General features: G+C 35.9%; 4 protein-coding genes and 4 non-coding genes across 9 annotated transcripts; 5 read left to right on the top strand and 3 right to left on the bottom strand.

Moving 5' to 3' along the window:
- The first annotated feature begins 51,298 nt into the window (after window positions 1-51,298).
- Window positions 51,299-51,371, top strand: TRNAK-CUU (transfer RNA lysine (anticodon CUU)). The gene has a single exon. It is a non-coding gene; the product is annotated as a tRNA-Lys (tRNA).
- Window positions 51,372-54,551: 3,180 nt separating this feature from the next.
- LOC114357002 (uncharacterized) lies at window positions 54,552-59,178 on the bottom strand. The gene is made up of 2 exons (XM_028310420.1): window positions 58,904-59,178; window positions 54,552-55,255 (listed from the first exon to the last, which is right to left on the bottom strand). Exon 2 carries the CDS (start codon window positions 55,047-55,049, stop codon window positions 54,552-54,554), a length of 498 nt encoding a protein of 165 aa, XP_028166221.1. The 5' UTR covers window positions 55,050-55,255; window positions 58,904-59,178.
- A 17,442-nt stretch (window positions 59,179-76,620) lies between these two features.
- TRNAK-CUU (transfer RNA lysine (anticodon CUU)) lies at window positions 76,621-76,693 on the top strand. Its single transcript has one exon. It is a non-coding gene; the product is annotated as a tRNA-Lys (tRNA).
- A 3,882-nt stretch (window positions 76,694-80,575) lies between these two features.
- Window positions 80,576-80,648, top strand: TRNAF-GAA (transfer RNA phenylalanine (anticodon GAA)). The gene has a single exon. It is a non-coding gene; the product is annotated as a tRNA-Phe (tRNA).
- A 488-nt stretch (window positions 80,649-81,136) lies between these two features.
- On the bottom strand, window positions 81,137-81,207 carry TRNAG-GCC (transfer RNA glycine (anticodon GCC)). Its single transcript has one exon. It is a non-coding gene; the product is annotated as a tRNA-Gly (tRNA).
- A 5,901-nt stretch (window positions 81,208-87,108) lies between these two features.
- LOC114356996 (beta-glucuronidase) lies at window positions 87,109-113,292 on the top strand. Of its 2 annotated transcripts, XM_028310410.1 has the most exons (14): window positions 87,112-87,426; window positions 102,344-102,607; window positions 103,652-103,828; window positions 106,319-106,470; window positions 107,129-107,238; window positions 107,377-107,567; window positions 107,810-107,956; window positions 108,088-108,260; window positions 110,070-110,219; window positions 110,518-110,596; window positions 110,822-110,998; window positions 111,222-111,360; window positions 111,691-111,866; window positions 111,898-113,292. In XM_028310410.1, the coding sequence occupies exons 2-14, from the start codon at window positions 102,347-102,349 to the stop codon at window positions 111,901-111,903; spliced, it is 1,938 nt and encodes a 645-aa protein (XP_028166211.1). In that variant the 5' UTR covers window positions 87,112-87,426; window positions 102,344-102,346; the 3' UTR covers window positions 111,904-113,292. The 2 variants fall into 2 exon arrangements, with proteins under 2 accessions (XP_028166212.1, XP_028166211.1); XM_028310411.1 differs by lacking the exon at window positions 111,898-113,292 and having other exon boundaries at window positions 87,109-87,284; window positions 111,691-111,872.
- Window positions 113,293-113,739: 447 nt separating this feature from the next.
- Window positions 113,740-114,579, top strand: LOC114356999 (zinc finger HIT domain-containing protein 3). Its single transcript, XM_028310413.1, has 3 exons — window positions 113,740-113,950; window positions 114,025-114,167; window positions 114,384-114,579. Exons 1-3 carry the CDS (start codon window positions 113,886-113,888, stop codon window positions 114,560-114,562), a joined length of 387 nt encoding a protein of 128 aa, XP_028166214.1. The 5' UTR covers window positions 113,740-113,885; the 3' UTR covers window positions 114,563-114,579.
- A 315-nt stretch (window positions 114,580-114,894) lies between these two features.
- On the bottom strand, window positions 114,895-121,808 carry xmas (RRM_XMAS2 and SAC3_GANP domain-containing protein xmas). The gene is made up of 10 exons (XM_028310408.1): window positions 121,468-121,808; window positions 121,064-121,273; window positions 120,870-120,982; window positions 120,702-120,780; window positions 120,424-120,579; window positions 120,126-120,243; window positions 119,691-119,873; window positions 119,430-119,517; window positions 119,059-119,294; window positions 114,895-118,868 (listed from the first exon to the last, which is right to left on the bottom strand). Exons 1-10 carry the CDS (start codon window positions 121,542-121,544, stop codon window positions 114,987-114,989), a joined length of 5,142 nt encoding a protein of 1,713 aa, XP_028166209.1. The 5' UTR covers window positions 121,545-121,808; the 3' UTR covers window positions 114,895-114,986.
- Window positions 121,809-144,179: the final 22,371 nt, after the last annotated feature.

Here is a 144,179-nt window from a genome sequence, read left to right as displayed (position 1 = left end):
TGAAGGGTATACTAGGCTAATTCAGGCTTTTATTTTAGATTTGAGAGAAAGGATATTAATGTCCGTATTCACAAACGTTACTATGAGGTCTCACAGTGCGCGTGGACGCACAAGGTGACACACGAACCAATCACAGAGCTCTATTCAACGCTGTGCGTTCGATTTGCTGCTTCACTTAAGCACGACTTAAGCAAGCATTGTTTGTGAATACGGGCGTAAGATCGCTGTATAGGTTCCAGCATTAATTGTTTGTAAAAAATAACACCTATTACCTACATTGAAATAAGATTCCACAGTGACTTGATGTGGTGTCGTCAGAACAATGTTTTTAATTATTGGAATTTTATCTTATTAGATTGGTCTCATATTTTGGGGACTGTTCAGTATCATGAGTAGAGTCTTATATTAAGCCCAGGTGCAGTGCAGACCACCGACTTTTAGTCGGGCGATAGTTGAGTCCGATTTTAATTTGTATGAAGAATCGGCCGATAGCAAATCCTACCATACCTACTGCTTAATAGCCCGACACAACTATCGGCCAATTAAAAATCGGTGGTCAGCGCCTAGGCCAGTCTTTCCCAAAGTGGGCGATAACGCCCCCTTGTGGGCGCTGCAGGCTTAAAGGGGGGCGGTAAGAGACCCAGAAAAAAAATCGGGACGTTGTGTAGAGGCTTGGGAGGCATCATCTACTAGGAGGACTCTTAGACATCGAATGAGCTCGACTCTTGACTACAAAAATGGGGGGCGCTAAAAATAATTTATTCTCAAAGTGGGCAGTAGACTAAATAAGTTTGGGAACCACTGGCCTAGGCTAAAAGGATGCCAATGATTTAAATTTCACCCTGTATGGAGCTATACAATGTATTGAGTGCTCACTAAAACAAATGAAAGTCAAATAAATTTCTTATTTAAATCTCAACAATTTCGTTGGAGCCACTATATCACTGCAGTAAGCCGCAAGATTGTATGCTGACGGGAACGACGCCATTATCTGTTGCAGTATTTGACATAGTATAGTTAAATACAGTATGCTTAAAACATGTGCAGCATTATTGTGTTCCGGCAGTTAGAGGTAAGATAGCCAGTTCCTCCGTGGTTGAGGATTCCGGGTGAAGCTCGCTTCCACCTTCGGCCTGATCGTCACTTACCATCAGGTGAGATACAGGCCAAGAGCTTCCTCGTTGTGGATAAAAAAAAATAGGCCTCCCCCAATGATTGATTGATTTCCAGATTGACCGGTTGGTAGCGGCTTGCATCCAGCGCCTACACGCTACCTTTATAAGGTCTTCGGTCCACCTCGCTGGTGGACGTTCTATGCCGTTGCCGCACACACTTATTTATAATGCGCACTAGATTTACTGAAATAATGAATTTGTCTTTCCATGTCAAGGAACTGCCGGTAAAATTAGTAATCGGTAAATAGAAAAATGAAATGTCCCATCAATGAAAAGGATCTTCGATGAAATGGCGGTAAATTTTTCATGAAATAACTTTCAATGATCACTCAAATTCTTATGCCGCTGTGGTGACAAATATTTATATAAACCCACTGCTTCTATTTTCAGTGCGGCTTAATCTTGGAATTGAACCAAAAGTCCGAAATAGCTTCTACAGGTGGTTTGAAATCACTTAATTTACATACAGATTAAGATAATACTATTTTTTTAAATAAATGACTAATTTCGTTACTGTTAGTGTCTATAAAGCCCATAATTTTCCACGTTCCATTTTTATTATATCAAATTAAGTTTTTCGTCCGGTTTATTTTAAAAACAAAACCTGAAAGTGACGTGAAACGTGGGTGTTACTACACAAACTCTTTGGAAATATAGCATTTTGACAGCTCATAAAAAATATAGGTCACCCAACGAAAGTTGAGGCGAACACGCCTACTCACACTAATGTAATATCTTCTTCTAAAATTATAACTTAAAGGACTGACTGACTGACTGACATAGTGATCTATCAACGCACAGCCCAAACCACTGGACGGATCGGGCTGAAATTTGGCATGCAGGTAGATGTTATGACGTAGGCATCCGCTAAGAAAGGATTTTACGAAACTCCACCCTAAGGGGGTAAAACGGGATCGGTCGCTAGTTTATTAGGGTGAATATCCCAAACACGTTTTTTACGCGGCGGAGCTGAGAATCGATGGGAGAAATGTAACTAGAGCGATGTTTTTTTTTCTGTATATAGTTCATACAGCGTTTTACNGAGCATCTTTTATTCGGCATTATTCTATTTCGGTGATGACTTCTTCTTCTTCCTCGGTCTCTCACTGATGAGGATCGCAACCGCAGATAGTGTTCCTTCATAGACTGCGGCCATAAGCTGTGTGGTGATCAGAGAATGCAAATGTGATTAAATTAATTGCCTGTTCGTCTAAAAATGATTACTGCATTTTGATGTTTGCAGTACTATTAGGGTGCAGCTCAGTACGCTTTTACAGTTCTGGCATCTTTTGCTAGGCCTTCTCTCACTATAAGGCTGGCTGGATTTAGTCCTCCGTTTCTTAATTGTACTGCTTTCATCTAGCTCATTGTCGCTAGGTTTGCATTGTTTTCCGTTAAATTACCCTGTCACAAATATGTAATGTGTTAGTTCAGTAGCTGGTATAGATCTAGAAATATCTTCATACTTAATCTCCAGTTCGCATGGTCTTTAGCGAATAATTAGTTGCGTAATTCTGAGTATTGGATAGGTATGATACCATCATGAAAACTTGGCTAGCCTGGACCAGTATTTTTACTTATGGAAGATAAACCTAACACCAACCTGGGGCAGTTGGTCACCCTCCCGGGACCAGAGTTGGTTTCGAGGTTTGAGGGTCATGTATGATGTCTTTGTGATGACTCTAGAATAACGGGGCTGTTGGCGGCTAGAGCCAGAAAGTTTTGGATTTGTTCTCTATGGAGGGATTTTGCCGTTATCACCATGCTTAGCAGGCTGGTTGGTAGTTCCAGTATGGTAGTATAATACCCGGAAAGATGCTGCAGCCCACCCTCCAGTTTTTGATTCCTTAGTCGGCTATTACGACTCACGTGGGAAGATTTGATGCTTTTTAGGGTCACAACACAGGCCTGAATATTGTTTTTAATTATAAACATCTTTACTGGATAATAATACTTAATTGATTACAAATAAATAAGTAATTTGAGACAATCATCCGTAACATTCCGAAGTCCGCTGTATAAATAAATTTCGGTGGATTGGTTCTTAATTCCGGTGGCTCAAATACAATTTCGGTGGCTCTTGATAATTTCAAATTGACATATCTCGAGAAGTATTAATAATATTTTGATCTCTACCATATCATTGAATAATACAAGTTATTTACTATTATTTCTGCCACAAAAAGGTTTTGGAAAGTGGAAATTAAAATTCGCCACCGGAATTAGGCAAAAAACGAGTTTGTTGATATTCACCCATTATATTTTCCTCAAGTTAAACGCAAAGCCACGTGGAATGCTAGTGAATAAGTTACGCACAGACATACAGGGGGACTCGAAAAATTGTGGCGTTTGATATTAGGAGAATACGCCGCGGGAGGCTGAGGAATATTGATAAGAACAGGGGTGGATTGGAGTCGCTGCTGGATGAAGATTTTTTTTTACAAATAAAGGTTTATATTTTTTGTTTTGTTACCTAACTTACTTTTATTGGGTCATACTAATGTTTTTGTTGCGCATCTTACTTTAATTAATTAGGTATAACAAACGTCAAGTCTGTCAAACTCTATACAAAGAAAACGGTTATGGTTATAGTTATGGTTAAGTACCTCAACTCAGCCGTGTTGTTACAGAAATTAGTACACAAGACGATCTTAATTCAGTAGCATTGTCTGTCAGATAAGCTTCAAGACAGAAAATAACGGCTTCAAATTGATATGTATTTTGTTTATTGTACGAAAGTGAATTTCATAAATAAAGTAAACTAATCTCTTCAGAGCACCCGGAAGATTTTCAAGCGATAAGCTCACTTTTAGCCTAGGCGTAGATCACCGGCTTTTAGTTGGCCAATAGTTGGGCCCGATTCTAATTTGTATGAAGAATTGACCGATACCAAATCGGTGTAATGTGCGCGCTTTCATACATCTCCATACTGATTAACAGCCCGACCCAACTATCGGCCGACTAAAAGTCGGTGGTCAGCACCTAGGCTTACCTTTTATGAAACTTTAAGCAAATGTACAGTCAAATATTGGAAATTTGGAAAGCAATTTTATTATCATAAAGGATAGAGTTTGTTGCCAAAACACATTCTCTCAATTTTAATTTCCCATGTTGAATTATTGAATTTCCATCCCCATAGCGGGTAACGGTATTATTAAACACGTGTCAAAGTACAGTCAACCACCTGACTACATTTTAGTACAGTCAACCTTACATCAGTCTACATTTTTATTGCAAAATAATACCTATTACCACGAGACAAGGTGCGAGAGTTTGACTGTACATTCCGGAATATATCAGGCATGAGTGGTGCGATATTAAAATATAAATAAGGCAATATGAACACGTTAGATGTGTGTCTGCGGCTGTTGACGAATATTGATAAGAACAGGAACGAGTGGAGTCGCTAATAGACAAATCTTTTTCTAGCAGACTTCTAAATTCGTTCGTTCGTTCAGCCGAATGACGTCCACTGCTGGACATGGGACAAAGTGTGGAAATTCTTATGGGAGACTTCTATATATTAAATTAGAATAAAGATGATGGTTCAAATTATTTATCAAAATAAATAAGCACGTAAATAATTACAAACGTTTTATTGGAGTCATTAACGATAGGTATTAGTGTAAGTGTATTAACATCTTTATAATTTATAGTTGAGTTTCTTCTACCAGTTTTTCTCTGCAACAGTATCACTTTCTATTTATATTTTTAGTGATTTAATCTTTTATTCGGAAACATAAAAAGGTTCTGTGAATTGGTGAAATATCAAAATAGATTATTTTCATTGTTATCCAAAAATATTTTTGTCGAAATTCCCAGAATTAAAAAGATAAAGTTTCGACGGACATAACTTACGATTCGAATATCCCAATTAGCCGAATAAAAAGTAATACAAAAATAAAAATAACAATCACCATCTCCATGGTTTTCTGTTCTCGGAAACGTAGGCGTTTCGGTGGTATTACAAAATTCGATATTGTAATATTTATGCGGAAATGTACGGTAATATTACCGACGTTCTTTTAACAGTTGGTTATTGTAGATGTTTATAACTTAATCAAGCGTTTTAAAATTTGATATCAGCATTATTTATTACTGTCTGATAGTAGTGGGCATTGAGTTTATAAATTCAAATTCAAATTCAAATTCAAATTATTTATTTGCAATAAATAGGGTTTACAAAAAGGTGTTTCAAAGAGATAAATGTTGCTTTCACCTATTTAACTATGATGACACAGCATGCAAATTTTCGTCTTAAAACGACTTTTTATAAATTACAATAAGTTTTCAATTAGATAGTACAATATTATTAAATTAACGATTACCACTCATATATAATTGTATTCCGTATTAGGTAATTATTTATCATGTCAATTTAAAATTTATTATCCTTAACAGTATTTTCATAGAACAAATAATATAATGTCAAATTATGAAATAGTCAAATCACAAAAAGTCAACATACATTATCATTTTGGAATTCCGTAATACTATAATAGCATTTTTTTATCAGCCAATCTCGTAGATTCTTGGTCATCAGTTTTAAACATCCTTGTTTGAATTGCTTTGGGATCCTATTAAACAGTTTTACACACATGCAGTAACAACCTTTCTGGCAAAAAGTCGTTCGTAATTGACGATCCAGAACAAGCCTGTCGCTATTTCTTGTGTGTCGAGGATAGACCTCGGCGGCCGTTTTAAATAGTTCTGGATGTTGCTTGACAAATTTGAATACTTCCAAGATATACATACCCGGGACGGAAAGTATGTTCAGCTTAAGGAACAAAGGTTTGCATGATTCAAATGGACCCTTACCACAAATTGCTCGTATGCACTTTTTCTGTGCGATAAATACCCGATTTATATGGATACTATTGCCCCATAGAAGAAGACCATAATTGATATTGGAGGCGACATATCCATAATAGGCAGCCAAGGTTACTTTGAGAGACGTCACCTTTCTTAGTCGCCTTAAAACGAAGACAAATCTATTGATTTTGCTGCACACTTTATCAATATGGCCGACAAAGTTTAGATTCTCGTCCAATACTATACCCAGAAAAGTAACCCTGTTAGTTTTCTGGATATTTGTTTTATCATATTGTATATTTAGCATATTTGTTGTTGGTCCTTTTATATTAAAATTCATAAAATTAGTTTTAGTCAAGTTAACATGCAGATTTATTGTATTAAGATATTGAATTATATTTTTGATTGTGTCATTGATGTCATTTTCAAATTTATTTAAATTGTCATTATGGGTGGATTTAATTATAATAGAAATATCATCAGCAAACATTATGCACCGATGTTTTGTCACTCTCGGAAGATCATTAATATAAAGCAAGAACAAAACTGGACCCAGCACACTACCCTGAGGTACTCCAAATTTATTTACTTTATAGGTAGATCGATACGATGCATTTATATTTTGTTCATTTACCTTATTTATTTCTACGCATTGATGTCTGTTTTCTAGGTAAGTTTTTAGCCAGGACAGGCAAAGGCCTCTTATTCCACTCATTTCCAACTTGTCTAATAAGACCTCATGAACCACGAAATCAAATGCCTTGGACATATCGAAGAAGAGCACCGATGTATGCTGTTTTTCATCAAGTCCAAGGATAGTATTGTGAACTAGATCAAAGCATGCAAGGGTAGTTGATTTTCCCTTTTGAAATCCGTATTGTTCAGGTGTGATGATATTGAATCTCTGAAAAAAGTCCATGAGCCTCCCTTGCATGGCTTTCTCAAATATTTTGGATATTACAGGTATTAATGTCACTGGACGATAGTTACTAATATCTAACTTGTCGTTCTTTTTGTAAATTGGTTTTACTATAGAGAACTTCAGAGCATTAGGGAAGCATCCTGTTTCAAAGGATAAATTAATCAGAAAAGTTAGAACCTGTGCTAATTCATGTTTACAAAATTTAATAACTTTTGTAGATATTTCATCATATCCACAGGAGTTTGAATTATTTAGAGATTGAATTATTTTGGTGGTTTCTGATATGTTCATAGGTTGTAGAAAAATAGAGTTTGGTACGCAATTAATTGTTGATTTTATTAATCGTTTTTTATCAGAATCATATGAGTACCTATCATCAGTTAAGTTTATATAATAGTCGTTAAATATTTCTGCAATTTTATTTCCCTTTGATATTACATTATTTTCATGTTTTATGTCTGGAATAACATATTGAGGCAATTCATTTTCGGTTTCATCTTTAATAAGTCTCCATGACGCCTTGCAAATATTTTGACTGCGTTGAATATAATTATTATTGCAGTTTTTTTGGGCTAAAGAAATTTAAAATTTATTATCCTTAACAGTATTTTCATAGAACAAATAATATAATGTCAAATTATGAAATAGTCAAATCACAAAAAGTCAACATACATTATCATTTTGGAATTCCGTAATACTATAATAGCATTTTTTTATCAGCCAATCTCGTAGATTCTTGGTCATCAGTTTTAAACATCCTTGTTTGAATTGCTTTGGGATCCTATTAAACAGTTTTACACACATGCAGTAACAACCTTTCTGGCAAAAAGTCGTTCGTAATTGACGATCCAGAACAAGCCTGTCGCTATTTCTTGTGTGTCGAGGATAGACCTCGGCGGCCGTTTTAAATAGTTCTGGATGTTGCTTGACAAATTTGAATACTTCCAAGATATACATACCCGGGACGGAAAGTATGTTCAGCTTAAGGAACAAAGGTTTGCATGATTCAAATGGACCCTTACCACAAATTGCTCGTATGCACTTTTTCTGTGCGATAAATACCCGATTTATATGGATACTATTGCCCCATAGAAGAAGACCATAATTGATATTGGAGGCGACATATCCATAATAGGCAGCCAAGGTTACTTTGAGAGACGTCACCTTTCTTAGTCGCCTTAAAACGAAGACAAATCTATTGATTTTGCTGCACACTTTATCAATATGGCCGACAAAGTTTAGATTCTCGTCCAATACTATACCCAGAAAAGTAACCCTGTTAGTTTTCTGGATATTTGTTTTATCATATTGTATATTTAGCATATTTGTTGTTGGTCCTTTTATATTAAAATTCATAAAATTAGTTTTAGTCAAGTTAACATGCAGATTTATTGTATTAAGATATTGAATTATATTTTTGATTGTGTCATAGAAAAAATACTCTGTAAGCTTACCTACAAAATTTTAATGTTTTAGTATAGACATCTAGTCAGTTTGCAGCGATTCCAGCCCGAGTTAGCGAAACGCTTAGCGAGGTGGTGGAATGTCGACTATGTAGGGATGATACGCTAACCTGCTTCTGGTTCCTTGGTGATGGAAAGGGCTGGTGGAATGAGATTGTGTGACACCTTCACAGATTCCCACGGAAAGAGTGGGGATGGTCCTATTGCTCTGCTTTAAGGGCTTTTTCCAACGGAAATCCAGTTTTGCAGGATTTCGCCAAAAACTGCAGTGTGAAGACACATAAATGTGAATGGATCGGTTTTAGCGAGACCTGAGAGCTTAGTTGTAAGTTTACATCAAACGCCATCTCTAGTGGGCGCGTTAAAAAAAATGAAGATTTTAGTTCTTGAAAGTTTCCGCTAGGGGCGCTGTACAATCCGTCATACATTTAATGTTACTTTTTAACGCAGCCGACATCGAATGCGTTTGACGTCAACTCACACTACGCCCCCAGGACACTGCAAACGGGATGTTCTTGTGAACGTTAATATTAACAGCCGCTAAAGCCTGGTCCGTGAGCACGTAGAATCCCGTCCAATGACCCCAAGCTGCCCATCCTTGTCGCTCGCACGTAATTTTGTTGCTGTCGCGCTCGCACACTCACTGCGGGCGCGCGTCGCACAGTCGTGACAGCAATATAATTACGCGCGAGCGATAAGGATGGGTAGCTTGGGGTCATTGGACGGGATTCTACGTGCTCACGGACCAGGCTTTAGAACAATATTGTCTGTGAAACTTTTGCTGGCAATAAATGACTTACGTAAAATAAAAAAGTATTTTTATTTTACTTTAAACGTGACGTCTTCGTGGGAACAAGTCCTAATCATATCATTGTAAATACAGTTTATTAACTATATATTTCCAATTGTTGCAGATCCAAACGGCAGCGATGGCGGACACGGACACAGAGACGGTGCCGAACGGGAACGCGGCGCTCTCGGCTGAAGAAGAGGATGAGAGGATGAAGCAGCGGCCCGCGGACATTGATGCTGTAAGTAAATTAAAAATACGTTATCACGTATGGAGACGACGCATCTGTTGAACGACTGTAGAACCTGGCTACACAGGAGTTGCAGCGGTGGGAACGAGTGGTGGGAATAGTCCTGTTGTCGTGCAGGGAAAGGTTGAAGGCACAAGAAAGGCTGCAATGCGGGAGGAATATCGACGGATCGCGAAGCTTGCCACGAAACCAGGCGTGCCGACGGCCACTCTGGCAAGAGTGTAGTGACGAAGAAGAATCAGGTCATTTAGTCTCCACAGAAGTAGAACGCAATCTAATTAATTTTCCAGAGGCTGGTATACACTCCCCACGCTAGCTAGACATGTTGGGAGACGGAAGTATACCCACTTCTCGTTCCCATTGCTGCAACTCTTTCAACTCCGAGAAACGTTGTCCAAAGTTCAAATGTCGCCATCCTTCTCACGCAAAGCGAGTCACCAGCATGAGTGACGGTGACTGATAGATTCGAGACACAGAGACGGTGCCGAACGGGAACGCGGCGCTCTCGGCTGAGGAGGAGGATGAGAGGATGAAGCAGCGACCTGCGGACATTGATGCTGTGAGTGTTCAGGGTTCTGTGCCCGGAGGGTGCCCTCTGATAACCAATATGACTCCAAGCGTTTTCACATAGGCGACTTTACAGTGGCGGCGTAGCATGGGCTGGCACCCGGGGCGATCATCCCCCCCCGTCATATATCCTAAGGCACCCCCCGGGTACCCCCCAGGATTTTGGGGTTACCTACCGATTCGAAGATTGAAAGACAATCGCACCCCCGTATCATGACATAGACCGTAGATTTGCCATGCAGATGAGTCAGGGAGTACTAATCTGCGCGACTTGTGTCACACCCTGATGCTTGGCACCCGGGGCGGANGTAGTTGATTTTCCCTTTTGAAATCCGTATTGTTCAGGTGTGATGATATTGAATCTCTGAAAAAAGTCCATGAGCCTCCCTTGCATGGCTTTCTCAAATATTTTGGATATTACAGGTATTAATGTCACTGGACGATAGTTACTAATATCTAACTTGTCGTTCTTTTTGTAAATTGGTTTTACTATAGAGAACTTCAGAGCATTAGGGAAGCATCCTGTTTCAAAGGATAAATTAATCAGAAAAGTTAGAACCTGTGCTAATTCATGTTTACAAAATTTAATAACTTTTGTAGATATTTCATCATATCCACAGGAGTTTGAATTATTTAGAGATTGAATTATTTTGGTGGTTTCTGATATGTTCATAGGTTGTAGAAAAATAGAGTTTGGTACGCAATTAATTGTTGATTTTATTAATCGTTTTTTATCAGAATCATATGAGTACCTATCATCAGTTAAGTTTATATAATAGTCGTTAAATATAATTATTGTTGGTGAGATGAACTGACGGCCGATGGGGCAGCAAGGTTCTGGAGTGGAAGCCGCGTACGAGAAAACGCAGCGTGGGACGTCCACCCACAAGGTGGACCGACGACATCGTAAAAGTAGCAGAAAGGCGCTATAATGTAAGCAGGCCGCCACCAATCGGCTATTGGGAATTGGAAACGTTCGAGCTGTCTAAATCACCTTCTTACGCTGAATGGACTATAAGTATAAAACAAATAACATCAGTTAACTAAAAAAAACTCCATTAGAAACATGAAATTTTCTTTTAGACTAGGCGCAGACCACCGAATTTTAGCCGATGATAGTTGGACCCGATTCTTTGTATGAAGAATCGGCCGATACAAAATCGTTGTAAAGTGCGCACTTTCATCGACTATCGACCAACTAAAAGTCGGTGGTCTGCACCTAGGCTTAGTCTAAACCATAGATCACATAAACTAAAGGGAGATGTGAAAAGGCCGGTGTCGCAGCAATATGCCCAAAAACAGAACACATTGCTCGTGACAGCAATGATGACAGCAGCGACGTCATAATGTAAACAGTTTACATTACTTGCGTAGTACTAAAGATTATTCGAGCGTTGAGTACTGATACCGCAGTAGATAATGAGCACATATTTTGATTACTTCTTGTGTGTCAATTTCTAATGCGACACTGAGTTACGAACTTAGCGCATTAGTTGGCATCTCTCATCTCTCTATAGTCTACTAGCGGCCGCCCGCGACTTCGTACGCGTAGATCCCGTTTTACCCCCTTCATCTATCTTACGCGGTTTAGATTATTTCATACAAATTTTGTTTCCCGCTAACTCCCGTTCCCGTGGGAATTTTTCAATATCCTGTTGTAACTAAGCTTTGAGTTTACTAAGGTACCTGCATGCCAAATTTCAAGCGTCTAACTTAAGCGGTTTAGATTTTTCATACAAAAGGATTTCCCCGCTAATTACCGTTCCCGTGGGAATTTCGGGAATTCCTTTCTTAGTGCACCTCTACGGTACCTAAGCTACGTCCCTTCCAAATTTCAAGTGCCTACGTTTAGCCGTTCAGGCTGTGCGTTGATATGTCACTAAGTCAGTCAGTTTCTCCTTTTTTACATTTAGATATTAAGTATTATCTCTATGGTCTGAACCTACCGCACCACTAAAACTGCAATCTTACAGCATTTCCCAACGAGAATCGAATAGGCTACTTGGTATGCTTAATATGCTTTCAGCCACTGCTCTCTTCATCCAGACAAAAGCAATAAATCGGCCACTAATACATGAATGTGATTGTTTTATGTTACGTTTTATTACAGATAGACGCGAGCCGATTACTGATATTGAATCGAACATACGGACGGGAAGGCTGGCGAACATGTCATTTAATTTATCTATTTTAAGTGGAAACTTGTAGGTAATTGACACATGCTATTCTTAGCTATAAGTTTCTTACGCCACCTAACTTTGACCGTAACTTTAACGATAACCGGTGCTTTTTGCATGGAGTTTGACAGATTTCTGACGTTTGTTAAAGTGAAAGTAAGATGGTGCTCAGATCAGTCTTAGAAAAAAGATAAATTAATTGGAAAATCCTTTTAAAGCCTATGTTATCCTTTTCAAGCTTATGCCTATATATGGTTTGAGCTGTGTGTTAATAGATCAGTCGATTAGTCACAGTTGAATTATTGCAGATAAAAGAAGATACAAAGGGCAAACTTAAAATATCTTAAATGGAATACTTTCTAAGTTAACCTTTGGACATGACAGAAATTAGAATAGGCGGTGCAAGGGTATGTCATAGATTTTACGTTTACATTGGTTAAAATCTGAGCCCCTTCTAGGCTAGAGTGAATAGACTTCTGGTCAGGTATGTGTTCATTACTCGCCGCCATGGCCGAAATCGGTAAAATGAATTTTATCATCACACTTAGGCTGCATCTTACTCAACATCAGGTGTGATTTTTTTATGGAACAGGAGGCAAACGAATTGCCGACGAATACCTGCTATTTGAAAAAACTATAAGTTTGATAAACCGCTCGCCAAACGTGTGACCCGTATGTCACTTCCCTCGGCCTGAAAATTTACATCTTTGGGAAATGAAAAACGAAATCGGCGACTTTCTCATTCCAACACCCCAACAGTGGATTTACAGCCCAATCGGTTTATTTTCGCGAGAACATAAAAAATATTTATCCTTTTTGTTACCATTTACTTTTGGGGGTAAATTATGGGTTTAAGTGTCAATATGGGGTAGGAAGGGGGTGGTAAATAAAATGAGGTTATTGGGAATTGGCATAACATGGGCTGTGGTGTAATTGGGGTAAGGCAAAATATGACGGTTTTGACTCTAAGCTCTAATAATATGTACAAGGGTTTTATAATTAACAAATTCCATTTTATTACTTAACTAGGTACCTTCTCGTTGTCCTCTCAATTCAACTGCAGTCTTTACATCCTGGCTACACAGGAAACAGGTTAAGTGTGCATGCACACTTGACTATTTTTGTTGCAAAATCATATTAAAACGCCATTGAATTTACCTTGATGTATTTTGATGTACGGAACCTATTATACGAGTAGATAGCTACGTGCTCTACATGGTCGAATACATTCTGAAGAAAGGCAAATAGTTAAGCCGTTTCAAAGATAGTCGATACTATAGTCTATATTGTTACCTGGTGTCGGTACCAGCTACCAAAATGATTATTGTAAATAGCCAGAAGCCAGAAGCATTTACCTGCCAATAATATTGGTATAGATAGATCAAGTCAAAAATCATGAGGACAAAAGAAAAATCAGTGTCAATCTTCAATCTCCACGAGTGAACAAAAGAAAAATCAGTGTCAATATCCACGAGTGACACAACGTGACATCCATTTAGGAAAATAACGAGAATAAAACATGCCCCAATGATTTTCCCCAGATAGGGTTGCCAAGTATCCGGCTTTAGACGGACTTGTCCGGTCAAATATTGTCTTGTCCGGCCTCTCCGTCTTTTTATGTGGCTGCCGCGCCAGTCGAAAGTTGCAGAATAATGTTATAATGTTCATTTGAAGATGGTAGTACTCACTCATGAGCTATGACATTAATTGCCACGTGACATGGTGTGTCAGCTAATTAAAATGATGTTTTTTTTTTCATGCATAACAAGGCATATATTTGACCGCAATCGCACCTGGTGTTAAGTGAGATGCAGTTTAGGATCGTACGTATCTGCCCTGTAAGTGCTATTTCACTCTCGCCTTAAAATTAAGGCCCGGATTGTAGTGTTCGAGAAAGACAGCAGCAAGCAGCAAATTCCATATGTTCGGCTTTAAGGGTAAATAAATAATAATAATAAATAAATAAATAAAAGTTTATTTAACAACTTTAACATTTTTTACATTGCTTACATTGCATTGTTGTACATACATTTCCTTAAAGACCCGTTTAATGCTAAGGTTGTACCGACATACGCTTCAGTTCATAAAGTAACTGAGATTTCTACGCTAGGCTAAGCCTGTCATGTAGACAATCTTTTGTCACAAGTTAACAAAAATACAGTGTGAGTCACGTTAAAGTGTACATATGAAAATAGATGAAACTAGACCTATTTTTATCGACAAAAAAGTGGTCAAAATTTTTTTGCGATTTTTTTTTTAATTTTTTATAGAATTTATTTTCTTCCAATTACTTATTGTAAAGAAAACGTAATAACTTTTAAACTAAGCAGTATATCCTGATAAAATAAAAACAATAATAATGCTAAATAACAGGCGATACTAAAAAAATACATACAATACACAAATAATGCCAACAAATAATAAAAAATGATACTTTTTGAAAAAAAACTGCTTAAAAATTCGTGTTTTTTTAGTTATTTGATAAATTTCTCCAAAAAATGCCCCTATAATAGGTGGTTTTTATTGTTTTGTATTATTCTCTATTGTATTACCTTTATAAAACCAAAAATTGCATGTCTCTATCCCTATCACAACATTTGCTATGATCGTTCGAACTAAGCCTCTCCGGGCGCGCCATTCAACGCTTCGTTAACAACGAAACTGAAAATGGCTCTAGATTTGTAATTTTGATTAAGACAAGTTAGATTTCAAGTAAAAACAAAAGATTTAGCATTAACANGGCCTTAACGTTAAGAGTGAAATTCAACATTTTAAACAGCTGCTGACTGTACAAACCGTCTGTCAATGTTCGCTAATTTCGCTTTTGTGTCAAGATAATAAGGCCATAAACACGACAGATTGTACAGATAGCACTTCTTTATGTTTCACTACGGATTCAACCATTTTAGTGCAAAAGTTTTTATTTACTTTTACGACACTGACTAGGACAATAATGGCGAGACATGTCGGAAAAATATCGTATTAGAAAAGACAGTTGTAAAAGACAATATTTTACATCGAAATCTATAGCAGGTAAAAGAAAGTCTGCAAGAACAGCAGGTATTAAAAACGGGTTTGATAGTTATGATATTTCATTCTTGTTTTTAACAAATATTACATTGAAAACCGTCATCATAGACAATTATGACTTTTCACGAAGTCCATGCACTTCGCCCGACGATTTTAATTTCATATAACAAGCTATGATACAAGGCTTCAGATTCGAAACCCGATAACAGCACCCCGAAGCAATTTATTTAATTGCAGGGGTAATTAATTGAACGAATTAAATTAATTGGACGTAAAACCATAAACGACAACACTCAAACGGATAACCGAAGATGGCACGAGCCAAAATTCCCCGAATTTTCGTGCCGAATTTCCTTTTATTTCTAAAATAATGTAAGGCCCTTAAGGAATGTGCTTATCGTAAATAATTGAGGTAAGCCGCAAGATGAAGATAATCAGAATATAACATAATATTGAGGCGTAAGAGATTATTGTATAATAAGTACGTAAAGTACATTTACTTAAGTGTCTTCGTAGTGTATTCTGCCCTCATTCCAACTTGGGTATAGCATATTTTATATGTATAAACTAGTGAGCTTTAGTATTGATTATAAATAAAGTCATATAACAGCATAAACTTTTAAGCATAAGCAATTAACAGGCCAATCTGACAAAAGTATTTAAAGTGCGAGTCTAATATAGGTCCCTGGGAGAACCCTGTCAAAATGCCATTTCGACACGTTTGTAGAACGCCTAACTAGGTCCGATAGAGACACAAATGGACGAGCGAGCGTGAACTAAATAGGTGTGGGAAGCCAGACAACTCCCGCGCATGTTGACATGCACGGCCACATGATTTCATGGTCAGGTACCGACTGACGAGGGTCTACATGGCTTAACCCTTGGCTTCCACGAAAAAAGTTGATAATATTAGTGCCCAAAATATAAGGAAACATCATAATTTAATAAGAAATTCTTAACCAAAAGGTATTTTCTTAGTGCTATGCAAAGTTCAAAGAAAATTAGAATCTAGAGCAAGATTTCACTGAAAAGCTCGTTGAAAACTCTTACGATGGAACTCTTATGAAGGATCATTGTTTGTAAACATTGCCCATTTAAATAATTCGATCACGATAAGAAGTGAAATAATCAAATGAATGATTGATACTTGACCCAATCTTTTCTCAGATATCAAGTGGTTGTAACAATGTTACGTGTTAAAATTAACTAACCGTACAAATTCAGAACACGGCGAATGCTCACTATTGCAACAGGATCAAGTTACATTGAATCTTATATCAATTGTGATAAGGTTGGTTTTAATTTGCGATTATCGGCTCTTACACGCATGCCTGGTTTGGCCCGCGCCCGCCCGCGGAGTGTCAAAACTCTTCGACACATAAAAATAATGCTCTTGCCCATGTCTTCGAAAAACGATTCACGAGCAAGACTTTTTTTATACGAGCATGGTCTTTTTTTAGCTTTCAGATGTGGGTTATGTAAACATTTGGTCCTTACTTATTAATTTGGTGTAACTCATAATGATGTTCATTTAATTAATAGTATTTTCGTCGGTTCGTTACTTTTATTTTTAATTATGTTCTAATAAATAAATTTAATTTTGGTAAGAAAGAGATGGTGGGAGATCGTGTGGAGTGACCACGACCGGTCTGATAAAAGCGAAACGACTGTTATGAAGGAGGCACACAAACTTCAGTTCAGCAATTTCTCAAGAAGAGTATAAAAGAATATGAGACAGTATTTTCTATACAAAACCTGTCAAAATCTTAACTCTATCTTCCCGATAGAAATTTTCGCTAGTAGATATTTCGGTAATCACCCAATCTATATGCACACAGCCAAATATCCACTCTATCCCCTATAATTAAAATGTAAACACGGCGTGACATCACAACGTCAGGGAAGACAGGCCCTGCGAATGGGGTCGCGTGAGTCAGCCGTCTGCCAGGCGCCTGGCCAGGGCTGCCACATGTCTGACATCCACTGGACGTCTTTGACTGACCGTAATATAGCACAGATGACTGAGATTGAAATGAGGATAACAAGGGAGAACTGCTTATCACTTTGGGTTAGATTGATTGCCGTGATTTACTCAGTTTTGGGAACACCCTGTACGTTGTACGATAAACTGGTCGACATTATTTTTGCCGGTGAATTCGCTTGATAAGTATGCACGTCATCTACCCACTTAAGAGAACTCTACCTCTAACACTACATAAAACGAAACTTCAAAATAAACCTTAACTTCACAAGCTCTACCCACACGCGGGACTATCGACTAGACTCCTAATTAAAAATTTCACGTGAATTTATAGAGAAAAGCAAACATCAAAGTCCGGTGTGGGCACCAAACACCGGTACTACTATTGAAAGAAGATTGATTTTAAACAATTTATTTGTATTTTTTCGATTCTGTGCAGATGTAGGTACGGAAAAGGGTCCCAAAATATATTTTCCTTGCAACATTACCTAGCCTACCAAACTCCTGGGCATCAGCCCTGGCCATCCTGACCATTGTTAACAAAAATATGTCGAGTGGTTTGGACCAAACCACGAAAAGCGATTAGGTACGACCAAACCGTTTGGTCGTACCTAATCGCTTTTAATGTGACGCTGATGGCTTAAAAGAAAAAAAAAGAGAAAGTAATTAAGTGTGGGGTGTCCTCTCCAAATAAAAGGGGTTATGAGGTGCTAACCATGGCCATTCGCTATCCTGCATCCCGCTCAGCTTTCCGAGGAGCGGTCCGAGTTAGCAGTCTATTTCCATACGTTTGATGTGGCTCGGTCGTCCGCTCAGAAAAACAAGTAACTGAGTTGCGTTAGGTTAATACCGAGTAACTTCAGAATCCTGTTAAAACAGTACGTATTGGGTGTCGAACTGATAGACAACAGGGCTGGTAAAACTGTTTCTAGGATCACTATTTTTAGAATTCCTATTTATAAGTGTTAACACCTTTTTGACACATCATAAGCTTTGCACTAAAGGGAAATCGATCCTTAAATACGAAAGCTTCTTAATAATTATTTCATGACTGTTAAACAAGAAGTAGAATTATGAAAGAGATACTAGTGATGAAAGATTACTTAAAAAATATTTATAACTCTTCCACTACCGTAGGTATCTCTGTTAATTTAAGAGGAAGAGGACTGAATTCCTTCGCAAATAGGACTTAATTAATTTAATATTATTCCCGAGAAGTTATGACGCGTGTTCCCGCATTCATTATGCTGATTTGGGCAAATTCGCCGCTTTAGTCGCTCTAAACAGAGCGCCTCAACTTAATCCTGTGCAGTTTGGTGTAATGAAGCGGAACCCAATTTGTACAGAGATATATTCAAATTAGTTAAAATGAGTTAAATAAGTGTAACCGCACCCCAAATAAATTACTTATACTTTCTCTAGTCAGAGGTTTGAATCCGAGATGTGACAAGCACACGGTAAAATCACTTTGAGTAACATATTTTATTCAAATTTTATGTCATGACAGGTTTAAATCCACTCGATTGTCAAAAAAGAATCAACTGTAACTCCACCCCTAAGGGGTTAAAACGGGGTTCACATGTACGAAGTCGCGGGCATCCGCTAGTTAAATACAAAATGCAGTTAATTGGAAATTCTGCTTCAAATCAAATGCAATTTCCCAAAGTTAGTACCCACTTAGAAGTCGCATAAAGTGTATTATGAATGCAGGGCAATAAAAGCATCGTAAGCATTATAAAAGTCATTTTAGAGAAACATTGTAATCCTAAGCGATTTATAAAATATACGATGTACGGAATTTTATGATGGCAATATTAAAGCTGAATGACATGTAGCGTACATTTTACACAAAAAGTTTTAGCGCATATTAAATTTCGGATTATCGAGGTTTTAAATTGTCTTTTGACTAGCTTCTGTCTGTGGCTTTGTCTGCTTGAAAATTTTTAGAAAAGTACATAATATACAAATGAATCGCAAAATGTGTTAGTAAGCGCATAATTCAACAACGCCTGTAAGTACCTGCTAATTTTACCAAATCTTCTTTCAAATGTTCGTTGAAGTCCAAGGATGGTTTTTACGGCGAGAAAAATTCAAATAATTTCCTGCAAAACCCCGTGCGAAGCCGCGGCGGAAAGCTAGTTTAAAATATTTTTATATTTCCTAAAAGCTACTTTGCCTAGGCCTTTTTTAAGAGGCGAAGGCACCTAGATTTGTCTATTTAATATAGCAATATGGAAAATAACTTGTGTCTTGATGCATTTTGTCAGGTGTATAATACTTATCTGTTTCCTTGAATTCTGGCTACAATAATGATGCACTATGCGCACAATTACGTATGTATGATTAATACCTATTTTAATATTATGTACTGCGTAAACCAGTCGAACGTTTACCAAATAAATATATGTATTTAGTGAGACCTTAAGTGAGTCAACAAATTCCGTTCAATTTTATCATGATCTACAAAAAGGTAACAAAAGAAATGATTGAGTGCATGCACCTAATACGAATTTGAAAACTTTTATCGGAGCGATTACTCTTCCATTTAAAGTTACTGTAAATCTTTATAAAGATATCTTTATTATGAAAACTAAACTAAGTAGCTAAAAGAAAAATATGAAGCAGGGATAAAACATTACTTCTCAATTAAGCATTTGGAACTGACTCATTATTTATTTACAATCAGCAAATTGTCGGCCATTCGGTCACTGTGTGAAATTTATCGCGCATTCATAAAGCTTGTAAGTCAGTAAATTTCATTTTCACGTCACAAACGCGCGCAAATCCCTCACCGGAGTCCCACAAAATGGTCACTTTAAAATTATTTACAGCCCGCATAATTCTTTTGATTTTTTAAATTACTATTGTTGCAAGTTGCAATGCAAACGAAAGCGCAGCTCGTGACAGTCCTTTCGATTCAGGGACGTGACTTATGAATCGCTTATTGTTCAATTAACGGAATATATTATACGATTTAGTTGCCGATACTTCAGACTTAACGGCTCATTGGGCTCTTAAATATTAGTGTAAGCTTCTCAGAGGCCTAAAGCATATGGTAGCGCGTCACTACCGTTACTTTAGGTTTTAGAATACTTTGTAGCAGGAACAATATCAAATTCATAAGTGTATTTTCGACCACTGAATGACTGAAAATGATTATGTGTTATACTGCGTACTCAAATGAGTGACTAGCGAACTGGAGGTTACTACTAACAGGTACTATGGTTATAAGGAACAAAATTATCTGTATTTTAAACAAAATATTTTAGTGAGCTAAGCCTGGTTAACACCTAGTTCGCTAGTCAATCATTTGTGTAAGCAGTAACGAAACATTTTTTTTTAAATTGCCATCGAAATTGAAGGAAGAATTTCTAATAAATTCCTTAACGATGCTGTGTAAGTATTACCACAGAATAAATACTAGGTACTTCGGTATTACTTATATTCCATTGACAATATACCAGGAACAAGACATTTCCAGACAGGAAAAGAGGCTCACCGTCGCATGTGTTTACTGTTTCCAGTTAATGATAATTAAAATGCAATAATTAATCCGTGTTGGTACAACAATGACTGCCACGTCACTTCGCCAACGTCTGGACTGCATCCTCGGATATTAATCACTAAGTTTACCATCCTCTTTTAGATGGAACTTAAGTCGATGGTTTAAAGTTGATAGTTGCATGGGATCTCAATAACTATATCAGTATTGGGATCACGAATGTAGGCGCCTGGCACATGCGTTAGACCAATTCTGAGTAGTACTTAAAATTACCAAATATTAAGAATGGAACAGCTTTATGTTGGTGTCTCAACAAGTACAGTACATTTACGTTAGTCTTTTTTATATAAAATCTACTAAAATCAACATTAGATACAGGTATTAATAAAAGCCAAAGTTTCTCGAATGTCACAACTGTGTTAATCTGCGTCCTTATTCTACTATTCAAATTGGGAACGTATCATGGCAATGGCTGTAAGATACATTATGTACTTGTGAAACGATACTGTTGAAAGTGACTGGACTATTGGCATTTATTGGCACTAAAAGTACTTGGGTTGGGCTCTAAAGAATCAATGATTAGTGATTTATTTGAGTCTTAATCATTTTCTTGCGAAGAACTCTTACAAAATCTCTATTAAAATCAGCAAAAGGCGTGTGAAAATTTCATAAACTATCTAGATAAATAAACACCTTTAGTAAGATTAAGTTCCTAAACCTTTCCTTCAACTCCTCAGAGAATGCATTAAATTATGCGCCAAATTAAAATTTCACAAGAACTATTAACATAAAATATCCTGTTTTAATTTTAGTTTTACTATTTCTCCTAGAGTAAAAACGTCGTAATAAAGCTGTTTTTCTCACCAGTCTCAACTAAAACGCGAAGACAACAAAGCTGTGAGTCAATGTTCTTTAATTGCTGTAGAATAAAGAGTGGATTATACTCTTGCAACTGGCTTGCTTGCACCACAATTATCACTGTTTATACAGTAGACCCACGTACCTAAGGAATAGATCTCTACAAAACGAATTAAACTATCATAAAAATTGTTCATGTACTCGCAGTATGTCTCTTGTAGTGAATTTCAGTAGAAAGAAAGAAAAAATGTTTATTCAGTATGACACATACATAATTTACAACAATTTAAAAAAATAAATTACCTGCACAAAATACTGAAAAGGCGGGTCACTCAATCTGTATCATATTTCATAAGGACTAACGCAATACTTAAGAGTTGCAGTGGTGGACGGCAATGGAAGTAGTTACTTGTCTGTTTCAAACACCCAAATGCGTTTCTAAGTACATTAGATTTTGTCTCTATCAGTTCCCAACCCTTAACTTTTTTGTTGTGCCCAGGTATCTAAGGGAACGTTTAATTTGGCCATCTACTTACATACTCAATACTTGGCACGCAACTAACCCCCGCCCCGCCGTCGAAATTTTTAATCATTTGCGGACTATTTTGCAGACCGATTGACGGCAAATCATTTAATTAAACCTTAACTAGGTACTACTGCACACTATTTATTGAGAACGATTGCTTTAGGTGTAGCCATGAGATTTTAGGATCAGTGAACCTTACAGGAGCATGGGCCAATGACGCTTAGCTATCTGAAAACGACAAACCCACTGCACCTAGGCACAATTGTGCATTCATTGCGCACTTCACGAAAGATGGTACTCTTATAAATGAAGTGAGCTGTCAAAAGATATAATTTTACGAGCGTAACACAAAGCAAATGTAAATCCACCCACACAATCCCACCGGCCATGCGTAAACACATAAAACATGATGGCATTACGCTGAAAGGGTTACGGAAATGAAAATACCTATTTTGTTTTACGATAGAAGAGTAATACATCTTGTGAACTTGACTTTTGAAACATGCAGGAATTGTAGTGACTATACAGGAACAACAGTTTGTTTCCTAGGTATTAAAACCATGCCTAAAAGACCTTCAGAACTTGTAGTTAAATTAACAAAATATCTGAGCTACTTATTAGTAAAGAAAATCCAATTTGCATCTGATATCTTTAAATGTCTCCGGTCGACAATCTCTTTTCACCACTTATAAGTACATACTTAATCAAAGAGCCTACCAATTTATATGATTTTGCGGAAATTAGTTCCAACTATCAATCGATCAATCAATGGCAGGAGCTGGATCATTCTTTCAGTAATAAACTCTCACCACGTGATACTAACTTAGAATTTTTATGATAAAATGTACTAAATAGAGCTTCCTTCAAACCGCCAATTTTCGAATCCCCTCTATATTAAAATTTATGTCTTATCTGTCCCTAATAGGGATGTACGTCCCCGTAAAGTAGGATGACAACTTTAATACTTTGGCTCCCAAACTGCTGGCTCGAGTCTAAGGTAGACTAATATGACGCTCGTTCCTTCTAATCCAACTTTGGAATAGCTTTTATCGAAGAAAGCCATGACTTGACATGAATGGAAAGGGATTTAGAATATGCTAATCATACACTTGCACTGATAAATAACAGAAGTGTTGATATTTTCATATTAGGTAGATATTAAGGGGCGTCTACATTTTTGTCGTCTAATGGAAAAAATGAGACCTTAAATTAATTTTGAAGTGAAACGTGTTTATGATAAGTAATTTTAATTTATTGAGTCAAAGAGGAAAACGTTCTGCCTACACCAAATAAACTTTATGAAAGTAATAACTGACTGGAAACTGTAAGAAAGTAAATTGTATCTACTGTAGGAAAAGTGTATCTATTTATCTGTCTAGTTAGAAACATAACATGAAACAAGGAACGAAGCTAACGGGTGCTTAACGACGCTGTTAAAAATGAAATGCATTGATTGACGAAATGATGGAGCTAATAAAAAGTTCCTTCAACTCTCATATAAAACATCGCATTCTTTAGAAACTGTTTAGGTATTATGTAGAGCAAGACTAAAGAGTAGCATAATTGAAATTAGCTAAAAGTTAGAGATCAGTTTAAGCTGTATTTTAATTAGACTTTCATAGGCAAACTAATATTAAAGGCGATGACTGACTAAAAATTTTAAGATGAGATGAGAGTATGCTTTAACCACTACAAAGCTAGTATATCAACATTTATTTTATGGATAAATAATAAAATTGAAATACGTCTGATGTATTCGTAGTTATTGGACGTCATATTTTTGTATCCAAATCTATAATATGATTCAGGTTTACTGCTCATTTGATTAGAAATATAGACTTCAATTTCCTTATTTACATCGGTGTATTGCGCAGAAATTCAATGCATAAATAATATTAAGTAAAAAGCTTAGAATGCGATATTATTCTAAGGTAAAAACGTATTCCACGGCTAGTGTAAGGAAAACAGCGTATCTCTCTTCCATGAATAACTCTTACCATAAAACTGTAAGGTTTAGTCGAATGTTCTGATCTGGTCGACCGATAGGTTCACAAAAGTGTTCATTGGAGCAGGTAAATTAATGTGTCTGACCGGCTTAGACAGTGGTTCCCAAAGGGGGCATTGTCTCTACCCCACGGGGGCTAAGACTTAAGAAGTGTTAAGTTTAGGCGTAAAATGATAAATGGTGTCTTGGAATATTGTTTTGGGAGTGATTAAGAACTTAACGGGTAACAGACAATTTCAGTATTCATAGGCAACCAGGGAAATAAGTCGCCTCTCGTCGAAAAGATGCCTCTCCAACCCGTCTGGTCAGCGTGGGGAGTGGAGGCCAAATCCTCTACTCGTGAATTAGGACATTGAAGATCTCAATAGGTCATAGGTTTATTATTTACCTTTTATTGGGCGACTCAGTAGAAACAAAAATTGTGTGGTCAGTTTTAGTTAAATAATCTCAAAGTTAGAGCTGCTTGTCATCACAAAAATATATTTTAATACTTTATACGGCAGTGGGAATATATTCCCACCATATTCTGCATTCCCTTGTTTATGGGCTTAATATGAAATAGATTGGGAACCTATTGCATGACTGCTGTCCACGGAAAACGGGAAAACAGCAAGGTCTGTTGCTTTATTGTCAGTTTGAGATGGGTTCACTTCACTACAGCACATTTACTCATTGGCCACTCAAGCGCATTATTTGCGAATGTATTTTAGTAGTCCTAAATGAAACTATGGAACTGCTGAAGCACTTGATATAACATATTGAAACTTTTCAGACAGTGAGAGAATGAAGATGAGAGAATTTTTAGATGATAAGCTAAGTTTGTTTTCTTAGAAAAGCAATCAAACAGTCCCCTAAAAGCACAGCTAAATTATAAATAAAACTCATAAAGATGCTTTTGTTTCATAAATCATCTATTGTCGTCGGGTGTAGTATAGTTTTTATAGAAACTCGTAGTGATAGACGTTTTTACGAGCGATCGTTTGGTAGAGACGTTTATGTTTATAGCTCTAACATGCACGTGCATCGGTCGAAATTCATCAGTCATTTATCGGTCTCTATCGATAGATTTGTTGACGACCAACATGGTCTAAATTCGCGATATTATTAGTGTTTGTATCACAAATACTTTCTAAAGTAATTAATTTATAAAATATGATAGGTAATCAAATCGTTTCATTCGTTTATAAAAAGCTCTAACAGCGGTTGTTTTGTTTAATTTAAAATAGTGTCAAGACTACGGTTTCAACCATCAGTCATAATAAAAATATACCAAAACGATTCTTAATTAAGAATGTGAGAACATAAGATATGACATAATAAATCATAGACGTTTACAGTATACTAGTTTCTGCCCGCGGTTTTACCCGGGGACATTAGTTATGGAATTATGGATTAATTTTTAACTATTTAGGTCGATAAGTTTATCCAATATCTAGTCCTTAACAAGCTCCGGATAGTTTATCTATATCTATTAGTGCGGATGTAGAAAGGTCTGTTATATGAAGGTGATGAAAGCTCGTAGATAGCCTTCGTCATAGCAATTTAATGGTGGCATAGTTATACACAGCTGGTTAGTGACACCTGATGTAGACATTTTCTAGACATACTTTTTTCTAATATTTGTGTAATTCGTGTAAGATATATGGAGATAAGATAGCCAATTCCGCTGTAGTTGAGGATTCCGTGTGAAACTCGCTTCCTTCGGCATGATCATCACTTTCCATCAGGTGAGATTCTCGCCAAGAGCTTCTTCGTTGTAGATAAAAGGACACAATCTCTCACATTATTCTTTATTTACAAAAATTAATATCAATTAATGCGTACTAAAAACGCTTATGTCTGGACAGTTAGTCCATTCAGCGTGATATAGTAACGCTGGCGGTCGGGTCATTGCTACTCTACCGCAAAAGTGTGGCAAACTAACTTCGCCCTTATATGGACACGGTTAGAGTAGAAACTTGAAAATTGTGGTTTCTGTGGCAAGTTCAGAAAAGCTTCTGAATGGTTGTGATGGGTTACATCCTGTAGCTTCAATTACGTTATAGGTAGGGTTGGCAAAATTTAAAGAGTTTGAAATCAAACTAATATGAGCACTTTATTGCACAAACATTGCAACTGAATCGATACAATTATGTCTCAGTAATTATACTGCAGTTGTTTTAAGGAAATACGAATCTTCTTTTCTTAATTACTCTACTAGAGAAGAGTTAAAAAATCTTATAAAAAACCATTTGTGAAAGATCATTTAGCAGCAATATTATGAAGCTTAGTCAGACCAGTGTTAACCCTATATGCAAGTGTAATTTGTAGTTGATTGGTACTACTGTCGCGTTGTGATAGCGTCCCAGGGTGTTGGTTATCTACCAACCTCTTTATCTTTTATTTATCGCGCTTGTTTGTTTAATGGGAAGAGAAAGTAACCCGATAATGCATACACTTAGCAGCATATTAAGCATCAAGCGTAAACATTGGATCGACCTTTTTACACACGAAATAAGAACGATTTCAGCTGTAGAACCTACTCGTACCATAGAGTGCATCGATGTCTCGCTATCAGTTAGAAGTCCATTTTGGTGTACGTTTAAACAGTTAATGTTCTATACAATAAGTAATAATATTGTACTTCGCTTAGCTTGGGACCAGTTGACACTGTGAAATTTCTAAGGATATTTATTAAATGTAGCTTTACCTACTCACAAACTTTGGTCCAAGCATAAATAATATTTATTAGTGATTAATGATGCTAACATTGCCACCCAGAATTTTGCTCTATAATTTTTTAACACAGGAAAAATATTCTTAAAATTCTTCTAACCAACTTCAATCACATACACATCTAAACCTATCCGTTTGTGTTCAGGCAGAAACGTTAAAGCATTTTCTTATTTATTTCCTTTTGGATCAAAGAACCTCGAGTTGGATTTTGTAAACACTTTTACATTGAAAAGGTTTACGTGTTAGCGTCAGTTTGGTTTGAACGGAGAGGATTTGTGAGGATAAACTGGTGTCTACGTCAATGGAGGTTTGATTCTGAATGCGCATTGTTCGCTTTGCTTTTATTGAGAACTAAGATTGTAGAAATAAAAGTATTTTTGATTTTGTGACGGTCGGTAGAATTTTATCCAAAATCATAAATAGCATTGAATTTTAGGAAACATTCATCATCATCAGCATCATCATTTCAGTCACAGGGACCAGGTGGACCGACGACCTGATAAAGGTAGCAGGAAGGCGCTGGATGCAGGCCGCTACCAACCGTGCGACGTGGAAGTCATTGGGGAGGCCTATGTTCAGCAGTGGACGCCCTGTGGCAGTGGCTGAAACATTACTTAGTTAAATTGATTTTCGCACTTATTAAAAGAATCGTTGCTATATTTTTCCTAAAGTAATAAATTATTTAGGTGTGAATTTCATTTTATTGGAGGATTATCACACTAATGACCAATTTGTTGTATTTTTGCCTTTTCCATGAACTCCAGCAGGAAATTATCTATCGATCAATAAATTAACAACAAGGAAAATTCATTAATTTTTATCGAGATACTCTAATACGAGAACTAATAAAATGTAATATGTAGTAATAGGATAATATTTTTTAAATTAAATACACGCATGTATTAGTGTACAAACTTACAAAGACGTAATTTTAAAGCTCAAAGCTCGCTCGTAACTTAATCCGAAGCTAGCTTAATCTCAACTGGCGCCGCTCGGTGAGTTTATTTGCTCAATAACAGTGATTCACGCGCAGCGATGTCAAATGGCACAATTTGCTTCTATTGCTTGCTAAAGACACATGCATACTGAATCACTGTACTTAATACTGTACGCTAAGTCAAGTGGCCGGGTAAAAGTATAGCAGGATGGACATTATGTAATCTTGAGCAAGACAGTATGTTTTTGTGGGAAAGTTTTAGATAATGTAAGGTATTTACAACTTTATTCATCTACAGCTACACTATTCAAAAAAACAAATTTAAAAATTCTATTTTTTGGGCTAATTAAATTAGAGCTTATGATTTTGAACATATCTCCCATGACTTTTTTGCCCTACGTGCGCTTGGAGACAAATATTTGACAGGGCAACAACATGTTATATTCCTGAGTGATATAGGCTATGAGAGTAATGCCCGTTTTCATCATCAATCCCTAATTTTTAAGTGACCCCTTTGAAAACAAAATTCCGGTTATGTGTTACCATAAGGGTCACTTAAAAATTAGGGATTGATGGTGAAGTCTCTGGAATACACGCGAAGCCGCGGTCAAAAGCTTGTGACTTAAATATGGCTGATTGTTGTTTATGAGCGTGATGAGCGTCCCTTTACACTGTGAGAGCAGCGCAGGCGCCGTAAACTACACGTGTCTCGATCATCCGCCGATAACAGCGTCCCGTGTGTTTGTAATCATTGCGATTTGATGGCTTTATTCCAGGAGGCAATCGTTCGCATAAGTATCATTAAAAAACGCGAGCCAAGCCGTGGGTAAATCCTTGTATCCTTGTGACCGTTGCTTATGAGCGTCCCTTTACCCTGTGAGAGCAGCGCAAGCGCCGTAAACTACACGTGTCTCGATCATCCGCCGATAACAGCGTCCCGCCGTGTGTTTGTAATCATTGCGATTTGATGGCTCTATACCAGGAGGCAATCAGGATTCTGCCACTAGCGGAACTTTACACCGTTGTGCATCTTTGATATGTTGTTCCTGGATGATATATCATGCTATGCGTTTCTGAGCTTTGCATAAGGACCTTCTTAATTACGTTACTGACTCTACATATTAGTGACAAAATTTTCCAGCAGGTTGTAGTCAAACGGGACAAAGAGAATCCCTTTTTTTCACTATATCTTAAGTCATTTTCAGATGCCATCGTGTTATTGAAGCTTTTAACAAACGCCTATCCAATATTATTCATATTTTATTGATTCCGACGATCTGGTAAAGGTCGCGGGAAGAGCCTGGATGCGGGCAGCGCAGGACCGTTCATTGTGGAAAGCCTTGGGGGAGGCCTTTGTCCAGCAGTGGACGTCATTTGGCTGAAAAGAAGAAGAAGATTGATTCCACTTTGGGTGAGAATGTTTATTTATAGCAAACACTTAAAGATAAATAAATCAGACTTTTTTGTAAAGCTTTCGTGTAGTACCAAGAAAGTGTAGTCAAAAAACAAATATCATTTTCTTAATGAAACAAAAAGAATATATAAAGTACACTACTTATACTAATGCAGTCTTCAAAACATTATAAAATTACTCAACTAAAGAGCACAGTCAATAACTCTTCAATCAGTTTGAGTAGTCTGGCTGGGAATAAATGATTGAAAAGCACTTTATAAAAAGATTATTTACGAAGCAATAAAAGTTGTACGGTATCGTGGATGTGATCAATACTCATCATTATACAATGAGCACTGTATTGGAATTAGCCCTTATCGTATAATGTAAGTAAAGACGTTACGAGGAAATAAAAGTAGTGATTTTTATTTTAGAGTTCAAAGGTTTTATTAATTGTTTATTCCAGTGTTTAGGTTTCCGTTATTATCCAACACTATTTTGCTAATTTTATGTAAATATCAGTCATGAAGTAACACGATCTGTGGTTTTAAATGGTTCGGGCGTTCTAAAGTCATTTCCATGATACTAAATCAATAAGTCTTAATTTTAACTGTTTTTGAATTAAGGAGCCGCGTTCACTGTATAATTAAGCCTTGTTATATGTGTATCTAGGACTTAATTAAGATCACAGTACGATAATGAGATAATCTATACACCATCTAATGCGCATGCTGGCGCCAGTATAATTATGACCCTATGCGCAAACGCAGCGCAAACTGTCATAAAACGACCTTTCAATGACTGATGGACTGTTACTGTGGAAGAATAATTGTTTATTTTTCCATACGTTTCACAATCTTGGCACCGACTCCAAAATTTTCAATCATGGTATAATACATATATTAATTCGTCCTAATAAATAAGTAATTATTTTTCTACTTTTAGTGCATTTTTTTTTGGAATCGGTTTTATATTTTTGTTAAAATTATTTTTTAAATAAAAGCTTGTATATGGAAAAACATCAAATAAAGGCAAGTACAATAAACATACCAGTGACTAATGCAGTAGAAAAGGTGACGATTTTGAAACGAAAATGTCACGCATCAAACACCTACAAGTTTAACATTTCTTAAAAACCTTTATTATATTCTTCGAAGACAACTTAAAACTTTTATGCACCTGAATTATTTATTGCCCTTTGATTTGTTATTATTATTTTCATTTACATACCGATGTTATTTGTCTCGACAGTGTGTCTTACATAATTGATTGTCAGCAGTTAATTATCAACTTAGTAATTAAACGAACGAAAATAAGCATTTGTGTCTCCATTTAAATCCCGGTTTCCTATGAGAATAGGTTTAATTTCAATTTGGCGCGGCTCCAAAGGAAGATTTATTTGCTTTTTGCGTCTAGTAGCTAATTAAATTAAGATCCGATCGTTATAAGATCATAAGTGTTGGATTTCTATTTAAGGCTTGGTATTTCTGCTAAAGTAGGTATTTCGCGCTGTCAAAATCTGCGCGCGCAATACTTCGCCGAAGACAGCGCGCCAAAGAGCTCTCGCGGCTACACAGTATAGAAATACGCAGTTGGTTAGGTTAGGTTGACTTCCTTCCGTTCAAGCGTCACACTCACAGCACTTTCTTATACAAATCATATCCAAGTGACACAAATTAAACCAACTTTCAAAATTTTTGGGATTATATTTTAGAATCGAATAAATATACAGGGTGGAAACGATAAGTGATCTCACTCGATTATTTCTAAACTATACAAGATATCGAAAAACTGATTACTAATCCTGAAAGTACTTCACAAGCTCTATCCAAGGGTATCAATATTAGGTTACATAATTAACTGGATCTATCAGAAAATTTAATCTTTTCAGCCTCCATACTAAATGTATGCCAGTCAAACAATAATAGAAGTGTTATTTTTTTATTAAATAATAAACACTTAAAATGAACTCGTAAACTGCATTCTTATTTAAAATTATTCTTGGAAAACATTGGTTTTAGGCTTTACTTGCTATAATATTAACAAGGCATGAGTGCCATGAGTGTGGCTGTACTAAATGTATAGAAGCTGGAAACATTAAAATCTCGAATGGATCCAGTTTATTTTGTAACCTATTATTGGTATTGTTGGATAGAGCTCGTGAAGCACTTTCAGGGTCAATAACCAGTTTTTGAATATCTTGTATAGTTTTTAATATTATGTGGTTTTACTAAATGTATGACAGCTGGAAACATTGAATTTTCGGATAGAGCCAGTTTATTCTGTAAACTATTATTAGTACCGTTTGAAAGAGCTTGTGAAGCACTTTCAGAATCAGTAATCAGTTTTTCGATATCATCAGTTTGTGATCAGTTACTCGTAGTAGCGATTATTTAGAGCTTGGATAATAAATTATACACCACTAAATTTTTATCACCAAAAAAATTTTAACAGGTTATGTAGAAACGTGTGGAATATTGAAAGTNTTCATCTCTAATTGAAAGCAAAAGAAAAAGAAATGGTTTTCATGAAGTTATTTTTTTTATTAAATTTTCGTTAGTCCGTATTTTACGCGTCACAGCTGGGTCACTCCGCTGCTCGCTAGAATAATCGTACACGCTCGCACGCTGCATCGATCTGTCTGTATCGCTCACACCTCGACCACGCTTCCAGTGTTATTATTACATACTTAGCTAACTTAGACCATTTTTAATTCTAATAAGTGTTACATTATCGTACTTAAAATAGTGCTAGCGACGCGTGTGTCAATAAATTACCAATTTTAGGAGAATATTTTGAGTCACTTTATTTTACTCTTTTTTTTGCACAAATGCGATCAGTATCAATAACTCATTACCCAGAATTTTTTTCGGTGATTAAAATTTAGTGGTGTAGTCGTTGTAATTCACCAAGCTTTGCATGTGGTTAATTACATAAATCAGTACACGCATCAATTTTGTTCAGTCTTTTTGTTTATTAATAAATAAAAATATTTATATCATACTAAAATTGCATACGTATTTGTTTGTATTGGTCTGGGTGTTTTCTTTCCATAATTTATGTATAACGTATGTACGGGGCTCTGTATCGAAAATCACTATGAGCAATAAGCATTACCGCATCAAAAAGCTTGCCATTTTAAATGAACGGTATAATATCGATATCGTCGGTCCACCTTGTAGGTGGACGTCCCACGCTGCGTTTTCCGGTACGCGGCCTCCATTTCAGAACCTTTCTGCCCCATCGGCCGTCAGTTCTGCGTACTATGTGCCCTGCCCATTGCCACTTCAGTTTGCTAATCCGTCGGGCAGCGCTGGACGCAGGCCGCTACCAATCGATCAACATGGAAAGCATTGGGGGAGGCCTATGTTCAGCAGTGGACGTCCTATGGCTGATATGATGATGATGATGATAATATCGAGGTTTCGTCAGTACAGTTGCGAACAAAGGTGTTTGTGTAGAGTAGTTGAGTTGAGAGGTCAGATTATTGAAACAATAAAACGAACATTTTATTTTTTAAATACATTTTAAAAATAATTTACATTACAGATAACAATGAGAGGATGGCATTGCAAGGTGGTGCCTGGACTGGCACCACCTTGCAATGTCACGTCTTAAATCCGTTGATATATGCTGCATCTGCCATGTTTTTGGCTAAAAGATTCTTCTATCTTGCAGTTTAGACTTTTATTACAGACCTCAGACAGTATTTTTGGAAAACTTTTACGCATGGTGGAGGAAGGGACGCTCTAGAGACTCAAGTCTAGAAGGAGTCACATGAACTCCAAGTTTTAAATCCGTTGACATCTGCTGCATCTGCCATCTTTTTGGCTAGAAGATTATTCTATCTTACAGCTTAAAATTTTAGCTACAGACCTTAGACAGTATTTTTTATTATTTATTTGTGTCAGTGTGCTCTTCTAAAGAGTGTAAGACGATTGTATGTAGGTACTATTAAAATTTAATTTTAATTTATTGGTTTTGTCTCATATTTGAGGAATGTACTATGTATCATGAGTAGAGTCTTCGTTTAAAAGGATGCAAACGATTTAAATTTCAATAGGTAGACAAAATTGATAATTTTTAATTATCAAAAATTTAAGCTTTCTCCAGTAACACTGATATTATTATACTGTGACTCATCAAAGTCATCATTGTCAAAAATATTGACAAATCGCGAACTGTCACGGCCAAAAAACTGACACGCGTCCGTCCTCCGTAAGCGCCACCGCGCGACTGATTGAGATTGTCCAAGCCGTCATGGACGATTTTTTCCACATTTTTTAACATAGTAACTAAATAAGACGCAATATAAAAATTTCATCCGTTAAAAGCCCTCAAGTTATTTCTGAACTTTAGTTTAGTATAAGATTTAGAATCTCAAATCGCTTATTTTAAAAATAAAACCATAAATAGAAAACGAATAGAGGTAACTTTGGGAATTTATTCTATCGAGTCAACTTCATCAAATCGTGTTTCCATCCGTTAATAGCCCTAGAAAATATCCTCAACTATGCCCAATAAAAATCTTAGCCTTTAATTTTACTGTTTAGTACCTCAAAAATGAAAAATGAAAACCTCATTTTGGCCATTTTCTCTGCTACCCGGCCTTAATTAAAGATTCATGACTGAAGTTTAATTATGTAATAAATAATATGTTGCTGATCTTATGCCACCAAAAAACTAACACTTAACAGTTCATTGTTGTTAAATTGTATTTTATGATAGAACATTATTATGTATCAATGAAAGAGATCGATTAAAGAGATCTTTCTTATGATAGAGTCTATATTATTACTCTCAAAGCTGGATCTAGTTTTAGGTCAAAAATGGATTCAAGCCTTATAATTGTCAATATTAAAGACTAGATACAGGACAAAATCGTCGAATTTGTATCTAAACCCAAACGAATAATTCGTTGTAACCAAAAACAATTGCCAATCCGACCCCTCATAAGTCAGGGTAAGTGGAAATGCTCTCCCGCTAGGCAAATTAGGTCAGTAGTTTCCAATTGAGCGGATTTAGAGATTCAATTCACTCGCAAAAACTTTGGACAATTGATTAAATAAGTGGATGTCAAGTCAATAAAAGAGTCGTTCACCTATGAATTTGTGCCTGATGCCCGGCATTGATTTGATGGAACACGGCACATCGGCCATCATGATTGATGGACTGAAGATAATTCTGATTGAGCGCAAAGAGTAATGGAGAATACTGTAATGTAGGGTATTACTGCAGGACAATCATTTAGGATTTAATTATCGGCCATTCTCAGATGAGCTAGTTTTTGAGTGTCCGGGCTGTTAAATCGTTAAAAATGTCAAATTAGAGACATACAAGNCAACCAAAGACTAGACCTTCATGCAATCTATTTGCTGCATCCCTTCTAAATTCTAAGAATTCTGCATTTAGGCTCAGGAGAAAGCGAATAGCATCAATCTGAAAACTTATTGTAAAAGAATCGAGGTGACAAAAATCATAGGATATGCTGAGCTGGAACTGTCATTATTACAAATTCAATTTAATCTGATAATGGGTGATGGCTGATCGCAGATAGATTAAAAAGAAAAATAAAATTTGTGAGATCTCCTGATCCATTATCTGTATGTTTAATCGTTTGTACCACATTGAAATCAAATAAATGATGATTAATGTGCCACGTAGCCCCTTCTGGTCGAAACTAAATGTTCCTGTCATAACCTCGATTATTGCAGTATACTGAAAATATCTTGATACAATAAATAAGTGGAAAGCATTAGGGGAGGCCTATGTTCAGCAGTGGACGTCCTATGGCTGACATGATGATGATGATGATGATGACAATAAATAATAGAAACGAGTGTTTTCCTTTTTCAAAGGGTTATTAAGTGTACCTACAGCATTTTTTATGACGCTTTATATTTGTATACAAATTTATCAATGCAAGATGTTGTTTTCTTGCGTTTTTACATCTTTTTTCTAATTACCGTTAGATTAAGTATTAGCCTTATCTAATTACCGTGACTATAAAATTTTTGGGTCTCATTTGCGCGAAAACCGCTTGGAATAATTTGACGCCTTAACGATTGTTAAATTCGTACTTTTCATGTGTTTCATATTTAAATGCGTTTAAGTCAAATAAGCCAAATTTCAAAAATGATATGGTAATTAGGCTGAGAACGCCTAATCGTGAGAATGACCGTTGTAAATGAGAAATGATATGAATCTCAAGCGGAGATTGAACTTTCTTTGATCGAACATTATTATTTCTTGAAAGAGGTTTATTCACATCACTAGGACATAGATGATTCAGTCAGTCAACGTTGAAGACCACACGGGAAAAACAAAGAATGTCAAAAAACTACAATTAAGAGAAAAACAGTTTTTAAAGGTAGTTTGAAAGTCTATATTTCTTTCATTTTAGACTCTTTTATGTGAGATATTGAAACAAATTTTTACTGTGTTAAAATAAAATATGCTTTGCCTGTACTTCTTAAACTCGTTTTGTTTAAATAAGTTTTAAGTTATGGTCCATAATATAACCGTTTCTTGCCATGGACAAACAAACACAAATTGAACTATTACAGTTGACCACGACGATTTTACCCAATTCTGATTTTTGAAATAGAATGTTTCGCTAAAAAGCTTACAGATGGCATTAAAAAGTAAGTTTTACAAAAAAGGTGACATGATCATTGTTTTTCCCGTGTGGTCTTCATTTAGTCTTGTTAGTCTTGTTTTGTTTACTACAAGACTGGCGCTTCTGTTCATCATCTTTATAGTTACACATTAGTAGCTGTTTGGTTCCGACAGAGTAGAATAGACCCACCCTCGTCTTCTCATGGATGTAGTACGTGATACATAAGGGAGGAATATCAGGCCTCCCCAACAACTTTGACGAGTATGATGAATATAGACCAAAATATCCTTCCTTTACCTCTTGTGAAATAGAGATTCGTCCTCCTACAGTGAAGTCTAGATGACATGGCTAGTCGGACAGGTTTAGGGCTTGTGACAGTTTGTGGCACTGATATGCACTTTTTTGTTTTCTTCGTTTGTTTCAGCCAAATAGCGTCCATTTCTGGACCAAGGATTTCCCCCAACGACTGGTCCTGCATCTAGGTGCCTCGTGTGATCCTCATCAGATCGTCGGTTCACCTAGTTTATTCCTTTGTCGCTTTTTATGACATCAACGGCAAGAATAAAAGTTTGATGAATATTAAGAATGAGAGTCGCTACAAAACAAAATCGTATTATACGTCTTTTCGAAATACTAACTTAAGATTACACGCAGTTTTATTTGTTCCCGACTGTAGCGCCACTTACCACCAAGCGGCCGTTTGGCTAACCATATTTGAGGGTATTCGCAGGTTACTGACTGACCTAATTAACGTGTTAGCTCAAGCCACATAAACTCCTCGAATTATGATCGGGGGTTCCCGATCGTTATGGACATTAGAAGGGAGTCAGTGAACTCTTTGAAAACTTACAGACGAGCGACATTATGTCGGCGACTGCTTGCGATCATGGTAGGCGACGGTCAACGACTTTTTAGGCGACTGTCGGCGATAGGCGATAGTCTCAGACTCGTGCTTTTCGCTGTCATGACATGTTGATACTCTGACTATACGTTTTAAAGACTGCCCGTCTTCGAGAGTCGCGATGCATCGGCGACTATCGGTGGTATAGTTCCAAAATACTGAACTGTCCTATCCATGACATTGACAGTGGGGCGCCACCGTCAATACCGGATAGCTGGTTCCGATTTTTGCCATGTTGGAAACCATATACTTGAACGATGGTAGCGCCCCCCTGTCATTGAGTTTGGTGGGACAGTACAGCGTGGGTCATCTATATTCACGATGCGTCGGCGACGGTCGTCTAATATGAATCTGTCAACGGCGACTATCGCCGATCGTCGCCGACTTAAGCAGTCGGCGATAGATTATCGCTCATCTGTGAGCTCCCTTTGCTATGTCTAAGTGGTCTAAGCGACGGGTGTTTCTTTAGGTCCGAACTGAAATAGAGTTCTGAGTTTTATATAGGCTAAAGTACCAGTAATCGTGTTACCTTAGAACAGGCTAAAGTAAAGGACATAAACATACGAGTATTTTCGTAAGGTTATCTAAGTTCCTTTAGAAATCTGATACAATTAACTTGGAAAATATTGGGTTTGTAAGCTGCTTAGAATTTCAACTTTTATTATGGCAAAAAAAAAAAATATATATATACATATATCTGTACCCCCNAATGACCGTAAATAACTTGTGAAGAGTACATATGTACATGCTTCTAAAATGTTAAATCAATTTCAATATTTATATTTTGTAGGTAACTTTGTTTTATAGCTAATAGAGATTATCTGTTATGTCATTACTGTTCTTTGACTGAATTCACAAATGTTACATTATTTATTTTATGTTATGGCGATAGCGGCAACTTTAATTGTTAAATTAGTACTAATTAATCTACTCTATCGCATTGGGGTAACCTGTTGTAATGTTAGAGAATGATTGTTATTAATTGAAAAATAAATAAATTTTAGTTATTTGGTTTATATTTCTTTTAACAACATTCAGTAGGCAGTGACTCAAATTCAAGAATTTACAAATGAAACAATGACGGAATTTAAAACCCGTTACATTTGGTGACATGACATTATCTATTGTTTGAACATATTCTGCATATTTTTTGTTTTTAGTAACTACTAAAAATCTGGCCTTTTGTAATACTTAAGAAGAATTATTGTTTCCAAATAGCCGCTAATGTACACTAAAGATAATTAAAGATTAAATACAAGAAGGTGTAAACAGCAACAGTGTTTATCCATAGCACTTTCAGTGTCCTACATTTTCTTAAGTAACTCCACGTAGTTCTGAGATGAATCACGGTTACCTCACAGAGTAATCGACTACAAGTACATAAATATTATGTATTACATTGGCCTAAATCTATAAACTCGGGAGCGATAATCTCATAAATCATTGCGATACCTGTTTTATAGATGTTGTGTCAACTGTTTACAATACGGTATGATTTGTACGCTATTTTAACGCTGCTGTATACAGCAATTTTACACATGAAAGTGTCAACACTTTAGTTAGTTTGATTTAAAAATATTATGCAAACACAATTATGTGCATTTACAATATGTATGTACGAGTACATACCTAAGTAAAGTAAAGGCCATTTGATTTATGTCAAGATTACGTGCTTAAAATTACAAATCACAGATTTTCAAGAGTACGAGTACATCGTATTCTCCTGAATATTAAAATTACTTATAGTTTTTTGGGCGGAACGGGTTGACAATCGTAAAAAAGGCATGCATGGAAATCGACACCATGTTTAAATGATAGCTAACCCGTAAGTAAGGAGCTTAATAATTCGGTTATTTCCATGAATGTTAAGTTCATATAACACCAATTCAGAAGCAACCCGAGTAGGTACGTTTAGCTACTCAATGATCGATACACAATTTGCGAGTTCCAAGCACATAAGCGTCACAGGAACGGAACCAAATCGCCCAGACGACAACAAAAAGACACCCTAATAGCTTATTTAACGCACCGCTGGTTACAGCCAAAGAAATGCATTTGTTCCCCAACAAACTTGAGCGAACAAAGTACCTACTTATGTTAGGTGCTTCTTATCATTGTATCGACTTCAAAGGACTGCAAACATTTGTTTTAAGTCGCTGTTATTTTGGAAACAAGGAGAGTAAGATTTATTGATCTAAAATTATAAAGGTATTAGATAAACTTGCTGAAACATTGGTCGCTTACGATTTGTACCTAATTTATTGGTCTACATTATGTGGGAAAGGTGTTCAATTTTGCAGTCATATCGGATGTTTTAGTAACTACATACTTGTTTGGAAACATAATATAACCGTGGCTCCAGAACACAATAAGTTTATTTATGGCTAGAATTTAAAACCTGCACGCGATGGCGTTTAATATTAAACTTATTCCGATGCAAAATTATATTTTAATATTATCCATGTCAATATGAAAGCAAACAGCAATCGCAAAATGGCATTACCGATATGAAATAGCGACGGACTAGCATTACACTTGTTGCATCTCAATGAGATCTGACTGCGCGATCGTATTGCAAGGAATAAATATTTTTCGCCCGTTTTAAAAAATAGAAAAACTTGCGTTTTACATTTAAAATCCTTGGGCAGTTAAAGACAATGTAGTCAAAACGGTCCCTACGAATGTTCGAAAGAAAAATATCAGCGATCACAAGGGAATCGACAAATCCAATGAATGTCAAGGACGATTTTGTCTGCACGCGTGTTTGCTAAATTAGATTCGTATCGATTTAAGACGATGTTTTTTGAGAATCGATGGGAAGTGTAACGATGTTCGATCAGCTGAGGCGTTCAAAGGTCAGTTCCCGTGTCGTTGACCTCCGGCAATCGATTGCGTTTCCCGCCATGGCGTATTGTGCCTTCATTGAATAATGTGGACGGTGCGGTACCTATAGCCCATCGGGACTCCACCTAGCTTTTAGCATGTAGGGTCGCCAGACGTCACTTTGTAGTTAAATATTGTTTACTACTCATAACTCTGTCTACCCAATTTATTTACCGAGAACAGCGTTTAGTCACGTAGTATTTTGGGAGCGATTTTGTTCTTTTATTGACTTACAAAGTAAGAACAAAGCAAAGCGGTAAAACTAAAGCTGCTCTACATTTGTCGAGTGTGCTGTAAAACTATATTACCATTGACTGATTGAGGGTTAATTATTACTTGCATATTTTATCAAATATGAAATGAAAAAGGGCAATGTAAAAATACGTGAACATTTTACAAAATTAAAGTTATACCTGTTATTAGCCGTTCTTGCTGGGTTAACAGAGAAGTGTAAAAAGTACTCATCGTCCCTACTCGTATGTTAATTAACCATAACATTTGATGCCATGCAAGACATTTCTTTTGAAGCAGGCCAAAAGTTATTTGAAGTCATTGCCAAAAGCGTTGTCTGATTATTTTGTTTGGAAACAGTATTTTCCTTATTCTACTCAGATTTTCATTTTATGTATATGGATATTAAAGCTATCATTTTTCAATTTCCGCTGCACATCCTTCGATAAAGCTTATGCAAATAGGGCATTGCCAGTATGGACAGCTAATTATTATAATAAATAAATAAATCCTTACGAGTTACTTTATTAAGTAGAGACAATTTCTGCATACATATTTGAAGATATCTGCAGGTTATTTGAATTTGTAGCCTAAAGCATCATGATTTTGTTCCAGACATAGACAAAAATACTAACGTCCGAAATAACCCATAACTTAGTACCGAGCAAGGGCCGGAATTCGATATCTTGATGTATTACTAGTGGGGTGCCGCTGTACGTTTTTACAACCCCCGAGGGCGCCTATCTATTTATAAGGAGGGTTCCGCCGACCTTTACAAATACTCTGTCGATATGCTCTACAAACTGCTGCCGTAAAATCTCGGATATATTGCCATGGACAATAGGCTAGTTGCCTAAAAAAATTTTTTTAGTCCGTAATGTTTAATATCAAAAAATATTGGACACATATATTTTTATTTGTCAATCTAACAAATAATTACATAGTTATGGTGCGTTGAAGTTGCGCACGACGTCACAACGTGCGGCATTTTTAAGCAAGCGTTGACGTCACGGGCCTCTTCTTATGAACTTTGGGGCGCTTTATCTCTTTAAATTTTCATTAGTTTGAAAAAGTGAAAAATACGTGTAGAGTATTTTTTGATAAGTTAACTGACGGACTAATTAAAACTCTTGCTTTTTGACCCAGGCAACATCCCCATTTGAAATCTCTGGGTAAAAAAAGACTACCAAAAGTAACTGTTTCAAAAATAACAGTAGGGTTTTGTTTTATTTCGGGAAGATACTTGAAAATTTCAAACTACTTACGTAGATAGGCTCTACCTGATTGCTTATATTTATGTACCGCATGTCCTAGTAGAAAACTAACCTAATAATTTGCATCAAATATTCATGTTAAGCGAAAGGAAATATAGCATTTCATGTTTGACCCTGAACTTAGACTTCAGAAGCACCGCGTTGTTGTTGCCTCATTTACATTTTTCAATGCACAAAGGGCAAAACTAACATGCTAGCGCTCTACGGTTTGCTCATGCCTGTTGCCTGAACAAATACCGAGAAATATTACCCGATTATGGGTAATCAATGACCCGTTCTCCCGGGCATCAGCTGACGGGTCATGCCCTAAGCCAAGTGAGAGTACAATATTTATAGTCGGACGGGACACTATCCCCGCACCCCGCGGCTAAACTTAGCGCCTAGATAGATGGAAGCTGCTCGTGCGTCTTGCCGATTCGTTCGCGGCTGATGCTCTTTTGTTTATGTTCTGTTTCATGTCCGATGTTTTCATGTTTGGACGATTGTAATTGAGTGATGACTGAAAGTTTTATAGAACGTTTGCTGTTGTCGAACTCAATGAAATTTTAATTTGCTTTTTATAGTCTCTATTGAATGTAGCTTTTAGCTTTGAACCTTTAAAATAAACTTTGACAATTGACATACAATGAATACGGTTTCAATTAAGATAATAAGTAACTAGTTATCAGATTCACGATTAAATAATATACGAGTAAGTTAAGATTCTGTAACTGCCAGTCATTGCACTCAATCATCAGAACAGTGGAAGCAAATTATTACATAAAGTGTATATCGCAGTGTAATTTTGTGGTGGAGAAAAAATCCTTTGTATCCTAATATACATTGCCAATATTATCCGATTTGAATTAACCTACAGTTAATTAATTATACCTTGATCCATGACAAAAAGTATAATGAGAGTAAGGCCACGAAGTAATCATTTTCAGTTTTTTTGTCTTACAGAACTGGTAATAAAATGTCAATCGCTCCCTTATGAGTCTTTCGCTCGCGCATGCATCGTGCATTAATTTCCAAGCTTAGCAGCGTTAGGGACTTGGTTTTAACTCTATTTATGATGGGCGGGTTCTCGATATAGCCCCGCTTAGGGATTGAACTTGCATAGCAACTGACAAGTATTAATCGCGATCGCTAATTGGGGTGAAATATAGTCTGTAATAACCATCTTTAAAAGGATAATGGGACATTGTCAGAAACCGCCTAAAAACCGCCCAAAAACATTAACCCATCATAATTATTTTCTATTTTTTTTAATACATTAAGCACCCTTTCATTCTAATGGACACTTAAGCATTGAAAAATTAAATAAATAAGTCTTTTAACGTTTATTCTATAATACTATTACAACTTCCGGACGTTTTGGTGCGTGGCATGGTCTAAAACCAATCAAGTTCCATAATTTTTGCCGATAAAATCTGTACGAGGCATTACCGTACTTTATTGCTGGGAGTCCATGTATAGTGATGTTCCTGCGGCCATCATAGACAATAAAATATCGATTTTGAAAATAAAAGCCGAGTTGTATTTCTAAAACTTGTTCTATTATTTTATACTATTTGGCTGCGACTCGGCGTGACGACAATACAAAACATTTTTGCGAATCGGTGTTCATACATTGACACAATACATTAGACGCCATGTTGTCATAAACGACATATTATAAAATCGCTGTGATTTAATATTCTTAATCATTAATTTTATGGCAAGTGTCCATCAGGAATCATTGTTCTTACACACAGAATCGTATTATTTCGCTTTCGGGTAGTAATATGTCAAAATTGTTGGTTCTTAGGCGAACAATGTATGGAGAACGAACATTGTCCTTTTAGGGTATTCAAATTATTGGTTCTTGTTACTTAAATTTTAATAATGTTAAGTCATTCGCAGTTGTATTAACAGTGATTTTTACTGTGTGCTCTCCTTTTCACACACGTATGAAGAATTTTCCTCATCGTTAAGTACGAGTATCTTGGAATAACTGAAGTTAGGTGGTTTGTCGATTTAACTTATTATCACTCATACATACTTAGGAGTAATCATTTAGGGTTTTCATGATTCATAACACGAATATAGGTATTGTGAAATTTATTTTTTAGCTTACTAACAAAAGCTTTCGATGTTTTTAATCAAGCACATACTTTATAATATGTTTTATTTCACTTTGCTAATTTGCTTGCATACACCTACATAATATTCTCCTTCGCTGGCAGCGAGCGGCACGCGACGTGACTGACAAGTCTACATGCAAATAATATTTTAGCATAATTGACCAATAGGTGTGTAAAACCAGGCTGTGTAATTCATTAAGAATCACCTCCGATGTAGGCATGAATGGAGGTGGGCGGTACTCTCGCCTACACGGGGTAATGTGTTTTGATAACATTTTATGATGTACAATCAGGTTCAAAAGTTTTACAGAATTCGCGAGCTTTACACTGATTTTATGATGGTTACTTTCAGAACTATCAATATCCGCAAATCTACGTACAGTCGTACATACTGAAGAAATAAGGAACTTGCGATTACAATCATGTTTATTTTATTTTAAGTAACACCTAAGTAGTTGTATTGACAAAGAGAAACGCAATAGTCTTAAAGTAATATCAATGTGGACAATGAAACTAATTAAGTGGAAAACTTATATTTTCAGTGTGTTTGACTGTACGGATTGTGCTCACGCAAGTCCCGCCACGTTCCTGTGATTTTAAGGATTAGGAAGATTAGTCACGGCAGTTCCTCAATGTGTTGTTTAGGATTACAGTCATCAGGTCATACGTACGGTTACACCGTCCGTAAATAGTTACATCAGGTACCTATGGCTCATTCTATGAATTAAGTACAATGCTTAACAAAATACTAATATTTCATTATAATGAATTTGCTTAAAACACTCTGAAAGATTAATATTAGCATTTCTACAATTATGGACTCGCTCTACAATTTATTTATTTAATTATCAACATTTGGAAAACAAACAATTTTCATAAACAGTTACAAAAAAAAATAGGACAGAAATTAGCAAAGTTTTCACAGTTATATGAATACATAATGCAGACTAAAAATTAATTGATTAATAATAAATTATAAAGTAATTTAAAATATATTGTCTTGATTTTTGTAAGGGTTATTGTGGACGTTCACCAATCATATCAAGCAACTCCTATGTATCCAGGATCTATAGAACATCCGCACGTAAAAAGCAACTAATGAAGGCTGAGTTAGTACCTAGTCTGGGGGGAAAGTTTAATTGTTACTTGTGAGTAGGTGTGCCTACCAAATTATTAGGTACCTTGCGATCTAAACTGCATAGTACTTTGTGATACCCTTTTATTAGCCTTTTTACCCCTTAGCCAAATCTAGATAGTAAAAGGTAGCACTTTCTGTTACTAAATTATCCATGAAAATAATGGTAGAGTCGTTTTTAAAGTGGAAAATATGGCGGAATATTTATGAAGGGTCGTTGATTACTCGAGAAGCGCGATGCAGAGAGCAAACATTGCTCTGATAGGGAGAATAAGTTAAAATTATTGCTGCATTTACATCTTTGTGAAATACTGTTGTTAGAATATGCAGTTCTCATATTAGTTAATATCTTAAATTTTCATACTTTGGCTCTTTAGAGCAGACAGTTTTGTTACTAGTGTGATATGGTTGGGTTTTTATTGCCGCTCAAGCTGTAGATCCACACAAGTTGCAGCGGTGGGAACCGGAGGTGGGAATACGAGTAATCCCGAAACTATGTTATCGAATTAGGTGCATTTAACTACTTAGTTATTTACATCATGATTGTTACAGTGTTTAGCTTATTATGTACTGTTACATCTGTATTAGTGATAATTCTTATTGCATCAAAATAGAGAGGAGGCTTTTGAAAACGTTCCTTTTATCCAGCAAAAGGCTTTAAAAAATAGTTGTTAACCCCCAGACGATTTGTTTGAAATCACGAAGCATAACTTCTATTTTTATACTTAGAACAGAAATACCTAGAAAATAAAGTTCAATATACTCGTACCAGTAATGTTTATAAAACTCTATCCGCACATTTGTTCTCAAGCGCTTATTACATCGAGAAATAAACTTGACCATATAAAAAGGGGAACTAAAGAGAATGCTGTATGCACTTTTAAGGATGCCCTGCTACTGTACTGGCCCTATAAACAATTACGAGTCACAAACGATCAAGATTAAGCTCTATGGCACGGTAATGAGGTTTATTCTGATTTGCGATAGTCCTTGTCAAGTTTTATGGAAATTCGATCTCTGGCGACCGACAGTCAGCGTATAAAAGTGCTTGACTTGGCGCTGGAGACAATAGCATAACGGAAATATTTAAAAACTATAATTATGTACTATTCAATATTAAATAACATGACTCTATCAACATGAATAAGTACACAGTTATGATCTGAAAGCATTTAAATCATCCTGAATGTGATCTTGATTTATTTGTTTAACAAATTATTTTGACGATTTATTGTTCTGTGAAAATTTATAATTTTGGTCTTTCGAAGAATTTTCTGTTTAGAACATGTTTGGAAACACGCAAATTTGTAATTTGGCAAAAACAGCGGCAAGTTGTTTGTTACTTTGATAAATTAATATCTGTCAGTGTTAACATTAATGGACTTTTCAATAATATATCACCACAAGTTACCAGAGATCAGTTACATTAAAAATACTGCTCAATTAAGATTTTATTCTAAAAATATTTTGCTATCCACAGTTTTCATTCAACATGACGCAAGAAAATCAAAATAATGGTATCGATTATGAAAGCAAAGCATTGTGCGAGGAGTTACCAAGGCACGTGAATAATCGACATAAGAAAGTAGCTTTACCTTTTCGGACTGCAAAAGAAAAAGTTTGATTCATACCAAACATTTCCGCAGATTTGATTTATATAGGTCAACGATTTGTTTGACGTCACGCACTAAATTTAAAAGAATTGTCTAAAAATATTACTCTAGACACGTATTTAGAATAACAATAGCAAGCGGTTTCGCTATGAAAGAGCTGTGAGAACCTAAAATGAAAATGGTTCTTAGGTTTTCAGATACAGAGTTGATTTTAGGTTGTGTAAAGCAACGGATACGTGAGTCACCGGAACAGCGCCTGCGCCGAATTGTCCGGACCTCACCTGGTGGATGAATGAATGAATAGAATACTAATTGACCGAATGTTGTAGCTAACTTGTAGTCAATTAAACAATTACTGCGCGTCATTAATATTGGCAAAATCTTCGGGCATGCTGTGTTAATATTTATAACCTACTTACGAACATGTGTGGGTGGTATAGTGGCTGATAAATGTTTCGTTGTTTCATGTGAAATGCAAAACTTTACACATGTATGAATTGAAATTACCGACAGACATACACTTTACCTCATTCTTGGTTTATTCTTATTCGTTAAGTATTTTATGAATTTAGAAAAAAAATGATAGCTATGGCTAATACGTATAATCTATAGTAATACAAGCGCTCTAATTATTTAAAACGCACGTTCTGTAACCAAGGTCCCAATTTGGTGAACCTAATTAAAATAACAGTTGAACATCGAGTGTATACCTGTCCTTTTTAGTTGCAGGCTAGTATGCAATGTCCATTTATATCCATCTCTGTCTGTGGCGCTAAATATATCTGTCGAGACGTAATATCCGGCCAGTGCATACTCGACATAAGCGTTGGATTGCAAGTCAAAAATCTGCTGGAATCAACGCATGCTTCCTCATTACGAAAATAAAATATGCTTGCCAAATAACACCAGAAACAGATGCTGTGACACAAAAAGACGATAAGATCTTTGCATATTTGAGATATTTATCCAAATGCAAAAGTACACTCAATGGTCCAGTTCTTGATTCGTCTTGACCAAGGTGTGATTTAGGATTTTATTCTACAGTTTTTAGGTCTAGGTATCTGAAAGATAATATATATTTTATTTAATTTTAAAAGATAAGAAGAGGAAAGATGTGTCATAAAGCTAATTTCACAATAAAAATAATAATCACAAGTACTTGTGCTTTAAAATATTATTACGTTGGTTGGCGTTAACTAGTAGAGTCCATGTTAAAATACGATAGTATATGATGGCAATTATTTTGTTAACTCAATGACTGTAAACTATACCACGTATGAATGCATGAGTATGAGTCGAAATGAGTGAAATTCCCAGAATTTAACAACAGTTGTTATCACCGTCTGCAATCAACAGTTGAAACATTGAATCAACCCAAATAAGTCGAGAGATTTTATCAAGTGTTTACAAAGTAAAAAGTATTTTTGCATTTCAGCATAAAAGTGTTTTGTTACGATGTAGGTATCCACCGAAAATTAAAAGTGACTTTTGGAAGCCGCCAACGGAATACCACACTAACTGCCGATCTCAAATCCAGTGACTCTATGGTTTGTATTAAAGTAGAGAAAACCCCACCACCAACGAGAAACGGAGAAACACGGTTCTCAACGCGACATTTTATATGAATTACCATAGCTGGGCATTAACTCGTTAATCCGTTAATCGTTAATTAACGAAGTTAACATTTCTATTAACGGATTAACTTTTAAGTTAACTTTAAAAAATGTTAACGGACTCGTTAACTTCCGTTAAATTATCCTAAGTCCGTTAATCGTTAATCCAGTACCTACTATTTACCAAAGAGATACAGCAGGCACGCTGAAAAACGCGTTCTGACAAGTACGTTCGGGCTTCCAGAACTTCCAGAACCCAAAACAACAGTTTTTGTAAGACCAGTTTTCCTCAACCGATTGAGCTGAAATTTGGTATACTTATGTAAGTACGATGACGATGCAAAGTTTAGGTACCATTGAGCTGGTCTGATGATGGAGTTATGAGGTTTTTTTTTAGATTTTTCATTTTCTGATTTTAGAAGTTAGTAGGCAATTTTTTTTTCACTTTGGAAGCGTCTGTCACGCAAACTATTCGGTTTAGAAAAAAAATATTTTAGAAACCTCGATATCATTTTTGAAGACCTATCCATAGATATCCCACACGTATTGTTTGATGAAAAAAAAAATTTTGAGTTTCAGTTCTAAGTATGGGAAGCCCCCAATATTTTATATTATTTTTTTATTTTTGCATCAAAATATTCTGCGGTTCATAGAATACATCTACCTACCGAGTTTCAACAGTATAGCTCTTAATAGTTTCAGAAAAAAATGGCTGTGACATACGGACGGACAGACAGACATGACGAATCTATAAGGGTTTTTTGCCATTTGGCTACGGAACCCTAACAAGCTTTTATACTGAAATGCAGTTGTACTAAAACGAAAAAAATAATTGTACTTATGCAAGGTTCAAATAATTTCGAAAGCTTGTAGCGCAAACATAAAAGAGGAATAAATTCCATGCGCGATACAAGCTTTCGAAATTATTTGAACATATTATTTTTTTCGTGTTATTATCATGTGTTAACGGATTAACGATTAACGTTAACTCTTGCGAAATGTAACGTTTTAACGTTTAACGAAGTTAATTTTTTTATTAACGGTTTAACGATTAACGAAGTTAACTATTTGATTAACGGTGCCCAGCTATGTGAATTACATTAGTATATACCACGTCACTACTCACAGTTTGACGTGTATGTTACTAAAGCCGTGGTCACAAGCAGATTCATCTATGCCATAGATTCTATGGTTTCAAATTCTATGCATAATATTTAGAAAAACTTTCAAGTAAAGAAATCGCTACGGTTCGTCCCCATTTACACTTCTACAGCTTCCAAATTACATCTAAATCTGAATAATTCTATTACAAACGTGAAACTTTATCTTAACATGAGGTTTGGGAGGGCCATAACTACCTACATCCTACATGGACTGACACCCAAACCATCCGGGCCAGATTTATGGAGGAGTGAGGGTATTCATAAATTCTAATATGACAGATTAATGGTTACATTGTGTTTATACTTGTATTCTGATTATAATTATCCTCTCTACTCTCTCTACTACCTTACCTCTACAGTTTTGATTAGGTAAGTAAGTATCCTGTGAAACATAAAATTCTCGTATCAAAGCTCCTCCAAAGCTTGACCGGTTCTTGTTAAAGGACAATGGGCAAAATGGTACCCGGCTCCAATAGATATGTGTCTAGTATCGTTTGAAAGGTCTTACCAAGATGAACAACTTTTACTATGACCACCAGCCTCAGATCTGGTTGTGTACGAAGATATACATACTTTTTTGCAGAATGGTACCCGGCTCCAATAGTTATGTTTGTAGTGTCATTTGAAAGGTCTTACCAAGACGAACAACATTTACTATGGCCACCAGCCTCAGATCTGGTTGCGTTCGAAGATAAAGATACTTTTTGCGTAACCTAAGTATCATACAGTATGAAGGGGGACGCGCTCGGGGCAGGGCACCGACGAGATGGTCGGACGCAGTGAGGAAGACGGTGGGCGGGAGTTTGCATCGTGCGGTCCACACAGCTTATGACCGCAGTCTGTGGAGGAACACTATCTGTGGTCGCGATCCTCATCAGTGAGGGATCGAGGATAAAGAAGAAGAAGTATCATACGTGTCCATCGTATGGTACTTAGGTTATGCGAGGCGGGAAGGGTTTACTGCTCCAGCATCCTTCCTTAACTCTATAATTATTGATGGGGACAATTGTGAAATAAATATTTTTATTCAAAGAAGTTACTCCCTTATTAATAAAAAGTTACACCTAGGAAGAACCTTGGATTAAAATGACATTTCCATACCAAATGACAATTTAAGCCAGAGTTCAACTAGGGTGTAACTTTTATTAATAAAGGGGTTAAAGTTTTATTTCTTCTTAAGGGTTTTATTATGGGTTGCTAAAGCGAATAAATCCACAAGACCCAATAAGTCCACCTACAAGATGGACCGACGACCTCATAAAGGTAGCGGGAAGGCGCTGGATGCAGGCCGCCACCAACCGGCCATTGTGGAAATCATTGGGGGAGGCCTATATTCAACTGGACGTCCTATGGCTAAAATGATCATGATGATGATGATGAAAGCGAATAAAGGGCTAATAGCTAGGGTAGTTCATCGTAGGTATAATCCTTTCCTTTTCAATGCTTCTTTTAGTTATATTAATAGATTGTAGTCATAATACATACTCGTATACATGGATGATTGTGTTATACATTCAATATAATACTTAGTGGAATTACTGCTTTCAAAACGTGAATTAGAACTGGCCCCATAGCAGACATTTTCCTACATGTAAAGGCCTTTTAAAATATATATTGGTTATGGCTATTGGAGCGGGTACCACTTTCCATACATTTTTGCCCATCATCCTTTTGTGTGTATATTCAGCAGGTCGAGAATAGAACACAAACTTAAGAAAATCATCTGATAAGGGTTTTTTCACGCGTACGAAGTCGCAGGCACAGCTGTCAAAATTAATATTATTAACGATTTTCAAAAATACCAACAGATTAGCCAAGTTGAGCTAAGCAGAATGACATCCAAAAAGACGAGTACAAACTTTTCCGTTACTTAAGACTTCTTAGCCGTGGCGCTAACTTGGAGATTATTATGTAAATGCGCGGTCCCCATTCACAGGCGTAAATTTAATCAGGCTCCAACTTAATTACTTTTGATGAAGCTTCCAGGTGCTAATTAAGGCACGCCCGACCATCACAGGGCAATTTACAAATGCAAATTCTAATTACAAAATTTACGGGCAAATACACAACATTGACCCAAAATCTGATGGATGTTTAATTCAGGCAATTTGCAGCACTACGTGATTCACTGTCAAGAGAGAATGGATGTGGGAGAATGGATGTAAAAATATTCATGATATTGAATTATGTATAGTGGTCTAAATGGCGATTTATATAATATTGTTGCCATCCGATTGGATGGCAACAATGATGGATACATCATCAAAATCAGCTGTTTAAACATATGTAAGCGGATATAAATAAGTTTACCTAATTATGCAAAAAATCGGGCTTTCTCGTAATCTATTACGAAAAAAAGTATCTTTGTATTAATATTATTTATTAATTCCTTATAACAGTCATGCTCGTATTTTAAAAATGTCTAGTTTATAGTTTTGGACACTAGTAAAACCTGGTACACAAAAACTTACTTTTCACTCTTTAAAATATTGTGCAGATAACTGTAAAGAATAAACGTCTGTCAATTTATTATTGATGATTGTTTACCTACTATAAATTAACTGATAATAACTTGGCTTGGCACACTGCCACGTCAGCCACATGTTTAATAGTGCTATCGCATTGATTAATATCGATAATTTCAACGAATGCCTTCAAGCCCGGCTAGCTCAGTCGGTAGAGCATGAGACTCTTAATCTCAGGGTCGTGGGTTCGAGCCCCACGTTGGGCGCAAATTCTTTTTGATATTTATTTTACGAACCACATCTTTTAATCAATAAATTAGATATATTACTAATGCTAATTTTATAAAAAATGTATCTTATCAAACATACATTATTATTAAAAAGTAAAATTATTACTTTTAAAATGTACTCAGACGATTTTAAAACATAAACTTATCTTAAAAATGAAATTCCAAAAATCAGTCATACATAAAATACTGTATGCCACTTACAAAGAAATGGGCACGTAACCAGAAAATTTTATGAAATCTTATCTTGTAAAATAAATTAAATTGTTGGTCGACAACCCTATATCAGCGTCCAGACACCCTTTGTTTCAAGTAGAAGGTATTCTGCTTACACTTCGTTTTTGCTGCCTGTATCCAACATACAAGATTGCTAACAATACTCATGGACATGAGTCCTATCTATGCAAATGATGAGAAAATTATTCTTAGAAAGATGTATACATACTGCGGAAATATAATACATAAAACTAGCTTTTGTAGCCCGCGTAGCGGGCGACCAAAGCTAGTATAATACATAAAATTGATCTCTTGACACAACACACACATACCAGCAATACGAAAAACCCATAAGCAAATGAGAACATTTCAAAATCTCGTAGGTTGTATACTTATTTGTATAAGCATATCACCCAGTTTACATTCTACAGAGTTATTAATGCCAATTTAAAAAGTAAAAACAAATTCCTTCATATTATGTGATATTGACATTTCAGATAAATAAGACCAGGGTCAGCAAAACAATTACCATACTGTTACAACATTTATCACTTTACATAACCAGAGTTTAACCTGCAGTTTAACGCAAACATGGCCTAGATGCGAGCACAGGAAGCTGCTAACCGCGCGTTTGTTTAAGCTGTAATTAACTGAATCCCTGATTTGAGTAACTCGTCCCGCCCATGGCGATAGTTTTGTGAATGAAACTCTTTTTATTGAGTGAAGATTTTGAGATAATTATGTGTGATCATCACGTATAACTCAAGCATCCGACTTTTTGTGACCTCTGTTATTTGATATGTAGAGTCAGTCATAGATTTGAAACACAATCTATTATCTTCGGACAATGAGACTATTAATTAGCCTATGTATTTATATTTTAAAATCGTTATCGCCGTTGAAGACGTGCACAATGTTGATCAATATTTTTATCCTTCCAATTTTTATCATTAATTAATTTTATTATTACACAAACATGTCCATTTTAAAACTATGTATCTTTTATATTATGCAGTGTAGACAGAAAAATAGAGAAGTTTATGCAAATTATTATTCTCAGACCATAAAAGATTTACTTCTGGAGATTTAAAAACATCGGGCTCAAGGGTCATTCCAAACTAGGTACCACTTATCACTTCCCCACCGAAAGAAGTAATAGAATAGATTCCATGAATCTTCCCGAGTCCCGAAAATAAATGGCGTCGTCAACCGCTGGGAGCCAATGAAAATTTGTCGGATTTTTGCAATTTGTAACGGTCTGCGATATAAACGAGCCGAGATGTCTTCCCGGACTGCCCACTTGACTTTAGTAATGTCCCGGTGTTCTGAATAAAGTAGAGAAACCCAGGTATCGAGTGGTAACGGGACTAACATTACCAAATAAAGATATTACCTACGTCAAATATGTAAGTAATAGTAATAAGGTCAACTTTGATTAAAACAAACGCTCGAGTAAAACATCATGTTGCAAAATTGCGCTATGCATCGGTCAGTCAAGTCAATTTTATTTATAGCCATTTAGTTTGTACTACTCTAGATAATGAGATATTGAACGTATGAAAAGATTATATTCGTGTGAATTGCGAAGTACTCGAAAGAATTCGTGAGAATCGAGATTGTGATCAAATACGGTAGCTCTGCCCAACGCTGCCCACTCGTCACTTACCCCATTAATCTTAAAACAGTCCGCACGTCTGTCACTGCCACTAATCTAATACGACACGCGGGCTTTTTGTCCCCGTATTACCGGCACTCGGAAATACGCCTTAAAATGCCAGTTAATCCGTCTAAGGAGTTCCCTTTTAAGGAGGCATCAAACGATCCCGGGATGGAGTGGATGCATTCATCGTGAAGATTCGTGCCGTGTAATGTATGTGGCGGAAAAGGCGATTTCTGTCTGTAGATGGCATGGGGAGGCAGTGATACCTGCTATCTCGGGGGAAATAAAAGGCTGCGTAACATTGTAGCCAGTCTGAATTCCAACATTGTACTTTCAATCTGCAAGATTAGAAGGGAATCTATCCAAATAAACTTTTATTTACTTTACATTATTCAGGAAATTTTAATTCTCCAAAAAGCTGTATTATTTTTGGGGCATATAAAACTTTTCATATTCACAGGTAGCATAGCATGTAAACAAACGCTTTTATACAACTGCATTATATATTAATTAGAATAATAAGTCCGAAATAAGACCTTAATTTTTTTGAGCCAAAGCCAATATGTCTAAAGTAGCTAGAGTTTCAATACCTACCTAATATTTATTTTTTATAGCTACTAAAAAAAAATTATTTTTACTTTCATAAAAAAATGAGGTTTCTTTTCCTCACAATTCGGAAATGTGACCATCCGAGCGCCATATTTACATGAAGTGAGCTTCAACTGCCCCACGCATACCAAGCAGATAGATATCCTGACGAGTTGCGCCCTTAACGTCGTGAGTCGTCTGCGCTCGCCGGAACTCACTGCTTATTATACGCCATTGTCTGAGCCATCTCGACCTGTCTGATTTACCAGACAATGTCTTTCTGTATCCACTTTTCCTTTCAAACTTTTGATAACGCTTCACCCGGATGTAAAGAACTGGAGGGTCTTTTTTATAGGAAATTCGAGCGCACTCTCCATGAGTACATGCAAAGGGTACTTTTATGGAGCCGTTCCTAATTTATTATAAACATTGCTATGGTTTTTATAATTTTTTACCGATATTATTTACGCATAGTTTAAGGGCTTAATTTTTCACGAGTATCCTGAAGATATTCTCTGATAGACATCTACGGTTTACAGTTACGCTAAAGTATCTGTATCTAGCAATGATGTCACTAAGTCAAGCACCCTCTTTAACAGAACTCTTTATACATGTGGACTCTTTTATTATCAAGGAAAGTCAACATATTACCGAGAACGCGCACATTCGCATCGCTAAACGTAAGTTATATAAAATTAAGGACTTACCACTGATCCTTCATGGTGTTGTGTAGTTCTCGTCGGTCGCGACCGCACCGGCGCCGCATCGCTCGTCGCTACCAGCGTCAACAACATCCCAACGAGGGCCACTCGCGCGCACACGTCCATTGTCCTCCCGAAGGCTCCCAGCCACTCCCGCGCACATTTAAAATTCAAATCACCGGCCTTCCTTGCACCACCATATACGTCAGCCACCCGCTTTTTCATAATCGATTCTTTTCCGTATACGACTCCTTTCTTATGCAACACGCATCGTGGAAGGCATCGAGTTTCGGAATATTCGTTTATCCTACATCTATCTAAATCAGTCGTTTCGTGAATTTCGTCTAAATTATCATTGGAATGGTTACCGTTGGCCATATTTCTATCTTTAATAGCTACGACGTAAAAAGTTAATATGTTATTCTCAGTCGATGTTTCTTTACAGGGTTTTATATTTGGTGTTGCATTTGTTTGTTTTGGTGCCGCCGGCATTGTCTCGGAGCGTATACTGTCAGCTGGGCATGTTAGAGCGAGGAGTCCCTCAGGGGAGTACTCTAGGGCCGCACTACCGACATGCTTCCTGTCTCCATGCGCCAGATTAACTCCTGCGGGATCTGCGTTATCTATCTTCGTGGGTGGTGGTATTGTTTGCTCTTTACTTATAATATTCTTGTATGTACAAGATATTGAAGCGATTTCTGCAACAGAAAAGTAATTTATTACATTTTTAATCAAATCAAATACACTTCATAGCTTATATGAAAGGGAGGAAATCAAATAAATATGCGAGGTCAAAATTGATCTTACTATGTAGAGTACTTATTCAAGTACAGCACATTAACATTGAAAACAGGATATCCACGATAACAAAGCCCTCTCCAGTCGCAAGTCGATGACAAAATAACGCTGCAAGTTAACTCTCGATAAGGAGAACGCTAAATTATGTTCGCGAGATAACTCCTGCCCTTAACATAAATCTTCCTTCATAAGGTAGGTACACAGCTATAACTAGACTATAATAAATTATTATGACAGTACAGGAACAAGTAGAAAGAAATAATATTTTTTCCTTCAAGATTTTTTTATCTAAGTAAAGTATTTTATCTCACTTTTCAATTTTGTTATTTTATTTCACCTACAGTGTTTGTGTACTGTCAATAACCTCAGAATATTTATTGATACAATCTAATTGAAAATTAAACAGGTAAAGACAGTTTTCAGTTGTTTTTTCAATAGACAAACATTTGCTTTTTGAAATACAAAAAAGCTTTATTTATAGTGTCTTAATTTTAAAAGTCGTATCGTAAGTCTTCATTTTCTGAAAATATATCTGAAACTAAATACAGACGTTGGCCAATTAAATTATACGAGTTCACTACGCGGGTCAAACTCCAAAAGTTCATGTTAAATGTCTAAGGTGTGACAAAGAACGTACTTCATTTGTGGGTATGGTTTAATGAATGACGACAAATAAAGCAAGGAGGAATATGTAGTTATCAAACATGTTGTCATAATTACGCAGTATTTAAGTTAATTATTATTATTTTATACCTATTTAATTCACTATACTCGTATTAATTACGTTGGATCGACCTTACATTTAACTGTATACTTCAATAATAAGACGAATAAGTTGTTGCAGTCCAAATGCACACGACAAAAGAAAAAATTTATAAAATAATCTGCATTATGTAAAATGAGCTTTTTACAAATAAATGATTTTGGATTTTTCTACAAAACTTCTTCCTAGTGTCACTAAAGTGATATTAGTACACACAGCACACGATGTTTAGTATGATTGACTGATTTTATTCGCTGACATTAGTTCACGAATTAGCAAGCTGAAGTGGCAATGGGCAGGGCACATAGTACGCAGAACTGACGGCCGATGGGGCAGAAAGGTTCTGGAATGGAGGCCGCGTACCGGAAAACGCAGCGTGGGACGTCCACCTACAAGGTGGACCGACGACATCGTAAAGGTAGCAGGGAAGCGCTGGACGCAGACCGCTGCCAATCGATCAACATGGAAAGCATTGGGGGAGGCCTATGTTCAGCAGTGGACGTCCTATGGCTGAAATGATGATGATGATGAATGATGAGTTCACGATAGCTTTTAGTACTTTCTAATAACGTTTTCTATATGTTTACTTAAGGGAAATACCTACATATTATTAAGAAAAAATGACATAAATATAACTTATTAAGTTTGATTGATGTATGGCATTGACCGTTAGAGTAGCATAGCGAACCAGCGACGTCCTTGACCGCTAAAAATTGGCCATTACTCTCTACAATCTCCACACACGTGTTGTTAGCATAACATACATCCATAATTTATTTTGTTCCTATTTGACAGAAAATGAGTTCGCGATTACCAGTGTGCCTACCATGAGTTTACGTTAGGTGTGCTCGCTAGCGACTGCGTAAAAAAATGACATTTAAATGTATGGCATATTGTGCAGCGCCCCTAGCGGCTACTTTCATTAAATAAAATCTTCATAGAATTTTTTGACGTATTCGCTAGCGAGCTCACCTAACGTAAACTCATGGTAGGCACACAGGTATACCGGTTTCGTTCTTAGATTGCTCTAAGAACTTTAAGTAACTGGTGAGACATGTTCATTGTACCTACCATGAGTTTACGTTAGGTGTGCTCGCTAGCGAAAACGTCAAAAATCTCTATGGAGATTTTGTTTCTTGAAAGTAGCCGCTAGGGGCGCTGCACAATATGTCATACAATTAATGTCATTTTTTTACGCAGTCGCTAGCGAGCACACGTAACGTAAACTCATGGTAAGCACACATGTTAATATTAAAAAGAAATGTGTTGGGAACAGTTAGGCTGATTCATGAAAATTCAGTCACTTGTGAAAAGCTAATATAGCCTTAGCCTTATAAGTAGGTATCTGGGACTTGTTTTTCGTTAAAATTAATTATTATTTTATCCGTTTTTGTTATTGTACGAATACAAAATCTCATTACTAACTTTCAGTAGGTAATAAAAGTGAACCTATGTTAGCTAATATTAATTTAATGGGACATCAAAAACAAAAACATAAGTAATATTGATTAACAAACAATTTTGACGTCTCTAAAGCAAAATAACTACTCGTAAACACAGACAGCGCTAAAGTGGGTCAACTTAATGCAAATCTTATAAACTGTTCCTCAATTTGATTCAAGTAATAATCATGTTTATGAAAGCTTTTAGCATTAATAATTATCTACAGTAGTAATAAACTAGTAATAGAGTATATGGACAATTAAAGTCAAGTGGGTCTTCTACTTCAATAAAGCTCAATTTTGTCTGTCTCGGTCGCTAACGTAAAGACATTTTTTGTTTGATAAGTAGGTATTACAAATAGTTTGAATGAAGTAATAATTATATTAATGTTTACTATAATTCGCTATCAAAACTAGAAAAAATATATTTTTCTAATATCTATTTGTTGTTATTACATTAACAGCTCGTCAGAACTATATCATCTATCAAGCCATTTTATGTTCAACATTTCATGTTGTGAAAATATTGTCATCACACTTTTCACAGAGTAATCCATCACTTTATATTTCAGAGATAATAAACAATACTTACAATTTCTTAGCAGACATTTAGTAATTAGTATTCTATTGACTATTTGAAACTGTCATTACTCTACATAGACGGTAATTTGGTGTGCAAATTACCATGATATTTATATCTACTAAAAGTCTGTATAGTAGACTGTTCGCAAGTTAGCCGCAAGTAGTATAAGTGTGCCTATTTATAACCGTTTAATTGGAACCGTCCACATGACCAGCCACTCTAACCAAACATGAAACTGTAGTTTAGATGTTTAGTGAGCTTTTAAAGTTGTATTTTGATATTTATTATTGAAATAGGAAGTTTGTTTTAGTATATTTGAAGTAACAATTAGTATAGAAGAAACCGAAAAAAGAAAAACTCAATGTAGAGACAATATTAAATGTCTATGGTTTCTGCACTGCACCGTAGGCAAAAGTTTATTCACTCTTGCGAACTTTGAAGTAAACTTTAAGGAAATATTTATTAGTAAAAAGTTTTTTAATCTATGTATTAATTAAGAATATATTTAATTAGCAGAGCTTTTATGTTCTGCAGCATAATGTAGAGCTTTTATTTTAATATTTTGTTGATAGAATTTTAATTATGTTGTACCTATGTTTTTTAAGTAAAACAAAAAGCTTTTGAGTAAGTTATGTTGTCTTATCGTGAAAATACTGAAATGAATCATTTGTGAAGTAAATATCTCATAAGATATACGACTTGTTGACTTGTATATTTAAGACTTAGCATACATAATTAAATACGAAAGGTCCACACTTACTTTTAGTGAATCCGCTCTATTTTGTCGAGTATTACGAAAACAAAACAACGCGCCCTGCGTAATCCCTTCCTTTCCCTTTCCGCGGAACAGAGAGAGACAAAACGCACAGCTGACACTGAAAGCACTAAAACTTTTCGGGAACCACACTTTTTTGAGTGAGAATCACGTAATTTTTTTTTGCACAGTGGTAAAATTGGTGTTTGTAATTGTAAGTTCGGAGTTTCGTGATGAGCAGAGGCGCGCGTAGGCCCTCGAGACTGGTTCGCCGCGAGCACGCGGGGCTACTACTAACTCGCGCCACGGTGAACGCTGCATGCGCCAGCCGTCCTGGGGTGCCCACGCGACCGGTTGCGGCAGGATTTCTTCGGGTTTTACAACGGTGACGTCAGATGACAGGGAAAATGATGAGTAAAACACCGCTAATTAATTTAAAATGAGTTGAGATTTTCAAGTAGGTTTTTACTGATTTTATAAGAAAATTTTCGAGGCAAATATTATGTATTTTTTATTAAATATTCTATTGTAAAATGTGTCCTTATTAAATTCTGTGTTTACCCAGATTAGTAATTCAAGCATTCTTTTGATAAAGCTTTTAAAGATAAAACAATGAGGCCATAGCATAGTTGAGTTTCGAGTAGGTTTTTACCTGATTTTATAAGAAAATTTTCGAGGCAAATATTATGTATTTTTTATTAAATATTCTATTGTAAAATGTGTCCTTATCAAATTCTGTGTTTACCCAGATTAGTAATTCAAGCATTCTTTTGATAAAGCTTTTAAAGATAAAACAATGAAGCCATAGCATAGTTTAGTTATATTCCAGTCTCATAATGCTATTATTGGATCTAATGGAGAAAGAGAGCGGCAAATACTTGGCCCACAAATGTACGATTTACTTATTTTCGTAGTAAACCTCCCATCCAATTTTAAATTAATATTATGTCATGTCAAAGATTATTATCAATAGGTATTTTATAGAGTTTCTTGGTCCAAACTCAGAGAAAACACCTTATCTCCCGGCGACAGTACACAGTTTGTGTCTGATTTTAGAGTAATTTAGACGGTCTAAACATCTTCACGCACATTTATTTTTTCTCCCGTAAAATAAGGCCACCCTACCGCTCCCGCTTTGTGTGGATATTATTGTCGACGCACAATAAGTGTGTATAAGGAACAATTTTGTTTGATTAAAATTTCTTTTCGTTTTTACGTGCGTGCTTTGTTTCGCGGTAGAGCTTCTATACGCGGCCTTTGTGCTTGAATTGGGGGAACTTATTAGTCTGCAATTCGATGTTCCGATGCATACAATTAACACTCAAAACAATGGCTCTTGGTTTTAAGAGTTTAAGTATAGCCTTGCCACTTAATAAAATATGTGATGAAAAGTTGTGAAAAATGAAGTTATTCTGTAAGATATACGCTGGTAAATTTAACTTTGCTTACGGTAAATTTAAAATAAATACGTAGAAAATTAATGCGCAAAATTAATTGATAATATTATTAATTAATAATAAGATTAGATTAGATATTTAATATTTTAAGTTACCATTATAAAAAGAATAAGAATTTATTCATAATTGAACTAAATATTTACAAATAAAAAATATGTTCCAAATCACTGTCCAAGCAACGCGACATGGTGCCCAGAATGCTGGCTGCATTTCCGCGCTGAATGGCCAAACTGATTCTTTGGCCAAGAAATGCGCCACCTCTTCCATCACCTGTACAGTCAATCAGCTGCTTGGCTAATTCCCTGTACCCCAAATGGCTCAACCATGTAGGTACTACTAAGACCTACTCGTACTACATAGAGGTTTGTGGAAGATGAGACGGTGCCAGTGTGTCTACGCAGGTGGCATCCCACACTTGTGGCCGTCCCATCTTTCATAGAACCAAAGTCAAACCATCAGGTCTCTTACCCTTTATGGCGTATATTTTTTACTTTATGCAACAAGTAAACGGCTGAAAAAAAAACAATTAACGAGTTACTTAACTTCAGTAATTGAGCCTGTTAACATAAAATTGTAACAATTTCCCCACTATAAGTTTACTGTCCTTCCTCATTCGAGTGGCGTCTGGGAGCCTGTCTAGACTACAGCCCATAGTCTGGGGTCGTTTCACATCTGCCCAGATTTGCTACTTGAAATATTCACAAACTGTGCAAACATTCGCGCACTTGAGAGCGCTAGAGCTTGTTAAAACTCGTTACAATTATAGAACCTCCTCCTTTTTGAAGTCGGTTAAAAATTAATGTAGAATTAGAACCTTGAAGGTACCTAATTTATATTCCTTTTGTGTGTCTAATCAGTGACAGTATTGTATAACACAAGAGTACATAAAATCACAAATATTATATTATCTAGGTACGTACTAGGTAATATGATTTTAATTGTAGTCAATTATCCCCATTCATAACTAATAAAATGTCCTTTATTAAATAGCAATATTTTAATCAATGGCTAATTAATTTATTATTAATCAATGCATTATCAACGTTAAACGTTGTAAATTGAAAACACATTAATTTTCACCAATGACGAGAAAAAGATTGTTTTTTTTTACTTTCCCACTTTTTGGTCTTACTTAACGACAAAAAATTGACGAAGGTACAAATTATGCGAGGTTGTTCGTTTGTTTTCTTTTTTAGATATAAAGTTTTCTAGCGATAAGAGTCGCATCTCAAACTAAATTTCAAATAACTTGAAAAAATCAAAGTGCCTAAGGTGGTAATCGAACCCACGACCTTTCGCTTGCTTTCTTTTTTTTATGCCTAGTAGGTGTGAATGCTTTGGACCCGTAACTAGTAATTAGATGTCTGTGCTTTGCCATAATAATTTCAGGAAATTATTTACTTGTCCCATTGAAGTAATATTACTACGTAGTACATTATAACTCAATGACTTGTCCTTATCATTATTTTTCACTCAGATTTCCTGTATTACATATTGAATGATTCTATTTGTCAGAATTATAGATACCGTAAACGATGATGAAAATTAATTTGACTCACGGAATTTCTTGTGGGTGATTTTTTTGTAAAATATGCATTGTAACTAAAGTCAATTGTATTTTTTTTAGTTTTGGGACAAACTTCCTTATAGGGTTACTACTAAGATGTTTTGTATATTATTATGATATAATAAAAAGTAAAAAAACTAAAACCCAACTACGACAAAAAACGACGCTGAAAAAGTATAAAACAAGATTTTTAGAATACTGAACTGAACAAAGTTGCTAATGTAGTTGCATAGTAATTTTCATGTTTGGAAAGGCAGTAGTCACACGTTACATATACCTACCTACCGTAGCACTTTGACAACGTGTGACTGCGGTTTTCCAAACATGAAAATTACTATGCAACTACATTAGCAACTTTGTTCAGTTCAGTATTCTAAAAATCTTGTTTTATACTTTTTCAGCGTCGTTTTTTGTCGTACCTAGTTGGGTTTTAGTTTTTTTACTTTTTATTATTTGTACTATTTTGGTGTTAAAGTGTAGGTATCTGTGGCGCATAATATTAACAAAAGTTAAATTGATGAACTAATAAGTAGTAAAGAAGCTATGAACGAAAATAATAAATAAAAATAATAATAAAACGAAAAAATGCAATCAGCCCATGAATACAGGTAAAGTCACAAGCAAATGCTAGTAATCTATATATATATATATTCAAAATGTTCAAGTAAAGCGCTTTCAAATGATACCAAACACGGCATATTTATTTTCATGTTTGGAAAGGCGTAGTCACACGTTACATATACCTACCTACAGTAGCACTTTGACAACGTGTGACTGCGGTTTTCCAAACATGAAAATTACTATGCAACTACATTAGCAACTTTGTTCGGTTCAGTATTCTAAAAATCTTGTTTTATACTTTTTCAGCGTCGATTTTTGTCTTAGTTGGGTTTTTGGTACTAATATTAGGTTATAAGTGGTTTAGGAAAGACATGTTGCTATAAAGTGTTACATGCCTAAGGATATTAATGACCTATATGTTAATTAACCGGGACGTTAGTTGTCCTTAATAAACAACTTAAGATTTAAGATAGAAATCCCTCGTTTAGTACAATGACGTACAGCATTCCAACCGAATTTTCCTCAATAATGGGAAGCACGCATTTGTCAATTATTTAATGCTTATTACATTGTTTTGAACTTATTCGCAGATATTTCTATTACGTGTACTATTTATATTTCATGTGGCTATAAAACGCATTTACAATAGGTACATTTAAGTACTCGTAGGTATTGTCTGTCTATCTACATACAAGAGTGTAACTAGGTTAATTAATTTTTAAATGTTTTTAAGAGAGCTATGTCTCAAAAAAGGTTTCTTTTCCTGTCATATACATGGACTCTCGTAAACATGGAACATGATATGGCTGAAAACTAATGTTCACTTTAAATCATTTTTATGTAGCTTAGTATGCATAGAGCACTTCCCAGTATACTGTTTACATTGTTGTAAAGGACGAAATCTATAGTTAAGTAGTTTAAAGTCATTGAACAAATAACAGGCGATAAATGCAAAGCATACACGGCAGCCCTCTTTGGCAATACAGGTAGGCACACGTGCAGCGTTAAACAACCTCTAAAACCATTAAGGTATATAACTCCTAATGTAGAGACCCACAATAGCACCACTTTGCAGCCAGTTAAGGCATTTCATTATAGCAAACATCAGAATATAAACGATTATCATAGTTTGGCGTGTTATGAAGTTTCTCTACATGTAAGTATCAAGCCATTATCTAGTTGTGACTGAATTAATAAAGTCCATAATATTGCGGATAATGACACTGAAAAGTGATTTTATTAAAGAGAAACCAAGGAGGATAAACGTACTTTCGTAGCAGTGAAGACTGAATGCATAGACTGGTTTTGGAAGACTAGAATACTAGCACCTACTAAGTGCCTTAACCAGCATTGCCTCAATGTCATCCAGTTAGACTAGCAAACTACAAACACCTGCTTCAGAAGTTTTGATTCCCCTAGGAGTATCACCTCATGCATACAGTAGTGGTAAAGGTACGCGATGTTCTCGGTGAGACACCCTTAAGAAGGGCTGCTTATTGAGAATTATTTAATACCATTAAAATTCACAGAGGTACCTTATGTGTAGACTAGTAAACCTATGTTTTGAAACCTTATTATAGCAAATGACCACATTCATTAACTAGCTGTTACTGCGATATTGTTGACCTGGCCAAAAATACCAGATAAAAGACCGTAGAAAAATCCCTAAGGGTCTAAATTTTAAAACACAATAATATGTAATTACACACTTAATTCAATCTCGCAGTAAACTCGCTATGCATTTGAGATGTAGCGATTTGAAGGGAATGCACTCGAGGCGATATTGTTGCAATTTGCCACTCTTAAGGGACATAGTCACATAACGCATGATAGCAGTACATGGTGTCAGCTGAAAAGGAAGCGTACGTGTCTCGCTGCGCAGGCGCCGACGTGACTTTGACCCACGACCTGATGCCGTGCCGCAATTGTTTATGACACGACTAAGAAAGGTACACTCGCTACAGTGGCAACCTTTTAATTTTATTTTATTTATCCGGCTCGAAGGACCCTATTTTTACAGTTTTCTGGAAGTTATGTAAAATAAAACAGGTTTTCTGGCAAGCTTTGTTTCCTTGATCTTTCAATTATTATTTTCTCGGATAATCCTGGTCACTGTGGTTTAGAAAATCATGTTACAGTAATGGGCGCCATCTATCTTTCATTTTCTTTCGTTGTTTTTTTCTAATTTTACACGTTTTTTAATACACAATGTCTACATTATGTAGGTAGGTATATTATTATTTTAAAATAAACCAAAGCAAGAAATCACTTTCGTGGCCTAAAATCACCTTCGTGTATAAAACACCACGAAGGTGATGCCACGAAGGTGACGAAAATTTTAGTTTTTTATCCATTATCCCTAAATTTGAGTTTAACGGTTCAAGTCGAATACTACACAAATAAGTCTAACATGTTAAGTTTTCAATGGCCTAAGTTTCAATTAAATTGTTTAAATTTTAGTGGTAGAAAATATTGATCAAGCAAGCGACGGAATGTCTATGGATAATCACAAAAAGTTACGTATTTTTTTCGCGGAGCGACGATCGACTTATCTCACCTCCGCAATGCCAGGAGCGCGACTGACGCTAACCGAATAGAACACAGTGATTGGTTGATGGTGTTCGGTTTAACGGCAATCTTGTATGATTACTCAAAATTTTAGGTACCTAAAATCGTGTGACCAACGTATTTTCCTTCCTCAATTCGAAATAATTATAAGAAGATATTTTTTTGACTATTGTGTGGAAAGTATATTTAATTACGATGATTTTAGTATATGCTACACACAATTTGAATGAAAATTGTGAATGCAGTAACCAAATGTTTCATTGCAACCGAAGGTGTGACACGATGAGAACGCGAAAAATGACCCCGTTTTGTATCGTTTCATGTGATGTTTTTGTATTATTTTTGCTTCTATTACGATAAAATTTATTTTGTATGTAGCTAAATAGATATGTTATCACCTGATTTCAAAGTTATTGTTCTAACTTATACCGTTTATGAACTATTATCGTGTGACCATCAAATTTGAGTGTAAATGAGAAGTACCCTTATACAAGTTGTAGTTTACTATGACTAAAGGTAAACGACTTTCTCGTTTGCGTAAATAAATTAAGGAAAACCGCTGACTGTACTTGGAACGATCCCACTGAGTGGATATTGGGAGAAACCTGGCTACTGTATCTAAAAACGTGACATGTCTACATAGACAAGGTGTAACAAAACAACCTTTTACGTTGAAACATGTTTCTAGAAGAACTTTTAAATAAAAATCCTAAAGATACCAAACTGAGATCCTCCCCTCCTTTTAAAAAGGTTCGATTTAGCATTTTATAGATATAGAGCCTTGCTATATTTCAATCTGCAGTAATGCACTGAATGTACTATTGTGTATTATCGATAATTTTATGATACCAAATTATACTTAACAATATGTTTTTTATTTAGTTATTAGCGGCTGTCCGCGACCTCGTACGCGTGGATCCTGTTTTACCCCTCTTAGGGGTGGAGTTTCGTAAAATCCGTTCTTAGCGGATGTCTATACTGTATACTCGTACCTACCTGCCAAATTTAAAGTTTGTAGGTGTTAAAGTTTCTGAGATTTCGTGATGAGTGACTGAGTCAGTGACTTTTCGCTTTTATATTATAAAAATATTTTAATAAATATTTAGTAGTTATGAGCAAAATATGCATCTAAACAACATTATTATTTCCATCCAAGCGGAGTAATGTAAAATGACATCCTGTAATTATTATGAATAAGTTATTTATCGTGAACCGTTGAGGAATGCTGTGTCATTGAACCTCCACTGTATCTGATTACTTATAAAACCATCGTAATTACTTATTAGTTAGGGATTATCGGGAATATCATAAAAAGTTATTATAAAAAAACCTGAAGTTTACTTAACGTCTCGTCCCTGCAGGTGTAGTTCGTCATTAGTTCATCACAATATTGTCACAAATAATTCCATAGTTTTCTCTTCTGCAGTGTTCAAAAAGTTTCACTCACCGGAATCCGGTGAGTAATTTGGAATAGCAAGCAACGCATGAAAACCACAACTCTTACATACTTATGCCGAAAAGTGATTTATGAATTTAAATGTTATGTACATGTATCATATGGTTTCCAATTAGTCATTTGACCAAAAGCTCCCGCCCTATATTGCCTACGAGTTCATCAAGCTTTGGAATAAAAATCTTATGATCAACTTAAATCAAAACCTTACACTCATATTTTTTAAACTATGCAAGATTGCAATTGCAATACACTAGGCCTACTACGCACTGTGAGCAAAGCTGTAAGCATAATGCACAAGAATTAAGTTAAATAAAAACAACACACCATCACATCCGAAACATTTCTCCCAAGTCATCGAGAGTCGGTAGTTTAAAATAAATCACTAATAACGTTTTTAATGTGCTCAAACGCGGTTTCTGTCAGCGTTCGCTAATTTCTGCGCCTGCGCTGACCTACATGCTGCTACCGTTACGTCGTGGTGACTAACACTTGGGCCGGGGGTCAACATTTTTTGCCGCGTCATTCACCTTTGAGGTTGAAGCGGATTTTTTGATATCAATCAATACGTGTTAAAGACAATGGAGGAGATGATCTTGAGTACATTAATAAGGACATAACCTGCTCTACATTAGTTTTTCAAGGTTACCATTTCATAGTAAAATGGAAAATATCAAATCTGTGACGAGCAATTAGTTAGGTACGAGTATGTCCCACGATAGCTATAATGCATTAGATTAGATATACTTAAAATACTACAGTGTAAACGTTGATGCAGATGTAACACACATATTTTTATGTTGTCTGAGGTCCGAGGAGTTGGCGACTTTATTTGAAATATTTTTGAATAAAGCCCGATTGTTTGATACAGTCATATAATAAAAGAGAGTAGGGGAGACCGGGTATGGTTGTCTCACGGGTTGGTTGTCACAGCGGTCGTATCGGAAAACGGAACGATCGAATGATAGAATTGAACGGCGTCTCTGGAGTGTGGGAGCAGCACCTAGCCCCAGGGAGGTTCTCTATACCCGGTCTTCCTCAGTTCAGTAAAAGTCTATAGATCAATAATTTTCAGCAATGGAAGTTGTAGGAGATTTGGGATAGGAATGGGATGGGACACCTTCGATATAGCAGACTCCGCAGGACGGTCCAAGCTTGGTCGTTTCTTTCTTCTTTCACTTTCACAAACACTTGAATTTTTATTGAGTTGGTTAGCACGCGAGAGGAGTTATTTGAATTGATTTATTTTGGATACTTATTTCGTACACACACAAACACTATAATTTTCATAATTTTTCTTTTTCGTTGTGGACTGACAGTTGAGGTCGCATATGATATAAATAATTTTGTTAACTTGTGACAAAATATTGTCTACATGACAGGCTTAGCCTAGCGTAGAAATCTCAGTTACTTTATGAACTGAAGCGTATGTCGGTACAACCTTAGCATTAAACGGGTCTTTAAGGAAATGTATGTACAACAATGCAATGTAAGCAATGTAAAAAATGTTAAAGTTGTTAAATAAACTTTTATTTTTATTTTTTTATTTTATTTTATTATTATTAACGCAATGCGAAAGCGAGACTGAAGGTGGAAGGGAGAGGATAGGGAAAGGACTGTCAGAGTGAGTGATAGAGAATACTGGCGCGTACAGAAGTCATTGAGATCTCGACTGAAAAAAAACTGACAAAATCATTATCTATCTAAAAGATAACTTCGCTTGAAGTGATAAAGAACAAATATCATTTTAATGCATCTCCCACATGTGGCCGGTCCTCGCGTGTTTCAATGTCAAAGCTAGCCTAATTGGTGCGTTAATTACATGATCGTTTTTAGTTCATTTGGATATTGCGTGTAGACAACTCAAAAATATTATTATTTAATTGAATGAGTAGATATTTTATGCTATTGGGTAAGCTTACCATTAGGTACAACTCTTATTTTTCCGTAAAAAAACAATCAAAGCCGCTTTATTTTGACGTTTTTGTCCTGCATCTTAATCTATGATCAGGCTAAAGGTGGAAGAGAGCTTCAACCGAAATCCTCAACACTGAGGAACTATCGGACTGCCAGAAAACAATAGTACTGTTAATATTGTTTCCATGGCGCAGAATTAGGCAAGATAGCAGATGGTAGTACAAGCCCTACCACCAACCAAACTTAATATGAATCTAATGACTGTTTTTATGAATTGACGTTTGTAGTTTGTACAGTGCGCATCCTTAAATGAGGACACAGGATGAAGACTGTAAAACAACAGTTACTCGACGCACTTTTCGTAACCTTACCGTTGAGTACTTTGTCTCTTCAATCATATGATTTGTGAGACAATGCCACTCAATATTCTTAACCTAACTGTAGCGACGCGTATCGATCTATTCGATCGTGGTGAACGGAAAATCACAAGCCTTCATAGTACGTAACTTTTTATATTGGAACAGAAAAAAACGATCACATAATAAACTCGTCATTTCACCCACTCATTGGTGTGCTTTTAAATGTTTCATTACTGCACATTATTTCTACTCTAATTCCTAGTGTAATAAACCGAAATTGAAGCCAACAGTAACGACTGATGTCTTAATGATGACATGATCCCCATGCATCAAATTGGGAACCACAATCTCTCAAAAACAGCCCAATGCTTATAATCCCGTTGGACCCTACTTGACCCTACTGACAGATATCGCAACTTTTTTCCCGATGTCCGATGGGGGACTAATGGTGAGGGACAACGGGAATACTCACTAAACTCCAACGGTCGATAAGACTCTATGGTTTTTCCATTCACAAGGTCATAATACCATGATCGTGTAATCGAATCCTACGCACTCACGCGTGATTAGAGATTTATTTAGGCAAGTGACTAGTCAATTTTCCTTTTGGCTAGACAGACAATATTTTTGTGGGTGAACCTTACATTTATTTCTAGTACTACGCGAAATATTGCTAATTTCTTTGACCTGAAGTGCTTCATACATATTTTGGTAATTTCAACAGGCCATTAGCTTTGCAATTGGTTGATGATCACAACTATCAGCTTAGCAGTGGTGGCGGGTTTGAGTCTCGCACGGTACATGGGTTCGTTAACGTTAGTAATCTGTTTCAGCGTTTTTTTAACGTTATAATTGACCTCAACCACATCCTATTAGCCGTGATGGCAAGCAGGTTACTCATACTTATCGATTAGTAGGCTAAGTCCATAAGCCTCTTAGCCGCGAAAAGCAAAGTTATGGCAAATGCTGGTGACATAAAGACGAATTTTCTTCTGGTTTACACAAGGAAAAGAAAATTTTGATTAAATTGTAAAGCTACAGGAGCAAATCTCCCATTTCAAATTCTATAAAAGTGATAAAAAATCAAATCATAACTTTTCATTTCAGCCACAGGACGTCCACTGCTGAACATAGGCCTCTACCAATGATTTCCACATCGCCCGGTTGGTAGCGGCCTGCATCCAGCGCCTTCCTGCTTGCTACCTTTAGTTTAGAAGGTCGTCGGCTTGGTTATTTACCAAAAAATATTTTTATAATTAAGTAGTGGAGGAAGATATTATGTACCTACGACGTACCATCCATCTAAGAGTGTGGGTGATTGACTATCTTAACTGAAATAGATTTTATCATTTGCATTATGATTTATAGTGACACTAGTGATAAAGCTTACACTTGTGGGACAATACGCACCATTTATTACTACTGTATAAGTTTTCCTCATTGCCTCTTTCTTGAAGAAGCTAGACAAACATTTTTTTATGTTGAAAAACCTAGTCACGACTAATTGACATAAATGATGGAAAAACTGCATTCACTAATTGAAGTAGATGCAATACTGGAGTCATATGAGTCATTTAACAATCGAGGCGGCGTTTCCACATCTCTGACACTAACTCATGAGATCCAGCCCATATCATCCATCATGGTCTAGACAACTAAATTAGACCTAATTGTAAGATATTTTAAAATATAAAGCTTCGTTTTTTATGCAATTTGCTAATCCTTCAGAGTCTGATGTATCATTTTGTTTATGTGCTATTTTAAATTAATAATAGTCATAATAGAGGTTTCTATAATAGTTTGATGCAGGTTTAATTGATAATGCAGATAAATATGATACCCTCGTAACTCTTTGTAAGCTTTTTATAATAAAAAAAAAGTTTTTCAGCCACTTCATATTATTATTATAAGATATTACGTTAACACTTTACATGAGTGGTTTAAATATATTCAACATTGGATAAAAACTTGCCGCCAGTAACATAACTGACTGAAGCTGGGCTGCATCTCTGAAAGGTCACCAACCCAACGGGAGCTCTTTGAGGCTATCAATACCTCTGGAGGTCTGGTTATATTTCATCAAATTCCTTCACAAATTTTGTTATGGTTAACACTATCAAATTACCATCGTCAGCGACTCTTCCATCTTCCGGCTCCCGTATTTCCATATATCACGAGTATTAGGTAGTACGTTGTAACTATATGATGTGAAATTGCATATTCTTAAGCCTAAGGAAGTAGGCACATCGCCAAGATTTTTTTTATCCATTTTACAGCAAAAAATACCTGTGTTTTATTGTACGACTCCAACACCAAACTAAGTTCTAGGTTGTAACTTGGACCTTAAAGTAATTTTTTATTACATCTATTGTGTGTTGTGTTGTGACAGCCTTTTGTATCAAAAGTGCACCGCACAAAAGGAGCCCTGCATCATAAACAAAATGATACTACATAAAACCGATCATGCGGTATATCCTGTGGTGCATCGCGATGATTTTATCGACCCACAATTTAATGAAGACAATCGTTTATTAGCTGCATACTCCGTTATAAAACCTTTCAATTTCATTTCTCCGATGAAAGGTTGAATCACTGCAGTAATGTGGAACGCTTGGAGATATAGTAATTAATAATTGACATTACATCGCGTTATCAATGTGCAGGATGCGCCCGGGTCGACGTTCTGACGGCCGAAACTAATTGTTACAAATTGTACGGCATTATCAACTATTTATTATACAGAAAATATTGGTAGAGTCGGTCGTGGCATAATTAAACAGATTCAGAGATTGTTATTTAAAAACAAATGAGATATGCCTGGAGAAGGATTGATCCAAGTCGCGCTTCAAATTGTAAAACTACACTAAATAGGTAACATTAATTTGGGAATATTAGTAACTAGCTTTCCGCCCGCGGCTTCGCCCGCGTGGCAATTTTGTCTGTCACAGAAAAACTTTATCGCGCGCGTCCCTGTTTCAAAAACCGGGATAAAAACTATCCTATGTTCTTTCCCGGGACTCAAACTATCTCTATGCCAAATTTCATCAAAATCGGTTGCGAGGTTTAAGCGGGAAAGCGTAACAGACAGACAGACAGACAGACAGAGTTACTTTCGCATTTATAATATTAGTTGGGATTGGGATAAAGTAGGTACCTAACTTGTGTCGAAATGTTGAACTACGAGATAGGGCTCTTATAATTATGAACGGTTAGATTTAAAGCAAGCTGTTAGGTACCCCGATATTCCTCGACCCAAGGCCTCCTCGAGGAATGTTATTGGTCCGTAACATTTTTAGAAAATTAACATTTTTAACCAGCGTGGTTTTAGTCCTTACTTAGGCCGTATCTCCTATTTGTTTGTAATTTCAGATCTTATTCTGTTGTCAGATTAACCCTCTAAAGTGGGAAATTAATTTATTCAGCGAGCGGTAAACTACAGCGTCTACAGTCCAAAGTTTAAATAAAAGGCTATGAAGATATTTAATTTTTAACTACATACAAATATTCTTCTTAGTTCAATGTCCTTTAAACTTTAATTCGATGTTTTGAATATGCGAAAGGAAAATTGTTATAGCAAGTCAAAGCATAGGAAGTGGGTACTACGTTTTTCACTTAACCCAGATCCGGTGCCAGCAAAACAATGGTGTTGTAATTGTAATCCACTCCTCAGTAGGCGTGTACGTTTTTTATTTATTAGATGCGTATGTAAATAATTTTAAATAACGGCTTTTGCTGTCTGAACACGCCAAATATTACTTACACCTCCAAATATTATCAGACATCTTAAAGTTAAATATAAATGGTTAAAGAGGATAATATTATACGAGTATCAGACGTGTCGTGGATGTACCTAACTGTATGTAATATTGATTGTCAAAAGTAGGTAGTTACTATGTAACTAAAATTCAAGTTTACAGTTCAATATAGTGACCGCAGTAGGTAAACCAGACCTTTTATAAACAATTAAGATACAATAAGACACGTGTAAATGAGTCTACGCTAGTAAAAACTTCTGAGGTGGTATTTCTAGGTAAATTAACCACAACACCTAATGCCCCATTAGTATAGTTTTTTTATCATCGTGATTCATGGGGGACCGCAGCAGCGACGTCAATGATCGGCACCCAATGACTGTTATTATGAGAATACTTTGTAGGTCGCTTCCTTTCCTTTACGCTAACTGAGTAATACATACGCCAAACGTATATGCGTGTGTAACTTTGAGTTAGTGTGTAAGTAATTTTCATGCTTACAGGACTGGATTCAATGCTGAAAATCCAGTAAACAAGGTTTACAGCTAGACACAAATAAAGTAAAGACAATAAGAGGAAAATGGTGTCTCGTAAATCGGTTTCGAGCCGAATTCCGAACTTGTCCTAACTAAACAAATTGACGATGCAAATATTTGTTCGTCCAATGTACTCATAGGTAAGTCACAGTGATTGATAAAACCTCTGCCTTTTCAGTCAGCTGAAAATAAAGTGCATCAAATGTACGTGAATTAAATCACAGTAATGAATGTTCGCCTTTGCAGTCGGTAAAAAAAAGCACACACCTACCTTACTTTCACAATGCTCGTATATTAATAATAACTAAATGACCACTTAAAAGCTTGAACTTACGTATGTTGAGAACTACTAAATTAATTACAGAACAAGCATCTGATTACTGGGAACATAAAAGCTTGTCGTCTTGACCATAAAAAGGGGTTGGACGACACGATATGTGAATATTGCACCGATGATACAGACCATTTTTCCTATAGACTCCGCTACACGCGAAAGTGTAGCAAAAATTTTGTTATGTAGGTATAAGACGTCACTTGGACCATTGGATCCAAACAACTATGAGGTTTCGTAGAGCCAAACACCACACTGACTCAAATCAGGCAAAGGGTGGCTCCAAAATTTGACATCAAGCCTTTGACCATGAAGTGGAGCATATCTTATTTTACCAATATTTATTATTTTATCTCACATCACATGCTGTGATATCTTGATGATATCATTATTCACGGGCAGATAGGTGATTCAATTGATTTAATCGGTGACAAACGCTAGAAACACATAAAAATATTTTTTTCACATCATCTGTAGTAGGTAGGGGTTGGTGACAAATGTATTCTACTCTGCCGTCACCACACGGCTATTTTTTTCACAAATAAGTCATATTATTAAAAAATATGAAATAGGTATCTACACCATGTATTTAATTTACTTACGTTAAAAATGTGTGGATAGAAAACTATTCAAGTTAAAACAAATGGGGTGTCTCTTGTGCTGAGTGGTCTGTGGCACATGATCACCCAATAAGAAATTGACAAATACATATTAACCTCAGTTAGCATCCATTTGTCGAAGGCCGTGTTGCAGGTAATTGTGTAATGAAAACGGATGGCAGAAAACACAGCAGGATATTTTTTGCTAATAATTACTATTTAACTAATAATTTCAGGTTCTACATAGGTATTGGCTGCTGTCGATGAACTTATTATTAGCAAAATGTCGTTTTTTTTTTATTCAAGTTAACTCGTAGGGCTGCACGAAGTGAACTAGTTATTAGAATCGGTGCACATTTCTTGAAATGTCACGCGACATTTATTTCTCACAAAATACTGACCTACAAAATCATGTAAAGTACCTCCCATTAAGTTCCTTTCCCCCTAATTTTATTGACGCGTTTGTGACTCACTGGAAAAACCGGATCGACCTGCTAAGTAACTCATTTTGCACTCAAGTTATGTAAACAAACGTTACTATTAAATGTGTCATTTTCGATACGGTACGAGTAGTACTACTACCACTATATTGATCAGACTATTTAAAAATAACGACTTTTTATTGATTAGTTTTAAAATATTTCAATGAAACGATACATTAAAAACAAAAAAGTACTTAATGATACTTAAGATTAGACAAAACGTTACAACAATTACATAGGTAAATACATGTTCCGACAGTAGGAGGTAAGATAGCCAGCCTTTGACCTGTACTATTACTTATTCTGTGCCTCTGTGTTTGAGGATTCCGGGTGAAGCTCGCTTCCATCTTCGGCCTGTTCACCACTTTCCATCAGGTAAAGGGAGACCAAGAGCCGTTTCAGCTCGGAATGACAACTTCTCAAAATGACAACCGGGTCGCAAAATGTCCACTTCTCGAAATGACAACTTCTTAAAATGTCAACTTCGCTAAAAGACAACTTCTCATATTGTCTATTTCTCACAATGACAAATTCGCATTTGGTCAACTTCGCATAATGTCAAATACTTGTTGATATTTTATATTCATTATTTCTAGAGTTCTAGTTCTTCTAGAGTTGTCATTGCGAGCTGAAACGCCAAGAGCTTCCTCGTTGTGACTAAAAAAGATTTAAAAAACATCTGTAACATCATAATTAAAGGAAAAGTAATTTGAAAAGATCGCGTCACCAATCACAAAAAGGACCTTGTGTCCTTGTGACTATTTTTCAATTTACACGTGTTTATTTTACTATGTATCTACATTATAGTAATTAATTACTACGCCTAACAAATTAATAATGTGATAAACATATGTGTCACACTTGTACTAAGTAAATAAACAATACAAAAAGCTTCCTGAATGAATTGGAACCGATCAACAATAAGTAAAATAGGAAAACTCATTTATTTTATTTTTTTACCTGTTACAATAATAGGCAAAAACTTAGGAATCCCGGTGCGTAGAATTTCAGGAAAATGTAGGTACATTTTGCATCTTCAGTTATTATAAGAAATAGCTATTTAAGTAATAGCTACATAAGTAGTTTCCTTTTCAGTCGAGGTATGGCGCGACTCATCGCATGGTGTCCATACATCATTCTCCAACCAACATCGCCCTATTTTCGTGTCCTTTCTCGGTATCAAATAAAAAATTGGATTACTTACGTCAAATATCATTCGTCACACCATTGACTCTGAATCAAATGCATTGTCTTGACCTATAGCCAAATACAGACCACTAAGGCACGGTAATACTATATGATATTATTACCGTGACTAAGGCTGGGTTGCACCATCTTAATTTAACTTTAACAAACGTCAAAAATCTGTCAAACTCCGTACAAAAAACACCGGTTATCGTTAAAGCTACCGTTAAAGTTAAGTGGTGCAACTCAGCCTAAGTCAAATGGGAATGAGCCTTACGCTAATGTTCGCCAGGCCTTATTCAACCTGGCGCCTTCCAGCGCATCTGCATTCAGCGTGCGCACGCGCGCGGGAGGAAGTGGCACGCAGCATGACAGTTAGCTTTTACTTGGCAACCACCACGACACGACACGACCTGACCACATGCATTTTCTGTATACAGTTTTTGACTATTCTACAGTGGTTTTATTGTTTTAGTGGCAATTAAATAATTTTATTATACTCGTATGTAGTTATACTACAAAATATCCTACATATTAATATTTGTTCTCATTCGTAGTGGCTGAAAATTACCTTCTGAATAGGTAGAAGACTAACGCCCGTATTCACAAACGATGCTTGCTAAAGTGAAGTAGCAAACCGAACGCACAGCCTTGAATAGAGCCCTGTGATTGGTTCGCGGGTCACCCTGTCAGCCCTCATAGTAATGTTTGTGAATACGGGCATAAGAATTTTTTAAGTAACTGTTGGTATTTAATTTTAGGAAACTACATTATATTCATTTTATAGCTGTGGTCGTCTGATGAATTCGAATTTATTTATGTAACGTCAATATGACGATATCATCTAGTCCGTAAAAATGTTTACCTTTTTTTCTGCAGGTGGATAAATAGAATGCTTTTGTTTTTAGAGCTAAGAAACTAGGCTTATAAGATAAAATTTCGACATCTCGTCATAAGCCCGGCTAGCTCAGTCGGTAGAGCATGAGACTCTTAATCTCAGGGTCGTGGGTTCGAGCCCCACGTTGGGCGCAAACTCTTTTTGATTTTTTTCTCGCCAAAATAAAATATAACATTACTTTTTTCTTATTATTTTTTATCTTGTGCGTAAATTAATTAAGGTTATTATGAAAAAGCTTTCGTCTGGAGTAACCAAATAGACTACACCGAGAATCTTTAAGCACCTAATAAACAACACGTAGGTAATTAAATTATTTTAATTTCCAAATTGTCATGTAACTCCCACCTACTTACTTACTTGTTTACAATATTCTTTTATTTATAAATTATTTTATTATTGAATTTATTGGCCTTCTCTCGAATCTTTTCAGGAACTTTGTTTCGTGTCTCACTTCCAATAAGATCGGTTGGGGAAAATCTTTTTGTACTTTCTTCCTAGAAAAAAATATTAGCAATTATTAGTACCTACATGTATTTATCATTATACATACATATTAGAAGAGTCATGCAGGATGTTGGTTCAACTTGCACTTGTCAATTTTTATTTATTGATACAATCAATAACATTACGGGTGCATGTGTCATTTCATTGACTCATCTCCGACAATGTCTGCCCGCTTTTATAAGTTATCTAATAAAAATGATAATAGAAATTATTGAACTTAAAATAATACACGAGTACTTACTGACAGATAGTATAACTATAGGTTTACTACCTATAGTACCTACTCGTATTATTATTCCTACGTAAGTATTATGTAAAAATTACATTCAGGATTTGATGCCCGATTTACCAACTATAAATAAATACATAAGTAGATATCGGGAAGAGGTAAAGTTTAATTACCTTTCAAAGGAGTTCCATGCTTATTTATTCTTCCATAGATTTTCTCCTAAGAATTCCAGGGAAACTTTCATTAAGTAAGACACCCGTAAATAAAACTATAAAATAATCATGGCAGCATGTGAACTTACTTACTTATGTCTGAAACTAATTTTCAGCGTCTTAATTACTCGTATAAGACTCTTAAAGTGTACACGGTATTAATTCTACCAAACAGAAACTTTACATTAATAACCCAATTAATAACCCATCAAGTTTAAAACGGATTTTTCTTTGCAAACACTCCATTGTTATGGCTGGACTTTAGCCATCCACACGACAAACCTTGTTCATTTTGAATCTTCAAGTCATGGTCATTTCTTCTGTAAGTAATTTTGCAAGCGTCCTTTTTCAAGTTTCTGAAACAAAACAAACCTTTTAAGACTATAAAGGTGCATGAAAAAATTTCGAAATCAAGTTTCAATCTCAAAATAACATTCCCGATAGGCCAAACCAAACCAAAAATAGCTTTATTTTGACAAAAATATGCCTTTTTGTAGTGATTGATGTCCTTTGACTGAAGTCTATGCGAAGCATAAATTCTTTTAGCTATGAACCTGGACTAAAGGGATTACAATCGACTCCCCGATTGCTTTAGTTGCAACAAACTAGAATTCTCCACATGTAACCCGGATTATAGCTGGTCGCAAACTAGCTTTGATCGACTGATCAATCAAATTGTGCCGGTATTGTAGGCATAGGCTGAGTTGCTTGCACCACACCACACTTTGACCGTAACTTTGTAACCGGTGTTTTTTGTATGGAGTTTGTCGAATCAAAGTAAGATGTGCAACCCAGCCTAAGAAAAATAGCTTGCTTGGCATAGCTGGGCATTAACTCGTTAATCCGTTAATCGTTAATTAACGAAGTTAACATTTCTATTAACGGATTAACTTTTAAGTTAACTTCAAAAAATGTTAACGGACTCGTTAACTTCCGTTAAATTATCCTAAGTCCGTTAATCGTTAATCCAGTACCTACTATTTACCAAAAAGATATAGCAGGCACGCTGAAAAACGCGTTCTGACAAGTACGTTCGGGCTTCCAGAACTTCCAGAACACAAAACAACAGTTTTTGTAACCAGATCACTAACGACACTTGTTGTATGTGTGGGACAACTCTTGCAACTGAATTTAAGACCAGTTCTCCTGAACCGATTGAGCTGAAATTTGGTATATTTATGTAAGTACGATAACAATGCAATGTTATGGTACCATTGAGCTGGTCTGATGATGGAGTCATGAGGTGGCCATAGGAACTCCTAAATGAAACGGCAGCATCGCATCGAATTTGGGTTCGTTGGATTTGTCTTTTCGAGCACTTTAGTACTAGATGATGTCCAGGGTCCTGATGATGGAGTCAGGAGGTGGCCATAGGAATTCCTAAACGAAACGGTGGAAACTTATCGAGTTTGGGTTTGCTGGATTTGTCTTTTCGAGCACTTTGGTGCTAAATTGTATTGTAATTGAACCAAGGCTATGAGATTGAGATACTACTAAAAAGTGTTTTAAACTTTTTAAAAAACAAGCTTTTATTCTGAAATGCAGTTGTACTAAAACGTAAAAAATAATTGTACTTAAGCAAGGTTCAAATAATTTCGAAAGCTTGTAGCGAGAATTTCGGCTTCATTTGAGACGAGAAAAAAATTACCAGAGCTCGAGGATTCTCGAGTTTCGATTTTGAAGCTTTAATATTCTTGAAAGCCTATTTTCTTAGACAAAAGTGAGTTTTTAATTATTTAATAGGTTAACGTTGCTTTTAGACTGACTAGTCTTTCCTTTTTTAACTAATTTGTTTGCAAGTAATGCTCTCAATCGAAACTAAGTAATAATGTTCACCTACGAGTATGCTTTATTTATTAAGTATGTTTAAGTCTGACTGATTTAAAGACTAATTTTTTTTAACTGTCTGTTAGGTTAGGTACTCGTACCTCCTCGTAAATACGTTTATTCAAGTCGTTCGTTATCCATAAAAAAAATATTTTTTGTGTGACAACAAACAAGTGATTCAATTGTAGCTCCAGATTTTGTTATTTATCCTTAAAGTACACACGACTTTATGACTTTTGTTCCTTTACTTAATAACTAAGTTATGATTCTCAGTTAATATTAATTATGAAAGAAGATTTAATTTTTTGTTACCAAAATAAGTGGTACTAAATTCTAATATTGATTCTTGTGCTATGCCTATAATATTAGATTAAAACATCTGTGTTTTTATTAAATTTAAACCGATTTGAACAGTTTTAATTATAAGACTCGAGACCCGAGAAAACTCGAGACTTTGGCCTCGAGAATTCCCGAAGCTCGAGAAAACAAATAGGTCGAGAAATCAGAAACCCTACTTGAAGCGCAAACATAAAAGAGGAATAAATTCCATGCGTGATACAAGCTTTCGAAATTATTTGAACCTTGCATACAATTATTTTTTCGTTTTATTATCATGTGTTAACGGATTAACGATTAACGTTAACTTGCGTTAAATCTTGCGAAATGTAACGTTTTAACGTTTAACGAAGTTAAATTTTTTATTAACGGTTTAACGATTAACGAAGTTAACTATTTGATTAACGGTGCCCAGCTATGTTGCTTGGTAAGTAAAGTGGGTAATCAGTACCAGTGGGCAATAATTAATCACTCTCTGGTTTACCCTACCTAGGCTTTATTACTTAGATTGAATTTGTAAATACGTCTTTTCAGGGCACTTATGCACATTGAGCACATCCCGTTAACAAGAAATAAATTAATTTAAAACTAAAGACAACTGCAAAATTAAACTTATCAAATAAATTACTGCTGCCATCTAATAAGTAATTTGTGGACCTTGTACTCTTGCTAGTGTCTATTTCGAGCATGCTAGTGGACCAGTTGATAATACCAATAGCTTTCTGTAGATGGCGTTATCATACATTCAAAAATTCCATGTAAATAACTTATTTTTAAAAGAAACCGAGATAAACTCATATTACCTAATATTGTGAAAATATTTTTTCATTGAAGAAAAACAACCTTAATAACCGATTGTATTATCTATTAGGCTTTTGTTTTATAATTTCGACCTCCCTCATATAGCCGAAATAGCTCAGTTGGGAGAGCGTTAGACTGAAGATCTAAAGGTCCCCGGTTCAATCCCGGGTTTCGGCAGTCTATCTTTTTGCCAATTTAATTTTGTTAAAATTTATTCGAATGACCTTTCAGTCATTTAATCTTGTATTAGAATTTAATAATAACCTAAATCATTTTCGATAACTGGTAATGTTCAGCATTTCAAGTGATTACTGAACGGACCTACATAATGAAATGACCGATTATTTTAATAAAAATGCTCACCATGCGTCAATTTGTGCAGTCTAAGATAATCGAAACAAATTGAAGTCAACCTACCCTCACTAATGTTTGAAAATGGTATAAAAAACGGGGAAATCTATATATATAAAAATGAAACCCGTTTCGCGTTGTCACGGCATCACGTGTGAACGGCTGAACCGATTTCGATAATTCTTTTTTTTTAATGTTTGTGGAAGTCCAAGGATGGTTCTTACGGAAAAAAATATTAAGAAAATCTCTACGCTAAGGCGGTACGAAGTTCGCCGGGTCAGCTAGTTCTAGATAAAAAGAATCAAAAAGTTTCATGCATCGGCCGGGAATCGAACCCGGGCCGCCCGCGTGGCAGGCGAGCATTCTACCACTGAACCACCGATGCTTACGATCATTGTTTGAAAATACTGCACAGTTCCTAACACCTACTTTGTTTTTCTATCAGGCATGACAATAGTTATTAATAATGACTAAATACATTTTAAAAACTAATAAATAACATTGCTGAAAGTAATGACTATAATAATTAAGAACAGCAAAGATTTTTAGTGACGTAAGCAGTAAATAATATGTACAGTAGGTACCTAGTACCTACATATTACATAGTATCCCATGCAATATAAGTTATTTGTATGAAACTTGTTTTTCAACTCTATTACAGCTTTTATGTTGCTACATAGGTAATAACTTATTATTATTATTTGAAACTATATGTTTTTAATTATACTCTCGGATATCTGACACGAATCGTGAATGCCCTTAGAATTGATAAGCTTAGCTAATAATATGAGTACCTATCGAATAAATATTGTGATTAGAGACTGTACTGTAGAGTGAAAAACAAATAAGTGGATTTTTTCCCTTTACTCGTTCGTATATGTATGTATGCTGTATAAATGTTACGGCAACGTCTACGTCAAAGTGTATTTGATTAAAGGCAATTGACCTCTATAATAATATCAACATCTTTTATTCCAGCATAGGTTTTACTTTAAGAGTAAAGCGATCCAATATTTAAAAATTAGAGGGTACGGACGTTGACACGACAAGTTTAACAGTGGCGTCTTTTACAGTTGTTTTGTTATAGCTGCTTTTATCCAACAAAAATTAATTAATTAAACCTACTTGCTTGAATATCTTGCTCTTGTTTCTATTACCACAGATAATAGTTAGTCCTCCAGATCATAGTATAATCTGAGGGTTAGTCTATGTTATAAATTGCTACGAAAAAATGTCGTAGTAAACTTTATCTCTTGTACGACATCAACGTCATCTCAAGAACAAAATACTACTTAATAATTGAAATATTTTTTCGCGACATTTGGATGGTATTAAGCTTAAAGAATAACATATCTGTTTTTGTGTAAAATATAACCTAATATCTTTAATATACTAGCTGACCCGGCGAACTTTGTTCCGCCTTAATAAATAAGCAGACTTTTTTTAATTTCGAACGGGATAAAAAGTATCCTATGTCCTTCTCCTGGCTCTAAACTACCTCGCTGACAATTTTCAGCTAAATCGGTTCAGCCGTTTTTGAGTTATAAGTGGAGTAACTAACACGACTTTCTTTTATATATATAGATAAAGCTCGTTTAAATATAACAGGAAAATTTATTAGATTTTAAAAACCTATCATTATTCCCTGAACTTGTAATCCGCACTTACTTAGAAACCTATTGCAAAAGATTATCCATTTATAGTTATAAAATAATTTAATACTGTCTAAACATAATTATTTTAACTAAAATAATTATGTTTAGACAGTATTAAATTTGACTTTCAAAAGGGAATGTCGAGTACGCCGTGTAATTGTAACAAAGCCGTATTAAACTCATTCATACGAATCTGCTACTTTTCTCAATAGGATCGTAACCCGGCATCAATGCTTTGGTCATTGTGGTCAATGTCATCCGTGTCATTTGGGACAAAGCGTGAGACAAGGTCAGAATGTCAGAGGTCAGCTCAGCAGGCCGAGTCCTCATTGTGAGACTTTACTTATAAATAATGCATTAAAGTGAAGTCTGCGCCAATATAGGAACAAATAACAGGAATAACATTAGAGACTGAATGTTCCAACTATTTACTTAGGGCTGATTATTCAATCGTCGGATAACTTTCATCTAAACATTTTGACACATTTCCCATACTGAAACTGTCAATTTTGCCAAACTTATTCTTCATTTAAAAGTTATCCGATAATTGAAAAATCAGCCCTAAGACAGTTAAATATTATGTTTGAGAAGATTTGATCACACTTCATTTATGAAACTGACCTCTTACTTTATCAAAATTATATTAAACAGAGCAATTATTAAGAAAGTCAAATTTTAATTAGGTAATTTAATTTCACCAAAGAAAAGCTGAGCTTTCATAAAACACAATTTTGTCTGTATGTTTTTTTCACGTAGCGCGTAGGTACCTACTGTAATCTGTCGTAAGAAAATTCTTTCTTAAATTATAAAAATAACCTCGATATGAAACAAACCGTGTGGTGACGGCAGAGTAGAATACATTTGTCACCAACCCCTACTCTTCCCGCGGGTGTCGTAAGAGGCGACTTAGGGACTACACATCAAACAGAGAATGGGCAGCAGCGCTCTCTGAAAAACATCAATCTTTTAAACTGCGATCTCCAACCCGCCTGCCTAGCGTGGAGATTATGGCAAAACCCTCCACTATAGTGGAGGAGGCTCATAGTCCAGCAGTGGACTGTAAAGGGCTGATGATGATGAAACAAACATGATGTACAGCAAAATATAATTCATTTAACAATGTAGGTATATCCATTGTTTCTTATAACTTACCTATTAATTTTTCAATCATTTTTATACCGATATAATTGTTTATTTGACGTAAGTATAAAATTATGAGCCATACTTAGGTGATAGTTAAACTTCATTAAGTACCTAGATACTAGTTTTAAGGATATCGGTAAGTTGGTCTATTCCACTTTGATCACCCGGCTTTGATCACCCAGGTGATCAAAGTGGACTTCCAGCGACAATTTTGTCCTTTGATCACCCACGGATAAAATGCCCTGGGTGATCAAAGTGGACTCCAGTGAAATTATTAATTTAGTTCCCTTTCTTATCCGTGGGTGATCAAAGGACACTAAATTGTCGCTGGAAGTCCAGTTTGATCACCTGGGTGATCAAAGCCAGGTGATCAAAGTAGAATAGACCGGTAAGTTAAGTAGGTACTTACATAACGTAGGTACGAGGTAGACTATAATAAATAAATGACTGCTAGTTATTCACACCTATTCAATTGCAATTAATACCCAAACGCAAACAGATATTAATTATAATCAGTGTAAAACAGTGATTCTGTAACAATAATTATAATTGGGTGAATGAGGTATGTGACACAGTTTTATTTTTTAAATAGGTAGTAATTAACATTAAATGACATTCGTTATTATTATTTTTTATAACTACATAAAACCGAGATTTCCTATTTTTACCCGTATAGTTTCAATCTAGTTGTGATGCCTCATGCAAACTATCAAACTTTTCAGGACAAATTTTCATTTTAGCCAAAATGAGCTACAATTACTTGTCAATTTTTAATTTAATTACCTACTTAAACTTAGTGCATTCTTCTACAATAGAAAAGTAATTTAGTGTGATACATAAATAAGGCTTTATACGAGAAGGTACATAATAATCATGATAAAATATTGCTTATTGTACAGCAGTTGTTTATTATGACACCTTAATGGGTATTAATTTATAGTTTTAAATTACGTGTCAAAAACTTTGATTATAAAATATTTCCTGTCATCGCTAGTAGAACATTATTTATAAAGAGCTATTAGAAGTTAGATAGCCGTTTACAATTGTATAAATTTCTTTTTTTAACAGAATCATTTTCTGAAGCAAATAAATAATATAAACATACCCTAAACTACATGAAAGTCAATTCTTTATGACTATTTATTCTATTTTCCGTTACGCATGAAATATTTTAGCTGAAATTTCAAAACCTTCATAAATAAACATGATGGCATACCTACTGTAAATATTCAAAAATTGTTCAAACAAAACAGAAAGGTGTTGTCACAAGGCATTGAAATAACCATGTCAGATGTTAGTTTGTCTTTAGGGTTTAAAGTATATTACAAGGTCCAAGTAAAATAGAAAAGAGCTGAATAGAATGGGATAGATTTCATATTCTTAAACATATTTCATATTCTTACTAAGATAACTTAATACCTTTCAACACTTCACTTACTCCCTTATCACAAAAAATTAAACGCGCGTTGAACACTAGTTTAAATTGGCATTTAGTAGGAAAATGACATTTTAAACAAGTGTTCAACAGATGTTAAACTTTTTTTGTGATAAAACCTTTAGGCTCTTATATACGAACATCATCATCATCATTTTTATTTCAGCCACAGGACGTCCACTGCTGAACAGGGGCCTCCCCCAAATACGAGCATATTTTGTATGCTACGTTTCTGTAACTTCATGTAATTGTCTTAAAAAATTAAATTAAAATAGAATAAATAGTAGGGAAATTGTCAAAGGTAAATCGGTGTCGAGCACCTGGCGGATATGCGTATGCGTAAATGGGCATTCGCAATAGTACAGAATAATAGTAGGTACTAGAAACAATAGTACAAGCTCGATAGTGGAGTGTAATAATTATTTATTCACCAAACTGGGAAATTTAAAATTTTGTTAACACAAAAAAGCTTGTGATAGACAGAATTCCATAAGCTCTAACCCAAAATTAGTTTATGTAGAGTCGTAAAATGTTTATATTTTCTTAATACATTTTAAGTACCTACATTTCAGGTATAAAGCACACGAACACAAGTACACAAAGTAAATTCGCAAATTAAAGACAAATCGTATTTGGTATTACTGGTATTACCTACCTCTTTTAGGGTCATTCCACAAAAATATGTCAACTCTTAGTCCGCGCCACATTTCACATGGAATATTTGTTAATATTTTATTCCAAAATTGTTAAATAACAGCTCGCAATGTGCTTTATTCATCACCGATTTACATTTTTTAAAATTATTTTTCAAACATCTTATATATTGTGTTTTGGAACCCATATTTATATAAACATCAACTTGATCCTTTGTATTAATTAACGAATAATCTATTTAAACGTGTATTACACCAAATTCTATTAATATTTTGCGGTTTCAATAAACAACAATTTAATTTTCTTTAGTTGAAAAAGAGTCCACAGCTTTTAGCGTCATTCCCTCGCCACGCACTGATTTTATAATTTTGCGCTTTACTATGTATTTAGAGTGAATGACATCAAGTTGAGTTTAAAGTACGATACGAAGTTATCCTTAGACCATACTGGCTTTGCGGCAGCCGTTTTTTGAATTAGTGCAAACGTGCCAGTTGTTGCGAAAACATATGTTGATCCAGTCACTTCGTCAGTCCCTAGTTGATTAGCTTTATTGATTACAATAGGAAATTGTATATAATTTAATAGTATTTACGTGTGGTTTTCGGCTATTTTCAGCACATCGTATTAAGCATCTTATAATATAAAGTTAATCTGCAATTGTGTTAAGATTTACTCCAAATCGTCAGTCCCTAGACCGTCAGGCCCTAGCTTTAAAAGGCGTTAGGGACTAAGTTACTAGTTAGGGAATGACGTTTTTTATATAATGATAATAACAAAACAACTACATCAAGTATATTAACTTATCTATAAATGTTAAGGTTATAAGTTTTAAACTTTAATAAAAGTCATATAGGAGTAATGTAGTATGAAAAAATTTAAAATTATAATTTCTCCTAAAATAAAGCATAAAGTGACTGGCCCTTTTAGACATAACATAATTAATAAATAAACTATAATTTACACTAATAAAGTATTCAAAAGCATCTTAAAAAAGTTTAGGACAAAATGACGTCGAAAATATACAGATTTTTATGGAATGACCCTTTAAAGACTGCGGACTGCATCTAATTTTCACATACCTACTAAATCCAACAACTCAGTTCTTCACAGTTGAAATGTTTTCCTTAAAATTATCAATGCTCACTGCCTTAATATTATCCAACTCCTTTATTGTTTCCTTAAATTAATTGACTAATTACTTAATTGAATAATGCGGATGTCAAATACTCTACCAAATCGTTTTAATTATGACGTGTTAGCATCATTGTTTTTCTGACATAATCGGTTACCTACCCACTTGTTTTTATCGCTGCACTGCAGCGGTGCAATGCAATCACGCCTTCGCTAGAAAGTGAATATTATACCCGACCACGCACAGTTGTGTCTCTATCAAAGCGAGAATTACACGGCTTTGTGCGTGCTTAGATTTGGTTGGATTATGCCGGTGCGTTCCGATCATTGACAAGGATTTTTTTACATCCACCAGTCCGCCGACGCGTCTGGCGGAGACCGCGCTTGCGTTCCATTCTTAAATTTCGCGCCAAAACAATCAAGCATCGTATTGTATTTCAAATTGTACGTCTTATTTCTTGTCATTTTTATTGTAGCCCTATTTTAATTAACTTTAATGAAAATTATAGTCTTTGTTTATAAATGAGTCGGTGAATTAAGTGAGTGACAAAATACTCGTTACTCTACAGGAAACTATTTACCTAAAGTAAGTAAACATCGAAAATACGATTTAAGGTTTTTTTTACTTTCGCACTTATAAGTATTTCTATATTCCATTCACATCAAATAACAGGACAAATTGTTGAAGCTTTATCATTGTTTGTTATTCTGACATAATAATGAATTCATCAGCAATATAAAACTTCTGTGACTCGTTCACTATCGTCAACACACGTTACGATAAGCGTAAGATTAAAATGAAGCAGTGACCCCTATTTGCCGTTAACGTTATTACTACTAATCATCAATCAACGATATTGTTTTAAACACCATGGTAACTACAAAATTAGTAACATAAAGAATTTTTATTGTAATTTGATCGAAGAAACAATAGCCCGATACAAAATGACAACAAAATTAATGTCAACAAAAACTTCATGAATTTTGTGTCACGTTACGAAATGAGAGATGATTATGTTTTTTTACACAGAAATGTTTTAAAATATAACTTTTTGACCCCAATTCAATCTAAGTAGGAAAACAATGGGAAAGCGTCCTGAAAACCTGAAACTTATCGATAATGAAAAGAAACATCTTGTTTTACTATGAAATTTGGCATAAAATTATGAGCATTAAGTATTATATTTATGCCGATGTTTCACAATGTCTTTATTTGAATTAATTTTTAAAAGTAGTTTAGGCTTCATTAGATTTAAAAAAAATATCGCTCAACGCTTTTTAGCTCAGTAAGTATTTACTAAGCTCTTTACATAACAGGCGCACCTTTCCCAACGAACATTTTCCAACTAACTAAAAAATGGTAATATTCCTCATTATATCCCTAATACTAGGGTTTGCGTAAATTCTGAATAGTTCGCAGATAGTCTAGATTTCACATGATTTATAGCTATTGCAGAACTTCCACATGCCCATGTCACTGATAAAATTGCAACCACGTGCTTGCCGGGATTCCTGCCAATCCCGGCATGCCGACTGCATTCCTTTAGCTTCAATGGGTATATAATCAAATGCATTATTGCAATGCTTAATAGGTGTTCACTAAAGTCTGTGAAAAAGTTCCTTTTATACACGTAAAGTTATACACAAGCTAACGTCAGGAAAAAAGAAGCCTGGAGAGTTAGGTAAATATTACTAACATTTATTTTTACTTTAAGAAGTAATTAACAAATGGATGGTCAAATTCTATTCAAATTATTAATTCGTTTTTAAATAGGTATTCAATTTATTTCCATGCCTTTGGTTTTCTTAGTTCATCATAAACTGTTCTATAATTAAGGAGTCTTTTCCTTCCACATTTATCTTATTTTATTTGTTCAGGATTGTTAATGTTAAAATTTAATTAAACTCATTAAGACATAACACTAACGTATAGAAGTAAATTACTTAATAAGGAAGTTCATATAAGATTGAATTATGAAATAGTTACTGTGGTATGGACGACAGCACATCAAGGTAAACTGTTGAACCTTATGTAGTTCTATTACGAACTGTTTTGTAACAAAAATGACCAGTAATATTGACTTTAGTTTGACTGAAGTTACGCGATACTTTATTTAATCTGTTATGCCCGATGTGTTAGTACTATAAAAACATTGTAAACCACATTACAGGATAATGTAACTTAGCTACCAAGGAATACTAAGTAGACGAAGCACTAGGCAAAGTGAGTGGTCATATATTCATCCGTGACCTGGGTAAATTGAATTTAGAAATACACAATGTAAACTGAATGTATGAACTTTCATCCAGCCAATAATAGTTGAAATTATAAGAAAAATTTTGTAGTCAGGAAACAAACATAAACCTTCATAACTTTCATTTTAGATCTGTCATAATTTGAAATAATGATAAATTTAATGCAGTATCTTGACTTTACATGAAATGCTGTTAAATATACTTACTTTTACCTACTCCATTTACTTCTGGTAAATTCAAAAGGGTGGATCTCCTGAAGGACCTCGACACGAGAGACTAAATGACCTGATGATACTCTCTCGCATATCCTTGCTATACATATAATTATGTAACTGAAATATAAAATTCTGATAAACTACGGCTTAGTTTATACCTGTAAACAGAAGTAAAAGATTAATTTATTTTTGTAGAGTTTACGCATGCTAACATTTCATGTCCACTGCATATAATGTTTGGTCATAGTGCTCGTAAACCACATTAAAGCCTGATAAAGGCTGGAAGTGTGCGTGAACAAATATAAACTTCCAAACACAGGGCTGGATCTGGAAAAAGTGAAAAACTGAATTCCAGTAGTGTAATATTTGGACGTTCAAATTCTGGTATTATTGGAGAAAATTCCGATGTTTCCAAATACCAAAACTCCTTAGGATCGAGAGCGCGAACCTATATTAAATGGTACCTTCCACAGTCATAGATAATATGATGACCACACTTCCTAAGTTCAATACCTCACCACATGAAACGTAATAAAGTTTATTGATAAAATACTCTTTAGGGGAGACCAAGAAGAGTTGTGACAGAGCAGAGTTTAGCGAGCTCGTAACAGTGCGTGGGTCTCGAGCTAACAACCAAAAGAAATACAAAATTGAATCGACACAATCTGGCCGTATCTGATGTAAACTGATCTCTTCCAGACAACTCAAGAAAAAACAGAAAATCCAGTTCATTTTACTACTTACTTACGCACAAACAATAGACTGTTGCAAATGTCATTCTTCATCTCAGTCCATCCCTGTTGTCCGCATGGCCGGCATGGGTACGCCGTGTTTACCTTTGCCAAACTGGGTCGCACTTTGTTTCCCTAAAACACGTCAGAGTCAGTTTCCTTGTCAGCGCTCGCGATGCGTGACCACTCCGATAAAACGTACCCATTTTCATGATTTAACGCACAAATATTAATTATTAATTTAGCGAAACTGTAACGGTGAACCTTTACGTAGCATGTTAACAGAACGAAGCCAGCAATTAATAAACGTAGCTGAAACTAAACAATTGATTACGGTAGGTAACGTTTTAGGCAAATGACGTCCATTGCTGGACAAAGGCCTCCCCCAATAGTGGGTACCTTTCCCACTTTAAACATTGTCAATAGATAATAAAATTTTTTTCGCAATAAATGCAATTCCATACAATTTGTTCATAACAATTTATACCTATTCTAAAAAGTTAGTAAACACTTTCTCGTATTAGCATAATCAAACAGTCATTATATGTATTATTTACGAACATTAATTATTTTTATTTATTACTTTTATGCAGATCTTTATTTTCTGATAATTATCCAGTTCGAGTCTCTACAAAGTCACATTTTAAATTATTCATAGACTGATCAAAACATTAACAGTACTCATACAATAAGTTCATTAAGGCGAAGATAATTTTATGTGTTTATAATTACATAAAAACATCTTAGTGTGTTTGTTCTTAACTAGGTAATTATGAATCCATACTAATATTATAAATGGCAAAGTAACTCTGTCTGTTCGTCTGTCTGTTCGTCTGTCTGTCTGTCACGCTTTCACGTCAAAACTACTGAACCGATTTGAATGAAATTTGGTACACATATAGTCTAGAGCCTGAGAAAGGACATGGACTACTTTTTATTGCTAAAAAGGGTTTTAAGGGGTTGAAAAGGGGGATGAAATGTTGTATGAACCGATTTGAATGAAATTGTGTACACAGATAGTCTAGAGCCTGATAAAGGACATAGGCTTTGTTTTTAATGCGTAAAAAGGGCTGTAAGGGGTTGAAAAAAGGGATGAAAGGATGTATGAACCGATTTGAATGAAATTTGGTACACAGATAGTACAGAGTCTGAGAAAGGACATAAGCTATTTTTAATGCGAAAAAGCGGTTGTAAGGGGTTAAAAGGGGGATGAAAGGTTAAATGAACCAATTAGAATCTTGAATTCTTGAAACTTATTTTTCAGGCTGTTGATTAAATATAAATAAATATTGCCTTTAAAATTTGAAAAAATGTCACCCTCAAGGGGTTAATAAAAATAAGGGATGAAAGTTTGAGTGGAAAATCCTCATTTTTGAAGCTAGTACCTACGATGAAACTTTTTTCAATTTTTTTCCGATGGGGATACTCCCGATGTGATCCCATTGTCACCAAGTCAAGTCTGATGATGGGATCCTAGGGAAATCGCGGCAAATTGGGGAAATTTGTATGCTTGAGTGTTCTTACTCTAAAGGTTCGACCAAACCAACGCGCCATCGCCATCGCACACGCGGGCTGCACGCGTTGGTTTGGTCGAACCTTTAATTACGCATACGAATATTGATTTTTACCGCTGCAAATTCACTCACTCACTGTGAAATTAGTACTTACCTACTTGCAGATAATCTTTTCAACTTCAATCCCTGATCATCGTATGTGAGTACCTACCTACATGTGATATTATTTTTGTCTCTACTTATCCTACTTTTTTGATCTTTTTTTAAAAGGTTAAGACATCAAAGCTTAGGCCCGGTTTTTTGATTCGTAGTTAAAATAACCAATTGGTCAAATTTGACAGATGTCAAATGACAAGTGGTTAAATATCAGAAAAAAATGTTTTTCGAACAATGGTTAGCTTGACTTTTAGTACATTTTTAAACTTTTAGTTAACATTTTGTTAATATTTAACCATTAGTAGCAAAATTTAACAATTTGTTATTTTAACTATGAATCAAAAAACTGGGCCTTAGTGATCACATTTAGTAATTTATCTGCAGGATGAACCTAACATTGTCTAGTTTCTTACCAAAGAAAGGAAATACTTAATAACCACACGTAATTAAGGCAATTGGTCTAATGAGACATTTCATTAGGTCCAGTTAACTGTTTAACTAGTTTAAAACCACACAAAGGGCCGACTAGGCTTCTTAGACCTTTGTGCTAAATTTTAACCGTTGCACTCGTTCAGAACAACATTTTGACTTAATGAATTTTTAAAATACAGTTACTAGGTTAAGTGGTGCGCGTTTACCTAAATGTACTTTAATTGCAAACAATTTTCTTAACTAAAGCAATGTGTTCCAGTTGAAAATTAGTTTAAAATATTTCCATTTGCGCCTATTTCTAACACTTAGCTATTATTTTAACATTATCAACCATAAGCAGTCCACTGCTGGAGATGGTGGCAAAAAAAGGTGACATTTTATCCTTTCGCACTTCGCCTCCTGAAAAAATGGCTAAGCCATTAAAGATATTAATTTATAATATTCTACCCATGTACCTAATATTAATTAGGTAGTAAATAGCAGGAGTACCTAATATGAAATCGAAAAAAGTGTTTTTGAATTACACCTAAAATTATTTGATATTTAGTACTTCCTAATTGTTTTAAATAGTTAATTTTAACATGGATTTAAGTACGAATTTTTACAATTAGAATTTTAGATTCACGCGTGATAGTCTCAGAGCGGTCACACAACCAAACCGCATGAATATTCATAAATTGTTTAAAAAAGCGTAATAATAATGTTTGGACACGGAATTCACAGGTAAATGATATCTTGATCGTGCCGGCAAACAACCAAACGTTGTGACCTGGGATTGTGCCTATTCATGATTTGTCTGATCGGACGATAAGTCCACTAAATGATGCCGCACCAGACCGCACTCGTACACTTCACGTCAAAATGGAATACTTAAGTACTTAATCCGTGCCTTGTGTATCCGGCACAACAAGAAAAAATAATTGATATATCCATTTTTATTGGCAGGTGCGTATTATTAAAATAGAAATACATGCTCAAAACTTGCAAATCAATTCAAGTGGCTAATGACTATGTATGCTCATAACTGGGACTTTTAAACCCATCCAGATTTTAATGTTTCGAGTGTATTATTTCCTGTGATATCATGTTGTAGCCAAGGCAAATCTAGTTTCATTGAAATCAATTTAACGCGTTATGCATCCTATTTAATCAATTATTCATAATGCGGGTATTACGTCCGATCCCAATTAGACAATGGATTTAGAAAACGGATATAAATAACTAGAACCTGCTATATAACAATCTTAATAACAACCATTTCATTTGAGTATGATTGATACCGTCAACAGCCGTCATGCATGCGTCAAGCAGAATTTACGCTTCATTCTCCAATTAATGCTATATTAAATGCCTAAGCAGTCCAATTGCCTAAACTAAACCTTAAAAAAATGTTTGCTATAGATAGCAATCATATCAAATGAAAATAATCCAAAGGTATTTAGTATGAGGATATGAAATATTTCACTTCGACTACTAGATTAATTTGTAATTTATTTATTAATTTAAACACCAACAAGGTTACATTGTAGCATACACAAGAAAAACTTACAAAAAAATAGGAGAAAGCAGCATAAAGAGGCTTTAAATTGAAAAATAAAATAAGACGATAATTCCTGGTATACCAAACATAATTATTAGAATTTGATAGCTCCGCGATTTTATTCGATCGTCAGATTTTATATTAATTCAATCTAACGATTAACACTTCTATTTGCGACTGCACCTCACGAGATCACCGATAAAGCATTCCTCAGGGCACAATGCGTGTATTCAACAGTAGGATGGAAGGATTGAGAATTTTAATAGGCGTGCAGATTACACCAAAGAACAGAATGCACCATTAACAATGTTATGCATTATAACTTTGTACTACGTGTCATGGTCAAATCGTTACAAAATTGTACGAGTAATTCCGTAATTTTGATATTTTCTAGGGTATGAAGAAGTTGGTAAGCTTCACTTATAGTCTTTACTAAATACCTACTTAATTGCTGATTGACTTTTAATAATATTGCATATGAATCAAAGCTTTTAATACAAAATACTTTTCATTCGTCATTCTAAAGATAAAAATTACATCATAAACACACGCAGAGGCAAACGATGGCGGTGACCTTTTGATAGCTATTCGAGTTCCTTTTCTTAATCGACTTTTTTATGCTATAAGGCTAATGAACTTATTAGAAGGTTACCTCTTGGCCTGGAGTAACCCGTGGCAAAAACAAATGACCACCAGCTGGCCAAGCTTTTTAGTCAATTTATCACAACTTAGATTATAGTCCTGAGAATTGTCCCTGCGACGACCAAACCTCTCAAACGTGGAAGCACCTATTAACACAATGTCCCCGATTTGTAATACAACGACAAAATCGCGAAATTACTTCCTCCATGCTCAATGTCGAACCATACAATCTTACAGATTTAATTAAAAAAGAAGAGACCATCAAAAGCTTTCAAAATTCATCACCTATATTGTAAATCACCTAAAAGAATTCAACAAATAGAAATGTAATCCAACTTATATCCAAAAAATAGCACACCGTCTTGCAACTGGAGTAATCCAATAGCACCTTTTGCAAGGCATAACAAATGATCATTTATAAAATAAATAAAAAGTAAACTATGCAAAAAACGTTAGGTACAACATTACCTACATTACATAAAAGCTCTCTTTTCCAGAAGAGAGCTTTTACAAGTACCTATCGTACCTAAGTACATTCCAATTAAACAAGAATTAATATGTAGGTACTGTAAAGGAAATATATGATGGATTTGAAAAAGCTACTTGTTAGAATAATTACATATTCTACGTGATACTAGACTTGCCTAACGTGTTGTTCGCTGTTAAGTCACATAGCTGTATCCATGTTAACTTAAACCTATTAATTTAAATTTGCAAACAGTTCTGCCAACAGGAAAAATGTTATCACGATACAGGTGAAGTTCCTTAACATCCTTATTTACAAAATGTGTTGAAACAATATAATTGCACTGATAAACATTGTAATCGATACGATCCTAATTATATTCGGGGCAAAAGCCCATGACTCATTACTGTAGCTTATTTTAGATTTTCAACAATTACATTAATTTAAAACATTGGTTATCGATTAAGGAAATAGATTACTGCTATTAACAGACCAACGCTAAAATAATTCACATAAGAATCATAAGATATTAAATATGATAAAGGTGCTGAAACCGATGATCATTTTGCAAAATAATCTTTCTTTTCACGAACGAAACCAGATAAAAGATTGTACCTGAGCAAGAAAGTAATCACAGAGCAAAATGGATAAACCCATTGAAGTGGTAGGTATCTTTAAGGACATACCAAGTGGTACAGCATACATCCAAAATATAAATTTATCATCACATGACCAATCCTGTCTACTGGACGCGGTAATCGGCGCGCCAGTATCTAGACAAATACTTACTTATTTTTGTTTTAAGTACTTAGATAAGTATTTGGTTTGGCTACACATGCCATCTAGGAATAAATATATATAGGTCTAAACTAATTCATCTAAAAATATTTTTATAGGGATGATCAATTGAGAATTATTGATTGAGTATGTAAGCTTCAATTTTTGACCGGGTTTTCAAAACGAATCTTTAGGAAAAGGTTCTCAATTAATATTATTTTATTACTCGCATCTTAATAAAATGTTACTTTTAATGCATTAATACAAAATAAAATTACACAACACTAATGAAACTATAAATACTTACCTAAGCTTTCAGGAATAATCGAATCAGTTTCCCTGAAACCATACCGTTATTACGACGCGTATAAATTACTTACCCTAATTTATTGAAAACGAAGTGAACAGTTGAATTTTCATTAATTAATATTAATTCATACTTCAATTTTTATTATTAGTTAATTAACAAAGGTAACATAATAATACAGTTATGCTGCAGATGTTTTTTGTAAGGATTATTAATTATTTCATTGCACTTAGTTACATTTCACTTCATATTTACTATTTTCAATCAGTTAACAAATTATTTTTAAACTTCGAAGGTGACTGAATGTTTTACTTAAAGTATTTGTAAGTAAAATTGACTTTTAAAATGTTTGGAAAAGTATAAAGTGCCCAATTAAGTGTGATTAAACATGATTATAAAACGTTATCCGTTATAGTTTTCCTTATAAATCGTTTTAAATTTTAACGATGGATCAACAGGCTTTAATAAGAAGTCTAAGCTGTAAAAACACATGCCGGAATACTTCTGGATTTCAGGTAAAAAATCCAAAAATGTTGATTTGTTTGGTCAATTATTTAAATTAAATTTTAGAATTTTAACACCGCTTTGTTGTCTGTTCACGCTAGCTGGTTTTGTAATATCGCAAAATGCTTAGTTACAATAGGAACCATAAAATCTGTGCGCACGATCTGCCCGTGTCGACGCATCATCAACTGTTACACAATGACGTCATGATTTTAATATTTAAACTTATTTAGTGTTTTTCATACTTGTGTCAGACAGACGGTTACATAGAAAATGCATAAGCGATTGAGTGAGTATCATATTGAAAGGACATAAGTAATTAAAATATAAAGTTTTTGAAAATTCATTTCAAGCTAGCAAAAGACCATACATACTAGTATCCTGCACTTTATTATTTCTTATTTCATTTGATACTTTTCTGGGTCCAAGGTTATCCCCAATTATATTTTTATTATGTCTATTTACCTATTTGTATTTTTCCCGGAAAATAAATACATTTATTTCACTCTATAATGTACACAGCATTGCTTCCGTAGTGTCACAGTGATTAATTTATTAGTTCGGAAAGTAGGTAGGTAGGTTTATCAATTGAGAATGTTACTAGGTATGCAAAATCACTTGAAACCTATGTTACAGTTAAGCTTTTACATTTACAAATACATTAGTTTTTATTTCATTCAAAAATACCCAGTAGTTATGATTTTATAGGCATTCAAAGTTCGCTTAAATATTGAGTCCCGCCGACGGTCACGCGACCCCGCGTGACGTACATTCACAGTGTCCGCTCACTAGAAAACTGATATAAACATACTTAAATACATTTTTTTTTGGAAATACAAACTTATTATACATATTAACACCCAGACCCATCACAGAAATTAAAATTGAACCAAACCCAAACTTGATGCGATTGTGTCGTTTTATTGCGAATTACCTTCCAGCTTCATCATTAGACCCTGATTACTATATAGAATTAAAATACTCATCAATACAAAACGAACGAGCCCAAACTCGATGCATTTAAGTCGTTTTATTATAGAGTTCCTATGGCCACCTTCCAGCTCCATCATCAGATCAGCTCCATGTCATCATAATATTGCATGGTCATCCAAATCACATGTGTTTGCGAAATTTCAGCTTAATCGGTTGCCTGGAAGTGGGTCTTAATTCAGCTTGCAAGATTCCACCCATACAAATATGAGCCAGTCACTGTAATATAACGTCACGCGCATAAAATGGCGGGCTGGCCGCCGCCCGCACTTTTAAAATTAAATATCTTGGAAACTAATGGACGTATCGAAATAATTTTTTCACGTGTATTTTTTATTTTTAACAGAGAATACAGAAAGCTAAAAAACACAATTAGTGAACATTCTTCATTATACATTAATGTAATACATCGATTGTTAATATGAACTTATTAATATAATGCAATACAGGTAGTGCAAATTGGTTAAAAATAGCCAACTAACTGTTAAAGTACTTGTCAAGTGCCCACCCCATAAAATCGTAGAGACATACGAGTATATCTGCCTACATATTTTACGATACTAATTGCTGCTTCACGCCAGGGTCCGGGCCACCCTGAACAATAATCCTGGATACGTCAATGGAAGACGCGCAATAAACTCATTTACTATTTGATAGTCAGTCTCTTTTTTAAAGATACTCGTATACTAAGCTAAGCGGACGTCATTATTTTATTTCGCGTGTGTGCATAAGTTATTATTTGAAAAATAAATAATTATTAATTAATTTCTCTGTCTTGACTTAACAGTTCAATTTATCATCTATTTCACCTCTTTTGTTCTGTAGCCTCTATGTGATGCTAAAGAAACATCAAATCTATTCCTACTTATACTAATCAGTACCTCTAGTACGAAAAACTTTCGAGTTCGTTTCGTTGCGTATTCAAAGTGTCATCGAAAAATTTTGTATGAAAAATTAAACAGCGCCCCCTAGGGCGGCTATAATATAGGGGGCGCTGTTTAATTTTTCATACAAAATTTTTCGATGACACTTTGAATACGCAACGAAACGAACTCGAAAGTTTTTCCTACTAGAGGTATCTACTGAAATCCATCAATATTTATTTAACGCTACGAAGCTCACAAAAAAAAACAGATTTACAAACGCATTTTAATATGTTTAATGTGCCTATAGATCTTCAAAACAAAACGAGGAAATTTTTGCTGTGACCTCGAGATTGTTAGCTCGTTAGGATATATCTTAGGTTATTAAGAGTCCAAATGCCTGCCGTAAACTTGATGTTAAAAACCTGTATCCCGAGTGCAATTTCAACACCATTTTGCCAAGTATGTTGATTTATATGTATCAGTGAGTCCGTCGGAATCCGACGCAGAATTTTGATCAGTGCATTCTATAGCTTTGTTTACCGCATGCGGTAGAAAGCACGTTTTGTAACAACTCACCAATGCGTACGATTTACATAGCCATTATGTAGTGCATATTTTGAGCGTAACATTATGGTAACATAATACTTTATTATTATGTTAACGGGTTAACAGTTTGCGCACGATGGGTTAAAGTGGCCGTTTGTGTAGGTACCTTTATGTAATGTCGTGTACCTATGTACAGTCACGGAATGAAAAGGTTCGTCAGTTTTCAAATNCTGTTTAATTTTTCATACAAAATTTTTCGATGACACTTTGAATACGCAACGAAACGAACTCGAAAGTTTTTCCTACTAGAGGTATCTACTGAAATCCATCAATATTTATTTAACGCTACGAAGCTCACAAAAAAAAACAGATTTACAAACGCATTTTAATATGTTTAATGTGCCTATAGATCTTCAAAACAAAACGAGGAAATTTTTGCTGTGACCTCGAGATTGTTAGCTCGTTAGGATATATCTTAGGTTATTAAGAGTCCAAATGCCTGCCGTAAACTTGATGTTAAAAACCTGTATCCCGAGTGCAATTTCAACACCATTTTGCCAAGTATGTTGATTTATATGTATCAGTGAGTCCGTCGGAATCCGACGCAGAATTTTGATCAGTGCATTCTATAGCTTTGTTTACCGCATGCGGTAGAAAGCACGTTTTGTAACAACTCACCAATGCGTACGATTTACATAGCCATTATGTAGTGCATATTTTGAGCGTAACATTATGGTAACATAATACTTTATTATTATGTTAACGGGTTAACAGTTTGCGCACGATGGGTTAAAGTGGCCGTTTGTGTAGGTACCTTTATGTAATGTCGTGTACCTATGTACAGTCACGGAATGAAAAGGTTCGTCAGTTTTCAAATTGATTCCTTCAACGAATCGCGAGCACATATTACCTTTTGAAACTATGTTACAGAATAATCTCAAATTAGAGAAAATAATCTTTAACTGTTCGTCAGTAAAGTTCAAAATTATTCAGATCAAAGTTGTTTGACGATTTATCTTGTCAAGAAGATTATTATGATTGATAAACTAAAACCTTCTTGTTGGTTCAACCTGCCATTATTATGTCTATTAAATAAAAAAAAACTATTGTCAATTGGTCAATGTCATCATTGCATTGCACTGATGGGATAGAAAAATAAACAAGCAAAACCTTATTCGTCAGCAAACGTCATATTTATTTAAATGTTAGCAGCACTGTTTCTTGCACTGTTATGTTGGCAGGTTTGACTCTTTGGTGCAAGCGAAAACCGACACTAAGGTGACGAACCTTTTCATTCCGCGACTGTACAATACTTAAGAATACTAAGAACCTGTGCAAAGAAGCAATAGATAGATACCTAAATGAATAGATGTCATATCACTTTGAACATCAGAACTGTACTATACCACTCATGCATGACTGCCTACTACTTTGTTGGTTTACCTAATATGAATTTCAATAGCAAGGTTGGAAGATGGAATAATATAAATCTGATAAAAGCTAATATTGAATACACCACACTAAAACCAAGTTAGCCTAAATGTAGTGGTCATCGCAGCCGTGATACTCCTCCGTCAGGATCATTGGTAGATTTTGGCACACTGAAATACCTAAACAAAAAACAAAGTTCCGTCAACAACGATGGCCATAAATGGCTAAATATATTAGGATCTTAAGGATACCCCCATGGGTAGTCAGAGTCACGAAGTATTTAGGACTACTTAACTATCGATCGAATGAGTTAATTTTATTATGAGAAGTACCTACCTACTTACCTGGATGCAAACAGTGCAGGATCGGTCATTGTAGAATCCTTGGACGAGGCCTTTGTCGTGGACGTTATTCCACTGAAACGATCGAACTATCGCGTTTCATATTTTCTTCTGATTTGTCATCAATGTAGTTTCCAATTTTCCACTCACGATCGAAAGTACTTTACACATCGATACCTTGACCGCTGTTCCATATGGCACTGCAGACACAAAAAGTAAAGCATCAGTTTTTCAACGTTAACGACTGTTTATTACAACAACATAATAGATAATTAGCTAATTACATGATTAAGTAGAAACACTTGAGGCTAAGTTGTAAAAAATTTGCGCTACTTAGTTAGATTTTTTTGGGTTTTTAAATAAGCTGATTCGTATGAGCTCTACATTGATTATTTTTCTAATAGTTGTGAATGATGTTTGCTGCTTAAGTAAGCAGCAAACATCATTCACACACTTACTTAGTTGCTAGTAACAAGTCTTATTGTAGGAATCGAAGATACTCATTAATGTGACAAATAAAAAATAAGTATTTTATTTGTCACATTAATGAGTATCTTCGATTCCTACAATAAGACTTGTTACTAGCAACTAAGTAAGTGTCACTTTCTTGCTTCACGAGCCGATCATCTTTCATAACATTATGAAACAAGAGTGATAATCCTCATTAAGATGTAAATGTGTCCGTGATTGAATGAATCGATCACCCAAGTTAAAAAAAACAGCACATGCGATATTAAGCTAAGCTAACGTCCGCCTTGGACGCATCTTAAATAGGTTTCACTGGCATAATTTACACTTGTACACACATCATTTTGTTAAACACATGGCTCAAGCGAGTCAGGACATTCTTTCTTACTAATTGCTAATTTATTGTATTCGTGTCTTACAATCTTGTAGGTCAATTGACTTTAGAATTGTAGATTAAAGGAAAAGGATGTAGCATGTAGGTCCTTAAAGTTATTTCTATTGTTTTTAACTTGGAAAAGGCTCTATCTAGCGTTGAAATCCTCTACATATACCAAGAAATTTAGTGTAGGTATTTGATTATGATTACGAGTAGGTATCGGTTAAGATTCACGACCTAAAGTGGTTTTAAATACTATCAGATACCGAATTAATGATTTCTTTCGTAGCTGATGTATACCCGAGTATCAAGTTATAATAAGTAGGTATGAACTAAAAGAAACATCACTTGACTTATGGTCCTATGTCCCCTAGATGGGGCAGAGGGCGTCCACAACAGTCCTCCATCTCGTTCGGTCTTGAGCTTCTCGCTTGATCTCGCTCCAGGTCTTGCCGATCTTCTTCGCCTCGTCCGCTACAGTGCGCCGCCAAGTTTGCCTGGGTCGACCACGTTTGCGTTTTCCTTGGGGATTCCAATCCAGAGCCTGCTTAGGGATGTGATCGGGGTCCCTTCGGAGAGTGTGGCCAATCCAGTTCCACTTGCGGCGCTTGATCTGCTGGTCGATCGGAATTTCGTGGCAGCGTTCCAATAGCTCGACGTTGGAGATTTTCTCGGGCCAGTATATGCCCAGAATTCGGCGAAGGCAGCGGTTGATGAAGACCTGCAGCTGGTGCGAGATAACCTTGGTGACCTTCCACGTTTCACACCCATAGAGCAGAACGGATTTAACGTTAGACCCGATTATTTTGATCTTGACCCTTCGGGTCAATTTCCGTGACTGCCATATGGGGCGAAGTTGTGCGAAGGTAGCTCTGGCCTTTGCAATGCGCGAAGTGATGTCCATCAGAAATGAACATCTCTTAATCCTTCATAATTTGTCCACAGACAATGCTACGGCTATCCCCACTGCTGCTCGTCTTGGGGACCGTTGTAACCTTAGTATGTGCCATAGTCCCCGTGACCACCAACGAGAATGGCATCCAACCGGTGGTCAAACGGATCAACAAGCACGTCGGGGGTGCGCTCTACCCCCGCGCTACGGAGACCAGGGACCTGAGGACCTTGGACGGGATATGGAACTTCAGGAAGTCCCCGCCAAACCCACTGTATGGGTACTTGAACGGGTGGCAGGAGCAGGATTTGTTTAAGGTTAGTATTTTAGAAAAGTTATCTTACTTTCACATCTGCGTAGTTTGTTGTCCCAAAACGTTGCAACATTTAAAACTCGTAGTCTGTATAACACAAATAAAAACTAAAACTACTTAGCGATTTTTACTGTGCCTATTTTAATCATGGTTGCTTTAGTTAAAAATGTCGGTACTAAAAGTATGTAAATTAGGAACTTCCGATGTTTGAAACATTAATTAAAACAATAATAGTACTTGAGTCTTCAATTGGGATCTGACGTAGTTTAGATGAAACAATTTTACAATTGAAATATAATGTAATTTTTCCGTGTTTTAAAACTTTGTTTGGTAAAACTAATATTGAACAGATTATCTACGATGGCCCAGTTAACTTGACACCTCATTTGTGTTAAAATAATTTAGCACCTATTATCTCATTTACCTACTCTAGTTGACCAAACAACTGGAACCAAAAGCGTTTGAATTTTAATTATTTTGTATAATTAATAGTTTAATTGTGGTAATAAGATGCTGTAATCTTAATTACCCAGTTCCGTCATCATATTTTTATGGCTATTATAGAGCAAAGGTAACTGCAATTACAGATAAATAATCTAGATTAATAGTGAAAGGAAAGCATGTAGACACGCAAAGAGCTAAAAAAGCAATAATTATGTAGCAATTTAAATTAATAAATTATACACATTTTACGTGCAACAAACGATATTATTAGAATAAATAAAGGATCCTTGTAGTCCAGATGTTATGGTTAATGTAAATAAAAACGATAAATAGCCCAGAGATAGTGGTAAGATCACCTTCAAAGTGGAACAACACTTTCTGTTCGTTTTGGTTGTCTTGTTATAAGTCGACTTGGTTACCACCACCATATTTCGTCTGTGATGGATTCCAGGTGAACTTCGAAAATACGGCTCTTAATTCAATTCTCCATTATGTGCGATGCGGCCAAGAGCTGCCCCGTTCTGGGTAAAAATTCCCTAAGTAATTAATGCAAACGTATCACCATATTTTAGTTAGTCACTTACAAACTTCATTTATATTTCAGACAGGCCCAGTCATCCCGATGCCAGTGCCATCGTCTTACAACGACGTAGGGGAAGACACGTCGTTGCGCGACCACCAAGGGGTGGTGTGGTACGACCGACGGTTCTTCGTGCCCCGGGGCTGGACTGACCAGCGGGTCTGGCTGAGGTTCAGCAGCGTGCACTATAACGCCAAAGTGGTAAGTTGCATAACTGAAAAAAGGAGCCTAAATTGGTAAAAATGAAGGGTACGAAGTTTTTGATAAAATAGCTAGGTAATATGCTGATATTCATCCGAATATTTTTGTCACCTTGAAGGTCTAGCTCTCTCAGTAAAAAAACTATATTGAAGTCCTAATATAAAAAAAATCGGGCACCACACCTGTTCGATGTCTTTTATTTTTAGCTTATAAAAAATAAACACGGATTTATCGTTTATTAATTTGAAATGAAACGAGTTTGTCCAGTCAATGTTTTTTGTTATTAATATTTAGATTTCTTCCAAAACTAGTATTTCTTGGCAGTTTTATAAAACAGTAATCGTGTTGTCAGCTTTTCGATCCTCATCATCATCATCATTTCTGCCATGGGACGTCCAACTGCTGAACATAGGCCTCCCCCAATGATAACCGGTTGGTAGCGCCCTTCCAATCCTCACTAAGAAATAATTAGTTGATCATGTTTGTATTAAACTGAGCTCTTGTTTGGACAAGAGTCAATTACTTAGTAACTGGTTACTAAGTAGTTGATAATGTGTATTAGACTGGGGATACTGCAGTATCCCATGAGATGATGTCCAATTTCATGTCCAATTACTATACCCACCTGTTGATCATGTATATTATACTGGGATGATGTCCAATTACTTTACTGGGTCGATAGTACCTATTCATAGAAATGCAAACGAGTTAGTTTAAGGAAATGGAACTAGATTTAAGTATCAAGTTACACTCCAATAATGTTTGCGACGAAGGGCGTCGAACCTCGAGGTGTCCAGTGGGACAGTCGCAATTGCTTGATTGTCGCGGCCTATTTCCGCACTCGTAGCACTTTATATGGGTACAGAAGTATCATGGTGCAGGTCATGATGGTACTTCAGAAAATTGTTATCGAAGATACCTAACAACTCATTAATTTCCTAGTCTACTCGTAGTAGAGCTTTATCTGCAATCTATCTCACCATATATGAAAACAAATTCTACTCTAAGTAATGAACTTAGTTCTATCACGTACCTACTGTTTTATTTTTCTGTCATACAAACATCAATACCAAAAATTGAAAAAAAAAACCGAGTTTCAAGAATGGGTTCTTTCGTTTGTTTCAGCCAAATGACGTCCACTGCTGGACAAGTAAACATTTTAACCTCTTTCAATAGTTTAGACACTCAAATTATCATCAACTAACCAAGCAATTATGCATGTCAATACTCACAGCTACAATCATAAATAGGCAGTACCTATACAGCGTCAGTCTAGTGCAATTGCATAGGCTAAGGGGCGAAGCGCTGACCTCGTGCAGTCGTGTTACCCAATGTTTCTATCCACAGCCTATACAGCTCACATAATGACCAATAATCATACCGAATCATATTTATTGGCTATTAATATTGTTTGATTACATTCAACACGTTTTAAGTGTGTAAAGGAATACTCGTATATTATCGAAACTTGTTTTCTGCTGTGATACAGCAAACATGGCTCTTCCAATATTATTATCGATTTGAAGAATAATAATATTGTGTTATCTACGTCATTGCATTTTAAGTGCATGGTGAATAAAGTTTTTTACGAAATGAAGAAGCATTAAGTCTTCACTTTACGCGTTTGCATTAGGTACCTTTACCGTCTTTTCTTCTGAAATCAAATATGTAGGTATGTTATTCAAATTAAACTTAAAGAAAAATTAAAAAATATATATATAGGAGTAGGGAGGGAGTACCTCTTTATAATACTTGCATACCTACTCAAGAACTTTTAATTTCTTGTAAATAGGTAGATATAGTCAGTATGTAAGTAATGCTACACCTAGTTAACCTACATAGATTTCATGCTTAACATTTAGCTAAGTAGGTGTGTCACGTTTTTAAGCTAGCCATTACTTTGGCAAATAAGCCTACAATCTATGAAGTTTTATCGGCTTTAAGACGTGGGGTATTGGTGCTAAATACATAGAAATGTTTAGTACATTTAGATAGCCTCACGCTGTGGTAGATAAACTTAGAAGTTTCGAAACCGAATGTGGAATTGCAAACTGCAAAGATAAACTAACTATTCGATGTCACATCAGTTACAGTGAAGATTACATAAACTTAAGTTGAAAAAATCGAAATGCCTTAGGTGGGAATCAAACCCACGACCCCACACGACCCATCGCTTACCGCGACTATTCTGATCATCTGAGCTACTTAGACATTGGGAAAAACTACCGTTCAAATGTAATACACTGTTACTGCCAAGGTTGTATCACCAATGCTGGATAGTACGAGTAGGTACTAGTGTGCCCTGGAAAGGGCCTATGCACTGAATAAAATATTTGAATTTGAAGTAGTTAGAGATAGAATAGATAGGTTTGGATAGTTAGAATAGAATAGATAGGTTCGGTTCCCACCTCAGCTCAGGCAATTCCTTATTCTTTTTCAAGTTATTAAATGTAACTCTTAACGCTAAAGATTTTAATAACATTGTTTCAGTTTGTCAACGGCATGGAGGTGGCTTCCCACGAGATTGGCCACCTGCCTTTCGAGGCCGAGATCACAGACTTCGTCAGTCTCAACTCAAGCAACCTTCTCACTGTGGTGGTGGATAATCTGCTCACTAGGAACACGATACCACAAGAGAATGGGTAAGTCGATTAGAATCCTCGGGACCAATCACTGTGGGGCTATTCCGAAAAACGTAGAAGTTCGTATAAGTACTTCCATCCCTCTCACACAATGCGAGGTACCAGGTGTATTGGATCCAATATTATAACTTGGAGTGTTGTATCGCCAATATGTGACGCCAGCATCAAAGTGAATTATGTGATTACTTAGATCTTCCAATGTCAAAATTCATTTTGATAAAACATAACCACCTTGAGATTAGCATCCTGATTTGACGTGATTTGATATTTATGTCTAGAATCAAAATCAAATCTAGAGAAGAACTAGATTAGATTTCAAAAGACAAATTGATATTATCGCCCGAGAGCCCACAATGCCACAAATAAATATGTAAATGTCATAAATAATAAACTCTTGAGTTGATTTATTTAACTATTGGGCTGCACTTTCCATATACAAAGAAGTAATCTAGAGCTCTATAACTAGGCCTAACCAATAAAGCGTGTTCCGATAAATTGAAATCGTTAACTATGGGTTATAACTTATTCAAGGGCTAAACCTAGAAAGAAAATAATAAATTTCCATCAGCAAAAAAGGCTAGGAATTAATTCTTTAACCATTAAGTAAAATTTTCAATAGTAAACTAAGTATAACGTGGGATCGTATAATCTCTTCCAGATACGACTTCTTCAACTACGCGGGTATACATCGAACGGTCTACATATACTCGACGCCACAAACTTACATAGAAGATATAGTGACACAAACTGATATACAAGGATATACAGGTAACAAAGGAAAACCCAAACGTACTATAGACCAATACCTGCTCACTTATCAATAGTACAGTTCTTGCAAATATCGTACATCAAAATCACGATGTACTTGGCTAGACTTTTAATAAACTTATGTTATTGTCCCATTAGGCTTAGTGACATACAACGTGACCTACAAAGGAGGTAGAAACGACGTGGACTGCTTGGTAGAGATCTATGACAAGAACGAGACCAAAGTGGGCTCTCTGCTGAGCTGCGTCGGTGTGGTAGACATAGCCAACGCGAACCTATGGTGGCCATACTTGATGCACCCGAACCCTGGATACTTGTATACCTTCAAGGTAAATAGAAAATAGTATACTAAATATTACGGAAAGCGCCTGGACGCGATCAATGCAGGACCGGCTGTTGTAAAAAAATAAAAACCTTATGAGGCCTTTTTCTAGCAGTGGACAGAGCGTTTGGCTGAAACGAATTTATAGATCCATTTTATTAGGAAATGTCTATAACCTGTGATAACAATCTTACGGTCAGCTCGTGGCTTGCCTTTCATTTAACTCACAGTATTCTATATCTTTTATAGGTATGTATAGTTGGAAGCGATGGGGACCTTTTGGACACTTACAGCGAAAAAATAGGCATTCGAGTTGTTAACTGGACGACCAAATCGGTATATCTTAATGGGAAACCACTCTATCTAAGAGGATTTGGAATGCACGAAGATTCTGATGTAAGTAACCTTTTGAACAATAATTGAAAACGTGGACTAACTCGTGGAGTGATATGTGTCCATTTCACACATGAACCCACCAAAAACCGATCTTAGGGTACAAAATTAATGACATAATTTAACAATTTCAGCTTCGAGGCAAAGGCTGGGATCCCGTGCTATGGGTGAAGAACTTCAATCTTATCAAGTGGATAGGTGCTAACGCTTTCCGCACCTCGCACTACCCATACGCCGAAGAAATCTACCAATTGGCTGATGAACAAGGCATCATGATTGTGGGAGAGTGTCCTAGTGTCAACGCTTTGTAAGTATCACCAGTGAACCCCACAACCAATTAATAAAGATACTTAATAGTTGAAGGATTTATAGCTATTTCTCTGTAGGATCGGCTCTCAATCCAACAATATCTTCGAAATTTTGCAGTACTTTATAGGGTAAGAAATTGAATAAATGAGCTTGCTTTTTGGAATTGCATGGTTCATTTATTTAACCCCTATAAAATTAAAATAATATCAACTTGTACTAAACTCCATCCTGACCTGATCAACCATGACCATGAGTACCTCGCTCATACAAAAGACGTTCATGCAGATCCAAACCTTTATTCGCATAATATCAGATTCTCAAAATATCAGATTCTTAAAATATCAGATTATCAAAACAGCAGATTCTCAATATAGCCAAAGTACAATCAAGACACAAAAAAACCCATAGATTTAAAAATAAATGCAGCGGCAATCATGCGCATAAATTATAAAGGATGTTTGATTAGTGAGTAACGGTGGGTAAGTATGTGAAGTGTCAATTTGACCAAAAAATTATTTGAGATATACTTAATATTTGGCAAAATAAAACATTTGTTATATAAACATTTGCCAAGTAAAATTTTGCCATATTATGATAATAATTTTACCAAATGAATCTGTTTTCATCTACCAAAATGTAGCATTTATAAATTCGCGCATGCCTTGATTAAATCTTGCCTCTTAGAAGCCAAGATCTGTCGATGCCGTCTTCTCTAAGGGCAGTATTCAGTTCTTCATTGTGTCTACCTATACAATTCGATATTATAAATTCATTTTCTTACATGTTCGCTGTAAGTAACTAAAAACAAAAATTACAATTTAAAAAAAGTAGCTCACTTAGGGTCAAATGGGCGAACTTGTATTCTTAAAATGACCTTACCTATACACCCACGAAGTTTGTCTAACCTTCCGCCAAACATCCTGTGTGCATAAATCATGTTATGTAACTACATAATAATCTTCTCAGAAATAAAATAAAAAAACTAAAACCCAACTACGACAAAAAACGCTGAAAAAGTGTAAAACAAGATTTTCAGAATACCTACTGAACTGAACAGTAGTTGCACAGTAATTTTCATGTTTGGAAGTCACACGTTGTCAAAGTGCTACGGTAGGTATATGTATCGTGTGACTACGCCTTATATGAAGTTCAAGTAAAGCGCTTTCAACTGATACCAAACACGGCATATTTATCTTAACTTTATATTTTTACTCTACCTACTCTGTATGTTTTGTCCGCCAGAGGGCGCCACATTAGATTTTGTGAAACCCCATAATAGCCTATAAACCAGCGGACAATTAAGATGCTTTAATGATAATGTCATTCGTCGAATTCTGTTATGTAGTTTAGAAGTTACGAGGGAACAGATGAACATACATACATCATAGCCTGTCAAAATCATAACCCTCCTTTTGCTTTGCCGTAGTCGGGTAATAAGCATTCTTCATATTTATTTAAAGTAGACAACATGATCATTTAATTTTCGGCTTCACCTCTACTGTTTGGACACCCTGTATAGGTAATACAAATATATTTTTCACGTTGAGTGTCCAATTTCGGTTATATTGAGATTCTGCTATTTTGATAATCTAATATTTTAAGAATCTGATATTTTGAGAATCTGATATTATGCGAATAAAGGGATCCAAAATAGGTTGTAGGTATGAGTACTGTTTACACACCTGGAAATATGTGTTAATTAAAGCTACAATTAAAATACAGCATACTTAAGTAATGTTGCATGAATCATTGTGTCCCATTTCGTTGTTTTCTAAGAAGTATTTTTGCAAAATACGCTCCATTCTAGCCTCTACACTGACGAGCTGTTGAGAAAGCACAAGCAGTCGCTGACGGAGATGATCCGGCGCGACCGCAACCACCCCAGCGTCATCATGTGGTCCGTCGCCAACGAGCCCCAGCAGTGTGGCAGCAACAAGAACTGCGATTACTACTATAGGTACATACTGAAAACCATTTTGATTGTCACTGCACTTCACTGCAGCCTCTAGATCTAGATCTACCCCGGTGAATAGGTATGGTCTTAACTGATTGAGTTGTAACGCGATATAGTTCTTAGCAGACTGCATCTAAAAGCCTTGTCCAGGTTTAATTGACATGACCAAAATATTACCCATTCAAGCTTTAAAGCTATTATCATTCTAAATTTCTTATTTAATTCAAGCACTAGGATTGAGGAGATGTCTATTCCAATTTTTGATACACGGATTATTCAGAAAACTGTTTTTATTTTTCAGCCAAATTGTTGGTCACGTGAAAGAACTCGACCGGTCCAGAGCAGTTACGTTTGCACTCGCAGACCCGAACGACCAAATAGTAAGAAACAATATTTTATTTTTGCGTCTCCGAGTCCTTGGACCTTTGTAAGTCCTTTCGATTCTCTGCTGTGGTTCCCAATTTTAGTTGGGGAATTACAATATTTTTTAAAAGACAACTTCGAATGCACTAATGGAACCAGGGCAATCAAGTGTTCAGACAAAATTTCATCGAGTCACATCTGTGAATTATCAACTGAACACGATCTATCTTTTTTCTAACCAGGGAAAATTCATGGACGTGATCAGTTTCAACCGATACAACGGTTGGTACGCAGAAACTGGATCGCTCCTGCACATCACGCAAAGAGTGATGAACGAAAGCACGCAGTGGCATCTCAAGTACAACAAGCCGGTCCTTATGTCCGAGTACGGTGCTGACACCATCGCGGGAATGCACACCGTAAGTAGACAATGATGTGTTTTGTTAAGTCACAATCTTTTCGTTATGGTGGTACCTAGGTATAGCAAATCGAACTCGTATTTTCCCTGAATTTATTGTGATGCCAACAAAAGAGCAAGATCTTTTTTTTTTTGCTTTACCGACAATCAATGTGACAAATAGTTAAGGACCTTTATGATATTTCAAAGCAAGAAAAAATTACCATGTTATTTCTTTTTTCCAGAAACCTGAGTTCGTCTTTTCGGAAGACTACCAAGTGGCGCTTATGTCTGAACATTTCAAGGCATTCGACAAATTGCGACAAGAAGGATTTTTCATGGGTGAATTCATATGGAATTTTGCTGACTTCGCAACCAGACAAGGTACGTAATGGGACAACCTCGTTCATATGACCAAGGCATATTGATGATAAATAAATGCTTTTTAGAAAAAAAAACAAGCTTTAGTAGGTAAAAGCTTACAACAAGTTTTTGGGCATGCGTTCTGAATAAAATCCTCCATACAATCCATGCACAGGAATCAGCTAGCAGCTGTCCTTTCCTTTCCAGCACCCTTTCCTTGTAGAAAATTGCGAGAAACTCTAATTTACTCCCTCTAAGAAATCTCTTTCCTGGGCAAATCGAATCCGAATGAAAACTAGGTAAAAATACCAGCTTGGAAAATCAGTCTTCCTCAAAACACTATTCTTTCAGGTATAACCCGAGTAGGAGGCAACAAGAAGGGTATATTCACGCGCGCGCGCCAGCCCAAAGCGAGCGCGCACCACCTACGCGCGCGTTACCTCGCGCTCGCCGCCGCCGACGCGGGCGCTCAACCGCCGCCGCCGGAATACTACGTCGCCGACCACGCCCCCGCCTACCACGAAGAACTTTAAACGTAGTTTATTTATAATTTTCAAACTTTAAACGTTTCTATAGAGACGCATAGTTGTTCTGCTCTCGGGAACATTGGGGAATATTGCCGGCAACGCTCCTTAATATTTCTTGTCACAGGGAAAATTTCGTCGTGACCGATTCCGGAATTATTTCCCGATGTTAACTGTTTCGGGAACGCGAACGGTAACGTACGTCTACACAGGAATTAGTTTCTTAATATTTTTCCGTTGACTCAGATGTATCAAGAGATGGCGCTGCCTGTTCAATAGATTTCGGTGACGCGAATAACGCATTTCTGGTTATTAAAAATGTTGAGGGACTAAATCCTGTGTCCTACATGTGACATCTGTTAGATAATAAACGGAGAGAAGAAGAGATCGATTACTGTGGAAGATTATTATTTGAGATATTAACTCCGAACGAAGGTATTTAATGTGTCGCAATGAACCCGCCTACCACGAAGTACTTTAGTCATTTAGATATATCGATCGTGTGACTTGACTGTGTTAATTTAAATAAAGGATGAATAAATTGACCACTAAATGAAAAATAACAAGTGATTACCACAACAAGACAAAACGTCCAACACCCACGATTTAAGCTGTGCGCACTTTAGCACATAAAAAAGACAAGACTACATGAATTTATTGCACAAAGAAAAACAAAATCTTCCACTAAAATTATAAGTTACTCGAACTAAGTAAGCACGATAAATTACTACAAATTACAATTATACATTGTATCATTTGCATACAAATCGACTCTCCTTTTTTCATACCTAACGACTTGGCCATGCATGTACAATAGTGAAATTAAAATAGTTGTTTGTGTAACAACGCTAGAAGTACACCAAATTATATTAGGTAGATTAAATTATCTTAAATTTTAATATAAGCGATGTGCCTCTTCAATATCTAGTATTATATTATCTGTGTCAATATATTAAAAAATATTAATATAGAAGTACATTATTATGTACAGTCACATCAAAAATATCTTTACAGCTATCTACGCCCTATGATGGTAGATGATGTAGGTACTTTATATTTTGAGCACTTACACTGTTAAGATATTTTTGATGTCAACTGTACTGTACCTACTAAATTGATGAAATCATTTTTTCTTTGGCGAACATGAACATGGTTTTTATAGTGCAACTGAGTAAGCACTTCGTTTTTAACAGTATTACTTACCACAATGATCTTGTTTGATTTGATACCACTTTTCTCAGATTCAAACTTACACCTTCGGCACCCAGAGTGTTACTTACACCCGTTTAGATTTTTTACAAAGTACAATTTCTAATAACATGCTGTAATTTGTATGTGTTACGAGTTATGATGATGAATGTTAATCTGAAAAGATTGAAAATAGTGCTATGTAATGATAAGTAATAAAATAAAAAACACACAAAACACATTAAAAAACTTTGTTTTACTACCTAGTACCTACCCTCCCACCCCCACCCGTTTCGGCGTCAGTTTATGAAAAACCGACTAGGTACATATTTGGTTTAACGCTCAATATTAACGCCAACCATCAAAATTATTCATCAAGCAAATATAAAGGGACACAAAAGCACAGAACTTGAAGACCCAGTACAGCCACCAAGGCAACTTCGAGAACATGCTTTATATGTAGTTGTATTCGTTGAACTACCCACACGCTTGTCACGTGATAATAGGACTGTAAATATAATATTTAAGACATAATTAAATAAAAGCTGGATTATTATTGGCCTCCGGCTTATCTCTCGTGCTAGTCTACGATGGTGCTAGTATGAATCACAGGTTTGAATGAAGCAGTAACGATACGATATACAACCTATCAACGTGTAGGCTGTATAAAATTGCGTCGTTGCCTCTCTTTACTCGTCTGTCAATGTCATCACGTCTTGTCATTACTGTCATTATCACATGGTAGCAATTTGTTTGTCATTTTGTGCAAGTGTAAATAAAAATCTGTGTTTTCTTCTCCTGTTGTTATTTTGTTAGGTACTATAAGTGCACAAAATGAATGCCTGTATCCAATGCAATGAAGCTTCTTCGTATAAATGTCCAATTTGCAGAAAGCCATAGTAAGTATTATCAGTTTTAATACAAAAGTTTAACATCGAAAACACGAGTTAACTAACAAAAATATCTATTTTAGTTGTTCAGTAGCATGCTGCAAGCTTCACCGAGCGACCCCGTGCACGGCACCCGAAATACCAAAGGTGGAACCGCCTAAGGAACCCATGACCTTCGATTTCCCAACTGAAGACACTGTACCAATAGAGAAATTGGAACTACTTAGTGAGTATCACGAACAGAGCCCATGAGTTTTACATACTTTAAATATTTAATTTGGTGTATTATAAGAACAAACCACAGGCACTGACTCAGTTAAACGCTAGGCCTGTAGCACTTCAAACAAAAAATTGCACCATTAATATGCAATGATTGTAGCGTTTCGCTTGATCAACAAATTTTAATATACAGGTGTACATAACCAACTTCTCCTTTTCACAGAACAATCATCAGAAGTGAAAGCATGTTTAGACAATCCACATGTCAGAACAATACTGGAGCTCCTTGATAAGTCGCCACATCCAGATCAACTAATACAAGAGTACATGCAAGAACCAATATTTACCGAAATTGTCGATGCTTGCCTAAAAGTTGTACAGCCTCCAGAAAATGATGAATAATAAAATGATTGTTTCTATGTCTTTGTTTACATAATTATTACCCTTTTTCCAACTTTGATATTAGAAAATATTCTAAAGCAACACTTGAATTTTTAAACAATGTTTTAGTACCTAATTAAACAGTTCAGATTAATTTTGGTACTTGATATAGGACATGAATGTCATCAATAATATTTCTCAAATATTAGGAAATTCATATTAACACCGTTAAGCATTTAAGATGATTACCAAGGTTTTTGAATTTCAATTGTAAATTATAGCAATGGTTCCAAAATCCAAACTGCACAAACACTAATTACATGATAAGGTTACTAAAATGTAAAATAATACCATTTCATGGAAATATAATCTATTTAATCAACAATATTTTAAATTACAAAAATATGACATCACAAAAAGTACATGCATCAATACAATTTATACTTTACACATCAGACAAAGCAAGCCTTAGCAAGTTCTCAAGTTCCATAGACTTTTTCCTTTCATCCTCAATTTGTTGTTCTAACTGTTTAACAGCTTCAGAACAATTATTGTACCTAGAAATACTTTCATCAGTAGCTTTAATATTTTCTTCTACTATTGTACTATCTTTATCTTCTAACATCAAATACTCCATTGAATCCACAGCAATCTTCCGTCGTTTAGCTTCAATCAACAGATCAATATCATCATCGCTTTCTTCAGGTTTGTGTTTCAGGTTCGCAATAATATCTATGCTGTGCAGCCAATGAGAGTTGCGATAGTCATCTAGTGTTGATCTATCATATATGGCGTATCGGTTTTCAAAAGTATTAAGTCCATTTATTTTTTCGTACACTATAATATTTAAGATATCTATGAGATCATAATGGGCAAAGAGCATATTGAACTGGTCACGAGGCATGGCGAGGTCTGCGAACTGATTTGGCAACAGCGCCACGACTTTACACACTACTTGCTCTGGGTTCTCGAACCAACCAATCTGGTTGCAATATTTACGGATTTCCTGCTGCATATTGCACACACTTGTAGGATAAAACTGGGACGAGGGATAAGGCAATTTTAGCCGATTCATCAAGTTTCTGATTGCCGTAACATTTTCCGAGGTCTTGGCGCTACTGGGAATGAATTCGTAGGGCTTTGGATATGGAGAATTTTCATCTAAGTAAACTTTGAATTCCAGCGGAAACGAGGAATAATTAAACAAATCTTCATTTGTAATTAAAGCTGTCAACTTATCTACAGCTATGTTATAGCACTGGACTAGTTTTTGTAGATCTCTGAGAATCATTTTGACACGACCATCACTCTCCGTTTTCAAACGGCACCATATTTCATTTCCCAGATATCTCTGGCAAATAGACTTCAGAAAGTCTATTTCGAGAGGTGGGTTTGGTGGGTACTTCTTAGCCAGCCATTTCATGGCTGACTTAGTTGCTATATTTAATGACTCCGAGATATTTGTATGATCTATTACAAATATTTTAAATGCAGATATGACATTGTTTTGGATTAGGCGTGTCAGCGACGATTCAAGTACATTGTATTCACGCATTTCCTCTAATTTTGGCATAATAATAGCAACTGGCACAATCTGATATGGATGCTTGTTTTTCAATGTAACTTCTACTTTTTCTGAAAAATTACTAAACTGAAAATCTTTTTCTGTAGCATAGAACAACAGGCCGTTAGTACCTTCAATAGCTTCAGTACTACAGTTATTTTTCTCAGTGTTTATCAAGCTAACTGAAATAGCGAAATCCATCAAATTATTCCACGATTGTTTCCCAACTTGCACCAGATTATCTGAGGCATGTTTCTTTTTATCACTAAACGCATCTAACAACCACTTTTCGATTTCAACTTTTTTGTAAAGCCATTTCATAGCACCAGGTGATACTAATGTAAGTTTCCAAAAGAAACATTTATCGTATGGGTAATTGATTTGTTTCATACGCTTTAATAAAGGTGATTTTATGATCTCCATTAAGTTAAATGGTTCTGGTGGAGGCAGTTGCTTTAGTTCTCCAGAGAACTTGTAGCCCCTGTGAATTGAGTTCATGTTTTTAAGAGCAGCATTTTCTACAAATCGGCGAAGACTTTGCGCTTCTTCCAGAGGAGTCCTGTCAGTTAACCATACAGGCGTGTCCTCCAGAAGACTTCTTCTTTTAAGATTAATCCTCAGTTGTTTCCGCCATACGTGAAACCATTTCTTCATTAGTTTATCAGTCCAAAACTTTTCAGCTTTCATTTCCGAATGGCACATTTCATCACACAAATTCGATAATACTTCTTCAGTTACATCATCAGCATAAGACATTAAGTTATCAAACTTTTCTTTCTCTTCTTTCATTACGACTGATATAGTTTCATCATTAATTTCGTTGATCAATTCATTTGTGACTTCTGATGATTCCTTTTCCACTCTTTCTTTAAATTTGCGTTCTTCCTCTAATCTCTTCAATTCAGCTTTCTTTTCCTCTTCAATCTTTCTTCGAAGTTCTTCTTGCTTCCTCCGTTCTTCTTCCTTTCTGCGTTTCTCTTCGAGCTGTCTCTGTTCTTCTTGTTTCCGTCGCATTTCTTCTTTACGCCTCTCTTCCTCTTTCCGCCTCTCCTCCTCTTTTCGCCTTTCTTCTTCTTTTCGCCTTACTTCCTCTTGCCGTTTAATTGCTTCAATTCTCTCCTCTTCTTGTTTTCTGAGTTGTTCTTGAATCATCATTTCGGCCTCTTTTAATCTCTTATCGTTTTCTATTTGCTGTTGGTCACCTTGACCTTCATCTTCTTTAAAATCATAAACCGAGCTTTGTTCATTTGCATTTGCAACTGATTGAAATATATTAGCTGCCACTGATGGGCCTTTATTTTTGGTTGGGAATATAGAATAATCTGTTGTACCATTTTGGGTACTTAATGCACTCTTGAATAAACTGCCTGGCGACAATTTGTTATTGGGCACATCACCGTTAGTTGAGAATAAAGATTTTTTCATACCAAAACCATCCGAACTGGAAAAAATATTTTTGTCGGCAGCCATAAACGTGTTAGATTTGGCGACACTTTTGAAAATATTTTTTGGATCATTTTCAGACTCCTTATTTGCAAATGGTTTTCCGAAAATATTAGTATTGTTAGATTCCACCGTGCTGTCTGGTTGGTCAAATGGAATGCTGTCTTTTGCTTTGGCAAAAATGCTTTCTGCAGACTTATTTTGTTTCGGTAATTGTCCAAACACAGACTTAGCATTTTCTGGTTGCTTAAATATATTAGATGCATCAGACTTGCTTTCTGGTACTTTAAATACATTTTGACTAATCTTGAATGGATTATTGTTATCTTTGACTGCATCACTTTTAGCAAAAAGAGATTTATTTTCAACCTTTTGTTCGAATACACTGCGCCCTTCTGGCGGTTTAAATAGATTAGCAGAATTATTGCTTGAAAATAAACCAGAACCTGCAGACTCTTGAGGCTTTGAAAATGAGAATACATTTTTTGCATTATTCTGAAATATCTTTTCCGGTGAATTCTTGATTATGTCCGTAGACGCAACAGGTATTGCAGGCTTGAATGAGAATACTTTAGGCGGAGATTTAACTTCTGCAGGAGCAATAAATGTACTCAAAGATTTACCAGGACTCAACGTCTTAGATTCTGGTTTAATAAATAGGTGCACTTTAGTTGGCTGTTCTGTATTCATCTCGCCTTTTCTGGTTTGAGATAGTCTTCTGATTTCTTCCTTTAAAGAATTGATATCTTTGTTGCTATCGTTCATAGTATTATAACCTTGTTCTTCAGCAAGCAACGCGGATTCTTTTAATTTGCCATCTCTTGTAAAACTTGTGTATAGGACATGGTTTTTGTAGTCTGCACTCGGGAGTTGACCGCCAGCAATAACTTCTCCCACCTTGCAGTTCCTTTTGGACTCGATCAGCGATATGGCTCTCGACATAGGATATGGATCGCTATCTTCTATGAAATGGTTTCTGTTTAGAAGTATCGAAAGTTCCTCATCGCGAGAGAAACTTAATCCGTAATGGTTTATGAAACATTTCATGCTCTCGACAGATTCGAAAGCCAGCGCGTTCATCATGTCTTCAGCGGGGTATTTCGAGGTGCCTCGCGGGGCGTACGCTTTGACTATCCTTGCGAGAGCCCTAGCCCGTACATCGTTGAAATATCTCAACAAAATGCAAGCTTGTAAGTAGGTGGCCTTTTCATGGACGAGCCGGAAAAATCTGACATAGTTATTGTTGTCAATAGCATTGAACACTTGCGTGGCAAACGCTAACGGCTCCGACTTCTGGATGTGGCGAGGCAGCTGTTTGATCTGTAAAGAAAACATTGAATTTGTAAGAAGTTTGATTGTTGTTGTTTGTATCTTAATCTAGCTAGACAGTAGCTAAAATATAGTCTGCAAATGATTTCAAATTCCGCAGGAGGTACATTGTCATTGTACATTGTGAGTGAAATAAACAAGGTGGCAAATGATGAAACTAACATTATAAGTTATTACTGACCTCCCACCAGAAATTCGCATCGCCCAAGTTAAGCAGCGCGATATATCCTCTGAACTCGGCTTCATTAGGCTTGCTTTCAGGACCCACGTCGGCATACATATGTTTGAGTGTCTGCAGACACTTGGTTAAGTTGTCGGTGTTCAGTTTCTGGTCGAACTGCGTGTGCTCCAAGTCTGCCAGGCTGGCGGCGCAGTGCGCGTGGAAACGCGCACACATCTCCACCAGGTTTATTGATACTGGAAATCAGTTTTAATACACTATTAAAATAGGGATTATTTTTGCAGAATAATGTTAATTTTTATGAGCCGACAAAATTCGAAGTAAAATATGTACATTTAATCATTTTATTGCAAATTGTGTTCGTTATTTACCTGCACAACACAATGCCTGTTGAGTGATATCCTTCCGAATCCCTCGAAACCGATCCCACATGAAATGAAACCAATCGGCCAGTGACACCTGAAACAATATTTTTATTTAGCAACATCATAGAACACATAACGCACTTGTAGATTAGTGTCAGCGATCTCGTGCAGAAGCGCACGTGCGTGCTAGTACGGACGCAGGGCGCAGTTTGAAAACATGAGAATCTCCTGGTCCACACATTTCCAGAATAAAGAAGACTCACGCACCTGCCGCTTAGTATCAGCGATCTCGTGCAGAAGGTAAGCGCACGTGCGTGCTAGTACGGACGCGGGACGTAGCTCGTAGCACATGGGGATCTCCTGGTCGGCCGAGCTGCGGCTGTATTGCTTCACGGCGCGCCAGGCCTCCAGCTGCCCGTCTGAGTCTACCACGGTTTCTAGGGTCATGACCTGGGGAAAGAAAGAAATAGATGGCATCAGATCAGAGAAATGTGGCAATGGTAGAAGATAAGGGAGAAACTATGATTGCATGATCAATAGACTATTTATGTAGGACAGACCCTGACAGACCAAAATTATGTTAGTTTTAACTAACATACAGCTTATGCATAGTTTTACGAAAAAGCTTCTTCACATGTCACGATTAACATCTTTATTTTGTATTCACAAACATCGCATATTTGGACTAAACTTGGACTTTACCTGGCGTTCAGCTTGTCTGTGTAGCAATTCCTTCTCTGGACACATGTCCTGACATGTCCCGATAGTAGCGCCGCCTACTTTAACGCGAGAACCAGCGCCGCCCCATCCTCTCAAAATTCTATAAAAAAAATATCACTGTATTTAAAAACAATAAATTGTTTTCTAATGAAATGGCACATCATTGATGTTCAACGGCACTTCAGTTTCTTTACAAATGAAATATTTTACTAATAAATAGCTGAGTTTTACAGATAAATCAGTAATTAATACATTAAAATGAAGTCATGAAATTACTAACCTGTCCCTAGCTTCCAACGTCCGCCATTGATCGTCTGGGGTTAATGAGACTCGGGACCTCAACTGATGCAGTTCAGATGCCGCTTCCAAAGTGCTTAGGCTGCTCTGAACGGAAGGCATTGGGATGGGTGACTCGGTCCCACTAGCTGGTTGCATCCTGTCATAAAAATAATGTGTCAATTATCTTTATCAAATAATTTTTGTCCTGTTCCATTTGTGGCCGTCAAGTTTGGCCTGACGTCTGTGATATGATGTTAGTTTGATAAAAATAATACTTACATGGATGGATGCTTTTTCACAACTGGAATCTTCGGTGTTGTTTTAGGTGATCTCATGACTATTTTGGGCTTGATTGCACCTGATAAAATAATTATTTTTGGTTAACAAAACATTGCAAAAACTAAGAACCTGATATACTGATTTTGAATAAAATATTATGTATTTTACTTTGCTTCCTCAATTCGTATGTTGGAGCTCCACCCATTGCTGACAATTCTTCCTCCACTTCAGAATCGGGAACCCAATCTGGATCGTCATCCTTCTTAACACTCTTTCTTCTCCTGTAATAAGGGAATTTATTACCATTTCAAATAGACATTGTAAGAATAATCATAGCATTAATGTTAGTAAAAAGTACGTACACTCTGACTTTTGTGCGTGTGACATCAAACATAAACCCATCGAAGGCTCCGGCATTAAGCACTGCTCGTTCCGCAGCACTAGGCTGGTCATACTCAACCATACACATTTGCCTCTTCGGAAATAGTCGGATTTGCTGCACACGGCCAAATTTAAGGAAGTGCTTTTTTGCTGCACTTGTTTCGAACAATCCTTCAGGGACATTGGTACACCTAGAATGTAGATTGATAGATATTTACAAACTCTTTCAAAGAACGAAACATGGATACGTAGTTAGACGCTTTTCTATCCAGAATATGCTCATTACAACGCAGAATTGGTCAAAAGAGATCGAATTTCAATAGAACAGCCATAAATAGGGGGTAAACTTGATCACAAGATTTTTGAATTACTGAACAACACTCACGTCACCGATGTTTTGGAGTTTACATTTTCTGCAGCCGGGCTCTTCAACTTTTTCCGAGGGCTTTTTGCCAGCTCCATCGTTGAGCTGATGTTGTGATGGAAATAGGAATTACGACGTTCACAAGCACCAAACAAACATCACGAGGTCAAATGCACAAGATTATAGGAGGTTATTACTAATTTACATCATAAAGAGATTATTTAAGTACTGATTAAGCGAAGCACTGGAAAATGAAAACAGACTTAATTTTGTACTAGGAACGAATAATCACCACAAAACTATGATCGTGGTTTTTTTCAGAAGCCATCGATTGCAACAATTTTGACAATTCTCGACTCCAGGACAATGGGAATCATAGAGAAAAGTAATACCATAGGAATGACATTAATGACAGTTGGCAGTTTAAATGTCTTCTTCTTCTTCTTTTATTGATGGCGATGAACTTGTGCTTTTTCGCCACTGTTCCGCAACAATCATAATCATTTCAATCAACCTCAGTCCAGTATTAAAACATTTAAATAATTTTTGTTTTAACCACTGTTATAAACTTATGAACTTATTATCTTGTACTAAATTAATAAAATTTCAAATGGCTTTATAAAAAAAATATTTCATCTTTTTTATATATAGCCTGACCAGGAACATAAAAACCCTCGCCATGTTGCGGAAAACTAATGGTACTAATTTCTTTTAATGGCAACAGTAACTGAAAACTTCATTGACATGTCACCTTGCATGCCAGTCTATTGTTGTCAAAGTGTAAACAAACTTTATTTTAAATGTGTGCAATTGATTTTGTGAATTAAATTGCTAAAATATTTTTATAGTCGTGAAAGAAAAGTGGTTCACGATGTGTTAATGTATTTGTCGAAGAGAAATACTAAGGGTTGGGACAATATTTTCATTGAATAATGTTTCCGACAAACGTTGTCAAATTGACTGACATGTTTATCGTATGGTACAGTCCACTATGAAAATTAGCTGTAGTCTGTTTCAACTACATATTTTAAAGTTTTTTGTCACTTTCTAAGTTTTGAATTGTATGCAATTGGGAAAGAAGTACCGAGTTTGAAGCGTTCATGAGCAGACATTGCAGTTGAATATTCATGTTCTGAATTTGATTATTGATGAATAATAAAATAAATCCTACTAGCTCGATTGATGGTTTCATTTAATTTATTTAAACCAGGTTATCTTTAATAATATTTTTCGTTAATTTATGAAAATATCAAATTAGCCCGTAATCCTGAATCCTGATACATAAATTTAGCCTATTAATTTAACACATGTACGACTGTACTCAGTGTTGCACTATCAAATGCAATTGAAGCGCCTCTGTGCCAGGGTTTTTATGTTCCTGGTCAGGCTATATTTTTTGTCACTTTCTAAGTTTTGAATTTTATGGAATTGGGAAAGAAGTACCGAGTTTGAAGCGTTCATGAGCAGACATTGCAGTTGAATATTCATGTTCTGAATTTGATTATTGATGAATAATAAAATAAATCCTACTAGCTCGATTGATGGTTTCATTTAATTTATTTAAACCAGGTTATCTTTAATAATATTTTTCGTTAATTTATGAAAATATCAAATTAGCCCGTAATCCTGAATCCTGATACATAAATTTAGCCTATTAATTTAACACATGTACGACTGTACTCAGTGTTGCACTATCAAATGCAATTGAAGCGCCTCTGTGCCAGGGTTTTTATGTTCCTGGTCAGGCTATAAAAAAGAAGAAAAGAAAGGAACTTCCGTTTCGGAACGTATGAAACATGAAGCTACAGATAAAAATGGAGGGCAGAGTTTGGAACAAAAACTTGAGTCAAATACCTACTTATATCTATCTCGCTCTCTGCGGCCCTACCTCTCTTTTTAGTGTGAACTGTAGTATTGCTATCTTCTGATTTAAATCTCCTTGTAAATTCTTCGAAATAGCCAATTCACTAACCAAATCAGAAGTTAAACAAATAAATAATTAATATTTGAAACTAAGATTACCTACTTAAATAAAAAATCACAAAATTGTCGGCCATTTAGGCTTAATGTGTTGGCGAATCAGGGAATTACAATCCCAATTCCTGGGTAATCGGTACCATGTGGCAACATCGGCCCAATCCGGCCCATCATGGCGGTTGTTTACTATTTTGTTTATTAAGCAGTTAATTTCGTTTGAGATTGTTTACAGGAAATAATCATTGTTTTATCACAAGAATTGGTGCAAAATTTTGTAGTGCGTGGTTGCGGTAGTATGTGCTGTCCTGGAAGTGACATAAGATTCCACGCGTAAGTGTTTATTTCGTGATTTCCGACATTGGATCATTGTAAACATTTTTCACATTTTTTACAGTAATTTCTTCCTAAAACGTTTTACCAGTAATTACACTTATCATTTTTAATGATACCTATGTCAAGAAATAAAGATTTTACATTGGTTTCATTGAATTTGAGCAATTTTATATTTTTTGTTTTATTTAGAAAGAGCAAGTCTGCCCACAGAGAGCGAGATACTGATACTTAGTTTGTGCTTCAAGTAGGTATTGGGAGTCTGGCCTCCATTTTTATCTGTAGCTTCATGGTATGAAACATTTTTTTATTTGCTTTGTTGGCAATAGGAATCTTTTATTCATCTTAGAAAATTTGGAATGAAAAATATTTATTCAGTTAGGAGAAGGGATGGCATTATTATAATAAGAAATCTTTTCATATTTTCTAGTGGCCACATTATTAAACAAAATTAAGAATTTGTAAGAAAACCATAATGATAATTTTCCTTCGAAAAGGTATTTAACTTTAAGGAGAAATAAAATATTTATCTTGTATCCTCTCTCTACTAAGGTCTCTACTGAGCATTTCTTTAACATTTCTAGTATCCTAAGATCTCGTAGTACTTAGATTAATCAGGTCTACAATTTATAGGATGTGTGATGTAGGGTAGATTAAAGCTTCGAATGCTTTAAAATATAGTCACTACGACTTTAGTCCAGTCAATAGGTAAAGCATTATAGATGGAAATCCATGGAACACAATTTTTGACTTCGAGACTTTATTTAGACTAGTTAGGAGGTGAACATAGCAAAAGTCCCCGCCCTTAGCCCTTGAGCCGGCCAGGGAGAGGGGGGTTTAAAGGTACCACTTTTCGGTTTTTCGCTTCATCCTCGGAAACTATGCATCCTAGTGACATGACTACTATGAACCGAAAAAAGCTTATTCAATTTGCTACAGGTGAGATATTAAAGTTTTTCTATATCTTGTATAGTTTTCGCGGCATCTGCTCTAGAAGGTCTGTAATATTGGAAATTTTATTTTTGTCCTACATGTTCCCATCAGGAGAAAATCGACTTAATCAACATTGAACAAACATTCTAGACATGCGGGAGCATGTTAAGCCTAGTTCCAGGGAGGGGACTGCACCGTGCGTATATTTAGACGAACCACTTGCAGCCACATTTGACTCCTCATAACTCGAAAACTACTGTGCGTTAACACTTCAAATTTGGCTCATGTGTTGAGACTTACGAGATAAACATCAGCTTCAAATTTCATTAATATACCTCAAACGGTTCTTTAGGTATTGACGTCCAAAGGCTCAAGGGCTAAGGGCGGGGACTTTTGCTATGTTCACCTTCTAACTAGTCTATGTAAAGTCCCGAGGTCAGAAATTGTGTTCCACGGATTTCTCTCTACACACCGTCGTTAAGGCATTCATTGACTGGACTACTTAGTATGTTATGTAAGTAATAACCCGATTGTGCCCGATAACAATCAGCATTCCATAATATTATTGGAACCCCGATCCACTCTACCCCTAAATATCGCCATATTCATTTATGGTTTTCTCAGGACTTCAGACCTTAAGCCTCGTAGGTACCGTTAAGGTACCAAGATATTATTATGCTCCGGTTACCAGCCAACTAGATCTCCTAAAAGCCTATATGGGTCAGTAAGAGCTAGAAGACGGCAATAGGCCATAGTAACAATTAAAAAAAGCAAATGCCGATGACGACAATCTGGCTGCGCCCGCGATGATGTAAGCCGCAGCCGCCCAGTTCCGGCAGTACTTGCCGGATGTGCGTGTCACTTTCTAACGCACTTTAGTCACTTCACATTTGAACATCCGTAAGGCTAATGTCTTATGTGAATCAGGTTGATCGAATCTTCGTGATGAATGGTCTAAGAAGCTGTACCTAATCATCACGTACCAGTTGATTGTTAAGCAATAAGTTTTTAAGCTGTGGGTTCCTGCAAATTTTTCGTAGCACTACCTACAGTAGCAGGTAGGTATAGCCTATTGTTTCGGAGAGTTCCATCTGCATAATTTTTTTAACAAATAGGTTAGGCACTGCTGAATCAGCAGCCCGACATCAGATGTCGACGATGTCGTCATCAGCAGCAGCTTAAAGAATTCTGTAAAAAGTAATGATGATACAAAAGCTCTAATCGTGAGTGACGCTACTTAATGTTTTGTGGTGAAGCCTTCAGTCTGGTCTGTGGTCTGGTCCATTGCACAAAACCATATTCAAGACTTTAGTCCCTGCCAAAGAGAGAATATTGTTAAACATGATCTGTAATACGAACTTGAGATTACTAACGATGAACGCTTTTCCACGTAGTTATTTATTTCCTGTTCTTTCCTCGCAGTAAGTGTAAAGATTTTTACTGTTTATTGCCCGTAAAACGGTTGAGTTAGCAATAAGCAAACTACAAGACTATTTAAGCAGATTGGTCTCTTCGATCCCGTGACATTGGCGACTAGTTTATTTCATGGCTGTATGTAAATCTTAGGAGCGGGTGGCATCGGTGAATCACGCGTGACGTCACCGCTATAAATTTGGGTGTCGCATTCCGGTCGCGAGCGCGGTTATATAAAAGAAAGTGGCGCGGCCGCGGCGCGACCTTGCTCGGTGAAAGGCGTGTCGCAAGTGGCACAGCCGGAACTGCCTCTTCCCACGGCGAGAGATCCCGCGCCTCTCGCCTGTAGGGTTGCCAAGCGAAAAGGCAATACTGCCTGGCTCTACCCAAAAAGATGACTTTATTTCTGTAGGAGGTCGATTAGGTATCTGGTAGGTACTTTGTAGCCCAGAGCGCTGACTGGGGTACATGTAAGTATCTATCTTCAAAGGGCATATTTGTACCTATACTTAGTGGAATATCATCTCATCATCTTCTTGCCTGAAACTACATATTATGTTTCTTCTGGCGTAACTGTTCTACTAAGTAGCTGGAAAAGGAAGTTTTAGCCCTAGGAAGTCTGTTCCAATGTAAATAGCTATGGAGACATGGTAAAATCAGAAAGTGTATGCACTGTTCGCTAGTTAATATGCGTCATCTTCAACAGATTTTACTCCAAGAAGGTTCTACCTATTGCCAACCCTAAGTCTCACCATGCTATTCCGTTACGCGTCCGCACAACTTTCGGTAACCAGTTCGGAGTTGGCGAAAAATGCACTAGCCTCGATTGGAGCATTGCCAGCTCGTTTCATCGCGGACGTTATTGCGGAATTCTACCTGTTTTAATCTATGATTTGTTAACTCTACTTTTATGCCGCTCTATAGAACATTGCTGGAGTCCGACTGATCTAACAATGTAATCTTTTTATTGCCAGCCTACGCCTTCCTTCACTGTCAATGGCCGTTGCAATGATTCATAATTGGATACTGTCTTTGATGTCTGTGTTTTATTTTTAGATGAAGATGTTTTTAATATCCTTTATTTGGTAACATTTGGTAAAAACCACCTAATCAATACTTCTCATTCAAATAAGTAACACATGTGGGTACGTTACCAATACGTGGCCAATAGATCATAATACCGCTACGCTGAAAGAAAAAGCTAAGTGAAAAAGCTATTAGAAAATTGTTCATTTAATTGAGGTGCGCCTTTACACCAAATAAGGTAGAACTTATAGGTATGTAATAAGTACTACTTCATAGTCATACATTTACCAACTATGGGAAAGTGTATTTTCTCATAATGAAAACAGAGCTTTAAAAGTTCTTATGTTCAAAAGAATACAAAAATTGAATTTTTCGCTGCTCTGCTTAACTATTCATACCTACTTCTGTAAAAAGATACCAATTTATAACAGAAATAGAGTTAGAATTGATCGTGGGCATAGTGTAGCCGTCACCAGGTTTATCCGACAGTCGCTTTCCCCGGGCAGCCGATAAATAGAACCAGAGATAACTACACAATGTATCGGAGAAACTGCGCGAGATACGGCCTAAAATATTTATTGCCTTATTCTTGGCTGATAATACTTTCACAGTCATATCCGACTGTCATTCAATACTTTGACGAGTGGCCGTAATCTTAATAGCACGAAAACCAGCTACATAAAGTGTCAAAACTTTTATTCGGCCAATATTTATTTTATATCTTCAATCGCGGTAATTATACAGGGTGGAAACGATAAGTGATCTCACTCGATTATTTCTAAACTATACAAGATATCAATAAACTAGTTATTGATCCTGAAAGTGCTTCATGAGCTCTATCAAACGGTATTGATAATAGGTTACAGAATAAACTGGATCTATCCGAAACTTCAATGTTTCCAGCTTCTATACATTTGGTAAAGTCACATTATTTTAAAAACTACATATGATATCGTAAAACTGATTACTGATTCTAAAAGTGCTTCACAAGCTCTATCCAATGGTATCAATAATAGGTTACAGAATAAACTGGATCTAACCAAAAATTCAATGTTTCCTTCTTCCATACATTTAGTACTACCACAGTCATGACACTCATCTCTTGACAATATTATAGCAAGTAAAGCCTAAAACCAATGTTTTTCATTAATAATTTAAAATAAGAATACAATTTACGAGTTTATTTTAAGTATTTATTATTAAATTAAAAAAAATACACTTCTAATATTGTGTGTCTGGCATACATTTAGTATGGAAGCTGGAAACATTGAATTTTCAGATAGATCCAGTTTATTCTGTAACTTATTATTGGTACCGTTTGAAAGAGCTCATTAAGCACTTTCAGGATCAGTAACCAGTTTTTTAATATCTTGTATAGTTAAGAAATAATCGAGTGAGATCACTTAACGTTTCCACCCTGTATGCATTGTGTAGCACAGGAAAATACATTTACTTTATGATAGAGTTATCCTAGTATGATACAATGACACTGGTCACTTATCTACACGCATTTCAAGAAGCAAACTTTTAATGGCTGGTATAAAGATAGAGACGATCGCCGAACACTAATAAAATGCCAATAAAATGTAGAGTCGTTGATAAAGCAATAACGCGAGACTTTTCTAGGATTTGACTTTTACATCCTGTTAGTACCTCGCGATTGCTATCGAGAATAGCATTCGTCGTTACATCACTCATGACCGTGCGAAAAAGTAAGTTTGTAAGAATCACTAACTATCGACCACGAAACTTTGATCCGGAGCAAGTCAACTAGCGTTCTGACAGATGGCACTTTAACGCATAAAATGTTGCGCTTGCACAGTTATTTGAGGCAGTGCGAGCGGGATAGAGTCATGATGGCCTAGAATTTAGACAATTTCCGATTGCCACGGGCGCGCGAGCGCATAGCAACAGCTTGCCCTCTCCGCGGCTCGTGAGGAAAATTGTTTGAAACTTCGGCTCACTTAGCATACAATGAGCTTTGGTATCGTTATCACAGCTCGCCGCACGTTTTGCTCATTTCATTGAATTTTGAAATGCTTGATTTGAATGATATTTGTAATTAATGACTCGAACGTAGTTACGAAGCTATAGCTAAACTAAGCCTAAATAATAAAAAAAACCTGGTTGCCAATTTCTGGAAATCCGTCCACTGCTTTAGGCTTGGTTTTCTAGTTTAGCCTCTTAAATTGATAAAAAATCTAAAGTGAGAGGTCCACCTGCACTAGCTGACAATAGCTGCGGCTGCGGCGCGTGCGGCGTTCGCGAACCCGGATGCGACCGAGTGACGTAACGCAGCCTTCGCCCCCCCGCGCACTGCCTTACACCCCCGCGCTCTCTTGGCGTCTGGCCGCCCGTCTGTGCCGGTTCGATCGTGCCTCCATGCCTTCGGTTAAATTAAACCCTTATACTGCTTCAAAGACTCTGAAAGCTGCAACATTGTTGCAGCGAATGGCAGGTGAAATGCGTGAGGAGAGGCGGGTTCCAAATCGCTCTAACGGTTTATAAGGTATTATCTTATATCTCTTTGGTTTCTGCCATTAAAGCTTTAGAACTTCTGTACATAAAGGTATTCTCATCGCCTTTCTGGCACATAGAACTCATTGAAAATGTATTAAATAGTAACCAACTTCCATTTTTATGCTTATCTACACAAAATAGTCTGACCAGACCACTTATGTTTTACTTATTAGGTTCACTATTGAACAATATATCAATCAAAGTATTTCAATATTCAAATTGATTGAATTTACGCAGCCTAATCATTGAAAACTGTATAACAGTACCGTATCGTACCATTTTCGAATGGAATGAGTGATCTCTACCGTCACCATTCTAGAAAAGTCTCACCTGTTAATCAAAGCATAAGCTCATTCATATCGTCAAGATATTATTCAGTTATTTAATTAGCCCCTGCAGTCTGCTTGGAGATAATTATTATTTGAAATTAAAACCCCGCCGCTGCCCGTCACGCTCTGTGGTGGGCCATTGACGCTGCCCCTGCTTTAATTTGGTGCCTAATGCTCTACCTTCCATCCAGTTCATATCCATAGTAACACTTATTACTTACATTACTTTGTAAACTTTGGACTTTAGTATTTTATTTGAACTAGGTGCAATTGTTTTCGCTCTAACAGTCAGTCAGCTCTTACAAAAAACATGTTACGAGAGACGCAATAGTTTTTTCACTGGCACAATCAAAAGATTTTATTAGAAGATATAGAATAATTAATAAACTATATTCAATTTGCCGGGCTTTAGGTAACACTAGGTTTCCTAATAGAGCTATAGAAAGAGTTTCAATTCTCAATAATAACTTACTTATAACTAATATTGCGCTCACTACTAATATAATGCTCATAGAAAATACTAAAATGTGCGAGCATTGTAATAAGTAAGTCCATTTTAAAATGAATAACGAGCTTTTCTCTACTTAAAATATTCAAATACTTAGAAAGGTACACTAATAATTAAAACCCATGAAATCATAAATTATTCTGAAACTCATTTATTTTGATGGGTAATTAACGTCGTAGGAATTATAATTCGCGGAACATTGCCGTAAATTGAATACTAACTAAAAATATTATATAGTTTTCAAATCAAATCAAATTATGAGAATTTAGACAGCTGGGTATTACTCAAATTGATTGAGAAATTTATATTACTGTAAGACTTACAGTATATCTAATAATTTCTCAATCTAAGTACAGTGTAAGTACTCAAATATTGTAATGTAGAGACAGTAGGTAACTCTACCAACCGACTTTCAGGTTTAGGTTGTCATGCGCTGAAAAAGAAAATAATGTAGGTAGGTAAGTAGGTAAGTTGTATGTATTGTCACATAAGTTATGATAACAAATTAATTTATAGTCACAATAAACAAATGAAGATATTTTCAGTTTAATGTTTTAGGTGGCTCGTCAAAAACAACCCACATTTTATTAAACGGACCCAAAAGATAAAACAACCTCGTTCGAATTGAAGGGAATTGTGACGAATGGTGATTATGAACCACGAATTTTTTGCATTTCATTCTGACCTTTATGTTTATCGGGATAAGGTCACCGTCACCGTGGTTATTGCGCATCACGAGGTGAATCATTAGCTCTCTTGAGGTGAGTCAAACTCTGGGAATTGCATCACTATCTGGATTGCGAAAACATCGTGTTTCTTTGTCAGGCACAGGCTGAAAGTGAATAAAAATTACTCAATTTGACACAAAGGAAAATAATATTGTCTTTGTTTTAAAAAGTACCTAATTAGTCCAGTCAATAAAGCATTATAGATGGAAAACCATGGAACACAATTTTTGACTTCGGGACTTTATTTAGACTTGTCAGCAGGTGAACATAGCAAAAGTCCCCGCCCTTAGCCCTTGAGCCGGCGGGAAGAGGGGGGTTTAAAGGTACCACTTTTCGGTTTTTCGCTTAATCCTCGGAAACTATGCGTCCTAGTGGCATGGCTACTATGAACCAAAAAAAGCTTATTCAATTTGCTACAGGTGAGATAGTCAAGTTTTTATATATCTTGTATAGTTTTCGCGGCATCTGCTCTAGAAGGTCTGTAATATTGGAAATTTTATTTTTGTCTTATATGTTCCCATCAGGAGAAAATCGACTAAATCAACATTAAGCAAACATTTTGGACATGCGGGAGCATGTTAAACCTAGTTCCAGGGAGGGGACTGCACTGTGCGTATATTTAGACGAATCAATTGGAGCCACTTTTGACTCCTCATCACTCAAAAACTACTGTGCGTTAACACTTCAAATTTGGCTCATGTGTTCAGACTTGCAAGATAAACATCAGCTTCCAATTTCATAAATATACCTCAAACGGTTCTTTAGGTATTGACGTCCAAAAATCTACATGTCTGACCTATAGACCAAATTCTAACCACTTCCAGATGACCTTGAAGGTTCAAATTTGGCATCCAGATAGGTAGATGTGTAAATACAAAGGTAAAAATAAAAAACCAGTAAATTTTAACATTTCACAGGTGATAGATAGATTTTAGTGTCCTAAATGTCGATATTTGAACGTCAATACCTAAATAACCGTTTGAGGTATATTTATGAAATTGGAAGCTGATGTTTATCTTGTAAATCGCAACACATGAACCAAATTTGAGGTGTTAATGCACAGTACTTTTTGAGTAATGAGGAGTCAAAAGTGGCTCCAATTGGTTCGTCTAAATATACGCACGATGCAGTCCTCTCCCTGGAACTAGGCTTAACATGCTCCCGCATGTCTATAATGTTTGCTCAATGTTGATTTAGTCGATTTTCTCCTGATAAGAACATGTAAGACAAAATTAAAACTTCCAATATTACAGACCTTCTAGAGCAGATACCGCGAAAACTATACAAGATATAGAAAAACTTGACAGTCTCACCTGTAGCAAATTGAATAATCTTTTTTTGGTTCATAGTAGCCCTGTCACTAGGACACATAGTTTCCGAGGATTAAGCGAAAAACCGAAAAGTGGTACCTTTAAACCCCCCTCTTCCCACCGGCTCAAGGGCTAAGGGCGGGGACTTTTGCTATGTTCACCTCCTAACTAGTCTAAATAAAGTCCCGAGGTCAGAAATTGTGTTCCAGGGATTTCTCTCTACACCGTCGTTAAAGCATTCATTGACTGGACTAAATTACTTACTTCAACATTTAAGTTCTATACAGCACGTATCAATCAACGTTTTAACACTGACTGGCACCTTATTGTATTAAAGGCGATTTTACAACAATCATTTTTACAGTTTGATGTGCTGTCGACTCAACAAAAGTGGGGCAACTTTATTCATACATTTTATCGATGAATTCGAAATCAATATGCCCTATAACTTAAAGAGTAGGGTGACTATTACAGATGTGAACTCAATGAGGCCAACTCAAGACAGTACAGTGGGATGTAAAAGTATAAGAGTACTTATTATTATTCTGTGGTATAAGTTACTGCTGTATCGGCTTCAGCCGTCGACACTTAAAAGATATTTATTTACTTTTTATCAGTATTATTATTATTCATTTTGTTAATTAAGTAGACTTACAACAATAAGCTATATAATTGGCTGTAATTTATAAACACATTTTGTGTAATATATCTCACGAACCCGCGATTATCTGGCTTGATAAAGTAGCGGGGTATTCTAAGATGATTCGCTTCAATAACTTTATTGCGGGCTGGCTTATAGTTTGTACACCTTTTTCAATTTTGAATTGTTTATTGTGTGGCCAAAGATCGTCGTTTAGGTATTCCAATTAACTATGGGACTAGCAACACGCCTATGATTACACTGCGAGATGAAATCCGAGATAGAGTCGCATAGCGAGCGCGAGCGCTGTGAAATTCGTAGGCTAAGGGACAACTGCCTTGCTCTATTATTAAATAGTAGCGTTCTTAGAAAGTTTTCCTAATAAGCGATAGCGCAAAAATAAATTGAAATCACTGAACTATTTGCATTTCTTGCCAATTGATGCATCTTCAACTGTGAAATCGTATCTAGAGATGAAATGAAATATCTTTGTTTACTATATCTGTCTCTGTATCCTTAACAAGTGTAAAAAATAATAGCTAATTTATAAGTTTTCTTAATACCAAAAAATCTCCATTTTAACATTCTATTCTTAGTTTAAAAGAAAATGATCCCATCTCCAGAGCTATGCCGAGCTGATTGCGGGCTGAGCACTGAGCAGACGGCTCATACAATGTGCGACGGCATTCCTCAAGGCCGGTCATTCAATCCATCTTCTCAACTAGTCGGCTCTACATCGACAATTCGTGGAATATTAAAGTTCGCGCCAATAGAGTTTGTAGTTTTAGAAGCTAGAATATTCCTTAATGAACACAACTTCAAATAAAAAATAAATAAAAAACTTAAAATGAGAGAAATGCAAAATTGAAAAGAAACTTTGTAGATACTTAGTAAGATACGATTTTTATTGACACTGGAAAACATAGTATAAGGTGACGGTCGAACCGTGATCCGATGATCTAATAAAGGTCGTGGAAGCACGAGCGAGGACCGGTCGTTATGGAAATCCGTTGGGAGCGATTGTCCCGCAGTGGACTCATTTGGTTGAAACGACGAAAATGTATAAATCTGGGTTTATGACATTATACTAAGAGCATATATACTATAGTAGGTAATTGGTAAATATCAAATCAATATTATAGTAAATCTTCTTTGTTCAATTTACTTTACTGTTTGCTTTCATTGGTAGCCACGCAATAGATCCTTGATTTGAGTGGAGCATCAAGAAGCAGGAGTCCTACAAATCGAATTTGAAAATACAATAACCTATAGCCCATACTGGTTGGCCCATGGCTTGTTCATTTCGTATGGTGAAGTGTGATTGTACAAGTACTTATTATCCACACATTTGCATTTTTAAAAATCCACAACAATTTAAAAATACCGATTTTAAACACCAAGCATTCACTGATTACTGCCTACTTAACGAGAAATGCGCTGCTCGTGTTGTTCAGTCGCCAAAAACCTATACTTAAGAGAAACTCAAATTGGCCAAAATGTTGTTGGCTCTCAGTAAATGTAAGCTCACCAAAATGTTTCCTGTAACTGACGATTGAAATTATTATGAGAAATGCTAAATATCAGAAATACACCCGATATTTTATCATATTCAAGTAGATATCTCGTGAAATACCTTGACTTCCTTTTGTTTTTTCTTCTTTGAAATCGTTTTAAGCAAGGGTCTAGTCAACCAAAGTCTGTTATCTCTTTAATAATAACTGCTGAAAGGTCTTTTAAAAGTATAAATAACAGTATAAAGGTCATGCCATTCGTACATTTCAGGATCTCCATTACTTACTGTAATGAAATCAATCTATTTCTACGTCTCATTATTCAAGTCATAGAATTGCTATGAATTTTTTTTTTTTTTTTTTATCCGCAACGAGGAAGCTCTTGGCCTGTATCTCACCTGATGGTAAGTGACGATCTGGCCGAAGGTGGAAGCGAGCTTCACCCGGAATCCTCAATCACAGAGGAACTGGCTATCTTACCTCCAACTGCCGGAACACAACAATGCTGTTAACATTGTTGTTATGGCGACAGACTTAGATAAGATGGTGGTAGCTAGCCAGGCGGACTTAGAACAAGCCCTACCACCAACCAAACCGAACAGAAAAATCTGCCCCCACTGGGAATCGAACCCGGGACCTCTGCGTCTGAAACAGGTGGTCTTACCACTAGACCACAGAGGCGGTTAGAATATAGCAAATGTGAAATCACAAACGCAATGTTAGAGCATACCGGGCGGCCATGTACCAGGGAGACAGAGCGTGCTAGCCTTTATGAATGCTATTGGCATCAGATGAATCGTGCTACTCAGGGTTGTCACCAAAAGTTATCAGTTATGTTCGTTCGTTCCAGCCTAATGACATCCACTGCTGGACAAAGACCTCCCCCAATGATTTTCCCAAAGACCGGTCCAGCGTTGCCCGTATCCAGGAAAACTTAATCAAAATTATAGTCTAAGATCCCGCTATACAAGGACCTTCACCGAGATGCTTATTTGATGAAACATATTTTATATTCAATTTAACATGTCAATAATTATATTGCTTAAGGGTTGCCTAATAAATTTCAGTCCAGGATATGATTAATTAATAATTAAAAAAAGGTTTATTTTTAAATATTTCATCGGTTTGATTATTAAACAAACTCCATACCAATCGAAAGTATGAAGCCCATAGAATATGCAAACGTTAGGTTGCCTATTCTTTTCCAGTCATAACTCTCGGGTTGCCAGGTATAAACAGGTAAATTGATAGAGCATTTTGCATCGGTCTGATAATTTAATCAAATATAAATGAAAATAAAGATTATTTCATTATGAACACGGTGGTATAGGGTTGCCTGCGAAAAATCAGTCCTGAATGACGGTTGTCGAATTTTGTAAAGTGAAATTAAAACTGAAAGGTGACATTTTTCGAGTAGTTGGCAACATTTGGGAAAGACGAGTTGTATGAGGCGTTTGTGTGTCTTGTCAAGAGGTGTCGCTTGGGTGAAGAAATTTCTCCAGTGTTGCCATGCTTTCGGAGATTTGGTCCAAAAATGTCGAAAGTGGAAATAACGACTTCCGGTCAAAAATTTGGATGACGCCTCCTGCAAAAGGGTCGTACAAATGACATTTGACCATTTTCATCTCGATCACCTGGCAACACTTGCAGCTATGGGGAAAAGTATTTTTTTTCGACATGGGTGTCTTTAAAGTTAAGGACGGACAGAAGGAGATATGGCAGAAAAAATCCAAAAATGGGGTTTGGTCGGTTATACGACCCAAATTATGGGAAAAATCCGAAAATTCAGAAAATCAAGATGGCGACCGAGTGAGCGGCCATTTTGTGAAAAGTTTCAAATTTCTGATTTTTCAAATGCATTTTTTGGGCAGTTGGCAACATTTGGGAAACTCGAGTTGTATAGAGCGATTACGTAGTTTGCTAAGGAGTATCGTTTGGAAAAACAACATTTTCCAGTGTTGCCATACTTTGAAAGATTTGGTCAAAACATGTAAAAAATGGAAATAACGACTTTTGGTCCAAAATTTGGATGACGCCTCCTGCAAATAGGTCAAACTAATGACATTTGACTATTTTTATCTCGATTACCTGGCAACACTGGCAGTTACGGGGCCACAAAATTTTGGGACTTGGGTGGTTTTAAGGAATTGTTTCACGGGATTGGTTTAAGTTAGAAAAAAAGTAAAAATGGGTTTCGGCGCGGAAAATGGTCTAGATTAAGCGAAAAATGCAATAAGTATGGCAACACTGGAAAATGTTGTTTTTCCAAACGATACTCCTTAGCAAACTACGTAATCGCTCTATACAACTCGAGTTTCCCAAATGTTGCCAACTGCCCAAAAAATGCATTTGAAAAATCAGAAATCTGAAACTTTTTACAAAATGGCCGCTCACTCGGTCGCCATCTTGATTTTCTGAATTTTCGGATTTTTCCCATAATTTGGGTCGTATAACCGACCAAACCCCATTTTTGGATTTTTTCTGCCATATCTCCTTCTGTCCGTCCTTAACTTTAAAGACACCCATGTCGAAAAAAAATACTTTTCCCCATAGCTGCAAGTGTTGCCAGGTGATCGAGATGAAAATGGTCAAATGTCATTTGTACGACCCTTTTGCAGGAGGCGTCATCCAAATTTTTGACCGGAAGTCGTTATTTCCACTTTCGACATTTTTGGACCAAATCTCCGAAAGCATGGCAACACTGGAGAAATTTCTTCACCCAAGCGACACCTCTTGACAAGACACACAAACGCCTCATACAACTCGTCTTTCCCAAATGTTGCCAACTACTCGAAAAATGTCACCTTTCAGTTTTAATTTCACTTTAAAAAATTCGACAACCGTCATTCAGGACTGATTTTTCTCAGGCAACCCTATACCACCGTGTTCATAATGAAATAATCTTTATTTTCATTTATATTTGATTATATTATCAGACCGATGCAAAATGCTCTATCAATTTACCTGTTTATACCTGGCAACCCGAGAGTTATGACTGGAAAAGAATAGGCAACCTAACGTTTGCATATTCTATGGGCTTCATACTTTCGATTGGTATGGAGTTTGTTTAATAATCAAACCGATGAAATATTTAAAAATAAAACTTTTTTTAATGATTAATTAATCATATCCTCGACTGAAATTTATTAGGCAACCCTTAAGCAATATAATTATTGACATGTTATATTGAATATAAAATATGTTTCATCAAATAAGCATCTCGGTGAAGGTCGTTGTATAGCGGGATCTTATACTATTATAATATCTGAAAAGAAAGAGAGCTAGATAGTCTTTGAATCCACTAAAGCCGATATTTCCCGTAGGAAATCTATCAGCTGAAAAAGTACAAAAAGCTATGTTATAGTTTTGCAAACTCTGATATAGGTACCTACTTAATTATTGTTGTTTGTTGTCTAATTATATTAAATGCCTATTTAATTAGAACTAGACTAACCGATATTAGACGTCGATTTGAAAGCAATAAACTATTTTTATCTATAATGAAATGTTATCTCGCATGTCGTCGTCGTCAGTGCTGATAAGTTATTTAAATTACTTTCTTTTTATCCGTTTAGCTACTTTTTAGATAAGGTCTAATCAACGATAATAAACTGGGGTAATTACCCGTGTTTAGAATTAAATGATGGCCTGTATTACTATTTCTTTTCGTGGAATAATCAAAGTGGGTAATAAGGTCTTCAGATAATAGTAGTAGTAGACAGTAGGTAACTAGCCTAGGATTATCTTATTTTTGGTAGATTATTATCGAAGGAGTAAAGGTCAAACATTACCCATTTTGCACATTAGATGTGTGGTGGTGGATATTTCTTATATCTTTATCGTTGTTTTAAATGTAAGAGAGTTGGAATTTCTTGACACAGAGCACCTTTGTGCTGGGTTTGATTCCCAAATGAAACACAAATTCAAAAGTCGCTTTAGGTTTTAACCGTTTTAGGTATTCTTATTGGTTAAGGATATTGCAGGTGTGAAGATCATCTAAAAATAAATTATTTTCAAAGAAGGGAAAGAAATTGAGCTACATTTAAGTCAGATGCCTATGGTATGGCCTACAAAGTCGGGCACCAAACTTGTGACCTTTGGACACATTGTAAAGAATGTTGTGTCATTTGGCAACCCTGCACGTGTCCAGCGCAAAGACAGAGCAAACGGTACTAGGCCTCGACGCGGTTAAGGGCGAGCTCTGAATGCCGTCCGACTAGTTTCTCCCTTCGAGGAATGTCGCCTAAATGCTATACATCAAAGGTTCAATCTATGATGTGTTAACAACGCCCTTTTATGTCATTATTACCACAATCCGGCACTTTGCGGTTTAACAATGACTGATTACACTAATTATGTCTGTGTTAATTTAAATTGAAAATATAGCTTCATTATTTAATGTTGTAAGTTTAATTGACTTGGTTATGTATAGGTAGAGACAATAATTTGCATATCTCCTTACTAGACTAGCACTAGCCGAGAAAGCTCGTTGAAAAAACGCTGTTCTACCTAAGATCAGGGTAGCAACAGGCCATATACCTATTCGTTTCCAACTGCAAAAACTTAGATAACTTTCAATCTGTTCAAAAAAGTGGCCTTAATGGACTTACAGTCGAACTATTAATCACATTCATTAATTAGAGTGATAATCGGAATTCGGAACCATTTGATTAAATCATTACAGATCTGTTATAAGAGAATCATCCTAAAAGTCATTGAATGTAGAAGTACATTTCACATAATGATCATGCTTTCAATGAATGAATAATGCAAAAGCAGTCTTCACAAAAATGAAAATACAATAACAAATATTTATATTTCATAAAAGCACCAATACACCGTTTAATTATAGCAGCTCATTAAGTAATTAACTAGTTTTCTGTAAAGAGCTGTTGCTCTCTCACGAATAAGTTTCCCGCCACAAAATGAAGTGAATACGTTCTGTTTTTTCCCACGTGGTTCATTAATGAACCTATTTTAATCTCCTAAAGGTAGAGTTATGTAACTTTGCATGTCAACTTGACAATAAGGAGATAAGGCCTGTCTTTGCTATTACAATTTCCTAATTTGGCATGTTATGCCATCAATTGAATGATGCTGGCAAGTTTGCGCAGAAGACATAATGCGCGCGCGCCGTGACGAATCCAAGATGGCGGATTGGCGCGGTTTGGCGGTCATTCACCCGCACCCGGTCGAAGGCCCGGATCCGCGACCAGCGCCGCAACATTTAGACAATCCACAGATGAAGGTAAATTCAATTCAAAAATTCACATGTGATGTTATTGAAGTAACGAGATTGGCTAAAAAAACTTTCCACTAAGACTTCCATCACAGCCTTCTGATCGATTCCCAATACTTAAATTGAAACTTGATTTATTAAAGCTTTTGATTTAATTCGACCTTTTCACCCATGATTTTATTAATCTCTGATAAAAATCGACGACATGAATAAAACCAATCACATGACGTAAACAAATGAAGTCTAAAAATAAATGACTGACGAATGGTCGTTTTCGCTGTTCATTTTGTTTTTATTTTTCTATCGAGTTGGAAACACAAACACTGGATTTCTTGGAAGGAATGCGGCGGGGGGCGGGTTGTCGAGCTGGCCGGGACCAATGCGAGGTCCTCGTGGTGACGTCAGCAGCAGGAGCCGCCGAGTGAGTCACGCGCATGATTCGAAAGTCGGGCCGAGGCGAAGGTTGCCGAGTGGACCTGCAGCAGCGAGCAACGTTACAGCAGAGTGCAGACGGTCGTTGCTTTTATAATTTTAATGCGCGGAGATGATTGGATCGTTAGGTGATGTGCGAGTTTTAATGTTAAAACACTTTTAACTGATGCCTTTAAGCACAATCACCACCATTTTTTCCAAAAAAATTATCCTAAAAATAATAACACATGAAAAAGTACAGAAACATTTCAATTATATCATATCTGAAAGTGTTGTGAATGCTTATACTAAAACGTTTGTTTTTATTTGTATAGAGAACAATAGTGTCTAGACAAACCTAAAAAGGATTTAGGACGCTATTTGGATCAAATATGTAATTGCTCAATAATGAATAATAAATAAATAAATAAATAAATAAATAAATAAATAAATTACAAAAAATAATAACATGTTAAATACTCGTAGCTACTCGTATATAGAGACGTAAAAATCCTTATATCGTAGTTAGGCATTTACTAACTTTATAAATGTAAGACTTTTAAACTAATAGTACAGTATTTAATGGTATGTTATACCTAAATCAAGTTATAACAGTAATAATAAGTACTTATGTAAGACTCAAAATTTTAAAGTTATTTTGCAGATAAGAAACCCCATGTAAAAGACATCAACGACATTATGAAGCCATCATTTATGGCCTATGTTTTTCAATTAATTAAAAAAAGGTTTTGTAAGTAAAGACCAAGTAAATCATGATCCTAGATACTGTAAGAGTACTCAGTGAGTTTGAATGAGGGAAATATTTTTTAAAGCGAAGAAACTGCAATAAAAACGAATTTAATTTTGAACATGAAAGAAAATCATCTTGAAGTAATATGATATCTGCCTAGGCCCAGAAAGCCTTTTAGGTCTCTACTAGGTTACCTAGAATGAATAAAGAAAAGAAAATCATTATATTTATTTTCCCGCCAATTGTTATTGTGTATGGATTTTCTATGGAAAAGTAGTTCATATATCGTGGAATGTTTTTCGACCTCAATAAATTATCACATTCTTTCTAAAGCCTTCAATGTCATGGTTACGTGATCCAATCTGTAAGCCGTCGACAGCACACAAAATCACCGCATCTATTAATGCTTTCTTATGAATTGTCATATCAAACATATCAAGTAACTCTTCGATGTATTCAAAAGTAACATATGTTATCGATATGTCATAGTCAAAGGTCGATATGCAGTCTCTTCGCGGAATGACTGGTCTATCCTAGGTTTGACCAAGGCCTTCAGGCAAACCCCGAAGTAAATTCTTATTTCGGCCTTTGACTAAGTCAAACCTAGAAGTGCCTAAACGGTTCAGTCAAACGTCGAAACTAAAATAATCTGTTTCGGGCTTTGCCTAGTCAATCCTAGAAACGACTGACAGACTCGGTCAAAAGTAGAAAATACGGCAAATAGAAAACCAGCCATGTGTGAGTCGGATTCGCTCACGAAGGGTTCCGTGCGACTCTTTTTGTGTATTCCCCCTTAAATATTGATTTTATTTTAATTTTATGATTTATTTTTAAAATGCAACTAAAATTATGTGAATATTTCAAGGGTTCACCTGTTTACGTTTTAATTAATATCAAGTAAAAAACTGCAACAAGTCACGTTTGCTGTATGGGAGCCCCCCTTAAATATTTAAGTATGTTATTGAATTATTTATTTTTAAAGTGAATGATTCATGAGAACGAGCCTGGTGACAGACAACATTTAGCGAAGTCATAATAATAGGGTCTAAACTCTTTATCCTTTAAGGTAACAGAACCCTAAAAATTAGTAATTAATCAAGATCGATCTAGAAACACTGACAACAAACCTCAGTATTGTACAAGTTTAGTTACTCGTACCTACCGTCGTACTCGTAACGCCTATGCAATAAGTTCGAGATCAGAATTAAGTATAGTTTAGTTTAAAGTCTTAATTGAGGTTTGACTAGTCAAACCCCGATTTCATTAAATTGAGTTTCGACCTTTGCCTGACCAAATTAGTTACTCCTAGGTTTGACTAACATTATTTAGTCAAAGGCCGAAATGTTTGGGCTTTGACTAAGACTTCTAGTCAGACCTGAGGATTGACTAGTCAAACCTAGGAGTGCCGGAACTTCGAGGTTTGACTATAACAGATATATATATATCGATATGTTAGACTCAAAAAGACGGATCTTCAAAACTAGATTTCTATTTCTATCAGCTATTATAAATATTATAATATTATAAATATAACATAATCTATGCCATGTCCTAATATCGATGAATATAGTTTAATTTTTTTATTTTAATGAATATAACGATGGCCTTAATATTTTTATTTATCTCTTTACCTTGAGTATGAGCACAAGTGTTTTTTAAATAAATCATAACACAAAAGTCTTGGAGTGTGTTTTTGATTTGTCGCTTCNATAATCTATGCCATGTCCTAATATCGATGAATATAGTTTAATTTTTTTATTTTAATGAATATAACGATGGCCTTAATATTTTTATTTATCTCTTTACCTTGAGTATGAGCACAAGTGTTTTTTAAATAAATCATAACACAAAAGTCTTGGAGTGTGTTTTTGATTTGTCGCTTCCATAGTTATTAATCTATATCTATATATATAAAAGAAAGTCGTGTTAGTTACTCCACTTATAACTCAAGAACGGCTGAACCGATTTAGCTGAAAATTGTCAGGGAGGTAGTTTAGAGCCAGGAGAAGGACATAGGATACTTTTTATCCCGTTCGAAATAAAAAAAAGTCTGCTTATTTATTGCCATTAAGGCGGAACAAAGTTCGCCGGGTCAGCTAGTCTATTATATAAAAGAAAGTCGTGTTAGTTACTCCACTTAAAACTCAAGAACGGCTGAACCGATTTAGCTGAAAATTGTCAGGGAGGTAGTTTAAAGCCAGGAGAAGGACATAGGATACTTTTTATCCCGTTCGAAATTAAAAAAAAGTCTGCTTATTTATTGCCATTAAGGCGGAACAAAGTTCGTATTAATTTTATTAATAAAATCTAAAAAAACCTTTTCACATAAATACACGAACGTCGTCGCTTGTAAATCGCCTTAAAGTATTATCACGTTTTTATAATAAGACCGGCATAGCAACACAGTCTTATGAATATCTCTCCGATAAGAAACTCATTTGCTACAAGTAAGTAGGTACTGTACGCAATACTGGGTCCTTTGTTTCGCAACAATTGTTATCAATTTGCTATATTTACCTAAGCAGTGTCGTGTGGAGAAAATATGAAATAAGTATTATAATGTGACCGTGTGATTCCAAAGCACTAACGTATTAGAATGAAAAGTTACAAAACAATGTACTGAATGAACAAAACGGTGAAAATTTGGTGAGTTAATTGACTGTCTCTTGAGATTACATCTTAAGAGTTAGATTCGTATTGAAAGAGGATAATTTTGGTTAGTTGCCAATGAATAACGACAGCGCTCTCTGGGTCCTAAGACTGCGCAGCGCGGGCGCAGCGCTGAGTCAGTGGGGCGGTGCCAAGGGCGCTACGCCCTGTTCCGCCCCCCGCCCCGCCCAGCCATGATTTTGCCGCGCTTTTTTTCGAGCGCGTCACTCTCAATATGTTGCCAAACAGTGTATAGTCGGATCGATAAGTCGAGTGAAAAACAAGCGATCACAGCCACAGACTCGTGATGCCTCTATTTGTCTGGCTTTTTTACGTGGAAAAAACTAGTTTCGACGACTGTTTGGGAGTTGTTTGCACCGTGTTTGAAGAGCCCGATGCCGCTTCTGACATGCCAAGGTGTTAACATAGCCTGGTAAGTGCCTCTGTCATTATTTCAT

This window comes from Ostrinia furnacalis, unplaced genomic scaffold (genome assembly GCF_004193835.3).
Source record: "Ostrinia furnacalis isolate ACB-3 unplaced genomic scaffold, ASM419383v2 OfSCF3015, whole genome shotgun sequence".
In the NCBI taxonomy this organism is placed as follows: domain Eukaryota; kingdom Metazoa; phylum Arthropoda; class Insecta; order Lepidoptera; family Crambidae; genus Ostrinia; species Ostrinia furnacalis.
The sequence above is the reverse complement of the archived record's forward strand: the minus strand, read 5'-3'. Positions and strand labels throughout refer to the sequence as shown.

Coding starts and splice junctions, on each gene's coding strand:
- LOC114357002 (XM_028310420.1), bottom strand. CDS start 55,049: ATGCCGGCGGCACCAAAACAAACAAATGCAACACCAAATATAAAACCC.
- LOC114356996 (XM_028310410.1), top strand. CDS start 102,347: ATGCTACGGCTATCCCCACTGCTGCTCGTCTTGGGGACCGTTGTAACC. Junction 102,608..103,651: donor AGGAGCAGGATTTGTTTAAG/GTTAGTATTTTA, acceptor TTTATATTTCAG/ACAGGCCCAGTCATCCCGAT. Junction 110,220..110,517: donor AACTGCGATTACTACTATAG/GTACATACTGAA, acceptor TTTATTTTTCAG/CCAAATTGTTGGTCACGTGA.
- LOC114356999 (XM_028310413.1), top strand. CDS start 113,886: ATGAATGCCTGTATCCAATGCAATGAAGCTTCTTCGTATAAATGTCCA. Junction 113,951..114,024: donor CCAATTTGCAGAAAGCCATA/GTAAGTATTATC, acceptor TATCTATTTTAG/TTGTTCAGTAGCATGCTGCA. Junction 114,168..114,383: donor AGAGAAATTGGAACTACTTA/GTGAGTATCACG, acceptor TCCTTTTCACAG/AACAATCATCAGAAGTGAAA.
- xmas (XM_028310408.1), bottom strand. CDS start 121,544: ATGGAGCTGGCAAAAAGCCCTCGGAAAAAGTTGAAGAGCCCGGCTGCA. Junction 120,244..120,423: donor ACGTTGGAAGCTAGGGACAG/GTTAGTAATTTC, acceptor TTTTTTTTATAG/AATTTTGAGAGGATGGGGCG. Junction 119,874..120,125: donor ACAGACAAGCTGAACGCCAG/GTAAAGTCCAAG, acceptor TTCTTTCCCCAG/GTCATGACCCTAGAAACCGT.